The following is a 144,179-nucleotide window of genomic DNA, read 5'->3' as shown; positions in this document are numbered from 1 at the left end:
TACTTAAACTGTTTCTCCCTTTACAGAATCACAGAATCACAGAATGGTTGAGGTTGGAAGGAACCTCTGGAGATCATCTAGTCCAACCCCCCTGCTCAAGCAGGGTCACCTAGAGCACATTGCACAGGATCGCGTCCAGGCGGGTTTTGAATATCTCCAGAGAAGGAGACTCCACAACTTCTCTGGGCAACCTGTTCCAGTGCTCTGTCACCCTCACAGTGAAGAAGTTTTTCCTCATGTTCAGATGGAAGTGTCTGTGTTTCAGTTTGTGCCCGTTGCCTCGTGTCCTGTTGCTCGGCACCACTGAAAAGAGTCTGGTCCCATCCTCTTAACACCCTCCCTTCAGATACTTGTACACATTGATAAGATCTCCTCTCAGTCTTCTCTTCTCTAGGCTAAACAGGCCCAGCTCTCTCAGTCTTTCCTCATGAGAGAGATGTTCCAGTCCCCTAATCATCTTTGTGGCCCTTCGCTGGACTTGCTCCAGTAGTGCCACATCCCTCTTGTACTGGGGAGCCCAGAACTGGACACAGCACTCCAGATGTGGCCTCACCAGGGCTGAGTAGAGGGGGAGGATCACCTCCCTCGACCTGCTGGCACCACTCTTCCTGATGCACCCCAGGATACCATTGGCCTTCTTGGCCACAAGGGCACATTGCTGCCTCATGCTTAACTTGGTGTCCACCAGCACTCCCAGGTCCTTCTCCGCAGAGCTGCTTTCCAGCAGGTCAACCCCCAACCTGTACTGGTGCATGGCGTTATTCCTCCCCCGGTGCAGGACCCTGCACTTGCCTTTGTTGAACTTCATGAGGTTCCTCTCCACCCACCTCTCCAGCCTGTCTAGGTCTCTCTGAATGGCAGCACAGCCCTCTGGTGTATCGGCCACTCCTCCCAGTTTTGTATCGTCAGCAAACTTGCTGAGGGTGCACTCTGTCCCTTCATCCAGGCCATTGATGAAGAAGTTGAACAAGACTGGACCCAGTACTGACCCCTGGGGGACACCGCTAGCTACAGGCCTCCAACTAGACTCTGCGCTGCTGATCACAACCCTCTGAGCTCTGCCATTCAGCCAGTTCTCAGTCCACCTCACTGTCCACTCATCTAGCCCACACTTCCTGAGCTTCCCTATGAGGATGTTATGGGAGACAGTGTCAAAAGCCTTGCTGAAGTCAAGGTAGACACCATCCACTGCTCTCCCCTCATCTACCCAGCCAGTCATTCCATCATAGAAGGCTATCAGATTGGTTAAGCATGATTTCCCCTTGGTGAATCCATGCTGACTCCTCCTGATCACCTTCTTTTCCTCCACATGCTTGGAGATGGCCTCCAGGATGAGCTGCTCCATCACCTTTCCAGGGATGCAGGTGAGGCTGACTGGCCTGTAGTTCCCTGGGTGGACTATAGTTTCAAGAAATCAATGCTCTTTGCCAAGCAGTTACTTTATGTAACAGGAAAGTTTTGGAGTTTGAGTATTACCAACCCAGCTGTAGGGTGCATGGGAAGAGGTGTCATTTCCTTGTCTTCTCAGGGCAGTGTTTGTGAGGCAGCCAGGATGTATTTGGGACCAGCAGTGGGCCATTGCCCCATATCCTTGTGCCCTTTTGAAAAACGTTTGTTGGCTCAGCCAGTCTGACCGGTGCTGAGGAAATGGTGCTAAGAATTTAATCTTTTTTTTCCTCTAGCTGGATAGGCTTCCCATTCCCCTAGTCATCTCTGTCCCTTACTAGTCTGAGTTTATCTGCCCATCCAACTCCTTCCTCTCCGATACTCTGACCATCCTCCACATTGGCAACATCTTCATCAGCAGATTTCATTAGCACAGCATTGCTTTTTGTGTGACATTAAAGAAAAGCACTGCCACGCTTGGTCCCTGAAGAACTCTGCTGTAAGCACTTGCCAGCCTCCCTCAGAGCTCAGTAAGTCCTTGCACCCCCTTGGCTAGTGCCTTATCACTCTATGAGTCTTGTACTAATTGACATCATCTTCGTTTGGACTAATAATTTCCCAGATGGTGCAATGTTGGATAGTTTACTGGAGTCTAGATAAATCTCATTTTCTTTGGCCAGTAAAATCCTTTTGTCAAAGACAGGTCTGGCTTAGTTGGACACATCTGTTGATAAAGCATGAACTTGTATACTCTTTCTCCATGTTTGTTGTTTCCTTAAAATTTTGTTTTATGCCTTCATGCTATATAGACCATATAAATAGGCACATATTTTTGAGTGTTCTTACTATCCTTTTCTTACAGACAGCCTAAACTACCCCAAAGTAAAAATATATATTAAAAATCCTTGCTGCCAGACTCACTATTTCATTTGCTCTTTCATTATTCTGTGATTCTGAGATACAGATCACCTGGTCCTTTGATTCAAACACATTAAATCCCTTTGAATTTTGCTTCCGCTTCAGGTTTGGTAATTTTTCTTAGTGTAATTCTTAGTGTAATTAGCTACCACATCTTTGCCCCTCTGTTCATTATCATCCTCTTACTGCAAACTGAGAGGAAGAAATTAGTTCATTTTGGGACCATACCTTGATTGTCTTTAATTTGGACGCTGCTCTATATGCATAATAACTCCACTTCTTTCTCTCCTTTTTGTTATCTTTGTAGACTGGCTCTGAACTATTTATGTGAATTTCCTTTGCAAAGTTAACACTGTTTTGGGGCAGCTCTTACTTAGCTTGTTTCTAAATATTCAATTACTCATTCACCATTTTTGGGTCTAAGCAGATCATCAAATTCCACATTAATAAAGCATTGGTTTTCTGCTTGAATCTTCTTGAAGTGGATAAAATATGCAGCTGCAGAACTTTTCCTAGCCCTGGAAAGATGAGCATAGGGCTCTACTATCAGGCAGCATAAGAGGAGTCCAGGGAGCAGAGCAGGGAAATAAAAGATGGCAGTGAGCAAATGCCTGTTTATTCCCTCTGAGGGTTTATAATACTCCCACAGAGGTTGACTGAGCAGGACAGGTCTGGGAGAGTGGCAAGACTGGGCTGGTCAGGAGCACAGGCTCTTACAGCTGTCTATATTTGTCTTCTCTTTGCATCTGTTAAAAAAATTGATGCATTAGTGGCCCAGGTACTATCCTCTAACACCTGTGTGACATTCACCCCTCTGGAGAAAAAAAACATGAAGATTTAATAGGCATAACATGTGGAAAATGCCATTCTTGCCCACATTGGCAAGGCAAGCATGAGCTGTGGAGCCCACAGCACCTTGCGTGGGTGGCTGGTCACCAGGCTCGCCAGAGCGAAGAGTCCTCTCACGGCAGGGACAGCCTCGAGTTTGCTCTGTTTTGGTTTTTTTTGCTGAGTTTGGTTGCTGGGATTTATCACAGCTGGGTGACTTGCGTTATCCCACTCAGAGATAATGTGGGAAAATAGTCTTAGTTTTCATTTGCTAGGACGACTCTAAGGACATTTGTTGAGACTGGATAATGTCATTTCAGCAAAGAACAGAAAGGTACTTTATGCACTGAGGTCCTTTTCTTTAAATTCAAGTATGATGTAGTTTTAGTTCCTATTAAAGACAGATAAAAGTAAATGCAGCAGATGATACAAAAATATCTGTAATTGAATCTTACAAAATTTGTGCAAAGCCATTGGCTGTTTCTAGCTTGCTTTCATTTATTCTTGGGGTATTTCTGCATATTTTTGGCAGGCAGATGTTGGCTCAATCTTACTTGTGCTCCACAGCAACCAAGCATTGTCTGAGTGTGGTTATCTTCTTAGGCTGTTTTTTTTTTTTGCCATGTAAACCATGCTCATGTAGCTTTCAGTCAGTTCAAACCAGGGGACAAGTGAGTTCATATCTGTCTGCAAAATACAACATAGACCTATGCCCAGAGTAAACTCAAGTCAACAGAAAAACTTCCATTGGTTTGTGCACATCTACCTTTGCATTCAGGTTCATATAAGGCATTGCACCATTCAAAGTAAAGTTAGCATGTGCCTACCTGTTCACTGAGTGGGATCCAGTTAGAAAGTTGTCTTGTGTACAGGTTTGCTTTATGAATCAGCATGCTGGGAAAATAAACCATAATTCCAGTAATGTTTTCAGAAGAAGGGCACTACAGAGAAACACAAAGCACCAACCAGGACCTTCATGTATGTCTGTGGATTCAAATTCTCAGGAAAATTTCTTAAATGTTTCGCTCAGTGTCCAGGGGTCATAACTGACTCAGTGTTGTCTTTATCTCTTTGGGAAAGAGCAGGGAGAGCTGAAGAGGTGATTGAAAGGGGCAGAGGAATCTGTTTTGCTTTTACCTCCCTGAGGATTGATAAGGCTTTTTTTTTTTTTTTTTTTTTTTTTTGCTGCCACAGATACAGCATAGTGTTAGTAGTGCTAAAATTGCTCTATGCCTAGGTCATGACAGGGCTGATTTTGTAGGGCCTGTAGTATGAAAGCAGCCTTCAAGCATAGTTTGTGCAAGTGATACAGATTTGCACTGCAGGTATCAGCCTACCAGCCTACACACGTAAAAACTGCTGCAGACTGAGGTTAGAAGATGGGCACAGATACCAGTAGTCCACAGATACCAGTAGTCCATAGCTCTGGGCTGTGTGGCACTGGAGAGCTTAGGGAGAGTAAAAGGTGTTGGAAAAGGCAAAAATGAGAAGTGCATTGTCCAAGCAAAGTAGCTGGCCACTACTGCAGGACTCTGTGCTCATCTACACCCAGTCCTCCACTTCTGCTGGAGCAGAGCTGATGCAGAAGACATCAGGAATTTGGTGCATCTCAGAACGACACCCTCTCTAGCTCCTACTCCTGTATTTAGCTAATTTATCACAAATGTATCACCACTTACCTTTTGGATATCAAAGGGAGAAAGGGGAAAAGGGCATGTTATCAAGGAAAGGGACAAGATGTCTGGTCTAAGCAAGGAAACATGCCAAAAATGCTTTCATTACTATCTCTTCAGCAGCTACTAACACTAGGAAACCTTTCTCTATTATCTGTGGAGGAAGGACTTAATAAAGCATCTGCCAGAAATACTGTATAACAATGTGTACAAGAATAGCCAGTTCCCCTTCCAGAGAGTGAAACTCGAAGGGGTTTCATTCAAGCAGATCTTTTTATTCTGATCTGAGCTGTGCTTGTCCAGTACTAAAAAGTTAGAGGCATGGCAAAGTCTGGAAATTTAGTTTACCCATCAAACCACAAAGACCATAAACTAGCCACTGGGTGAAGTCCTGGTTCATTTGGAGGGAGGGGATACAGAGATATCATGATCAGGACTGGCAAGGAAATGAAGCAGACTCAGTTGCTTACTGTGTCCAAATTCAACACAGATGATATTCCAATGCTTGGAAAGAGAGAGGCTCAAGGGCAAGGTTGAGTCTGGGGAGGAGGGAGCACGGTGACCAGAGTGTGGGTGCTGAGGAGGGAGAGTGGTGACCAGAGGTGGGTGCTGAGGAGGGAGAGCGGTGACCAGAGGTGGGTGCTGAGGAGGGAGAGCGGTGACCAGAGGTGGGTGCTGAGGAGGGAGAGCGGTTACCAGAGGTGGGTGCTGAGGAGGGAGAGCGGTGACCAGAGCATGGGTGCTGAGGAGGGAGAGCAGTGACCAGAGGTGGGTGCTGAGGAGGGAGAGCAGTGACCAGAGGTGGGTGCTGAGGAGGGAGAGCGGTGACCAGAGGTGGGTGCTGAGGAGGGAGAGCGGTGACCAGAGCATGGGTGCTGAGGAGGGAGAGCAGTGACCAGAGGTGGGTGCTGAGGAGGGAGAGCGGTGACCAGAGCGTGGGTGCTGAGGAGGGAGAGCGGTGACCAGAGGTGGGTGCTGAGGAGGGAGAGCGGTGACCAGAGGTGGGTGCTGAGGAGGGAGAGCGGTGACCAGAGGTGGGTGCTGAGGAGGGAGAGCGGTGACCAGAGCGTGGGTGCTGAGGAGGGAGAGCGGTGACCAGAGCGTGGGTGCTGAGGAGGGAGAGCGGTGACCAGAGGTGGGTGCTGAGGAGGGAGAGCGGTGACCAGAGCATGGGTGCTGAGGAGGGAGAGCAGTGACCAGAGGTGGGTGCTGAGGAGGGAGAGCAGTGACCAGAGGTGGGTGCTGAGGAGGGAGAGCGGTGACCAGAGGTGGGTGCTGAGGAGGGAGAGCGGTGACCAGAGCATGGGTGCTGAGGAGGGAGAGCAGTGACCAGAGGTGGGTGCTGAGGAGGGAGAGCGGTGACCAGAGCGTGGGTGCTGAGGAGGGAGAGCGGTGACCAGAGGTGGGTGCTGAGGAGGGAGAGCGGTGACCAGAGGTGGGTGCTGAGGAGGGAGAGCGGTGACCAGAGGTGGGTGCTGAGGAGGGAGAGCGGTGACCAGAGGTGGGTGCTGAGGAGGGAGAGCGGTGACCAGAGGTGGGTGTTGAGGAGGGAGAGCGGTGACCAGAGGTGGGTGCTGAGGAGGGAGAGCGGTGACCAGAGGTGGGTGCTGAGGAGGGAGAGCAGTGACCAGAGCGTGGGTGCTGAGGAGGGAGAGCGGTGACCAGAGCGTGGGTGCTGAGGAGGGAGAGCGGTGACCAGAGGTGGGTGCTGAGGAGGGAGAGCGGTGACCAGAGGTGGGTGCTGAGGAGGGAGAGCGGTGACCAGAGGTGGGTGCTGAGGAGGGAGAGCGGTGACCAGAGGTGGGTGCTGAGGAGGGAGAGCAGTGACCAGAGGTGGGTGCTGAGGAGGGAGAGCGGTGACCAGAGGTGGGTGCTGAGGAGGGAGCGTGGTGAGCCGCATATGGGTGCTCAGCCTCGTGCCCCTGCCTGAGCCTGGGGCGCGCTTTGTGCCAGCCATAGGGGCATCCTGAGGCACCAGGGGGATCCTGCTTGTTGCCATGTTGTCCCCCACCAGCCCCCATTTTGGCACAGCAGTTTGACAGAAGCCAGCGCCGCTTTGCCCTGGGATTCGGCAATGTAAATACAGTGTCCCGCACGCATGTGACAGCAGGGCAATGAGGCCGCGGTGGGGTAGCTTACTGCAGGCCTTGGGCACTTTCTGTCTGCCTGGGACTGTGTCTGGTGAACGGCACTGCCTGTGGCTTTTCACGTTTACTGGGACTCTGAGAGCTGGTGAGGATCTGAACCAGACAGTGTAGCTCATCCCACTTTGCATGGACGGCCATGAGGAGCTGGGCCCTCCGGGGCTCTTCCCACGCCTTGGGTGCAAGGATGTGCAAATACACACCAGCCACCCTCCCAGGAATGGGTTGCAAAATGCTGTCGCCCTTTACAAAGGAAGGCAGGTTTCCAACACCAAAAGCTTATCTGCCTTTAAGTGCTCCAGAGTAATGGAAAGCATTGTGCCAGGATTGTGATGCCTCCAAGAAGGAAGGATAACGTGACACTAATTTCTGAATGTGAGCAGTGAGACATCATGTCAAAGGGCTTCTTAAATTCATTTTTAACAAAACAGGATACTTTAACAGGGGTATGGTATAATATTTCCATGTGAGGGGCGAGGCTGTGTGTTAAGTATTACAAAATTAATTACTAGCAGCTACTGAGATAAGATAAGCTTCACAGAAGTGGACTACAGCAGGTCAAGGAAAGGGGGAAGAAAATGAGGGAGTGGGAGCACAGGGAAAGCTCAATAAGAAAAAAAATATATTCGAAATTTGCCAAGTGCAATAAATGCTGTGGAGATTTTTTTGAACAGTTGGAAAAGTTCCTTTTTAACATAGGCGGGACTAAAATACAGATGACATAGAATTCCTGTTACATGTTTTTGTTCCTTTCTCCTTATTGGAGAAAGATTTATTTGAAAGTAGAAGGATATTTCTATCTTGTTTCTTTGTTTTTCTGCACTCGCTATCACTGTGTGCACGGTTAGTTTCCACAATGTTGTCAGGCACTTGGGCTCTCATCCAGCAAATACTTAAGCACACGTGTAACGTCCCAGTCAGTGTAAGGTTATCCATGTGCTTAGATGACTTTGGGTCAGGATCTTAATAGCTCTGCTGCTCAGATGTGCCTTGCACACAGCAAGGAGCAGACACAGAAGAGCTAGACAATTAGCAAATGTTATTGTGAGACCAAAGAGATACTGGCAAGAGGGCTCAGGGCTAATTCATTACCTGAAATATTATTTGGATCTGGGAAAAAATAATTGGCAAGTCTGTTTTTCCTCCAAAAAGTGCTGCTTTTGGGCACTTGAAGCAATCTGCAAATTCATTCCAAATGAGTCAGGTTAGCTTAAACAGTGCAAACAACAGAGTTTGGTGAGCACTGCTGGCTTGGGGAGGGGAGCTCCCTAACCACACAGCGCCCCAGGTGGAGGGATGGCAGTGGGCAGGTGATGGTGACCTCCCACCCACACAGCTCCTCACTGAAGTCCAGCTCCAAATGAAGACCTTTGTTTCCATATATCCTTGGCTTTTTTTAAAAGATGTCCAAAATTCTGTCATTGATCCAAAGTGATTTTTTTCCCATGCATATTGCCAAGTAATCAATTCTTGTTTGATCCAAATTATTTTTCCCTGGTTTCTTTCAGCTTGGTCCCCCGATGAGAAAAAAAGAAGACGTGCACAGCTCAAGTGCATCAATTAACTGAAAGCATCCACATTCAGCTACAAGATAATTCTGGCTGGTCCCTTAGGAGGTACTGATTGTGGTTAATAGATGACGGGATTTTTTTCCAGCTAATAGTATTTCATTTTTTCATCTACTCTCTCAAGTTTTTGACCTTGTCTCCTGGTGCTTCACTGCCAGCAAGGTGGGATTCGTGCAAGGGTGCATTTTCATCTTTTCAGGGCTACTAAGATGATTAAGGGATTGGAGCACCTCTCATATGAGGAAAGGCTGAGAGAGCTGGGACTGTTCAGCCTGGAAAAGAGAAGACTAAGGGGGGATCTTATCAATGTTTATAAGTATCTGAAGGGAGGATGTAAAGAGGATGGGGCCAGACTCTTTTCAGTGGTGCCCAGCGATAGGACGAGAGGCAACAGGCACAAACTGAAACACAAGAAGTTCTGTCTGAACATGAGAAAAAACTTTTTCACTGTGAGGGTGACAGAGCACTGGAACAGGTTGCCCAGAGAGGTTGTGGAGTCTCCTTCCTTGGAGATATTCAAAAGCTGTCTGGACACAATCCTTGGAAGCATGCTCTAGGTGACCCTACTTGAGCAGGGGGGTTGGACTAGATGATCTCCAGAGGTTCCTTCCAACCTCAACCCTTCTGTGATTCTGTGTGATTCTGTGATCTAGCACAATTGCTACTACCCAGAGGCCAAATGTGTGATGTGGTGGCCAACCTCAGCTCCTCTTGCTCCCCCTGCCTGCACAGGCTGGAGGTCATTCCCCACAGGTGGCTATGATGAGGCCACCCTGTTGGGGGAGAGGTTTAGCCACATAGATACCAGCTATGCTGTGACACCTAGTCTCTGTGCCAGAGAATGGGCCCTGGCTCCTTATAGCTACCAGTATAGATGTAGTCTTGGATGATCTACAAGGTGGCAGAAAGCGGATTTCATCTTACTTGTGTCTCAGGATGCTTTTCCTGTCTAACTGATAACAGTACAGATGAGGGTGAGAAACCAACCCTACATTGCAAGGGAAATGTGGAAGAAGAGGCAGGGAGGGGGGCAGACATGGACTTCAGCATGGTGGAGGATGCGGAGGAGCAGGGGGGCAGGCAGGGCCCTGCTGCTGGAGTAAGGAGGAGCAGCCAGGGACGAGCAGCCACCAGCTGCCACCTGCGGGGTTGCCAGGAGCAGAGCTGGGGAAGGTTTGGCAAGTGACGGTGGAGAGCTGGTGGACGTACTCGTCAGTGGGAACAAGTGACGTCATCTGTGGGGGAGATGCTGCTGATGGCTTTCCTCCCTGTGGGAGGAGGCACCTGCTCCTATTTGGACCTGGGGACTTGCGCTCCTTCCCCAAGCCACAGGAAATTCTTACTTTCTCCACCTCTCCATCTCCCCATATTTCCCCTTGTCAGGTAGTAAAAAAGCCGTGAACTGAGCTGCCTAAACACAAGAGACTTGGTTTTAAAGTACATAAAAATTTTTAAAGCTCAAGTGAAAGGCTGTTGCATAGATCTCAGTATGTCTCCCTCTGTCCAAAGAAATCATTTTAATCAGGTCTAGAGGCAAATGATGGCATTATTTAAGCTCAAGTGCCAGAAAAGTTATTTTAGACCAAGCAATCCTTTCTGCGGTATATTACAAAAAGACTGCTTGTGGTGCAAAAGCCCTCCACCATTCCTCAGTGTTACATGTCAGAGGTCCTCATACAGGGAAGGACACCCACTGCCAATGCTTGTATCCTCCTAGTGTTCAGGTTTGGTGGTTCTTCTCATTGCTAGAAAGGGCAGTGATGAGGAAAATCTCAAAAGCAGCACTGCAAGTTACTGGACATGAAGCCAGACTTATTGATCCCTAAAGCGGAATCATTAATGTTCCTTGAGAACAGGAATTGGTGGCACTAAAGGGATATGACAAAAAAGTGGAGGGCATCGGATTTTTTTACAGTGCTGCATTCATGGGAAGCCATCTTCCACCTGATTTGACTTGAATAATAATGCTTTCACTGGGCCACCTTCAGTGAATGGGGCAGAGTAAACCACTTTTGTTTATTGTTTTTATTTCAAAAATCCCTTTGCTTGCAATGCCATGTCAGCTGTTAGAAAACTAAAATGTCTTTTCCTGTAGGTTTTTTTCCACCCTGTTTTTCTGTGAGAGCAAAAGTCAACATGACAACATTTTGCTGAGCCCTGTTTCTGTCTCTTTTTTTATCTGTATTACTGATGCCAATGGAAACATAAGTCTTTCAAATGGCGAGCTGCAGAGACCAGCAAAATACATGTTTTTTTTGATATATTACATTAAAATAATGCCTGCTTGGGGCTTTTTCCTTTTGTTTTTAAAAGCAGCAAAAAGTCATGGATATTTGAAAGAAGATTTCAAGATGAAGCACTTTTTAAAATGTTTTAGTAAAAGAAAAGTCAAGATGTTTTAATAAATGCTTTAGTAAAAGAAAAATCAAGAGTGGATTCTCAGCTGCTTAAATTAATATAACTTCTTTCTGAGTGCAAGGTTGTTTTGGTGATTGAAATTAGGGAAGATCTAGTCTTTCATGGGTTCAAAGGTCAGCCCATATAGTATTTCTGGTCCCTGTGTGTCTTCTATTTTATGGGCAAAAAAATGTTATCTATTGTTAGCACTGTAGAGTCAAAACAAGTATGGGAAGAAAAGCTGGATTCTGTTCCTCTTTGTAGTATTATATATGTGTGTAAATTATTACATATGTTCAGATACATGTGTATTATCAGTGTATTTGTATATTAAAGATACGTATGTCATATGTTTATTATTACGTATAGCACACATTGCTGCACTCAGTGAAGCTCTGGTAGATCGTCCGCTGTCTTGAGGGTGAGGAAGTCCCTGCACGGGCACCCTGTGGGCACCAACGCCATGCTTGGCCCGAGGCAGGAAGGTGGAAGGGTGTCCCTAGTGTGGGGCAGAGACACTGGCTGGGTTGCCCTTCCCTCCTCCAGCAGCGAGGCAGGGTTTCTCCTGCCTTGGCGCCGAGCCCTGCCACCTGCTGGCCTCTCTGTGTGCTTCTGTGGGAGGGCTGTGCATCCTCATGGTCTTGGCTCAAGACCAGGCAAGCTCAGCTCGGGGGGCTGAGCCTTCTCTCAGGAGGACTGGTTGCTCCTGGCCTGGCATTTTTAAATCCATTTGAGCAAAATGTGCAAGACCTCTGCTTTCTGCCAGGAACTCATTTGAGCTTTTTTGGTGCGCTCATCGGTGCAATTTCTGATCCCCTGGGTGCTGGGGTAAGCCCCGACTTCTGATCAATGTATTCAGCTGCCTATCTTTTTACACACAGTGAGTCATGTCTTGACAACTTTCTTTCCTTGTACCCACACGTGGCAATTATTACTGTCCTCCAAATCCTAAGAAGAAAGTTTGCTTTCTGAGGGAAAGCCAAACGCGTGACAGTGCAGAGCGAAAGCATCCCAGTAATGAGATGATGAGCGTAAATCTTAAGGTTGTGTTCCCAGGCTGACAAAACTGGTTTGTTTCTCAGTAGACTTCAGCCTTTAAATATCTTTTATCTATTTTTCCACTCACTGCCCATGTCTCATTGCTTAGCATTCACTAGGTTGATTGACACTAAGAAAGAGACAGATTTGGCACTGGGGGTTTTATCATGGAAAAGTTACACCAAGTCAGGGAATATATATTTTTCTACCACTTTTTGCAGGTTTTTTGGCCCTCTGAGGGATGACTGCTGTTGTTTCCATTCCAGTTTCTGTTTGTGTGGTCTGAACTTCTACTTTGTTCCTATTCCTGAAAAGGTTTGTGAATTACAAGAAACTGCTGTGGAGAAGTAGTGATTTAATTTAGAAAATTTCTCTGTGGAGACATCATCTTCCCGTCATCATCTACAGGGAAGCATGACAGGACCTCAGCCGAGCCCTAGAAAATGGAAACTGTACATTTCAGGGTGCCATTATTTTATGCGATGCAGAGCTTCAGCCTGTTTTTTTCACTTGATCTTGCAACTGACTGAAAACTGAAGCTTTCACAACATATAATTAGCGTGTCCATATAAATACCATCCATATTTAAGGAACTCCACAGGACTTTTGCCCTGCAGCAGAAATACCCTCTGAAGGAGAGTGAAAGGGTTATTTTTATACTAGAAAAAGCAGGTACTCTGAGCACATGTGTGTTTGTAGGTGTGGAAAATTGGGCTTTTGTGGGACTCGAGTGAGGCTGGGTCCACTTGCAGCCACCTCCAGGGAGCTGCAGGGCGGCCCTGCACAGTCTCCTCCGCTGACCTGCCCCACTTGGCGTAACTAGTAACCGGCAGGCGGCCGGGTCTGGCGATGGGCACCCACCACGCACCGCGGCGGCGCTGCGGGGCCACGCGGGGCCAGCTCTTGCCTGCCCAGGCCTCAGGAAGGCTGCCACGGTGCGAGCAGCCCTCATCAGGGAGGAAGACAGCGGTGACAGGGGCATCTATTCATGTAGTTGGTTGGCTGAACGTTAGGCTGGTCATGGGAATCCACCCCCAAACTTCTATGAATTCTTTATTTGTGTTTACCAAAATCTTCATCCTCTGGACAAAGCCAGGGGTTAGTAAAAACAAGCAACTGTTATGATTTAACTGTTTTGATAAAACTGCTGGTAATATTTTTAGAGTATTATTAAGATGCAATTGAAATGTCTTGTGACCCTTAGAATGTGTTCGGTATATTATCTGGTTTTGTGAAAAGGACTTAAAAAAAATTAAAAACTTCAAAATATTTGCACACATTTTACACAGACTAATAATTAGAAAGTAGTGTACTGTGCAGTATTGGAGGGCTCTCTTTTTAAATCGTAATCCCAAATTTTCAACAAACATTTACAAACATTACCAATAAATGAAAAAAAATATATCATATATACGTATATATGTTATTATGTATTATTATGTATTATATGTATAATATGTTATGGTACAATTTCATTGGTGGGTGTTGACATGAAATTTCAGCCTTCTACAGTGGATTAATATGTGTGATTATATGTAACATATGTAGTTTTGGGTTTTTTTTTAATTCATCATACTCTACTTGTTCTATTAAACTGTCACAGGCTTTCCAGCTAATTGTGAACATTTGCTTTTTAAGGCATGAATTTTAGACAGTTTGGACTGCTTTATTCTATTGCAATAACTCTCTGAATCCTCTTCACTGTTTTGCTAATTAGGTATAACTGATCAGGTGAGGGAAAGAAGTGCACAGATGAGAGATGCTGGCTCCGTGGGCTGCTGCACGTACCACATGTTGGTGTTAGTTTCACACCACATTTCACTCACTCTATCCATCCATCTATCCATCCATCATACATTTTTTTAAAAGTATTTTCCAAATACTCAGGGGCTAACTCACATTATCTGGGGGCTCGATCACAACAGTGAATATCTGAGATGCTCGCAGTCTTTAACACCTTAACCCTCCCTGCATCTGGGAGGTAAATATTGCTATTCCCACTCTAAAAGCGGGGCAGTGAGCTGAGGGTGCTGCCCGTGTCCTCCGAGGTTTTGGGGAAACCCCAGCGCACTGGTAGCGTTTGAAAGGCGGTTTACAAGCTATACTAGGGGGAAAGTCACACGTCTCAGTATATGCTACATAACCCGGCATTTGCTGTAGCTGTTGTGCCGGAGAGCAGGGCGCTGTGGTTTCCCCAAGCGCCTGATGCTCCCACGCTGTGAGCAGGGGGAAGGGGAGGCAGCTGGCTCTCAGCAGGCTCCCGGCCCCCAGCCCTGCCTCCGGCCTGCTGCCACTTCTGCAGGCACCGGGAGCCTTTCCTCAGCACCTGTCAGCACCATTCCTGAGCTCTCTTGTCTTTTCCTTCTGATTTCTAATATTTTCTGCTTTGCCTATTGTGAAGGGGGCAAACCAGCTTTGGCTGAGGGTCTTCCAGTGGTTACGTTGCAGACCCCATGCTGCTAAATACCCAGTTCCATTTTTAATACAGACCTCTACTGTGTTTGATTCCTAGTATTTTTGTATCCCATGCACCGGGCTGTAATCCTCATTTATTCAGAGGAGCACGTTTTCTTGTTGCTGACACTTTCCCTTTCCTTACTGCTTCCCACAGGTGAAAGTCTCTGCCTGCCTCCTTCCTCTCTCTCTCATATCCTGCCCCCTTGTGCACATGCTATAGCGCGCTCGCAAGGCAACGTGCAGAGAGGAAAAAAGGAAATTTGGGGACAAGAGTGGATTTCAGCTAGAATTACAAGAAAATCCGAGACGGGTGTCGTGTCTCTGCCCTCGGGACGAGGCTCTGGAAGTGAGTCGGCGCTAGGTGGCTGGGGGCGCCGCCGCCGTCCCCCCTCTGCACGACTTTCTGCTGGCGCGGCTTTTCTCTGGGTCGTGCGTGCAGAGGGAGGAGGAGAGCAGGCAGGGTGCGGTGGCCGAGGCACGCGGACGCGGGGCGCGAGCGTGGCAGGGGACCTGCGGCCGCTGCCGCAGGGGCTCACTGGGCGCCAATCACCGCGCAGCCCAACGCAGCTCGCCGTGGGGCTGGTGTCCGCTTGCAACGCTCCGTTTCAGCAAGAACCACTGCTGCCATAGACTAAATCTGGGCGGAGATGCTGACAATCGAACATAAATTTTTGTCACTATGAGTAAAACCTCAGCTGTGTGTGATTTTGAAAGATCCTAATTTTAGGCAGGCTGTGCAGCGCCTGGCTGCGCGCTGTTGAGGTACCTCTCTGCACGCGGAGGGCCTGCCTTTCTGGGAGATGCAGCATCTGCTTGGGCAAACCAGGCGTAAAAGGGGATTTTTTTTTTTGCTTGAGGTTGGGGATGCGAAAGGAAGAGGAAGAGGGAGGGAGGGAGAGAAGCGCGTTTTCTTAAAAGGACATGGTTAAAATGACCGTGGCGCGAAGATGGTATGAACTCCCCGCTAGAGCCAACTTAGCTGAGTTCTTGGTGTTTGGGTTGTCAGGGAGCCCATGATGGTTCAAATGTGCACACAGTATGACAGATGACCTATTGAAATAATTTCAGAGCAGTGCTGCGGTTGCTAGGACAACCAGTGCTCTCTTGGCTTTCATCTGGCCATGTGACAGCGACTTTGACGTCAGCTGGAGGCAGAGCCTGTGGTTTCGGCCGCGCAGCCAAAGGCTTGTGAGAACCTAGTGGATGCTGGATTTATCCCCGCTGCTGCTGCTGTTGCTGCTGCTGTTTCTCAGGGGCTGCCAGAGCATGGACTATTAAAAACTTGCATTTCTGCCGTGTGAGGTAACCATTTGCTTTATGTTCTCGTCAGGTATTTTTTTCTTTTTTCTTAAAAAAAAAAAAAGATAAAAAGCAGCTTATCGTGATTGATATTTTTTCACTTGTTTGTTTTGGCTGGAAGTTTGCCGTGATGAACAAGCCCAGCACTATCAGATAAATGCAAAGCAGCTTCCAGTTACTAATTCTGTGTGCAGACTGCAGAGCAGAGTTAAATTTAGATTAATGATCCGTGAAATGAGAATAAAATGATATTGTTCTCATTTGACGCTTTGGGAATATAAATGAACATGAGCAACTTAGGCCAATCTATATTGGAGTTAAAAGAAATCATGTTTAGGTATTTTGTTGATTTGGGCATCTATACAGCTTTATACTTCTGTTGGAACTTAAATTTTTTTAATGCCTTCTAGTTGAGATGTTTTTATACCCAATGTTTTTAATGAACAGAAAGCCAGCAGTAGATACGGAGGGGAACAGCTTGCTATCAAGCTCCAAAAGTTTGAATCTTTAAATCATCTTTGTTCACACATGCTCCCTGCACCCACAGCAGTCGTACGCTGTTAGGGCTTTTGGTCCTTGTCTTGGGGCATGTGGCACTCTTGACTGTATAATGTTTACAGAGGAAAGGATCAACAGCTTCCTGAAAAATTATCTGAAATATGCCAAGAGACCAACACTGTTGTAACATAGGCTTTTACCCTTTTTCTCACACACACACAGAGCTTTCTTTTTCTGTTGTGCAGTAAGAGCGGTCAGATTAGCTAAAAAAAGAACTGCAGCATGAACAGCACCATGGTAATTGAAAAATAAATGCTATTTGGGTCTTTTTTGGAAAAGAAGAGAGAATTTGGTTCTGTTTTTATATTACACTTATTGAGAGGAGTTTGTTATCAAGAAGGAGATTCCGGAGTTCCTGAAGTTTATTGCCACTGCCTGAGTTTGTGTGTGAACATACATATTTGTTTTAAGAACGGATTACAGATGAAACATCATGTGCATTATTTCCTGGAAAAGTATGTTAGATCATTCTTATCATCTCAGATTATATACTCCTATTCCCTGTTCTCTTCCTCCCAAAGTTCAAAGGGTTTATTGATAGTGGTAATGATTTTCTAAAGCAGCTGCCACTCTGAAACAATCATGAAGCTACACAACAATTTAAAATACAGTGCAATAAAAGATAAAATAATTGTATAAAAATTATTCTAATGTTAATAAATGCAGCAGACATAATTGTTTCAAAAGTGCTTCAAGGTGGAGATTAACACTGAAAGCACTTCTGTAAAGAAAGTTATGGTTTAATGATGTAGATTTCACTGCTTTTGGCATTCTTAACAGACCAGTAATGATAAATGCATTTAAAACCTCTCAACCTTTATTCACAGTGTTATTTAATCTGTTCTTTCCATTTTAACTCTTATGTCAAAAATATCAAAGTTTTGGAGACTGAAATATTTTAAATCTTGTTTATTAAATTTTTCACCTGATGGCAATGTATCAGCAAATCAAATATACGTGTGTGTGTGTGTGTGTGTGTATTTTTATATATATATATATATATAAAAATCCTAACAACTTCACAATGATGATGATTAATGTCTCATTCTCAGCTTCCTGCAAGAACAAAGCTATCAGCCCTTTCTTAGGTTGCATGAACTGCCAATACTAGTGCTGCTGGTGCTGTCCTTACTCTGGGGAGCATGTTGGACTGTCTTGGGAGTAGCTGCTGAGCAGGCTGGGTGAGGAGTTTGTATTTCAGGTGACTGCAGTCTGTGAGGTCTCATCCACACGTGAGCCCCCTCTGAGTTTGGACAGCGCAGCGGTGGCGGTGGTAAAGGGAGGTGACAGACTCGGCCCTGCATGCTCAAGGCTCTGGCGTTGGGCCAGGGCCCGCAAACGGTCGGCACCTGGGGAGCAGTGACAGCTTTGAGCTGAGTGGGAGCTTTCCTGCAAAAAAAGTTACTCATCTTCACATTAGTAGGATTTGTCTCCATGTGCAGATACTGCTCCCTACTAGGTGTGACTTTACTTTACCTGTCAGCATAGCAGTGATGTTCAGGGAGGGCTGGAGCTCCATCTCATTCTTTTAGGCTTGAATGCAGCGTCCTGTAGCATTTGATGCCATGAAAACACCTGGTAGGTAAAAAATAATTGATGTAGATTTGCTCAAGAGCTATTCATTAGAAATATTTTTAAAATGGGTTCCTCATCTCTAGTTTAAATGGACGCATTTTGCTTTAGCAGTATTGAACAAGTCTTGATGAAGGCATTAACCTGACCTGAGAGAGGACGATAACCTGCTTCCCACTGCACCAGGAGGGTCCTCACAGCGTGGTCACAGGGGAAGCTGTTGAGTGCCACATAAATTGCACAAAGATGTGTCCTGCTTGGCAAAATGACAAGCTGTGTCACCTCTTGTTGGTGTTGGGAGGTTTGGGGGCCGCCCATTGCAGGGGTAGATGGCTGCAACATGGCTAGTGAGGTGGCTCATAGATAGTGCAAGAGTCTGTGAACTGTGGAAAAAGCACAGAGAAAGCGAAGGAAATGGGGTGTGAGAGAGGTCCCAGGACCATGTACCTGTTCCCCATGATTTCATGTTCTCATTTTGCTTGGTTAGCTGTGTATAGTATCAAACCATTTTGACACGTGCTTGAATTTTACCTTAGGAGCACATGAAATTTTCAGGAATATATAATGTTAAACATCCCTCAGTCTCTTCCCTGTGATGGTTTTCAGCTACCATGAGAAAGGAACAAATACAAGCTTTAAATTCCTGCCTCCTTCCTGTCACTGAAGAGCAGGAAGGTGATTGCAGTCCACCCCTCATCTTTCATCCAAGGCTATACCTTTAGACTGCAAACTTACTTGGACTTGAAATTTTCTAACATAAAGAGGAAAAAAAAAAAGACCCTGCACACACACTTAGTAACACTCCGCCTTCCTCTGGGGATACTGGATTGACCCTCATAACTCCCATCAGCCTTAATACGATTTGCAAATGTGACCCCCTGGCACAGACATGAGGAGAAGATGAGCTCTTCCTATAGCTTTGTCTCTTTATCCACAAAGAAAGGTGAACAGACCAGCAATTACTGAAGAATTATGGTGCTTCATCTCAGGAGAATCTGGCTAAAAACTGAATTGAAATCTCCTTGAATCACTTCTCATACAACTGGATTCAGCCAGTGACATTAAAAACAAATTCAAATTGTTGATGCCTCTAGCCTAGTAATAATAACGCACTCCAGCGTTTAGTGTGCTCTACTTTGATCTGTTTGAGTCGATGGGCAATGACAATCTAAATTCAGGGTAGAAGTGTAATAAAAACCTGAATAAACCTTGCAACACAAAACACTTCAACTCTTTCTAGCACTTTTCAGACAGAATGAGAGTTCAGCTGTAATTTTATAGGTCTTACCCACCACTCAAGGTGATAATGGGGGGGATAAAAAAACCCATATGTGAGGGATTGTCAGACAGTGGGAACTCATGCAGCAGTACTGAGATTCAGGCTCTTAAATTACATATTGCAGAAGTTAGTTTCAACCCAGCTAAAAATCATCACGTTGTGCTAATTTTATGTCCTACATCAACATTAGCAACAACTGGTTTATGTGGTAACTGAGCAGCAGTAGAGATTTGGCATTTTAATCAACGGTTGCTTTTTGAATTAAAACCAGATGCCATGGATATGGTACTCTGAATCCAAACTAAAAGTTGACCTCATTGTTGGTTCCAAGCTAAAGTAAAAAAATCCTAGCTCTGGAATGTTTTTGGTAGCCATAGTTTAGAAATAATGTTCCGTGGTGAGCCAAACACTAGGGAGACAGTTATAGTCAGATAACAGTTAAAAAAAATAGGATATGTTTTGGCTGTACTTTCACTGCTGTTAAATTTATCTTCTTAAATAGCAGGGAGTATGAGTTGAGGTTTGAGAAACAGTAATTTTGTAATTATTTTACATGGATTACATTATTCTGTCATCAAATTTGCATTTCAGACAGCATTACAGTATGAAAATATAATTAGAAACTGTAATTCAGGAATTGCTGAATGTGATATTTCCCAGAGGGAGCACCGTGAAGAAGCTGCCCTTATTACAACTTTAACAAATGTTGAAATCCTATAGGTGGAAAATGTGAATGTGGGGTTGTAAAGTTGCTTTCCATTCTGTGGTCTCAACACTGTCGACTTTCTGCCGAACTTCATTTTTTGTAAGATTCATTTCTACAAAAACATCTAATCATTAAAAGCTAAAGTGCTCAAATCCTGTTCTGTTGAATTTCAGTCTGGCTGTGCTGATAGTTGCTGAATTGCTTTCAGCCACAAAATGACACTGAGATAATGTAAGGATCTGATTTACACCCAGAAAAGCCAAGAAGCTTGTAGCTTGGGCTGAAACACTGTTTTTAATTTGCCCAGTGCCTGGAATTCCCTGAAATATCTCCTCTCATTGAAAAGAGCAATGGATGGGGTCTCCAATTTAGCTCTGTTTCTTTTCTGTTAATTCAAGACTTTTGCTGTACATGTTCACAGTGTCGTGCAAAGTTTTAGCTGCATAAATCTCACTGATGTCAGTCCTTAAGGTTTTTTTATTATTTTTTTTTATTATGATCTTTGGCTTTTACAGAGGTACTAGCTGGAAATGAGCATATGCTTTCTTTTGAGTTGCACTAATATTGATAAATCCCCTTTGATTTCGTCTGAAACACACAATCCTTTGGAGACCATCATTGGTTGCCAATTTTTCCCACCACCTTGTCAGGGTTTTGGGCAACCCAGGATGAGGAGCAGAGCTAGTGAAGCACAAAGGGAAACGGATGATGGGGGAGCGCAGAAGCTGAGAGCGGGGACATATTCAGTGCCTCCAGCTCCCCAGACATCCCTCACAGCTCTGCGGACAGTGATTCCCAGTGCTCCTTTCAAAGGAAAGATCAGTGGCAGGGCTGCCGTAGGAGATGTATGGATGTGTCCCTGTGAACCCAGGACCATATCAGTAAATGTGCTGGCTTGCGACATGGGAGACGATCCTTAGCGGCTGAGGGACACTGTTGCCCCACAGCAGGCTCTGAGGAGCTAGACCCTTTTCCTGTGCCTGACTACATGAAGCCTGGGAGCAGGGGAGGGTGCTTGTCCCAGCCCTCGCCTTTCAGTAATGCACACACTGCAACCCGGACCTGTTGCTTGCAACGTGAGCAGAGGGCAGGAGCTGCATAGCACCATCAGAGGTGACATGAGAAGGCATGTTGGTTGGGGGGATGTAATGAGCCATGTTCGTTCCTTATGGGTAAGTGGCCGTATCTTGAGGAGCCCTGTGTGAGGGCAAGAGCCTGTTCGCAGGCTGGACAGAAGCTGCTTCTGAGCAGCTCACCATTTTTGCAGGTGTGCATAGAGACTGCAGGGGGCAGGAGTCAGTATTTCAGCTCGCTGTGTCTGTGCGTGGAAGCAGGTGCACACGGAGGTTAGAAAGGCTTTGAGACAGGTTTATACCTGCCACATTTGTTGCAAAGCTTCTTAGCAGTGTGCTGAATTTCACTGTCGAGAGGACAGGGGCTTGGGAGTGGGCCAGAATCAGGCTGGTCCCGTGGCCACAGGAGGATGGTCCATGTGGGACAGGGCAGAGCTGGTGCGGTGTGAGGAAAGGAGAGCCTGGCAATGACTCAGTGAGCAGCTTATAACAGGAAAAGGCTGGGAACAGGTTTGCAACTTCTTGGTTCTGCAGTAACTACCCCTGCACTGCTGCAGTGACAGGGGCATTTGCCCCAAACAGGGACTTCTGATAGTGTTACCCAGCGTCTCGAGGAGTCTCTGGCACTGGCCTGCCAGATCTCATGTAAAACAGCTGCCTGAAGGGTTCAGGAAAGCAGAATGCCTCCTAAGCTAATATTGACATTTTGTTGTTTGGCTGTCATCTGATTTAAAAGGGGCTAAAAGAATTGCCTTCGCTTTGGATGCTGTGTTTAAAATAGGGCTGGGCAAACACTGGCTGATTACCCCTTGCACAGTAGATGCTACCGAAGAACAAAGATTTTGCCTTTAAGAGTTTGGCGCTTGTTCTCATATTATAAAAGAGATCAGGTTTTGGAAGGTTCCAAGATTCTGTGCACGGAGGTTTTATTAGACAAGTACAACAGGTAATTTAAAGGCTTGCTCTCCAAAGGAGACAAGTTAAAGCAGAAGCATGTCAAAGCCAGCTCCTTTCCTTGCAGAATTCCCTTGCTCCCAGTGCAGGCACATTCGCTGATTATGCCTTGCACAGCCTTTCTCTGTCTCTTCCAGGATTACAAAAACACAATGGATCCCGCTCATTTGAAGTGTCTAACTTAAGCTGAATAATACTTGAAGAGACTTCAGCTATGAAGCAGTTCAACCCTGAGAACTTTTAACTCTAAAGAAAATATTCTACTCGTGTTGTGCGAATGTTCCTAATGGCAAATCCAAGATGCCAGGGGAAAATGAACACAAAGCAGTTAATTATTTCCACAACTGCTATATGCTTCCTATCACAACACTATTCTTTTGTGCAGAATGGCAGCATGATTGTAGAGCCCTCTTTAACTTCACCATTTTAGCAAGCACAGGTCCAATTAGAGCAATTATATCTTAGCAGAAACACTGTCTGTTGTCTTCTGGACCTGTCTGTCAAGTGTCCTAGTCATAGCTGTTTATCTTGTGTGGGTGTTTTTTATATAAAATCTGTCTGACCCTACTAATGCAGTCACATCTGAAGGATAGCCTGCCTTTTTGTAGACTTATTTCACAGGCGAGTGTGAACAAGAAGACTCTAAAATTATGGCTGGCCAAGGTATATCTTTCAGTATAACCATGGTCTCCTCTTGCTTGAACATTATCGCTAATTTTGCACAGCACTAAAACCCTTCACATTCACTTATTTCACTGCGAAAAATTTAAAAACATTATTGGAATTTGCAGTTCTTCCTTGCCACATTGGAGGGTTAACCGAAATCCCCAACGAGAGTATCATGGCATGTAATGTTCAATGGCACATGATGTTAAATCACTTACAATTCTGAAATCCTTTTGGGATTATTCAGTTACTGAGTTATGCAAGAGCCACTAGTTAGTTGGCAGTTCTGCAGAAAGTCCTTCTAGGTTTTGTTTTGTCGCTGTTGTAAAAGCTCTGCTGAAGGAGTATAGTCACACCTGTGAAGGAGGCCTCACTTGTCTCAACTAAGGTAAAAGCTGAGAAGCAGAGCTAAGTGAAAGAGAGAAGTGCTGTAACTTGGGAAGTTCAGAGGCAGTGGAAAGAGGAACTGTTCCATTTCTGAACAAAACATAGATTTTTCTTTCCTCATACTTCTTCTGAAAGGGAAAATTTAGGGAGCAGGGGTTTTGCGTATGTTTGGAGCTTTTTTCCTGAAATAAAACAAACCCTTTTCTGAAAATTCAGAAATGAGATTGAATGTGAGAGTGCAGCCCACATCCCTGCTGCTACATGGCAATGCATGGGGCATCCCAGCAGATGCAGACACAGCAAGGCTGAAGCAGAGCAGTAAATGTTTAGGAACTGAAAACACAAGAGCTCAGATCTAAGTTGTTCTTCCTCCAGCATCATCATGGCAGCAGCTCCACCACATTTATTTGTTTCCTATCTTATCTCTGTTTTGCTAGGTTTTAGCCTACACAGGAAGGCAGCAGTTCCCTTTTGTCGGAATTACTTGCAGAGCTGCCCGCAGCCATAGGCCAGACATCACCTGTCTTTTCCTTCGGTGAAGGACCCTGTAGGCAGGAGAGTCATGCTGCAAAAAGAGCTTGCAGACATGTGGTCATACTGATGGCAAGCATAAATGAGAGTTGATGAAACAGCAGTAGAACATGGTCCACAGCAGCTCCTCAGTGGGCTTCATGAATTTATTAAGTATACAATGGCAAATATTTACCTAGGTTTGCAGTGTTGGTGGATTCAGTTTCTTTATTTGTAATGATGAATACCTTTTCTCTGCAAACCAGAGGCTGTGAGTTGGTGTGCAGGGTTAAACCCCCACTCACTATGTCCGCTTAACACTTGTGATATCCCAGTTTAAAAAATATGGCTGTTTTAAATACAGCAAAAGGTGATGGAAGAACTGGTAGTGTAACTGCTTCCTTGATTTTTGTTCTGCTTTTCGTTAAACTCTGGGGCCTTGCAGAAGCCTCCACCTCACTTAGTTCATAGTGTCTGATCAAAAAGTGAACTGAAGTTTGCTACCCATTCACTGTGGTGGTGCTCCCACACCAGGAACTTGTAGTAAAATTGCACCTTCAGTGCCTGACACTCTGGCCATCCTTTGGAGAGAAAGGCTCTCCAGCATGAGGCACGGGGGAGAGCTAACTTGACCCATGTGCAGGGCAGTGGGGCAGCAGGCAGGAGAGAAGGAGTTGAACAGGTCATGATTAACAGTTTGAAGCATTTTCTAAAATAGCAGCTTTTCTTTTGTTTGCTGAATTCCCCGTGCTTTTACAGTGCTGTTCCCATTATTAATTTCTTTCCCAAAATAACGTTTTTAACCAAAGGAATGGCTTGAACTCTGAGAGCAGGGGACTCTGTAGCCAAAACCGGACAGCTGCATGCTCTCCTGTGTCTGTGTCAAGATAATTCTGAGCTGTCATTGGATGTTAATGGACAATTATAAGGCAGGTGGCAATTCCCAGTATTTAAAGCAATTTTGACTCCTCAACCACTGAGCCTGGTAATTCTTTTTTGACAGCCATCAGTGGTGTTTCTCAGGGGTAAGCTTCAGTTTTGCACTTGCAGCTGCTATTACAGAGAAACATTTATTATTCTTCTTTCAAACGGGAAGCTTGAACGTGTCCAAATGGCTTCCAGCTACAAAGGGGGTGTGTTGCTGGCCAGTGTGGTGGGAAGGTGGCCTGGAAGGCAGCATACCCCTACCCCCGTACAGCGGCTTTGCAGCTGGGCCTGGCCAGAAGCATTTCTTGCTGGTGGATGTTCCTTTCAGGAGCACAGAGGGCAACCATGTGGGAAAATAAGATGAAGGGACTATCGCCCCGGCGCCAACGAAGCAGGTGGATACCGCCGAGCTGCTGTTGCTGGAATGCAGCTCCAGCCCTCAGGGTCCCTCTGGTGTCCTGTCTTTGAAAGCTGACCTGGGAAAGCAGCTGTTTCAGAGGGGCTCCTGGCAGCACTGAGCCAGGGCTGGCTGGTGATACCTCCCTCTTGCCACCTCGTCTGCCGCATTCAGGCACTTGGACAAGTTACCTCATGCTCCAGGACTGGGTGCCAGTGCTCTGCCCATGAGGGTACAGAGTAGAGGAAAGGAAGCCCTGAGAGGACCTAAAAATCACAACCTCATGGCAGTGTCTTGCTGTTGCCACATCCTCATGGTCTGCCTTCATGTGGCCTTCCAGCTGTGAAAGTGCTGCATGGGAGGTGAGGACCTTCCTGTCCTCATTCCCCTCACTGGAGACAAGCCTGCCCCTCTCGCTCTGCCCAGGTTGAAGTGCAGGAGAGGAGCTGCCCCATGCTGCACACTGGGATGCGTTTCCGCATGGAGGAGCCCATAGCTCTGCCCTGCTGGAGCGAGCTGTGCCCTCCTCTCTGTGAAGGGTCCCCAGCATCAGAGTGAGAGGCACCACGGGAGAAGGTGGCCAGACCCAGATGAGTCACGCACCACTTGGACAGAAGGTGTTGCTGCTAAATATGAGGCACTGGGAGGCTGGACCAGCCAATCCACACCCATGTGCCTGCACACTTAGCCCTCCTGGGCTTGCTGGCCCCATCTCTGGAAGCTGCCCAACCCTGAAACCTGCTCAGAGTACCAGAAAGTTCACCTCAGAGCCCGAGGTCTCTTGCAATGCATACTCCAAATCTGGTTTGCTCACAAAGATTTAGGGCCCTGAGTCTTGTTCATAACCTGACCCTTTTCCCAATGGGTAATAGCTTGTTTCCCCCAAGTCTAGACATTTCTTATTTTTTCATTAACATTAGGGGCAAAAGCATGTTCGAGTGTATGATAAGTTATCTAGTTTTCTTGATTCGATGGCTGTGTCTATATGCGTGTCCCTGTCAATTTTTGTTTGACAGTCCCTTCCACAATTTTGTTCCCGGATAAGTCATATCCTCCCAAGGTGGTGCCCAAGCCCAGTTTGGGGCTTAGCTTATGCAACTGGACCAGTCCCAGGAGGCAGTTTGCACATAGTCAGTCTTCAAAGTTTAATCATATGGATGAGGGTATTTCCAAGCAAGTTGGCCCCAGTTCTGGGAAAGCCACCCAGATGCATTTACTTCACAGGCATAGGTGATGTGTTGTACCTCCGCACCCATATCTAGGTGGAAATCCTTGGAAAAACCCTTAGAAACAGAAAGGTGCTTCTCTGAAACCCAGAGCTCAGGAGAGCTCTTGTTGCAGCCACCAGCAGGAAAACAGCTTGCTGAAGCATGACAAAAAGGCTGGCAGTTCAAGTCTGTTCAAACAAAGCAGTGGTTTTTTAATAGGACTGAAGTGAAGGAAGTGAGGAACATGGCTAGAAGGAAGGATAAAGAAAAACCACCACTTAGTCTATAGAGAAACAGGCTCCTTAGCCACCTGTAAATCACCATGTACACTGCTGGCCTCATTCTGTACAGAGTGGTTTCTTTTTCGGTATGTGGGTTTGATGCTGACTTGATATTATTGCTTGGTGCAAATGCTTCATACTGCTTGATTCAGTTTTAAAGCTTTTCTAGTATACAGTGCGTTTATTTTAAAGATGTGAAAATTGCAGAGATGGATATTCAGTATCACCCTTCCTTCCGCTCCACAGTTTCTCCAGAATTAGTAAATTGTTATCATCTGTATTAACCTTGTCAGCTATAGGTTGACATGTTCCATTTTTCTAATGTTTATTATGCTTAATATCTGTTTTTTAAACCCTCCCTTGCCTGAAGTGCACGCTGTGCGCTGCTTAATAACATTGCAGCTTACAGACTTCCACAGCCCAGCACATAGCATTAAGTTCGCTGTACAGTGCTTGAAGGTATTTTGTATTTCACTTTGCAGGAGGAAGGTGGTGTCCAGGTGCTCTCTTCATAAAACTTCAGTGTTGAAAGAGGTAGAAAACAAAGAAGATTTCTGAGTGCAGTTTGCTGCCAGTGCTTCTATTTTTGTTGAATTCTACCTTTATGGTTTTGGTCTTGGAACATGATGTCAGTGGAGTTTCGAGAGAGCCAGGGGAGCATTTACCTACTTCCTTGCCCTTGGCTTCTCAAGAGTGTTTGATTGTTTTTATTACTTCCTCTGTTTGACATGGAGCGTTTTCCACTTTCCTCAGATTTCCCAGTCAAATCCGCCTGCTCCCAACTCGCTGCCCACCCTTCTGTTCAGGACAGCAGGCTCCTTTCCTCGGGGCAGCACCAGCCATGCAGCCAGTACAGTGAGACCAGGCTCAGCCCCTGCTGCATGCTGGAAATGCAACTGGTTTTTCAGATGCCGAGATGCTGAATGGAGGCAGGCTATGTCAGTTGGCAGCATGCAAAATCTGTCATGCTGGGACTCTTCAGGCTGGGTCCTCATTTAAACCCTTCCACTGACTCACTTGTGACCTTAGGCAAATCACCCAGTCAGTGTCTGAGGCCATCCCAGTCAGATGAAGACGATGACAATGATGTCTTGGCAAGTCTGTTCATGGAGGCCTTTACCTAAGCCTCTTTGTTATTACTTACAGCTTTACATCAAAGCCCTGTAAAACACCAGGTTATTGGCTGGGATATGTTTTCAACGGTGGGGGTTGTTGAAGCAGGACCCCAAAACACGGCATGAAACTGAAAAGTTTTCCCCTTTCAAGTGCAAACAGCGTTGCTGTGCTCTATTTTGCTCCAAATAATACAAGAGATTTGGGGAGACTGGCATTAAGACATTTTTCAGAATCACTGAATATGTTTTAATCCTTATTAGCCTTGAGCAATTGTCTCCCAATGAACTTGCAGAAGGATAGGTATAATTAAAGATTTGTCCTGTGCAGCCTACCATGCATTTATAGCTACACAACTGCTCTCTCTAGTGAAAGTGAAATGTCTTTCTAAAAGAAACCCAAACAATAGGAAATATTTCTTTAACAACAAAACTGAAAACAAGTTTTTCCTCCAAGTATCATCAGATAAAAACAAAAACTTTCTTAAGATTTCTAGTTTCACTGAATGTCTGTCTCTAATGTACGATTTCTTGACTTTTGTTCATTTTTTAACCAAAATGTGCTCCTATTTTAAAGCACAGTTGTTTCACTTGGCAATAAAAGCCTATTCAGCTGTCTGTGTGTTTCATCAGTGTTTGTAGTCATTGTTCTATATCTTTTGCATTTTGCTCCAATCTTTCCACTCAACAGTGTTGTCCAAATTGCCACTGCTCAACTGGACATAACTCAGTATCGCTTACTAATTAAAGTTGGCTATCTAATTTTGCTGGTGGGCAATTTTGTTCAAGATTTCACAGTGTATAAATTTGTACATGCAAACAATTCAGTGACAGGCTTTTCTCTCAGTCATTTCTGAACTCTCCCACTCCACCACCAGTTGCAAAGCTTAATAATCGCTGCCTTTTAGGTGTCTGGCACAAGTGGAAATGGCACAGTCGTGTGACGTACTCGTTACTTCAGGCATTAGCCTTGAGAAGTGCTGGATAATTGGATGGATTGTCACATTAGTTTAAGCATATTATTTCTAAAACTCCTCCTCCCTCAATCAATAAAAGACTGTAAAATTGCTTAAATATGTTAAGAAAAATGTGATTTACTTTAGGAATCTTTATTGCATTTAATTATAAGCCACTGAATCTAATATATGAAGGAGATCACTGTAATTGTAAGTGGACAAAAGGAAGATCTACAGGATGCTTCCACTAAGCAACTTTCAGCAACATGCACCTTCTCCATCAAATGCAGTTACATAAACTAATTAGGTTTGGTGTTTCTAATAGGAACATTGGTTAAATATATTACATGCCCTCTGAGAGAAATTGGCATCAGATCGATTTATTAGGTATTGTGGTATCTGTTCTCAGCTACTTTTTTTCCTGCCCTGAGGAAATTCATGCGATAACCAAAATGTGAGCAGAGAGTTCAGATGTTGATCTCCCTGTCTCATCTTGAACTGGTTTCATTTCATTAGGTGATGCCTCCCGTGTGCTCATCAGATAGCAGGCTTTCTCTTCGTTTGCTGTGCAGCATGTGCAGGTCTAGCTTTCATTTTACAGAAAAAGTGAAGTCTCTTGATATCATTCACTGGTGTTTTATACTTTTTTTGCTATTTCAAATCCAGGGCCGATAATTTCAGGGGCTGAAAATGGAAAACTCCATGCAAGGCTGCATCCTAGAGCAATAGCTCCCCTCCAGTTGTGATCTTCCCCATTATGTGGACAGTTGACAACTTTCATACAGGTTAATTCCTTAACTATTTGCACATAAGCACCTGTCAGCTAAAAAGCTGAAATGAACATCTCTTGTACCCTGCAGCATCCAAAGAATCTGTGCTATTTACTACAGGGGCAGCCCTGCTTAAAGTTGTTATTTACAGTATTTGAAATATCTAAATAATAAGAAGACATATTGAGGGGGGAATATTAAGTTATTTTATTGATGTTTGTCATGCTGCTAATTACTGCTTATTTATTACAACAACCTACAAAGTATTTCTCAGTCCTTAATATCTGAGGCTTAGCTTTTGCCTTGGGAGGGATGGGGGGTGCTGAAGGCTAGTGAGGAAAGAAGGTGGTTGCTGTGGTTGTGGTTAGAGCATGGATGGGGAGGATGCGAATAGGGAGAGCCAGTACACCATGGCCATGGGAGATGAGGAGCCCCATGCTCTCAGGGTGCTGTGAGACCTCCTGCTGCATCAAGGCGATAAGCTGAGGGGTACCTCCATGTTCATTGTGATGGGGCTCATGCGGGGAGCACAGGTTGAGACATCTCACAGCTGTCACAACTGAGATGGTCCTAGGCATGCCCTAGAGCAGAAGGACGGGCATTAGGAGACTTAAAGTAGCAACAGCCTTTGTGCCCTGGGACTTCAGATGTCTGCAGGGTTGGGCAGTACCTGAAGAGCACTTGTCCTGCACCTAATCCCGTTGTGAGTCTCTGCGGATCCAGCCCTAGGAATCAATCGGCTCCTTGAGCTCTTTGAAAACTGACCCCTGGTGGTCTAGGAGCACTGGACCAGCTGATATGAACAGTCACACAGACATTTACAAAAACCTTTCCTCCCTCTTTCCGAACATCAGTTCAGTCAAGACTGAAATGCAGGTATCGCTCAGCAATCTTTGTAAATGTTCAGAGATCTTCAGATGAAAATGCTATGTAAAATAAATGTTACTGTGTTCCATCCTGGGGAGGAAGGGAACACCTCGAGAAAGAAAGGCTGTAAAAAGCCCTAGCTGCCTAAAACAAGATGACTACTACGTGCCCCATCAATACTGGATAGAAACTGGGCACATGGTTCACTTTCAAAGAAAACTGAAAACTTACTATTTCACAGATTTGGACAACATGTTCTGTAAAGCCTCTTGACTCTAAGGTTAAGCCCAGCCAGATGAGAATTTTACTGAGGTTGCTTTTAAATCCTAATTTCAATTAATTTTTGAGCTAATTGTATTGCTGCTTCTAATGCTCTTTAATGCTTGAATTGACAGAGCTTACTGATTCTTTTGACCTATCTGCTTTGTCCTGGCACTCACTCATCTGCTTATATAATCCTCTGTTTTACATTCTTGCTGCACCGTATTATTGATGTGCAATGGTGGGATATTACATAGTGCAGAGGAAGACAGAGACATTGTAAACACGTTTACTTAACATTACTGCCTTTGGCTCTCCTCTTGGTGACCCCTTGTGCCAGTGGTGCAGTAAATCCCATACATTCTGAAAAACTCTGTCTGTTTTAAAAAACATTTTTTTTAAGATGCCATTTCTCTTCTAGAGGAACACAGGACAGGAGGGGACCTCCTGAGTCACCTAGTCTATTGCTGGTAACTATGTCATGTAAATCCTATTCATGGATTTTTCAAACTCCTTTTTCACATGATTTAGGCCGTTTTTCTTATGCTCTAAGGAGAAGGCTGTTCCACAGACTTTGCTGCTCCAGTAGTTAGAGATTTGCTTCTCATTCTCAGCCAAAATTTATTCATGGCCGGTTTATACCCATTTGTTCTTATGCCAGCATTGTCCTTCAGTTTAAATAGATCTTCTCCTTCCCTAGTGTCTACCCCTTCTGATGTATTTATAGACTACAACCATATCCCCTCTTGGGCTTTCTTTAGCTAGGCTAAACAGACGAGCTCTTCTGGTCTCCTCCAAGAGCACAGGCTTCCCATTCCCTTATTTGGCTTAACAGTCCTCTGCATCCACTATGTGTTGAATCCCCTTTTCTCAAACATGATTTCCTGTCCTATTGTTGGTCATGTACTACAGTAATCCAGGTGAGTCCTCGTATCACCAAACTCTTGTACAATGTGCTGTATTTTGATTAATAGCATTGATACTTCCTAGTGCTGGGACTCTCTCACCAGATTCATTGCGAAGTTGCGTTTGTCTTCAGCAGGTCACATTATACTGATGTTTTATAGTTGTCTTATGGCTAGATGGGATCTGCAGGTTTTTCTCCCACTCTGTCACTTCCAGTTAAAAGGATGAGTTCTTCCTACTGGTCCCTCAGAAACTGCATTCTGTAATGAGGAATTTCATCCCATTTTCACTATTCCAGTGCTAAAATCATCCCATTTTTCTTGTGTGATAGCTTGGTCTCTAGCTGTACTTCCCACCTTGGTGTTAACGGCAAAATCACTGCTTTGAGATTTTGCACCAGAATTATTAATGAAAATGTTAAATAAGATCTATCCCAAGACTCATCTCTGAGGAACTCTATTGTAATCATCTTCCACTTAAGATTTCCTCTTTCAGTTCAACCCATTATCCTTAAAGAGGAAACATTTGTCCTATTCTGTCCAGCATATTCCTCAGCAGGAATCATTTACTTTGATTTTACCTATATAGTTTTGAATTAACCACTTTTTAAAAATATATCTATTAGAAATGAGAGCTTATGTGTTGGTTTGAAAGCTAGTGCAAACAGACTTTCTATGAGGTTTCCATATAAGGTCAGTTCTGCCAAGAAACTTCGGTTCTAACCTCTAACATTTCTACAGTTGCAGTTTGAGATCTCTCTTCAGCGGGACTTGCCAATTGTGGTGCTCAAGTCTGGGTGTTAGCAGACGTGTTTTGCTCTGCTTCAGTCTCCCAATGGGTTATGAAGCCAAATTCATGATTCAAATAACTAAACTCATTATGCAGGCTTAGTGAACTTTTTAATGGGAATTTGGAATGGGGTGAAAATTCTTTTATGCTCTGGACTGTGTTGCTAAGATCTTGGCCTGCAGAGGAATAGCAAAAATGATATTTGTACCCTTTACATTCAAAATGGGTAAGACTAAAAATATCTTGTAGTCCTAAAACAACATTCCTGCTAGTTCCTCAATTAAGACTGCAAGACTTCTCCCTCAACTTCTCCCTGCAATTCCCCACAAAGATCTGACTATCTTCCTGTATTCCTTTGTGCCAGAGTGTTTAGAGACTTTAGGAAGAATTAGTGGTGACATCACACAAACCTGAGAACAGAGCTGCATCTCTTTTAGGTGCAAATGAAGCAAGAGAAGAGAAGCTATTGAATCTTTGGCTTCCCTTTTGATGACAGCAAAATGCAGTGTTTGCCCTCCTTCCTTACAGCAGTTGAGGTGCTGGATATCTCTCAATGTTAGCATCTACTTCTGAATACCTTGTGTAAATAAGTGAATGATTCACACTTTAAAAAAAAGAAGGAAAAAATCTTCAGAAATATCAAATGAATTCTTAGTAAAGAGTGTTCCCTGCATTATAAATACATTTCCTTATTAACATTAGAACATTCTCTGATCTGAAGAGTAAGCTTTCATCTTTGCATGTTGAGGGGTGGTTGGTGAGCCTTCATCTCGTGCCTACATCTGAGCTGTTCTAAAGCCAATGACCAGGTATCCCCATGACAATCCAGACTTCCTCTTACTCGCTTGGTGGACAGTTGTCCTGGCTACAGCTCTAAGAATAATTGTTTTGAGTATTTGTCTGGTGAACTGAGCTATCAGGCAGAAAAGGCTTTAATTTGGCATGAGGTTGCATTTTCCATCTCTTTGTGCTAAAATGAAGGAACCCCGCAACAACAAATGATATAATTTAATTTGACATTGGTGTTTCAGAATAAACTGGAACTGTGACCTCCTCAGGGAGTTCTGTGAAACTAGCCTCTAATATTTCTGTTTCTGTCTGAAATTAGCCAATGAATTTGGGATTGAGTCAATCACTCTCTAAACTCCAATGATAGTATTCACTAAATTTCCATGATTTGCATGGAGGGATTAGACTCCTGCACCTGTAGACACCTAACATTAGGTTTCTGAATCTGGAGCCATGTCCTCCCTGCTTTCTGTAGTTAGGTAATGTGGAGAGTTTGATGCTAAAATGGTCACCTCCTAGGCTGATATCCAGTTATCAAAGGATATTACTTGTAAAAGGTTGTGTCTAGATTCAGAGCACTCTGTGTGTATCTGTACACATATGCTCTGATACAGTCCAGTGCCCTTGCTCTGTTCAGGCAACACCAGAGGCTCTGGCTGTGAACTTCCAGGGGAGCATCATTTCAGCAGGGCAGTTGGGTCCCCAGTGGATTTAAAGCTAGTGGTGTTAGTCAGAGAAATCTCCAGGAGCTGCAGACCCTCAAGCTACTGTGGCCAGCTGGTGCAGAGTCACAGTGTGCACCCAGGTGCCTGAAGCCTGATCTGTCCACCTCTCCTTTCCTCACAGAGCATCATCTGTTGCCAAGGAAAACTTGGATATAGGGAGCCTCCAACCCTTAACCTGTGGGGAGGGGACTGTATAAGACTGCAGCTACTTAGCATCTCAAAGGAAAGACTGAATTCCTTGTATCTGGCAATCAAGATTCAAACAGTCACTTTATTGACAGAATTAGTTCATATTCCAGTCCATCATGTGTACAGATAATGCACTGTAAGATTAAGCTACTGCAGCAGTAAATTTGCTAACCTAATTTTAAAACATAAAAGCTCCATTGAAATGAAGCCTCATGGCACACTCCACTCCATTCGATTTCTAACACTTCAGAGGAGCGGGAAATAAAGCCCTCCCTCAGGTAGCTGTGACGCTGCTCTGATGTTCTCGTCTGTAAGCAAATCTTCAGGGGAAGTAAATAGAGCAGCACTAAAACTTCCCTCCCTCTGTATATGAACATCTGTTGTCACTCTTCACAGCTCATGTCAAAGGCAGCACAAAGCAGGGTTTAGAGAAACCCTTCAGGCAAAATAGAGAGCAATATTGTCCTGCATGAGAAGAAGACCTGCCTGCCCTTGCCCCTTCTCACCAGTTCCCTTCCTTTCCACATTCTGCAGCTATTCCTGGCCGCTGCTTTCCACTGCCCTCCTCTCCTTTGGGTGTTCGAGTAGCCAGTAAACACAGCCAGCTCAGCAAAGCCACTGGTTTCAACGCTTCCAGCACTGCTTGGCCTCTGTGCTTCTTGGGCAACAGAGAGGCCAATAGCATACCTGCTGCCTGTCAAAAGTCCTCTCTACTACACATACAAACACTGGATCTTCTTCATTCCTGTCCTTCTTGAGTAGGCAATGTGAGTCGAAGTATAACAGGGAAAATATGTCAACTAAGCAAGGCTTCTATCTGCCATCTCACTGGTCATTTGGCTTCTATATTGCATCTTATTTCTGCCTCCACCACCTGTCTGCTCTGTCTTACATACCTCCACCCTTTTTAAAAATATAGGCTCACAGGACTGGGATAGTCTTTGAACATTTGTGGCACCACAGGTGACTAATTCATTTGGGTTGTTGCAGTATAAGTAGCAAGAAGTAGCATTAGAAGGTCTAGAAACAGAGTAGCAGCCCGTGAAATGCTGATGTTGGGCAGACATCTCACTGCCTGCAGGGGCTGTACACATGCTTCAGAGTGAGGAATGGCTGAACCAGCTGGGCACAAGGTCAGATGGGGTCTGGGATTTGCCCAATAACCACAGGCCTCTCGTGGCAGCAGTGAGAGGCAGGCTGATGGGTTGGTGAGAGTGAGAGAGAGACAGCAACATGGGCTTTGTCAGAAAATGAGATTCTGTAACAGGGTGCTCCATGGGGACAAGGCTGTCCCAATGAGCAGTCCCAAAGGTGGTGATAGGAGAAATTTTGCAAATGATAAGGAAATCCTAAGAGCTGGGAGTGTATGGGAGTGAACCTGAATGGTAGTTTGGACTTCAGTAGAGAAGCTCCTGAACTTGTTTCTCTCTACAATCCAGGAGAAGGGAAGTAGCTCTACTGAGGTGTGATCAATACCTGGGGAAGGAGATGGCTGCATATTTACAGGACAGCTGTGAAAGGGGCAGTCAGATGCTTGGTGACCCCACAAAAGATATCATAAGTCTTAGCAGGTCATTAATTTTCACTCATGATCAGACTGTCCTGCATTGTTAGTGGGACTGAATTTTCTTATGCAACTTAACCGAGTTAAATTCTTCATCTGGCCACATTATGAAGATGGTGTTAGAAACCACAGGCGTGAAGTCCATGTAACATTGGTGGCAGTAGCTCTATGTAGCTTTATTTCTGTTGGCCATGCTAGTGGAGTTTGCAAAGCAGCACCAAACTTTCCCTAATGTTTAGCTGACTTCATATTTGAAAAGGGAATATTTACATTGTAGGCTCTAGCAATGTGCTCTGTATGGGCTATTTTAATGTCAGTTTGGAACCATTATTGATCAGGACAAAAAGAAATTCTTTTCTTGGTTACGTTGTCTTGCTTTATGAAAGCCCTAATGTACAATGCTCCAAACTGCATTCTAAAAGCATTTGTTGTTAGCTCATAATGGAATCTTGTTAATGTGAAACCCCCCAGGAAAAAATAAATATTGCTTCTATATTACCAAAATCCTAATAAATTACTCCTGTTTGTGCTATTTGAGCACTTACAGTGCACAACTCTTCAAAGGGAAATTACAAAAAAATTAAAAAATGAACATTTTCAGTCACTCCCACTATGTGCTTAATTCTTGCCTGTTTAGGAAGCCATTATGACCTATTTACTCACACCTAAAGCAAGAGACAGGTTCACAACTACTTTCCAGACAGCAGCTGCGGTTCACCCCAATTATGGATGTGAACCTCAGAGCAATTTTTCAGGAAACCTTCAAAAATAGCAACTGGTGGTTTTAGTTGGGTTCACCAGCTCCCCAGGCCTTCCTTTGCCTGCTTATTTTCAGGCCTCCTAGACATTTTACCATGTGTGCATCTCAAAGAGGAGTGTTTGTAATTTTTGTGTGAACCATGGCTGATATTGGGCAGTTGGGTGGAAAAATGTTTTTTGCCTGGACTCTTCAGTCTATATTCACATTGCTTATAAGTTCCTGTTTGAGAGAGTTGTCACATGACTGCACATAACTTGTACATAAACATTGCACTCAGAGAAGGCTTTTTCTTCACTGCTGACTCTTGGTACGAGCAGTTTCAATCATCTTGCACAGTTCCTGATCCCCTTTATCAGCTCTGTGTGCAGTACATTTGTGTAATCTTCCACCACCTCTGCTTCAGCTTGTCCAGCCACTCTCTGTTGTGGTTTTTATTTTGTTTGGCTTGGTTTGCCTAATGATCTTTTCCTTCTCAAATGGTACGTGCCTGAGGAGCTGCAAGGTAGAGTGAACTATCTGATCCACGGCTCCCAGGCAGGACAGTGTAAGAGGAGACAGAGGATGCATTAGGAAGTGACCAGTGTTGGATGAGGATAGGTGTTTTGGGGGAGTTTCATCAGTTTCCATTAGTTCTCCCCCTGCCAAATCAAGTTCTCAAGGCTTGGTTCTGTATTGGAGAAGATCTGGCCTGCTACCACCGAACTGCATTATCATTTTCTGAAAAAGCATTTACCAGCAATTGCCTCAGTCAATTGTCAAAAAGTAGCAGTTTTCCTTCCTTCAGATAAGAATTAATGTAGCACTTGAGACACACTGTGCTCTTATAAATGGTAGTTTCTCACAATAAACATGCAACATACATATGAAGAATCATAACAGAAGGACCAGAGCATACATCAAAGCTTTGACTGTAAACTTCCAGCTCTGGGATGGAGATGAGCAATCTTTATGTTGAATTATAACTTCAGATATTTCGTTCTTCCAAAGCTGATGTCTGTTACCATGGCCACAACTTTCAGAATTTTCTGGATATTTTGCAGTCATTAATAGGAGTAAAAGAGCAAATGCTTAATTATGTCCTTCTTATTCCATTCACTAAGGTACAGGTGACATATTAAAAGTCTTCAGTCGAAAAAAATCCATTTTTATTTTTTATAATTTTCCTAGAGAAAAGTTGGAGAAGATAATTAATATATGCCAGCATGCAAGCAGGGACTTCATGTACAACTTCTAAGTGCAGGGTGAAGAAACCAATTTCTTTGATAAGAGGAACAGTAAGAAGCATGCTATAGAAAATAGAGTGGGAGCTTCTAATTCTTCTCCTGGCCACTGATGGCCCCAAGGGTCTGAGAAAATCTTTCGGACCCTCTGTGTTCCTGGTTTCCCACCCAAAGAAAGGCTGTTGAGCCAGAGCCTCTCTCACCGTGTATTTGTATAATGCTGTCAGAGTCTTGCATGGTCCCTGCAGGTGCTGCTGTTAATCTGTCTCTATGTTATAAATGTAGTCCTACCCTCAGCATCTCCACTGTGTAGACAAACTCCCAGGAGTTATTAAAAAATGGTACCTTGAAAGAAGTTTCTCCACCACATTGTGGCACTTCTGGTTCATGAAGAGAAATAATAATTATCAAAGAGATTGCTTGGTCAATAGGACTATTAGTATACTTAATCTATTACATCTCTCATAAACTCTTTGGTTTGTTCCTATTCACTTAGATAATGTTACAACACACATGTCACATAATACAGACCTCTGCCATCAGAGCTTTCTGGACAGAGAAAAGCAAACACAGGCTTGATTTTCTCTGCTCTTTTTGCCCCCTCCCCTTCTGATTACTGAAAACTTCTTTCAAATTCTTCTATGCAATCAATATTTGCTTTTGGCCTAAAGGCAAACAGTTTTGGAAAGTCTGAGGAAAAGTCTGTTGTTTTGGAGTTTTTACAGGAAGCCTTATCATTTTAAAAGAAGAATTTTTTTCCGTGACTTTCACTGGGGATGAATTGATAACTGTGACTGCCTTGTGGAGAGGCACACAGATTACCAGAAAGTGCCAGGCCATGAGCACCAAACTGCATTGGACAAAATATATAGGAAGGCTGGAACTAGTGTGTTGGTTTCTTAGTGCCCGAACTCCTGGACTCTGCTTTCTGCCTCCCACACAGTTTGGCTAATGAAACTGGAATTCCTTGTTCCACAGAAACACTGAGCCATCAGGAGGGATGAATAATTTATACTTCTTTTGCCTATGGGATATAAGGAATATTCCTGAAAATCAAAGATAATAGGAGGAGAAGGCTTAACGTGGTTAAGAGCTGCAAGGCCTATGTTTAATGTTTTGTCCTTTAAGTGGTAGTGACCCTGGGATTTCATGAGAGGCTTAGCCTCTCTCTGTGCATGCCTTCCAGATGGACTTTATCAAGAGTCTTAGCCAAAGGAACAACTAGTTTCTGGATCTCCAGAAAAATTGCATATGGGATAAGTGCTAGGCCCTATTAAGACTGGTATATATAACTTGGATTACGTTGAGAGATGTGATTAAGAAGGCAATCTCTCACATCTGCACACTTCCAGGGACAAATGACAGCTGAGCAGGACCTTTTAGCTCTTTGGTTTGGGCATGTTTGTGTGGAGGGGCCCTACTTTTCATCTCGCTCTTACTTTAGGTGTCTAACCCTATTTGGATCTGCTTCTTGTTGCTCTGTGCCTGAACTCTTCATCGGAGACTTCCTTGGTGGACGGAAGTGTTGGGAAGATGAATACCCTAAAGGAATGGCTCCAGAGCTGTGACACATAAATTCAGATCTACATATTCAGGCTGCTGTCCCATTCCCTTCTAAAGATAGTTGCTCTACTCCTATGCTACTTGACTCCCTCTTTAGTATTTTATTGACTTGGAGCTGCCAGGTATCACCTTTTTGATGAGTTATGAGTTTTCATTGTTTTGCTGTTGTTGCCTGGCTCCGCTTGGTGTTGGAATTTGCTCTAGCTAATGTGGTTGCTAACTTAAAGCTATCCGTGTATTAAATGGAGCATTATGCTGATAATGGAGATGATGCTGATGAATACTGATTTAAAGATTTTGCAAAACAGGGAAAAAGACAGTGCCACCTTTCCCTCAAAAGCAGAACACAGGCCTATCCAAGGATATGCAGCATAAGATTCTCACTGAAACCCTGAATGGAAACACAAATGCTAAAAGAGGGTTTCTTGGTCAGGGACAACATTTGTGGAAAGTTCCACAATGACAGAGTTGTGGTCAGCATACAGTAGCTTCTCACAGTCTCTGCTGCTATGTAGTCCTTACAGCATCTCTAGGCACAGCTGCCTCCGGGAGGGAAGGGGAGTAGCTGGCAGGCAATGTGCTTCCCAGTGGTGGAGGAGAACAGGCTGGCTGCTTAACAGTCACTTCTCCTTCAACCATGTAAATGCTGGCAGTCACATTTTTGTCTTTATTTTTGGCCACATAATTATTTTGCTGAGCTGGAGTTGCAATCCATTTTGTTGTTGTAAAAGCTGACTAAATGAGTCCCCTCTCATTATTTCATGCCCCAGCATACTATCTAAAATTCATGCATTTTCCTACACTTTCTTCCATTCGCTTGTTTCTTAGGAGTGTCATCTTCCTGGCAGCAGTGAGTCCAGCTCATAGAGGGAATGAGCTTCAGGCTTTAGGAACCTTTCTTTCCACCAGAATAGTGTGATGTTATGGACTTATCCTAAATAGCTTGGCCAAAGCTTAATAACATGCTGCCCAGCTTGGTTGAGTTGATGTAGGAGAGAAATAATCTGTTACTCACATAGACCAGAAAGTCTCCCTGGAGCAGGAGAGGGACCAGGAGAGGATTTGTTCAATGGACAGCACATTTTTAGACAACCCCTTACTTAAGGCACATTTTTAGGTTGCAGTCATGGAAAAGGGAGGCAAGCACCCAGCTATCAGCATCTGCATCCTATTGAGTGGATGTCTGATCACAGCTCTCACTGCAGCAGCTTAACAGACCTGCAGCTTCAAGGTCAGATGAAAGTGCAGTCAATTCTGTACAAAGCAGCTTTGATGGCTGACCTCAAGTCTGTCCCATCTGGGGATGTGAAGGAGCCATTTGATTCTCTCCTCAGAGCATGAGTACTTCAGTTTGGCATCCCAGCTGTGCAACCTAGTCCTCACTCAGGTTTGCTCTAACCTACCTGGTAAAAAAAGACCTAATCAGGATGTCTCTTGTTTTCTCCTCCTTTGAAAGTGCATCTGTCTTCCTATATTATTGATGCTAATGTTGTATATATATATTGTACATTAAAAGATAATGGTGAATTTTAAAAGTCAAACAGTTGAGTTTGGAAAAGCTGAATTCAGGTGATCTGTGCTTTTATCTCTCAACTCTCTTAGCTTGCATCTATTTTTATAAAATTATAGCATATATAATAATATAGCTAGATTTGTCTGTCCTTTATGCTTTATTTTTGTGTCACCCCTTCGAAATTACTTGCAGAAATTCAAGAGCAGAATCTCGCTGTGAATGAGAAAGACTGATTTGGAGAGAAGGAATTTACCTGTAATTCCAGAGCTGTGCTACCCTTAGCCTTTTATTCAGTGCTTCCTCAGACACAGGAAGACTCTTTATTTGCAAATTGGTGGAACCTCCCCTGCATATCACCACTAGTCCCCCCTACCCTGCATATTCTGAGTGTGTGTGTTGTGAGGGAGGTACACAAATACATATATATATATCACTATCAAATCAAGTGCAACCTTACCCATCCACTTGAGTATGGGCCTGTACACATCTCAGTAAAGATCTGCAGAGCTCCCTATTTCAGACACCCCAATCTGTATATCTTTATTGGAAATAAGATGCATCCAAACATTCTTATTCAGTGGTGATTACCATGCATCTTTCAGCAGGGTTTTGGTGTGTTTCTAGAAGACGGTCTCATGGAGGAGCCACCCTTTCTTCTGCGAATAAGATATTCTAGACATTTTTCAGTCTAATTTTAATTAACTTTTTTTTGGGGGGGGAGGGTGTTAGCAGCTAATTTGGTAAAGGAATGGTTTTAGAATATATAAAAGCTGCAGAACTCCTAGATTCAAAATATAATTTCCCAAATGACCATAGGATGGATAGAGGAGTGGTAATCCACAGAGATAGACTTCTGTAAAAAAAAACAACAAAAAAGTCTTCTTATTTGGAACTACTTTCAAAGTGAATGTGTTGTGTTTTTTAGGGAACGACATACTGTTGAGTTCAGTGATAATATTTTCGTCCTTCTTTGCATCAGTTATTTGCTCTGCTTAAATTTGGGTGTTTAGATCTGGCAACAGTACTGGAAAAAACAGTCTGTGCTTTCTGTATAATGTGTGTATATGAAATACAGCAAGGTATTATACAAATCTAAGCAAACTATTCATTCATCTCTGTGACAACTAATATGGTGGTAATTCAGCAGGTGTACGTAGAATGACTCAGAAATGAGAGACAGAATCATCCTTGCTAGGCATTGTATCAAACCCCTTTCGAAGGTGGGATTTTTGTTCCCTAAAATGTAACTCTTTTTGTCCTTTCTCCAGCCCAGCTACTACACACAGAAAGTACTTTCTCTGAGCATCTCACTCATATTCTGAAGGATAAATAATTTAATGCTAAATCTGAGCTGCCTAATCTTCCCCAGGCATCCTTGTTTACTTTTAACCCACCTTAAACTTGTGCTTAAAAGGACTGACACATTATTTAATAAATAATAAAATTGGATTGTATGTGATGTGTAAAATACTGGGATGTCAATGCTGTGATTCGAAGGGAAACTGGACATGCCATATTCTGTTTAGTGTAAGGCGCCCTGCACCATCTGGTGCAGAAGGCATTTGGAGGTATGTCCTCAAGTCCTTGCTATGGGTTTGGCCTAGGCAATGCAGTTCTGCCTGTCTTCTACCTTGGGGTAGAAGGAAAAAGTTTCATCTGCATATGTGTATAGTTGAACAGCTTGAAACTGTTAGTCAGCAAGATGCTGACAAAGTTGAGCCTCTGCTTGCTTGTGAGATGCCTGTGTTTAAACCCATTATACCATTTGGGAGTTTCCTTCTCCTTTTCTTTATGCTATACTTTACTGTAACCAGCCAAGAATTAGACATGGGAACACATGTGTTTGTGTGCATGGATATACTAGTCCCCATAATGTGGTACAGGTGTTATTATGATGGCTTGAGAATATAGGAGATTTGTGTGGGAGCAAATATTTTTATTAGATTAGTTCATATACTAGGAAAAAACAGAATGCCTCTTTGACACTTACTGCTGAGTCTTGCAGGCTGGAATCTATATGGAGAAGTCAAAGAATAATAGCCTGTGCAAGAATGAGATCACACCTTGAAATACATTTTCCCAGAGCTCTTCCACTTGATTTCCGACAGCTGCCAACCTTGCCCAATTCACCAGCTGAAGTATATTATCCAAGGAACCAAGAAAGATCAGCTGAAAACAGCCTTTGCCAGAACCCCCCCAAGACCTTCAAAAACAGTGGGTTCTGTACATACCTGTCCCCAAATATGATACATATCTTCTAAAGCATTAACTGCCTCCTTTAAAAGGAAGAATGTGAGACTACATAATGTCCAAATGTCCGAATGAACTGACATGGATGACTGAGAAGGACTTTATTGGGAAAATCACATAAACGTGACTGGGAAAATCTTCTTTAGTGAAATGGCCGCTCCAATGCTGGCCTTACGGGAAGGCCTATATAATATCTTTAAAGTGAGCTTGAAGCATCTAACTTTGACCATGGTCTTAGGCGTGACACAGTTTGTGGCCCCTTGCAATTTACCCCTCTCCACACTTTCACTGATCCATCACTGCTTTTCAGGTGCTAACTGCCTATCTCTGTTTCATAGACGTTAATGACTGCCTCCTCCTCCACTAATACCCCTCTCTGCTCCACACATGCTAATTACCCTTTTCTGACAAGTTTCTAGCATGCTTTGAGGGATTAATTTATGGGCAATCTGTTTCTGTCCTGTGTTTTGCTTAGGGTTCACTGCTTTGTCTGACCTGCTAAGGTACCTGTGAGAGTCTGTTTATTCTGACTTCATTAGTTGCTCAGGTGAAAGTTATTACCTTTCTTCACAAACACAACTTCTTAGCAATGGTATTTATCCCTTCTCACACAATTCTGTGGTATCTAACCCTTTCTATCTATTGCAAGCATAGAAGAGGGAGATGACAATTTTTGTATCATCAAGGACTACCTGATGGTACCCAGCTGAGCTGTGGCATGTGGAGCCTTCCAGGAGCACTCATGTAGACTTCCAGTCAGAAATCAAGCCCACTGTTGGATTTTCAGATGCATATCTAGCCAGCAGGTGGGGAAGGCTACACAAAACATGTTTGGAGAAACCTTTGTTTCCTTGAATGAGCAAGAGGAAAAATGTAAGTGAGGAGACTTCCATTTTAACAGCAGATCCCTCAGTTTCAGCTTTGTGCTTGAGGTGGCTACTACAAGTGTTTTGCCAGTACTCCAGCAGAGCATGTCATTCCCACGTGGATCTGGATGTGGCCTCTTGGCCAGCTCCAGTTCTTTACCACCTGGTAGCCACATGCAAACCTTCCTTATGGTGGAGTTGGTGTCATGAGGTACAGATTCCCTTCAGTGCATTCACGTTCCTGGTGCCCCCGTAGTCCCTCTTCAAGGCCCTAATGAGCCCACATCCCACACTCCCTTGGAAGGAAATACAGATATGTGGGTGAGACGAGTGCTTGCAGGCATCTTGTGCTGCATAGGGAGCTAGTCAGGATTTATTTGAGGTCTGGGACTTGGGGGCTCACCATATGAGGCCCCCACCCTATAGCACTGATGCACATGTTGTTTCTGCTCACATGTAAACTCAGAGTAGAGGGATCCTATCGTTTAAGTGAAGTACGTGTAGTTGAACTTTGACCTCTACTGCTTTGACTACAGCAGAAAACAAGGGTCTATAAATAAGGAAATGTTTGCTGCTTGGAAATTTTCTAAGCAATTAATCTAAGAATTATTGATGTTTCTAGTTCTGTTAGCACAGGGAGGACCATCAGTCATGCTCAGAAATGCCAGCTCTTTGCTGGTAAGTCATAAAGTGAGAATGGCTGTTTAATGAAATTGCCAGGAGAAAGGTTTGCTGCCAAAATCTAGGATATTGCTCTATCCCACTCCTACTCCTTTGCAATGATAAGAAAATTCTGGCTTTCTCCCCAAGTTGTTGTGTAGGATTTTTTTGAAGGTTTTTTTAAGTGCTTGAAAACCAACTTCAAAGCCAGCTTTAATGCTAGCCTTTCAAAACTCAGAGAAATGACAAGATATGATAATACAAGGTTTCATAAATCATTATGAGGTCACTGAAACCAATTCCGGTCTGATCACAAATGAACGATGCGTGGGTCTGAACTGTGTTCATGGTATAATGACAGTTACATCTTTCATTTAGACTAAATAAAAGATTGAGATTAAATGAATCTTACTGAGTGCCAGTTAGTAAACTGTTGAAAAGTGACTGTTTTATCATTCTGTGGAAAATAATGTGAAAACATCCCCCTTTTAATTTAGCCAAGTGAGAGATTTTAGAGCACCTTGCGTGAAATATATATTGCTTCTTCATGAATGGCTCATTTTCCTAGAACATTCATTAAAAAGCAGTAACTCTCATGGGGAACATCCTCCTTCTAATAAAGAAAAAGCAAGTAGAAAGGCAGAAGTTCTATATACATTTGCATAGTTATCAATTTCTTAATCTTTCTTGGAGGATTCCTTTGGCAATTCACAGGAGGATTCCTGTGTTACTCACTGATTTAAGTGACTTTCCAGTGAAGTCATTAGAACATTAAGATATGAGACATGTTTTGTGGAACAGGATGTGCTTTTATTATTGAATAAGTAATTTGTATGGTGATTTTATATGGCACTTTACAAACAGTGGGCTGATTCTTCAGTGTTCATGCTGTTTCTGTGCAATGAAGCTTCACTGATTTTCATAACGCTGGTAGTAGAGGAGAGAATTAAGAAACATTAGATGCATGAAGTGAGAGGAATTGTGGAGTGTTCAGGGAGTGGGTTGGGAGATAATTATTGGTGAAGATAATGTGAAAGAAAGAGTTGTTACCTGAGGATATTTTAAGGACATCTTAAGAGGTATATGTAGCAGACAGTGGGAGGAAGACAATTTCAAATGCAAGGCCTTTATTTTTATAAGATATGATACTGAGGATGTGAGAAGTTAAGGTTACTGTAGGAAGATTATATAGGGGCATACAGAGCAAGAAAAGAAATTGGAACAAATAAGGCTAGAGATATAGATATCAGTGAGATTATGATTATGTAACTGCATACTTTGCTGAATGGATCTGAAATATTTACCATTATGTAACTGATTAATCTTCCATTAATGACAGGCAAAACATTTTGATTAGAGTCAGCATTTCACATACTGTTTCCACTCCTTTCCATGTCTGAAAAGTATTGCTTCCCAGCAAAATGAATCAGATCAACCATATCTGAATTTCTAATGAAACTTTGGTTGTGATGCTGTGAAAAGTTCAGAAACTGCTCTCAATACCAGCTGTACTTATACTTTACCATTAAGACAAAGGCAGCAAGACAAAAGGATATGGCTGAAATGGGAATAATTTGCAAAGAGTTAAATCCAGAATAGGTCCTCACTACCTATTTCTTTTGCAGATGATTTCATGAGAGAGAAAGAGATTCTGCTATAGATGGCCTCCTTCCAAAGTTTCCAAACCCTGCTGCTTGGGTCATAACATATTTCTTTGTTAGGATATTGTTTCTAAACACTGTACAGTCTGGGAAACACTAACACTGGGAACAGAAATACAGACGAAATAAAGAAAAATTGAAAAGAAAAGATGTGACATGGACTTTTTCAAAGATAATAGAAAAAGGAAGAAAGATGTTTGCTCTAAGGACTTAAGAAATAGCAGATAAAAATCAAATAAAAGGGAAAAAGAGAAATAAAAAAATCAAAGGATTTACTGTGTAATCAAGGTTACTGTGTTATACCATAAGACAGTAAACAGAAGTCCTAGGAAATGAAAAATGGGGATAGGCAGTAAAAGCTACATACATGGGAAGCGAATTGCAAACTGAAATCTCAGAGAAGCTGACATCTTGAAAACAGTAAAGAGGCAAAAGTAAACAGGCCTGAAAATGTAATAGGAGCAGCATTTTTATTTATTTACAATTGCTAAGAAGTGGTGGAAAGTAACAGTTTATTCAATATTGGATAATATCTGTTATTCCTGAAGTTAAACTCTGGAAAGAAAGAAAGGGTTCTCCCACTTATGCTTTTCAACAATAATATAAATTGTTTGTTGTTTGCATGAGAAAAAATGGTTTCTTTGTCTGAAAACAGTTATCTAATGAGCTTTGTTTACTTCCTCAGAGGATGTTAACCCATTAATTTGCAGAGGAGTTCATCTTGGTTGGCTTTGTACGAAATAATTTTTAGTGAAGGCAGAAAAGCATTCAAATAGATAATTTAGATATTTCAGTCTAGATTCAGTCCTGATTTTTCTACAGTGTGGGTGATGCTATGAACATCCAAATATTTTTTCTTGACTTAGTTGTTCATAAATGTTTTTTTGTTTTACTAAAGTCTATATTATGACTAAATTACAGATGCCATTACAAAGTCTCCTTTGTAAAACAGTATTGTTTATAAGAGTAGCTACTACCTGTACTTAATATGGAGAACTGTTAGTGCTTTGCCTATGGATAAAAAGTAATAGGGAGAACACTAATCCATCATATCCAGGCCAAGTTTCCCATGAAGTTAGTGTGCAAATTGCAGTCAGAGGGAAGCAAATCCAGTGTCTCTGCATCAGACGCCTCTTGTAGGGACCTGGGTGCAGCCCACCAGGATCACATTCCCCAGACAGTCAATAGAAAGAAGCAAGTACGCTGAAGATGTGCCGGTGGGAGACACCCCCCCACTTAACTTAGGCTGTTCCCTCTTTCCATTGCTTGCATAAGGAACAGAGGTGCCTGAAGAGGGCAGATTAGTACACGTAAGTGAAGTGTTTGCCTCTCCCATGGGGAGCACAGGGTACCTTATCTACAAATGGACACCAAGAGCAGTACAAGCCTCACTCCCAAGGTGGTTCCCTTCATGTTGAGATGGCCTTAAAAGATACAGACACCCAAGGATCGGGGTCTGGAGCCCAAGCTCTTTTCTCACCCAAGTGAGTGTCCAGTCTACTAGCTTAGAGTGAAGCTCTTCCTTGCCTGCTCTACCCCATGACTTACATTCATGGTTGAAGAGCACTCAGCTACAGAGGAAGAGAGAGGATGAGTACCTTCCTTGGGCTGCCCACTACCCTGTGCTTATGGTACTGCTCCTATAAAGGGGTTTTAATTCTGGTTGGGTTGAGTAGAACCTTGATGAGTGGCTTGAATCATCAAATTATTAGAAGAAAAGGAGGCACCATCATCACCAAAGTTAACTGCATTCTTGTCCACATGGAACTTTTCAGGAGACACAGCTGAGCTTAGCAAGTAGACTGGATTGCTGTACTAGCTTGGGGACAAATATGTGTTCTTCCCATACCTTACCTGCAGCATGAAGAATATATCTGTAAAGACAGGGAAGAGTTTTTAGGGAAAATAACACAGGTGATGTATTAAACCAGAATCAAAATGTTATTTTATTTTGTTGGTGCTAAAATCCATCATGTCAATATGACTTCTCAAATAGAATTCAAATTATGACTCATCTGAGTGATGAAAATTGAAAACAATTAGATTTATCTTCCTGTTAATGTTCAAAAATAGGAATTTGTCACAGAGAAAATAGCTTATTTAAATTATCAATTTAAAACCTTTGTAAAATGAAAGTAGCTTACTGTACTGTAGTTTGGGAAGGATCTATCTGCTTAAACAAATTATCTTTGAATGTAGGGGCTGTAGGCTGTGCTATATGTCACTGGGAGGTTATTTTCTCATACATTCACAGGAAAATCTTGGGTTTGAATGATCAATTCCTTGAATTTGGCAATACAGTATGAAGAATAAAAATGGCTAGCCTCAAACTTTCCCTAGACTACTAGGAGCTATAAACTTGCCATATGTCATTGACTTCAATGAACTATGTTGAAGAGCAGAATATTACTCTGTTCTGCAGTGTTGCATACTGCCCCAAGTCATTAATACAAAGCAGATGGCTTTCTTGTTGATTAGGGCTGGCTAGAATCTGAAATTCCCATTCCACAGGAAATTTTGACATTTATATTTATTTTCATAACAAATTGGAACAAAACATCAAAATTTCCCAGTGGGATGGAAGTTAAAAAATAATTTGAAAACACCGAGTTATTTCATTTCACTGATAATGAATTGTTTTTTCAATAATGTCAAAACCATTGTAACACTAAAACTAACATCTAATATAAACGTCAAAACAAAATTAATAAAAAGATAAAGTCAATCTGAAACTTTTCACTTTATTAAAATGAAATGGTAAAGTTGAAATGATTAATTCTGACATTTTCCCAGAATTTATTTTCCTGAATGTGACACTTTCCCACAAAACATTTTGATTTCAACTAAGCTGCATTATCTGATAGAAACAGGTTCTACTGAGAAAATGTTCACCCAGTGCTTCTTCCAGAGCTGGTAATTCACATCCTCATCTTGCAAGATCAAGGACTTAAAAATTATTAGAAATGCAGCAGCACAGTGAAAAAATTAATGTTTTCTCTGTAGTTCAAAAACTCTTTTCTGAAAACTGTTTTCAAAATTCCTACAATGACTATGCCTAGTCATAAATATCATCCTTTACATTAGGATCTCTTGTGTTCAGTCAGACTTGACATGGCTCAGTGCTGAACAAATAATCCTTGGCATGGACATTCATATTTATAAACCTGTAAACGCCAACATTATCTTAGTGCATCTTGTTTCTATCTCCTTACAAAATTCTGATCCTGGCTGCCAAAACCTCCCACTCCCACTCTCCTGTTGCCTGCTTTCCCTGAGAAAGTTCCACTAAATTTCTTCAAGACGGATCAAAAACTCACAGTCGCTCTCCAGCTAGAAACCTCCACTATCATTATTTTCCCCATCATAAGAGCATCTTTAAAAATATCTAGTTTGCCAGTTAATGGCTCTGTTTTTTTCAGGATCATGCTTTCATTTTATCTGTCAACACCGAGTCTCTGCTGTGGGATAGGACACCATCTGTTAACAATTTTTTAAGGGTAGACTAAGCACAAATGTCACTCTTTGGGAATCACATGCTATTTATTTACAAAGTTTTTAAAAAAAAAACAAGATCATGAATTCACATAGGCTTCTCATGTTACTTTGTGCAATAGTAGCTTTCTGCTTTAGTTTCCACTACCTTGCAGCAAAGGTATTGCATATATGGTTACATAAAAGGACTGAAGGAGATGTAGGACAGATTAGAAACCTGATAAAATTGTTGCTAAATGAATTCGATGACTGGTCTACTTGGGTGTATTGGGGAAGATTTTGTTACTGCCACTTGGTGCCTTATACAAAGGAGAGAGGCACTTCAGAAGAGGGGAAAATAAATTCTATTTGATGTAACTGAAGATGTGAATATCAGTATAAAGACAAATTGCAGTGACCCAGACATGTAGGTAGGCTGGCTTTTCTAAAGCACTCAGGTCCTTGTTAGGTACTAAAATAAATGGTGTGATTTTCTGGGTGATCTCAGTTTACCGGGTACAGATTCTTTCTGAAAAGCTGCCTATTGCACAGGTGTCCAAATGGAAGTCATGTTCCTTTTCAGAAGACCAAGTTTAATTGTGGGTACTGAGCACTTGAAAAATGCGACATTAAGCATTTTAGAAAACATGGTCCAGAAAGGGATTTTTAAACAAAGAAACTTTAGGCTGCCATATTACTCTCATAACAGAAGGCTCAATCACTGCAGAAAAAGTCTGTCATTGAGATCTTGATATATGGTCTCCTTCTGAAAGAATGCCACTAGATAAAGTCACCCCCCAGCTGGACCTGGCTGAGAGATACTGCCAGCTCCCCTGCTGTTAGCTTAACACCAATGTTTATAAATACTCCAAATATCCTGTGCTTAGTGAAACAGTTGAATGTAATAAAAGCTGGAAAAGTATCCTCCCAAGGCTGTATGTCATAATGTACTGTAGCAAAGTCTCTGTTCCCCTTTAGCTTGAAAAATTAGGCAAAGGCAAACATACTTTTAGAAAAATGCTCTTTTCCAGAGAGTTTGAAGAAATCGAATGTATAAAAATAGATCTAATTCCCAAAAGAATTATCTGAAGTCTGGAAGACAAAGAGTTAGTTATTTTAAAGACTTTAGACAGTTCTAATCAGGATTAATGAACAAATCACTTTTTTCTTACAAAGCCTATGGTAAATTGTTGTTTCTCAACTCTTCCTGAAAGAATAATTATGAACCAAAAAAGCGCATGAATATTGATGTGATTTTTATTCTAGTGAGCTCTCTAAGGATGAGGAAGAAATGACATCAATAGTAGGAATAGTTGGGAATCTGGAAAGAGGGCTTAACCGTATTTCCATGAGTTTTCTCCCTTTTGTTTGATTTCTATTTCTTGGCAGTCTTTATTGCTTGTCTATCCCTACATGGAGATACAAGTTATACCTTAACTGAGTAGAAAACCTGCCTAAAAGTCTCCCTAGTAGCTGCACTCTGCCTGAAACAGCAGAGATTTTGTGCTAAGGTGAGTGAGCTCCACCTCCTGTGCATGGTGGCTGTGCTCTCAAACCAGTAGGAAGTAGCTGATTACCAGTAGTTTACGAACAGACTTGGACCATGTCCCCGCACTCATTTGTAAGGCAAAATCTAATGAGGGGAGATGGAACAAACAGAGTCTGTTCTACGAGCAAATACAGAGACATTTCCCTTCAATGCATGGATATACACCAAGTTTCAATTAGGAGTAGTTTTACAGACAAGCTCTATGTCCTAAATTCAGGGCTTTACACTGGAAGAGTGACAGACCGTGAACGAGAGTGGAGTTACTGCACAATGCGCCATTCTATGCAAATCTGCATAACGTGGTCTTTGCATCCACCTCTTAATGCTATAAATATTCATGCCTAGTCATATGTTCCTGTACCACACACTCAGCCCTACAGGAAACGCTGTGGAAGCAGAGACCTTGTGCGGCAGCCCCGCTGGCTCTGAAGCTGGTGCAGAGGTGCGGGAGGCAGGAGAGGAGGCATCTTGATGCTCCAACCCCTAGCACCACAAGCTTGTCAAAATGATCCCAGCCAAAAGCGTGAGTGTTGCTGAGAATGATGTGATTAAACACTAGGCTGTTGTCCAGTGAACCCAGTGATGCTGAAGATCCTGATGGTAATAAATCAGCATTTATTGACGAGACACTGCCTTTTTGCTTCCTTCCCTCTCCTTTCCTCCGCCCCCACTCACTGCCAAAGTGTACAAAGGAATTATGACAAAGAGAGACTGGAGACAACGTGGACCAGCTGTAACATTTCTCTGCCAGGGTAGATCTAAAGGGACGAGAGCCTACGCTTTTGATGTTTAATGTCTGTAAGCGTCTCCAAGTTTGAAGCACATGAATGCTGTGCAGCTGCTCCTGCTTGGACTGCCCACCTCGCTTAAAGGACAGTGCTATAAGGGTTTTATTTTTGATTCTTGTCTTTAGCTTCTCGTGGCGGCTGTAGTAGGAGAGCACAAAACCTAATATTGTCCAAATAGCAAAGAGGGGCACTTTCTGCAGGGGAAGGATTAAGGTGTTGTAAGACATTTGGAGGAGCAGGAAGGTAACATGAAACAAAAAGTAACTTGCAGCAGCAAAAACATTAGGATCCTGGAATCAGACCCAAGAGCCTAGTCTAAAATCAGTGAAATTTACTGTGACTGAACCAGCTTTATAAAGCTGAGTAACACACAGGATATGAAGTAGCCAATGGCAGTTTGGTCGTGTATGTGCGCAGTGTGTCTTCTGTTAATAAATAAATTTCTTCTGCTTTTTTTCCTCTGTGTTCCTGCCTGATTCTTCCATCCTGTTCTGTATTGCCAGCTATAATTTAAAGAGAAGTTTTGCTCTGTGGTACGTGTTTCAGGCATTTTGTGCTTGTTATATTGCACTGCAAATATATTTTCTGCTATTCCTTGTGAATATTCATAAAATAATGCCAGACTTTTTTAATGAATCTTGCTTGTGAATTTTATCCATTTTTTGCTGTTTGCCAATATAAGCAGATTAATTGAGGATGGCAGGCTGAAAATTTTACTCTGCATTTTTTTTGGTTAAGTCCCTGTATGCTTTTTAATAAGTTTGGTTTTCTTTCAAAAATATGTTCTGAGATGCTGCTTTAAAAAAACTAAACAAAAACCTTTCCTGGCAAGTACCACCATAGTGGTTATTCAAATGAAAGTATGAAAACAAACTAGAAGGTGCCAGAATGAAACAACATGGATGCTTTCAAGGGGCTGTGGGATAGTTTTCCATAGAACTGTGAAGAAAAGCCCCTTGACCAGATGGAGTCTGCTCTTCACTGCAGGAAACTAAAACCAGAGAAGTTATTCTTTCCAGTGCAGTTACTGCTTTACCAAAAGCACTATGTCCCAAGAGTGGGATCCTCCATTGGTATTAAACTGTTCACTTGCACCAGAAAGTAGACAGCACAGCTGAAAGTATCTCTGAGGCTATAAACAGCAGAAAGGCAAAATCAGAGCAATGAGAAAGAAAAGTGCTCTGCCTGACTTGCTTATCAGGAGCTCAGTGAATGTTTACACAGCTTTCCTGATGCTGCAGCGCTGCAGAGATCACTGAACACAGGTTCTTACCTTGCTAAGCTGAGTTTCACTGGAGAGTTACAAGATGACAAGCAGTGCATTGCCCTCATACTGGTGCATTTACTGTAGGACTTGCTTTCATTACCAGGCCATGGCAACATCAGTGTTCCAGGGAAACAGTATACACAGATGGGAAGAAAATGTGTCATTTTAGCTAGCTGCTGCTTTGAACCATCTCATTACATAGCTTGTAGAGCAGTTAGGAGTATTAAAGCCTGAAGGAATAATTGACCTTATGAGGGAAACTCAGCATCTGTCCCTGAATGTGCTTGCTAAGACCTTGACTTTTGTAAATACACATGCCTTCCCCCATTCTGTAAGGGAACTGACAAAGAGGAACCAGAGAGAGGCATCTGGAAACATGCATACATTTGATCACAAATTGCTGCAGAATTTTCAGAGACTGCCACATGCTCTAAGAGTGAAAGTCTTTGGTATCTAAAGCTTTACCAAGCAATGACAGCAGCTGGCAGACGAAAAGGAAGAGAGTAGCTCCAGCTCTACAAAAAGTGTTGAGAGCAAGGCAAAATTCTGGCCTGGAAACCATGGGAATATGCAACCAACCTCCACTCCATGACTGTAAGACAGTGTCATAGGGCTGGTCCATGAATGTCCGGGTCTAAACTTACCCTTGTGGTAGGGTTTGAGGTCTTCTTCGCACTGGAGTGAAGTCACTGGAGAAAGAGAGCAGGAGTTGGCTGTACTTTTCCAATACAGGCCAGTAGGCAAGATAAAGGGGCTCAGGAGATGCACGAATGCATCTGTCTCTGCCTCAGCAAATACTTGAAAACAAGACTGACCAGAAGGCCAGAAGCCAGAAGAATTGCATCTTCCAGGTGAGACATCTATTTCTTCCCAGGAAAGAGGAAAGGAGACCTGAGAGACGCTATAGTCTCCCACAGACATCTCTCTCACTCCCCTCCCCACATATTCTGTCTTTATTGCTGGGTAGGGGGATCCCATGCTATAAATCCTTCCTATGAGATGGCTTGAGATCTGGTTGGTCAACCAGAACAGGGCAGCACCCTTTCTTGGAGCTTGTGACACAGACAGAGAGGAATTACACAATGACAGGCAGAGATGTTAGTAGAAGGAGAAGCAGAAAGTGATGGGAGGAGAATTTAGCTGGAAGGAGCCCTATACACTGAATTGTGGAGGCTGGTATGCAGTCACGGGAGATGACTATTGGTGGATAAAAGTGAAAGAAGTTGAGATCTCTGCCATGTCCAGATGTGTAGACAGACCGAGAGATAGATGGTGTAATGAGCCTACTTGTCACATATCCAGATTTTTGTAATAGTCAATAGTTACTCTGGAGGAAAAAGGACAACGGTGATGGTGAGTGGAGAACCATGTAGGCTGCAGAAAGCATTCATATTGTAGACAAGCCATTAGGCATTGCCATTGGGGGTTGACTCATGCCGGAATGCTACTTTCTTGAGACTATTAGGTAGTAGCATTGCATGGAGGCAGTGTTGTTTCAGAAGTGATGTTGTCTCGTTAAACCTTTGGCTCATTCCAGCAGTTGTCAGGAACTTCTTCAGCTGCCTGGCAGAGACCAAAATCCCACGATTGCTATTCTCAGGGAAATTCTCAAATTATGTGTTAGAAATGTTAAAGACAGCATTGCCCCATAAGTGGATTTTTCTTGGAAACAGATCAGACTGTGTGTATAAAAGAAACCAAGAAATGACAGTTTCTGAAGACAAATGAAAATGAAACAGAGATGGTTCATCGTCATTTTCTGTAAGATTACACAGACATACTACTAGTCAAGTGAGCTGGTCCTGGTCTCAACCAGGCTCTTGTCTCTTGGCTATGCCAGAGAAGTGTCCTGCTTGCTTTAGTACTATGCTGCTGAAGTGTTCTCCTTCCATGACCCAGAACTGCCTTTGCGTGAATCCTGTGCATTTAGGATTTTATAAACTGTCTGTGTAAAAGGCTACCTGCATTGTCTAGTATATATCTCTGCCACTGAAAGATGGTTGCCCAAAGCTTTTTTGTTGTTGTTTTGTGCTTCCTAATTTTAAATTGTATAACAGAACTGGAATCATATAATGGAGTTCTCATTGTTTCTTTCTGAAAAGTTGTCTGCCTTCATTTTTACACAGATGGTCTTTGTAGCCAAGCCTATGGTGTGATTTGCCTTGTTATCCCCACAGCAAACATCTCCAGCAGGACATCTCTCCAGGCTGGTTCTTTACACCTTTCAGGGGCTTTGTACTTTGTTAGCTGCAAAGTACCCAATATTCTAAATTCTCCCTTCTTAGAGCAATACTCCCCCAGAGAAGTGCCCCTTTCTCATTATACTTTTTCTCAGCTGTGGCCTTTCCTGCAACTTAAAGCCTAAATCAAAATTAAGATATCTTGCTGTCTTTGGCAGGCTGGGCTCAACCAAAAAAAAGGGATGGGATGTCTTTATATGATGGCTGTCAAGATAAAAGAGCCACAGTTCTTGCAGGCAATAGAAGATACAAAACTGTTAGCACATTCCACGTCACAGCCATTGTTAGAACTCTTTCTAATACTTGCTTACGTTAGCTACTCCCCAAACAAAAAAAGCAAAAAAAAGGGGGGGGGGGATTTTTTAAAGAAATATGTTCAGATGGTTCCATTGCATTAACGTGGTGGTGAATTAGCTTCAGTTCAATGGCACGCTCTCGGCTGCTGCAGTCTCCGGAAGGCAGGTTCCCAGCTCCTGCGGGGCTGCTGATTGAGCAAGGCAATATGTTTGCCTTACCTTGAGGTTTCAGATCTAGGTAACAACTGTAAGTGAACAGCAGCAAACTGCTGGCAAGAGACACATGATAGGATAAGGGTTCATTGCCATTCTGTCCAGTCAGTTCTCTCTGTTTAAGTAGAAGGCTATAAAAAGCATTAAGGTTTGTCTGCACACCATATACTGCACTGAAAGTCAGTTGGTGTAGTGTCAGTCATTTGATTTATTTATTCTCCTAGATGCTGAACTGTCACAGCCTGTTGTCTGTCAAAAAGCTCTGTCTTCAGTCTCAACTTAAAAATTCCACTTCTAGACCTGATTAGAGCTAGCTCTAAATATTTACTTTATGGAGCAGCTCCTGTGACATTTACTATAATAATCATCACACACAGTTTCTTTCCATAGCAACCGCATAGTAGTGATAGCTTCCTTTTTGATCTTATGTAGCTGTTGGTTGAAATTATATCAATCCTTCAAGCCATAAATGTATCACCAATACATTTTTAACACATAATATTATCTTCAGAATCAAGACCTTAATATTTTTGTTAAGTATGTCGTGTATTCCCATTTAGGAGGTCATTCATGTATGTTATGTCTAGCACCACTGCATCAGAAGAAGAAATGCAATTAAACATAATCATTAAACACTTAATTTCTCTTTGTTTTGCACACCTCCAATATTTACTTCTGGGTACAGTCAAAATTTTACTTTGCCACTGTAATTGTTATCCGTTTATTACTTGCATGGCTGTATTACTAACATTTAATGATTTGTAAGAATTTTGAAGGATCTACAGAGGCAACATACCATGGAAAAATGCGTAAAATCACATCCAATTTTGTTTTATTCTATGTATTTATTGTTGTCATTGTTAGCTGGAAGTTCCTTAGCCCACTGTACTCTCTCTATAATCTAATCTATCCTGAAGAGGCAGGCAGCAGTGATTATAAGGATCTCCAAGTGTCTTCAAGGATTTTCTGTACTTGGACTGCAAAAGCATTTTGATCTGTTGTTGATAGAGCAGGCACAATAAATCCCATTGTTATGGTTCCTAGAGCACAACCTATTAATAAGGAACAATTCTGAAGGCAAAGAATATGATCCAAATTTATCACAATTGGACTTGGAAATAATTCTACGGATTTTAACTATGTTGTCTGACATCACAGTGACTGAATTTCAACCCGTTATTGCAAGTCATATATAGTTAGTTCTCCCATTATGCCTGGAGAACATAGTTTTTTTCTGATCGTGATACTTTGCACTTAACAGTAGACTGCAGTGTGTTCTGCTACGCTATGTTTTTTATCATTCGGTAAAAATATGTTGCACCTGCAGGCTTGTGCAGCTATAAATACATCTTTTTTTTTGGAGTGAAACACATTTATATTAGCTATCTCTTGAAGGCCACTGCCTAAATGTTGCCTCACTATCTTATTTTTCAAAAGATTCTGGGTTGGAATGTGCAAGCTGAGTTTTGCATTTTCAAATGTTTGAGATATTAAAAAACAGCAAGAGATTATATTGCTAATGCCAGCTCACTCCTACTGCAGCTGGCTTGCACATTATTCAGGCATCTTCCCTTTCTACTGCAATGGTCTGAAAAGCGTGCAGCCCTTGGGGCCATGTAATAGTTGCGGACTGTGGGTGTGGATAGCTACTAACTACTGTGGGATTTTGCTGGTTTGTTCTTTATTAAACTGGTGCTCCATTAAATTAAGCCTCACCACTTCTCCTGTCCAGTTGCTCTTCCATCCTCCTGGCAGACCCAGCTTGTGTCCTTTTGCCTTACATCAACCCATCTGACTGCTCTAATGTAATCTGTTCAATCAGCTAATTCCCGGGTTGTTTATTATAGACCCCATCCAACACCCACTGAAGGTAATGCAACCCTCGGCTGCCCTTAGCAGCTGTCAGATTGGGCCTATAAAACAGCGGCTTCTTTGCCACTTTCAGAGTATGAAGAGCTTGCAGTCTTCAAAAATTGTAAGATATGTTTTGATCAGGATGCAGGGAGGAGAGGCAATAGAAATATTTACCTTTGAGGTGGCATTTTCCATCTTGCAAGTGTTTTGGAGACACTTTGGGAAGAAAAGGCATTATTTGGATTAAACTAATCATCTAGGCCCCTGAAATGGGGAGGATGGAGAGGCTCCCAGCAGGCAGTACTTCTCACCCCTTTAGACTCCTCTCTTGAGTAGGGGAGCCTATTCTCCATCAGCCTTAGATGCAATAAGCTTAGACTAAACTTCTAGACAGTCATCTGTGGATCCTATGGAGACTTAGAGGCATCTAAGATAGATACTACCCTTTTGCCTTTGAGAAAAAAAAAATTTTGGTGGCTCTGATACAAAAACACAGGAGATTAAGGAGATGATCCTCAAGCTGCCTTGGGAGTTCAAATTCACTTTGGGGAGAAGTGGAATGCACCATAAGAGACAATTAGCATCAGTCAGGGGAGCCTCAATTTGTTCTTTCTGGTGCCAAATAGAAGAGGCAGTAATTAGCTACAAATGATTTTCGCTAGTTGTTGCTGCCATTTAATGATACCATTTTATTCTTCATTATTTAAAAATATTATCTTGATCTGGAAAGGATATCTTATTGAATGTTCATTAGCCACTCCAGACATCATTGTTCATAAATTCATCTCTATGGCACAGAGACTCCATTAATGGCCTCCCATAATTCAGGGACAATGTTAAATTTCCAGTAAAACTAATGATGTTGTTCTTCAGAGCCAATATGCTCAGGCTTCAAAACTTAAAACCCAAAGGGCATCAATCCTTAGTAAATATGCTGAAAAAACGTGATATGTAGCAACGTGCCTTAAATAAAATATAATTAAGGTGATTTAACTGAAACACTGGCGATAAAAGTGGTATCCAGGAATATTTCTTGGTGGTTAATTTAAGGGAAATGAATTTCCAGTCGTATGCGTACTTTTTTCCTTTTCTTTTTTTTTTTTTTTTTTTTGGTAAGAAATTTTTTCAAAGAACCTTGGCCACCCAGCTTACTATTACTTAGAAGCTCCCACTTCTGGCTACAGGAAGAATTAAAAAACACATTTGTAGTTTATGGAGGGAAAAAAAATACCACTGCAACTTTTCAGACTTTATCCGAACTTGAAGTAAAATGGGAATTGCTCCATGCTGAACAAGGGAGGCATCTTAGGAGTTGTTCTGTTGCTCTGACTTTGGCTACAGAGATGTATCTAGAAGTGCTTCAGAGTTCCTGATTTCAGTGTGCACTACAGATGCATATTGATCCTATTTTGGAGCAAAACCAAGGTAAAAACAATCCTTTGTAGCACCCTGGTTTCCGCCAGAGGTACAAAAATATGCAGCTCATCCAAGCCAGGTCCCTGAGACAACTGGATGACTAGGATGTAGGCTGTGTTGTAACACACAGCTACCAGTCAGCCTACACCCTGTAACGTTCTTTGCTTACATTGCGATTTAAAAGGTAAAGCAGGAATGGCAATAAATTCAATGTAATTACTGTTCTCAAGACTGTAAAAAGACAATGTAATCAACATGTGGATTGGGCTTGTTAGTTTTTTCGGAGTATACATGTAGTAGTGGACACTGCCCAAACTTTAAATTAATTCCCTGGAATCAACTGTCATTAGAAAACTCAGAATCCAGCACACTGCTCTGCTAAAGCCTCCAAGCTAATAATTATTATTAATAATAAAAAATAATAGTAATAATTTATGTATTTATTTTTCCTCTGCAGATAACATTTTGACACCATGGGAAAACAAAACAGCAAACTACGCCCTGAAGTCATGCAAGATTTGCTAGAAAGTACAGACTTTACAGAACATGAGATCCAGGAATGGTACAAAGGCTTTTTGAGAGACTGTCCAAGTGGACATTTATCTATGGAGGAGTTTAAAAAAATATATGGAAACTTTTTCCCTTATGGAGACGCTTCTAAATTTGCGGAACACGTATTCCGCACTTTTGACGCTAATGGAGATGGAACAATAGACTTCAGAGAATTCATCATAGCCTTGAGCGTAACATCAAGAGGTAAACTGGAGCAAAAGCTGAAGTGGGCTTTCAGCATGTATGACCTTGACGGGAATGGCTACATCAGTAAGTCAGAGATGCTGGAAATTGTGCAGGTATGTTCTGCTCAGAGGCACCCTTACACCGCTCTCATTTCAAACAAATTGTGAAGCAATGTTGCAAAGAGACTGAATGAAAAGCTCTGGCAGCATTTGAGGGCTTATGCTCTCGGATCTCAGTAATGTAAAATGTTATTTCATTTGGCAAAGATCTTATCACAATCCAAACTCAAGCATTTGATATGCACTGCAAGTTTTCCTGAGCATCACATTTGCATGGCAACTCCTTTGGGAGTTCTTCAGCACAACAACTAACCTGCTGATAAATGTGATTTTGTCCTCTGGGAAGACCTGGCTTTCCAGTTAATTACAATTGGCCTGAGTAGGTATCTCAGATTAACCAACTCAGGTAGTGTGCTTCTAAGCAAGGCAGGCTCCCTCTACAATAGAAAACAAATCTACTTTGAAATTATGTTGTTATGAAGAACCAGTGAGCAAAACCAGTGATCACATATTTTAAAAGATGTCTGTCTGTCTAATTCAAGCAAGATCTTCACGCTTAATGTCATATTAGCTATCTTCGTATTAGGTTGCCACTACAGATAAACCTTAACTGGGTATATCATGATTCCATACACAGCTACCCTGGATGCATTTTCTTGTGTTGCTAATAGGAGTTCCACCTCATTTTGTCTTTCTCTAACATGTCTTTACCTTTAAGGCGCATCACTCTACTGAAAGCTTTAAAGCATTTTTGGTTCTGTAGTATATTTACACAGCTTGAATCTGTGCAATGCAGCACTGTTAAAGCCAGTTATCAGGATCCTTTATTTCACTGGAAATTTTGAAGTGCTAAATATGTACTGTATTATTCAGGTTTATATTTGTGCTAGAAATCAAGTGAAAGAAATGCCCACAGATTACAATCTGTGATGGCAAACTGCATGTTTAGAATCATTCTAATGCATTGTCTTTCTTGTCTTTCTTGTCTTTCTACTGGGGCTCTTTCAATGTCCTCCAGACAGTAGCAAACATTAGCACTCTCACAGTTTCAGTAAGACCAGAGACAAGGCTCAGCTGCAAATGTAGGGGGAGGGTTTTCCAATTATTCTTTTTTGTGTTCTTGTATCTGAGTTAAAAAGCAGACTCAGACATCTCCCTGTCTCAGTGTCATTGCAAACTCCATGGAATATTTGAATTAGAAGATGCTGTACTCCTCACAAATCTTTCACTCTTCTCAGTAAGGTAACCAGGCTGTCAGTTATTGCTTTTTTCCAACTGTATTGCTCTTCATGAAAAAATAAAGAGAATCCCAAAAGACCTGTCAGAGCACAAAGCAAACACAAGGGAGGCCAACCCAAGCAAGTGTCTCGTCAGCATGAGGAGAGGCCCCGAAGACCGCAGAACCCCTTACTGTTGTCAGTTAGTCAGGGAAGGCCTAAGTGCTGAACAGCAGTATAAACTCCTGAGATCAAAGGACTTGCAGACATGGAGAACAAGGCCACAACTGTGTTCATGTCAAATCTAATTAAAATATTGATGGCTGGATTCTCTGTAGCGATCCAAGCAAGGAAACATGGCTGTTTTTTTCAGTTACCACAGATTTGCTCACCAGCTTGTTTAGATGCTGACATGTTCTGCCTCCTATTCATTGTCCTGTCGGTATCAACTCTAGCATCATTCTTTGCAGTCATGATGTCATCATGAAATGAAGGTGCAGCTTAGGGATCAGTGTAGGGTTATATTTTGTTAATTTGGGACACTTGATGGAAGCGATCTTTTTGTTTAATGTTTCTGAAATTGCATTCTTTGCAGCCAAAAGGGGAAAAATCAAATGGATGTGTGAGTGTCACATGGGGCTGTGTGAGTTACTACATGCATGCAAGCTGACTGACATGTTCTTCCATTTGTGTGCATTACTTGATGTGAGTTTTCAAATGCTTTTTTCACAAGGCTCACTCAGTATATGGGCAAAATTACAAAACATAAGATAGCAATGAGTCCAAGAACTCACTGGGGTCAGAGAAACTCAGGATCAGAGGAGCCTGACCAGTGTCAGACCTGAACAGCCCTTGAGCCCTTTCTCAAACTGTTACAGACAGCTACCTCTCTCCTCTCCTTCCACAGTGGCTGCATACATAGTTTTCAGCCTGGCGCTCCAGCCCACTTGTCCTTTCTGCTCCCTCGCTGCACAGCTGCAGCACCTGAGAGACTCTCACTTGCTCTGTGGCTACATTCATGTTGCATGGCAGGCACATGTTGCTCTCTATCCCTCTTTTCTAGCACTGCATTTCTTGTGAGGAGGTTTAGCTCTCACCTCCTTTCAGAATGCAGACTCTGAGAGAGTTCTCTCTAAGAGATCCATGCAGAATGAAACTCTATTGACGTATGCTTTCTCTCATTTACTCTCACCCAAAATTTTGAAGGACCATATAAAAATTGCTTATGGATACAAACAGGTTCACACGCCTGAACAGCAGTCACTTCTGTATCATAGACCATCAGTCCATACAGAAGAGCTGCCCTTTGTGTGATAGAGTTTCTCATGAGGCAGTTTGCTTGTAGATCTCAGCCTGTTCTTTTCTTCCAGTTTTTAATGCTCATACTGAGCCTCCTGTATTGCACTTCCCATCCATAGCTCCTCCCAGTGGGGTAAGATTTGCTGCAGAGCGTCTGGAAGCATGTTTGGTTGATAATGTGAAACTAAAGTAAATGAGCATATTTTCTTGCTTTATTTAGCTGTTCCCTTGATGTATAGTGATTAGATTTATTTAAAAAACAGCTTTTCACTTACCAATGTTTATTTTTGAATAGGGAAGGACAGGACTCTGCTTCAAATGTGTTCCAGGGGCCCTCAGCTGTCACAGTCTTTTTGATAGTGAAAAATAGAACTCTGTTATATCTCTGATATAAGTCTCACAGGAACCTATTGCAAGTCCCTTATCTAGCATACATTTGTATATTGATATGGTAGGATTTATTATGTTTTCATCAAGACTTTTGCATGAGACAATACATCAAAATGAATGCTAAAAGAAATACCATCAATTTAAAAGTCATAGCTTCACTGAAAAATGCTGCCCCCATTATTGTTCCATGGTGCCCCTGGGATTACTGTATCTGAAAAAAACATAGAGGCAAGACATGCATTTCTTGTTTTCCAGTCTGCATTTCTTTGTGCTTTGAAAGTCATTTCTCTGTAGTTCTTTTCAGTGTCATGTTGATGGCTACTCACATTTTCTCTCTCATGCTCTGGTCTAATCTAACATTCCTGCTGGCAATGAAGGCTTTGCTCTCTTGCTCAACATCACAAGGTGTTTGCTGGAAACAGGGGTAGCAGCAACACTGAAACCACAGAGCTATTGGGTTAAGATGAGGGAGAGAGGGTCCTAGCAATAGCATGAAATCAGGGCTTAAGGCTTTGTAGACAGCATCAGAAGCTGTTTGCAGACTGTTCTGGGACATCATCACTCCCTCCCACTGCCAGGCAAATGACTGATTTAGCCCCAATACCAGCTAACGGACACTGGTCCAGGATCCTCTTTCACAGTAGAGTTTCAGGCTGCTGGATTGATAAGCACCGTGTATAGCAGTGCTCCTGTCTGTCCGAGAACGCCTGTGCAGCCCACCATCTGGGCACACACCATGCATGACAATCCGGTGGGACCCTTCCTCAGTCACCCAAGGATATTTCAGGGTTCTTCTGCCACAGGAGCCTTTGTAACCACCAGCTGCCAGGGAGATGAGCATGAATGGTCAATAGCAGCTTTTTGAAGCCCAATTTCTCTGCAAAACAATGGATTAGAGGGCAAAGCACCTGCATTCCTTTAAGCTCTGTTTACCATAGTACTGTTTACTGCATACTCGTAGCCTGTAACGCACTCATCATCCAAAGGGCCTGCACATGACCTTCCCCTAGACAAGTCTCCCCAAAGCTCTTCTTAGAGAAATACATGAACCATCCACATGTATGGAGCTGGCAGCACAGTCTGGAGCACCACATAACGTGAAGGGTGTTAGTGATGGACTCACTGTTGCCCCTCACAGAAGCTAACGAAAGAAAGTCCATGGGATAGTGTTATACCTACCCTCCTGACAGACCTTGCCACAGATCTTCTCAGATTGTTCTTCTCTAGAAATGCTTTCCATGTCTCTCATCTGTTTATCCACAATCTAAATAGCCCAGGCAACTCAAAAATAGCTGAAAACTAGGAAAAGATTTGTGTTTGTTCCCCTTGCTGAAATGGGACATATTTGACAAGATTTTCTTAAAATAAGAGTTAAAGTAAGAGATGGAACCTAGTGCTAAGGGTACATTTTATTATAGTGTGGAATCATAAGGCACCTTAAGAATATTGAGCCAAGAGATGAGACTAGCACTTTAAGTTTATATACAAACACAGCATACCCAATTGTTTCACTGGGCTAACATTTTAAGTCAGGAAGAAACAGAAGCTGATATGGCTCTCAGTAAGGACAGTATCAAAATCCCCATGAGATGGAGAAGAGAGCAATTTTTTCAGGCCAGTTATTCTCTTCATGAGACCATTTTAGCTGTCAAAATTCTTCCATTTTATTTCAGCAGAGTAAAAAGGATTGCCTCAAAATTTGTGCTGTCATCATTGTCATCGCCATAAGTAGCTCTTTGATAATTTGCCAAGTATAGCAAGAAAGTGCAGTCTACACAAAGGTTTCTGGACCAAGTTCAGCAATAGCAGACAGAATGGCATAAATTCCACACTGGACAGCAGCTGGGAGCAAAACAGGTGTGAATGGGTGCAAAGGGGTGACATTTGCACTAAATCATCCATTGCCATTCATGCAAATATAGGTGGAAAAACAAAGGGGAGAGCTCAGCAGGGAATTAGCCAGTTGATGATGAAGCAGGAGTCTATGCTTGCTCCAGTGACACACACAGGGGTCCTAAGGCATAATTTCCTGGTGACACTATGGGCCTCAGGGAGCTGTATCAGGCCCTCCTGATGGATGCCTACCTGAGAAGGCTACCCTGACTCCAGGCGACTCTGCTGATGAGCTGCTCCATACCTTCTCCTGCTTAATGCCACCAATGCCTTTCCACCCAAGGAGTTCTGTGCCATGTGGAGTGGAGAAAGCTCTCCATAGCCCCTGCAGCCTTTCATTCCCAGGTTATATAGGCCACAGTTAACACTTTCAAGCAGTTCCATGTTGTTATTGCATGAAACCTGCTTCCTTTGAAAGCTTTCTCTTTTAAACACACAATAAAGAACTCAGCATAGCTGCACTGAATTAATATGGGGCTAGTCCCAAGTCTCTTAATCAGCCTTAGCTGGCTTTTACTTTGGGAAAGCTTCCCACTGAACTTCTGAGTAACACCATAAGAATTTGTCCAGAGTAACCATTTTCAGTATGAAAAGAACGTTTACTATGTTATTCCCATCTGGCTTTCCTAGAATATCTCATCTGTTATTCCCTTCACACGCCTCTGTGAAAAGGACCCTTTAGGATGAAGTCATGTTGAAACAATTTTTTTTTGTCCTAAAAATCTGCATATTCTTACTATGGTTATTTTGATCAGAGCAAACACGACTGCACTCCCAGTCCATGGCATTCCTCCCACACTTTCAATACAGATTTTCTGCTTTGCCATCCTCTCACCCAGAGTGAGGCAATGACCCCCTCCACCCTTCCTTCTATCCCACACAAAAGCCAGACAGGAGATGCTTAAACACTGGCAGATTTATAAGCCTCATTTCTGCTCTGACCCCTGCAAGTCTTGCCTGCTGACCAGGAAGAGGCAGGTGTAAATTCTGACCGTCCATCCTCTCCTTTTTTTCCTTCCCCCAGCCCCCTCATCACTATGTTCATTTGCTTGTATATTTGTCCCTTCTTCTCTTCTCCTGGCTATTCGATCAATGTTGTGTGGACAGCATCCATATCTGTGTTAAGAGACTGCCCAATTCTGTAACATCCTAATTCTTTTGGGAGTCTTTGGGCACTTGCAACAGTGCAAACCATAATGATGATGATTAAATGGATGCCCATCACTTTTCCATTCAGCCAGAAATTGTTCATATTGAAATGTTCTTCTCTGTTCTTCTATTTATTTGGTTCTATAACCAGCGTTACAGAATTACTGGCAGACCAGGAAATCTGCGGCCACAGCATTACTGACATAACTGAGGGAGCAGATGTTTGACTGCATTGAGCATAAGAAGTGATGAATATTTAATTAAACAGACAAATGCCATTCTCAGGGTGTAATGCTTCAAGTTATTTAAAGGTTAGGAGATCTGAAAGGTGAGCTAGTTCTGCTGACAGAAGAGAAGCCAGTGAGATGGCTAAGGAAGTGGATGCTCACTAGTGCGAGGGTAAAATGTCTGAGTTACCTAACAGCATCCTCCAGCTGGTCAGTCTGTGCTGCCACGCTCCAGGAGCAGTCCCTTTGGGAATCCCCAGGCCAGATGACTAGAACAGGCAAGACAGAGCGCTTTCATGAATGGGAAAGCCAGACAGCGGAGGTGAAGGGAGTGATCTTGGGCCTCGACCAAGGATCAAGTCTCCCAAAGCAAGAGAAGCAAAAGCAGAGAAGAAGTAGCTGAAGTAATGATGTCTGGAGTAAGTTATCAACTGACTGCTGCAGACACTGTGCTGGGGGGAGACATGAATTTGAATATCCACATCTACAGACAAGGACTGGAGGGCAAGCTGGCTACCCAGTGCAGTGCTGGTTAGCTAGAGTCTAATGAGCTGGAATGACAACCAGAAGGAGCTGGTCAGATGAGGGCAATGCTGCCTTGGGCTAATATATCCGCCTCTCAAAATGTCTGAGAGGCTTCGCCAAGGCCACCACACTACAGCGGTTTGACTGCTTCTGTTGTCCCAGCTAATCTGGATGCTCTGCATGGCTCTGTAAAGCTATTTCCTAGGCAAAACACCGGGTTACTTGTTCTGCATGCTCTCATTTGCAGGCAAAATTTGGATAACCAGTTCAGAGACCATTACTCTCTCTTGTTTTAAAATTAACATTACCTCTCTTTTAAGTGTGGCTAATACCATACATGACTAATGGATTTGCCTGTACAAAGAATAGCTATGGGTGGCACCAGCTTTATCAGGGATTAGAACATCTGCTCTCTGTGGAACAAATTGTGAACAGGTTTTTTTAGCTGTGTACACACAAAAATCCTAAAGGAAAAGGCCACCTTATCGTTGGTCAAGTCTTCACTATATGCCACACACTGCAAAATTAGGGAGTGAGTCACTGCCCTCCCAGCAGGCAGAAAGTCAATGGAGGGAAAGCAAACATGAGGTAAGGGGAAGGCAGAGTGAAGATGGAGCCTGTGAAACCAGCTGATAGTGGCTGAAGCATGAAGGACACTGCAGGTGATTGTCTTACCATTCCCCCAAGTAGTGTCAGCTGCGAGGACCTAATATGCTGTAAAAGGGGTAAATTAATCTGAAGACTATTTTAATATGGAAAAATGTAACCTCAGTCCAAACCCAGATTGTGTTCAACGGTGACTAAATAAGGAAACACATTATTTCATAAATAAATATCTCGCTGAAGAGAGCAACTGTATATTAGTGCCACTAGACTCCCATAGGGAGTCTGGAGAGCAGATCCAGGCTGATGTTCCTGAGATATTTTCTACTTATTTCTTTCACCATGAAAAAATCATATCACTCCATTAAGACAATGTATTTTTTACCAGCTCTTTGCTCCTGTCATATCACATAGGCAATCTATAAGATGGTTTCTTCTGTAATGAAGATGCCGGAAGATGAGTCAACACCAGAGAAAAGGACAGAGAAGATCTTCCGCCAGATGGACACCAACCGTGACGGTAGGCTTGCCAGCAGGCGCCGGAGGGAGCATGCCTACCTGGGGGACAAGGAGGCAGGAGGTGCCCTGGCCACTTCGTGTGCCCGTGAGGAGTCCCGCTGAGCCAGACGCAACCTCCCGCGTCCTTCCGAGCAGAGCCGTGGCGGATACGGCTGCTGCAAGCGCAGGAGGCTCGGCCAGGCAGGAGGGCACGGGGAGGGGAAGAGGAGCGGGCCACGGCCGGGGAGCAGCCTCTGCGGCGGCGGGGGCACAGAGGTGCCCCGGGGCCCTGAACCACCTGGGCAGCCCCTGGCGCTGCCCCTCCATCGGGATGCAGTGCCATGACAGCGCGCGGCAACCCCCCAGGGACCGGGAGCCCTGTGGCCCCCTCTAACGCCAGGAGAAGCAACCCCACATCAAGGAGAAAGGTTCTTTTCCTGCACTTGCTGGTCTCATCGCAGCCGTCCCCGAGCACCCAGGTCAAAACCTGCGAGTGTTGTGCAAATAAATAGCAAGTGTCGTTAGCAGGTTAAGAAAGGCGGGTGGGGAGGGGGCTATGGGGACGGGAAGCTGGGAAAGGGCCGCTCCTCAGGAGCGTCCGTCCTTCGTGCCATTTCCTCATTATAAATGTTTACTTCTTCACAGTGCTCACTGAAGCAGCGCTCTTGGGCTTTCAAGCAGTCTTGAAACATTCATCAACTTTGGAGGCTTTAGATTACGCCCACTAATTATACAGCTCACCAAAAGCCTGCATGCAAACCCACGGCCTTATCTCCCGTTTCATATTTCAGGCCGTCACTTTTTTTTTTTTTTTTAAGAAGGAAAATAAGCAGCCACTGCTGCTCTGTGAAAGCAGCCAAATTGAGGTGAAATAATTTGCAGCTGGTGAGGCTGTTTGAAGAGAGGCGCTGCTTGAGGAACATCGCTTAGACACGTGCATCAGGTTTTTTTTTTCCCTAAAATTAATTTTTTTCCTGACAATTAATGAACTTAACATTGGGGAACAGAAATCTTGTAATAAATACCCAACACCTTTCACTGAGGCACAAGGTATGGATGTGCCAGTGTTCTGGATCTTAGGTTTTTAAAAATCCTTTTCAGAGACCACAAGTATCGGCTTTTACCTGGAAAGGTGGTCATTGAACGAAAGCGAACAAAACCACTCTGTACCTCTGCTATACAGCTTGTCTCCTCAGTACTTTACTGCGGTTAGTTTGCGTCCCCGTCAAAACCTCATGAAATTATTGAACGAAGGGAAATGCTGAAGCGGCCATGGCTGCGGGTGGTCTCCGGGGTTGGCGGGGTCCCAGCGCCGGGGTGACCAGCTCCTGCCTCTGCTGTAGCTCGCGCTTGAGCCCTCGCCCTCAGCTCAGCCTTAGCCCCTGGCGGGGGGATTTGGGGATGCTCCCGCCTCGGCAGTTTCTTCAGACACCGCCGGGAAAGCGATTCGGGAGGCACGGGGGAGCGCTGAGGAAAGGCAGGGCTTTGCTTTCCCAGGGATCCTCCTCGCATTCCGCCGATTCCTGCGCACGGCGGGAGGCTCGGCAGGTGCGCGGCGGCGGCGTGGGTGCCCTGAGCGAATGTGTGTTTCTCTTCCAGGAAAGCTCTCCCTGGAAGAGTTCATCCGAGGCGCCAAGAGCGACCCGTCAATCGTCCGCCTCCTGCAGTGCGATCCCAGCAGCGCCGGGCAATTCTGAACCCGTTCTTTGGATGAATTATGTATCTGCTTTTTTTTTTTCCTTGCCAAACAACATTCACGGTAGTGTTGCCTCTGTACGGCCAATTATGCCTTCTTTTGTGGCATCTTATAGCTTCTTTTGTTGTGGATTAATTATAAGAATGCTGAATTGCTCTTAACGGTTTGTCCAGAGCACGGGCAGTACTGTTTTAAACAGATATTGTGGTGTTATCATTGTTTTAAAGATTTTATTTTGTTTTTGTTTTAATGTGTCTGTTTTGGAAAGTATGCAATGAGAAGGAAAAGAAAAAAAAAAAACAACAAAACCGTTGGCAGCAAAACATATTGACAGATTTTAGATTGCTGCTTTAGTAGCTGAATAGTCACCCACAGGACCTGAAAGTGTAGTAGAGACTGAAGCAAAAGGGTTACGGCAGGGGTAGAGTTCATCCAGACCTCTGTTTCCTACCCAGGAGGCACCAGTTAAGCTCAAAGACAGTATCACGAAGAAGTACGCACGTGCAAAGTTGGTGAGGACTATATTGCCCGCACCCCTGCACCTATGCCTCGTTGTTTCAATGCTGTGAACATTTTCAAGGTTGTGAAGGAGAAGGAAAAAACAAAGATCAATGGTCTTACTAGGTTTACAATGGTTGATTTCACGTGGCTTTATCTGAAAATTCAGCAATTCGCAATCCTGATTCCAAAATCCACAACAGACAATACCTCTTGCCATTTGGGGTCAGCAAAGGCAGACACAGATATTGCAAACTGGGTCTTGACAATGAATTTAAGGGAGATACATGTTGAATGTGAATTTTTCAGGTTAGTAATAAAGCAGTTTCTACTAAGGAGAGTGGGCATTCAACTGAATAGATAATGCAACACCTGCAAGCAGCTAAACCTGAGGCAAATCTGCTGTTCTGAATGCTCTTGTGTAGTATAAAGTTTTGGGGGTGTTTTGTCTCTCTCCATGTAGTTAATGCAGTTTCTGGGCCTGCTCTTGGAGGAAGGCTATCATCAAAACTTGTTTTAACCATAAAATTGTAGCATTTATATTTCATTTATTTTAGTAAAGTTCAAAAATCTGTACTGAAACAAGGAAATGGTACTCTTTATGGTATATTTATATATATATAAAAATTAAAACAAACAAAAAGATCAGCTCTGAGAGAAATGTTGAATGTTTATCTTTTCACCTAGATGCAGGAGTTCTGAAATTTGCTGCTGCAAAATTTTATCCTTTGGTCAGAGTTGCTGTGTTCAAAGCTAGTATGCATGTGTGGGATTGCTTAGTGGCTTTACAAGCACTGCTGCAACAGAAAAGCTTTAGCGACAGGAGGCATTATGCTGACTAAATTGGAGTTAGTCTGTCGTTAGCTAAAGTCTGCTCTGTGGTCCTGTTGGTGAGTTATCCATGTAGGCAGTGCACAGTGTTGGGAACTGGTGAGCTTGTTAGAGTAACCCCTGTCTGAGCAGCAAGGTTGGCACTGTGTCAAGTGACCTTGTAGATGCTAATCCCCAAGTAGCCTTAATTTAAAATAAACTAAGTAAAATAAGTCTGCTTTGCAGATGAGGATTAGCTAAGCACTAATTAGAACTCATGGAAAAGTAGCTGAGTTATGAATAATTTTTTGTTGAACGCGAGCTAGCATGCACAATAATAAGAGATAAAATATCCTGGACTTAATTTTTCAATACCATTTGCTTTGCCAGGTCTAATATGAAAAGCATAGTAAATCTTTGATTTACTTTTAATTTAGATCAAATTCCTAATTAGTTGTACTAAAATTATTATCGGTGGCTAAGCACACTTGATAAATACTTTTAGACACACACCTTTGTCTCAAACAATCACAGAGAACCAACTGATGACATATTTCTGCAAAATTCATTAAAATTCTGGGCAGAGGTGTGTGTGGGTATATGTGAAAGTGAGAAGGTAAAAGAGGCCCAAACACAGACGCACAGATGCAAACAGATTACAACACTTAGTGCTGGTAGCTGTTACAAACATCACTGGCTAATTTTGCGTCAATTCTTCTAGTTGATGGAGATGTTTCTTATTTATTTCTTCCTAATCTTCATTAGACATCCTGTGCGCAAATCTATTCCTTCAAAGAAAAGCATGTGCCTACCTTTCTCAAGATAATTTTCAGTTTTACCTGGAGAGGTTCTGTGTCCATCCCCTCATGCATATTCAAAGACATGTTCTCTCTTTAGCGCTTCGAGTGTTGTTTTTCAGTAGGACGAACCTGGCTAGATTGCTGTGAATTGCTCCATGAAGGTCAGTGGACATACATTGATTAATATCACTTCGTCAGATATAAGCAATCAGTCCTGCTGCACCAGCCACTTCCTGGGATGCTCTATCACCACCACTACACAGGGAGAATTAAGTGATGTGTTAGAGGAATCCTCAAGTCTACTAAAAAACACTGAAATTCTAATCTCTGGGTTCAGTGCAGGCCTCCAGATCAAAAGCAGCCTGGTAAAAGTTGACATTTACTGAAGATGAATTTGGATACCTTCTACAGTTCCATCTTTTTTTTTTTTAATATTGTGGAAGCAGCTGCATTTATCTGAAACTATTAAAATGTTGCCTTTTATTTAAGCAACTGCATTCCATCTCCTTTTAGTTTTATAAGATATTTCTGGCCCAGAACCTAATCTTCCAGTTTGTTTTAGCTCAGTAGTTTTGGGCTTTTTGGGCCAGGCTTGCCTCATGTGTTAATACTTTACAACGCGTGTTTGAAAACACAACCTGCAATATGACCCCAGGCCAGTGGAGATGTAATTCTTTCCACAGTTCACAAAATCTGGAAGAATAAGAATTAGCCTACAGCTGCAGAGGACGTAACTGCAGATAAGAATATTGTATAAACATTTACAGAGTGAGCTAAGGTTATTCTTTACCTGACTACCACTGATGATTGGTATTGTTTTAAATTATTAACTGTCCCTTTCTATCTCTTCAAAAATGGACTTTGCACGTACTTTGAAAGTGACCCATAACTGAATTTGTTATATGAACATCTGCAGATCTTGGATCAGCAAAACAGCAGTGGCATGCAGTGTGTTGGATTAGAATTTACTGTTTTGCTACTGTTATCATTTACAGTCATAATAGCCTTCATAAATCTCTTGAAAACAGAATGACTTATCCTGTATAAAATAACACGGCAAGTTAAACATTTTTAAGAGATCTATTAGAAATATTCCCGTACCTGAAAGACGGCAGGGAGTACATGCTGTTTCCCATCACCTCTCAGTGCTGCAGATATGTTCTCCAGTAATACTTGCATGTGCAAGAGGTAGCCTTGACTCATGTGTTATCCGAATAAAAGAATGAGTATGTCCAGCATACAGACTTAATTGGTAGAAACGACAGCCCCATTTACCCAGCATTCCCAGTCAGCTTACCAGGCTGATCTAGATTCTGGGCCAAAAGATGTGAAGTGAGGACTATGGCTTATGCTATCTGCAGCAGCCTGTCTTGGTTTTACTGTGCTCTGGGACTGGAAATGGGGAAACACAACCTTTGTAAAACTAGCGTGTATGTGCTTTTGTGAGCACTTAGGGTTTGAGAGGGACTGAAAAAAGATCGATATCTTAACATTATTTGAAACACTGTGTGTTCACAGCAGTGAATGTTCCTGAGGTAAATGGAGTTGTGCTGTTCCTCTTACTATACTTAGGCATTTTTAGGATTTTTACCTTACTGTTGAGGGAGTTCATCCTTCATTGTCCTCTGTTACAATGCATGACCTCCATATTTTCTAGGTACTGCTGCTTAAAACAATAAGCTGTAAGAGCATAACTTCTATAGCTGGAAGAGGTCTAAATGCAGAAGTAGTGTGTACTGGCACAAGAAGTGTTCACACAACACCAAGTCACCACAGCTTCATAAATTGCCCCCCCCCCCCATGAGCTGTGCCACAGGAATTTTCTGTATGTGCTCTCTTAACTCATGGCAAGCATAAAGTAACATGGCTTAGCTTAATTTTCTTTCACCATAGACTAGGCTAAGTCGCATTACCTTGCATTCACTGTGGGCTGAAAGCACGTACACGGAGAGATACCACAGCTCAGCTGACTCATGGAAACTTGGTGAACTGTGGTAACTCGATCTTGAGTCCTAATCCGCAAACTAAGCTGAGATGGGAACTTCACCGTGGCTGTAGGTCTCTGTGTACATGTGAACCGGGGAACCCTTTGACAGCGGCAGGCTCGCTGGGAGCGCGTGGTTGTGGGGAGGGAAACCTTTACATCAGAACTAATGCCCTAAGCTGTGAGCAGTTTCCCCTTTTTTAAAAAGCCGTCTGGTTTTTAATAGCACTGATGAAGATGTAACATCACAGCAATGTAGCACGGTCAGGATGAAGGAGGCATCCTTGACGGTCCTAAGAGTTTCCTTTTGAAGCCTGGTGTACTAACACCAACTGAACAATGTGGAAGGGGAGGGTCAGGCCAAGACCTCTCCCAAAATCTCACTACATCAGCACCTCCTGTTGTCTTTCTAATGGTGCTTATTTGGTTTTCTGTGATGAGATGGTCTTTGGACTCAGGAATTAGGTATCAGGTAATTGGTGCAAGACCAGGGGAGCAGAATATTTCACCTGCCATTTGCACAGGTATTTCGATGCATTCTTTACTCTGTATCTTACTGGATATGATTTCATGGAGCAGTCTGAAAGTGGGGGAAGTTGGTTTCCTTGGCATCATGGGCAGGAAATGTGCTTAGAAGCATAAAGAAACTTGGCAAGCATCAGACAGTCAGGCAACGCTCAGAGCTGAATGGCAGAGTTTTCCATTGACTGTGCACCAGAGACATAAGATACACAGCAGTGATAAATCAGACCCATGGTATGATGTGAGACAGGACTATAACAAAAATGGCACCTTCTAACTGAGCAGCTCTGTGTTCTGTGCACCCAGAGTCAGGCATGCTGACAAAATACATTTTAAATACCTTTAGCATGAGCATGCTGCTAGACAAGGACAATAACTCTGTTTCTTCTTACACATCAGCAACAGAGCTGTTCGATGTGCCAGTTAGAAGTCAAACAAATGGGTGACAGGAGGACCAGATGGCATTTCCTAAGCATAACTGAGGGCAAAATTTTGCCTGCAGGAACTTTCCTCCTGGTCATGGTAGACAAGAAGGAAAAATTCTATCTGACTCTCAAAGCCTCAATGCCATTTTTCAGGCTGCTGAAGGTGAAAAGATCTTCACCTGCAAATTGAGAATGTTTGATGTAAAATGAGTGTGAGCCACTTACAACACAGAACCCCATGCTGACCATTTTACAGCAACTTTTTAAGATAAGAGTAGGATGTTAGGCAGGAGAAGAGCTGTGCTTTAAGCACATGGAGGAAAAAAAAAGAACCAGGGTTTGTAAATTGGCATGAAAAGCGGTCACACTAGAAACTGGGACCATTGTGGGAGAGGTCTGGACATAGTTAGATCACTCTGAAATTCAGAACAGTAGGATGATCAGTCAGCTGCAAAGTGAATCTTCTAGTCCCTTCCAGAAACCATCTCTGGCTACTTGAGTGTCTCAGTTAGCAACATCCGTTATTCCAGTTTGGCTTCTGCTGTTGTTGGTCCCAAATTATCCATACTGAAATAGAAGTTGTTTCAAGGCTGGGGATTTTCACAGTATAAGGTGTACAAACTTTTCAGATATACTCTGCACATCTTGAGAAGTAATAGCCAGAAAGTGCAGATGTGAGGTTTTTTGGGGGGATGTGCAGATTTAATTTCCTCTTTGCTCCCACAGGTCATAGTGTTATTTTAACATGTATAGTTGAGATTAATATATCACTTGTAAAATGCTGACTAATGCACAATAAACAAGGCAAAAAAAAAGCTTGGGTTGTAGTGAACAATATGAAAAGGTTAGAGAAATGAAAAACTGTAAGTCACATCACTGCCTTTAGACTGAAGTCTGAATTCACAAGGTGAAAGTCACCCTTAGCAATAGTCAGTGCAGAATAGCTCCTTTGCACCACTTCAGTCCATGTGACTTCCTGGGCTGCTTTGCCCCCACGTATTACCCCAGTCCCAGCAAAGTCATGATGTTCTAAGGCTGGGAACTCTGTGTCCTTCCACAAAGATTGTCATTTGATCTTTTTCAGTCCGCTGAGCTCTTCCGTGGTCCTGAAGCACGCGATGGCCACCCTCTCTGCTGAGTTCACTTACTGTGGAGTTCAAACATGTCTTAGATCTTCCCCTCTTGCCCTGATATTATACCAAAGATGCTCTCACTTTCCCAGGGCAGGCACTCAGGGTGTCAGGCCATTAGAGGCTTTATTACCATCTTCCAATAGCCATCCCTATCCTCTCTCTCTGAATGAATAACAAACACTAGCCCATGACATCTGGGGGAGCCAGGCTTGACACTCTTATGTGGAATAGCTTCTGATTTGGTTCCCAGCCTTTGCCCCCTGGTGTGTACCTTGCCAAAATGCTATTTATTTACTATTATTAAGTAATGGTATTAATAGTATTTAACTTTTCAAGAACACATTAAACCTCTGGAACAATGTGGTTTTCATTATCATATATGCATTTGTTGATCTACCGCAGACTGAACCCGACCAGTGTTTGTTTTCCACTCCCATGGTTTATTCCGTAGAGAACTGATTTCTTCCAGGCAGGAACAGTGTCTCCCTATGCGTCAACATTCAGCGTGCGGTGCCCTGGTGCTGCCTGGAGCATCCAGCTGCTACGGTCCAGGAGACACTCTGGCGCAGCAATGTCAGGCTGATACTCTTCCAGCCATCTGTCAAAAGCACATGTGAAGGGGGTGGTGTCTGGTTTTCTCTGTCCTGCGGATAGGGGTTTCAACAGTATCCAGGGCTGGCCCCACATTCCCCCACTGGACTGGATGACAACAATTAGTGAACCCCCCTGAGAAAATCCTCTTAAATTCTAAGCTTTGTTTCTTCTGTTAATTGACTGCACGCAGAGGAAGGATTAATGGATCCTACACACTTATCTGGGAGAGAACTCGGAGTTCCCTGACACAACCACCTTTTTATCTCCTGTCATCAGCTTATTCCTGTTTCCAGGGCAGCCAAGCAGTTTTTCTTAGTATCTGGAATTAAAAAAAAATGAAACCAGAGTTTCAATCTGATAAAGATCTAAGGAAGCCTACTAAAGACATGATGCTTCGTATTAGTCATTTGAATGCTTTAGAAGATCGTGTTTCATTGTTTTTTTTCTGTCTGATTTCCTTATTCATGTTTTAGTTATGTTCTTGATTTTTGTTTTTGGCTGCTCTTAGATTCAGTCCTGCTGGTCTTTTAGCTTATATGCTAGCAAAATCCCAATGATCCCAAGAGCAGATTTGCCTGAGCAACTATTCTAGAGGTGGCTGCACTGTGCCTAGTAAAAATGAAGTGCTTCATTAAGTTGGGGATCATATTTGTCTGCACGTTTCCTGCAAGGGGAAACTTGGATTGCATTTCAATATGCTTTTTTCTTCCACTTTCTCACTTCAGCTTCATCCAAAAGGTCTTACATTTGGCATTTGTACATTCAGTTCTATTTTGTTCTTGAACTAGAGGTGACTAATATTTGCCTCTTTTGATAGAAATACTTGATATTTTTTGATTTTTAAATGTTGCCCAGTAGATGACATGATAGATGCAGAAGAAAATAGTCGTAGACTTGTCTGTGTAAATTGGGACAAACACTTTTGATGCTGTAAATAAATTGCAATACACCATGGCCAAAAGCTGAATGCACTCTAAGTACCCAATCCCCCTTGAAGTCCATGACAACTTCATAAAAAGATTATTCTTGTCTGTGTTCCCCTAGGCTGTTTCTACATTGCAGAGTAGAGATACCAAATGTAATTTTTAACAAGCTACCAAGAGCAGACTAAGTGCAGCAGCATGGAGTTCAGCATATTCTGTGTCTTGGCAAAATTAGATACCTCTCTAGATTAATGCTTTTTAAGCAAACCTACATATATTAAGAAAGACTTTTACAACTCAGAAAGGAGAGGCACAAATATTAACTAAATGAATTTGGTCCATATAGCTTTTTTATGGCTGTCTAGAATTGTCAGTGTCCTGTGTATACTTACCTATAGCAATTGTGATGTGTTAATTTTTCTCCCCAGTTCTGTTGTAAACTCACATGGTGATATTCTGAGTCTCCAGCCAGTCCTTAGCTGGGCAAAACCCGCTGGAAATGACATCTAAGGGTGATTTGCCTTCAGAAAGACTGAGGGCAGCTCTGGGGATATGTCTCCATGCTGTTGCATGCTTTAGGAATGTGTGCCTGCAGCGTGATGTGTTAAACCCCCCTGGAAATGAAAGTAGATGATCAAGTCAAAGAGGAGATAGCGAATTTGGTGGAGGGTTGTGTATGTGTTTTGTGCCCCTCAGCACGCGCATCATTTCCCCTTCTATCGTAGTGTCAGAGTAGAGTTTTCTTATGCTGATAATGTATTTGTATTATGCAACTTACTCAGAAAAAAAGCCCAGAAGATTATCTCTCAATGACTGTCCTCTCCTCTCGAGAAGCTGTTCTCTTCTGTACATATGATATGCAGAATGTATGGAAGTCTTACCAGCGTTGGTTTGCATTTTTAAGACTGTACTAATTAATGTGTTAATTATTGTGTTTTCGTAGTGTCATCTTTGGTGTAAGATGTAAAAACTATTTAAAATGACTTTTTTGTTATTGTTCAGCTTATAGAGATAGCACAAAGAAATGCATGTTCACTAGAATCAGCCTTTTTAAAGGACTGTCATAGCTGCACACAGATGCCATCGTTTTACATAGAGTATAATACCTGCATTCTCATTTCAATAGGGGTCAGTTTTGAGCAGAAACTAGTTCTTCCTGAAAAGTCTATTTTCTGTCTTTTTCTCTCACGGATTCAAGCTTTTTATTACACACTGTGTGCCAGACCCCACACAGTAGGCTGCAGTCAGGGTTACAAGCGACCGAGATGGGGTGGGAGCTCAAGTCATTCGCCCTGTCTTGAGTTCGCGGGGGGAAAACACGAAGATGGGGCCTCGGCTGCCTCCCCGGCTCAGGCACACTGCAGGGACCACGCCAGCAAGCTTTTTCATCCCTGGTCTCGCTCATGTGCATGCTCTGTTCCCTTTGAGACTACCATTGGCTGCATCAGGACAAAACTGATGGCTTTACATTTTAAGACAGCTTGTGTAAGTGACTTTAAAATTAATCAACTAAAATTTAAAAGTAATTGCATATTAACAATTAAGAAAAAAAGAGCCTGAGCTGCAAGTTTGGGGTGAGAATCTTATTGGGGTTCTTAATGTAGGGAGAATTTGAGGTCAGCCCATAAAAGACAGGACAATTTGGGAAGTTTAGCTCTACATTTCTTGTAAGGTTTGGAGAAGGATTGGAGAGGTAAGAGCTGTTTGGATCCAGCCTTTCAGGCAGGCTAGACTTGTTCAAAGTGAGATGTCTCCCAACTGTGTCCTGGGCCAAAAGACAGGACATGCTGCAGCTTATGAATATTTTTTTTCTTTTCTGTTTTTTTTTTTTTTTAAGGAGAAAGCAGTTCAAACTGCACCTAGCAAAATGACTGACTTCAAAAGCATGTTTTTCCTTGTTATATAGACACTCACAAAACATCATTGTCTGTTTAAAAAGGCGCGTTTGTGATTGATAGTTTTTTTCAGTGCCAAAATATATAAGCAGTATTGTTTGAAGGGAAATAAGAATTTTTTTACTGTATTGTTATTACTGTTGAACAAATATTGTTTTTAAATGTTAGATTTTGAAGAATTTTGTATTGTAAACTGTTTTGTGACATGGTGCTTTTTCATACTGGAATTACTGATTGCACCTAAATATGAATTATTTTGTTTTCTTATATGAATATGTAACCTTGAACAATCTTGATGAAAACCAATATACGGTGGATACCGAAGGTTCAAACAAATTCTCCTACTGAAATCCCCTAAATGTTCTTTCCTACTAATAAATATTCTGCTGCAGCTAGCTACGTGGCATGTGCCGGTGCTGTGTTCACACTGCCACCTGAAAAGCTTTATTTACCCCTGCAGTCTGGAGAGCAGGTCTCGGATGAGCGTTTGCCACCGTCGCCGCTGGCGTTGCGCAGCCTCCCATCCCACCAGCCGGACCCAGCGGCGCACCCAGGCTCTGCCAGCAGCACCGCCGGCCCAGGACGCGCAGCGGCTCCCCTTGCTGGGGCGATGGGGCTTGGGGAAGAAAAGGGACGGTGCCAGGCACCGCGGACACACGTGCTTCACCCCAAGGCTATTCTCAGGGTTTCACCCTCAGCCCCCAAATTTGGAGGCACGGTGGGGGCAGCAAACGTGCAGCTGACGGCAGCCTCAAGAAAAAGGGGAAGCTCTTTCCCGCGCCCCAGCTGTTCCGAAACCTGCTCCATCCTCGCCAGATAAAGCCTGACTCATCTCACAACTCATAACAAAGTGGGAAATAAGTCCTGGCAGAGTTTTCCTTTCAGAGCTGACCCCGCGTGCTCGGCACCCCGCGGGAAGAGGCCCAAGGCGCACATCACCGCGCATGCGGGACGACGGGGCAGCGCTCGGGCCGGGGTAAGCCTCTTTGGAGAGCTTAACGCCATCTTAAACCATGCATCGGCTGTGGGCTGGCACGTTGCAGCGGGCTGAATTGCACCGCCAGCGTCGCTGCTAAGACAGTTTTCTGAAGGCAGAGGGCAAGGCACAGGGCCCGCTGTGTGGCAAGGCATCACGAAGCAGTTTAGGGAAAAAAAACAAGGGAAGGACAGCACAAAGCTGAGAGAGTTGGTCTTGCCACACTGGGAAAGGCTGATTGGAGCTTTCCCAGCCATGGATGAATCCCTCTCCAGGTTTCGGGTATTTTTTAACCCCAGATGAAGAGCGCGCAGCCTGGGGGCTAGAAGCAGGGCAGGCCATGTGCTGGTGGCACCGCAGTTGGGGTTGATGGCTTTGAGACCTGACTCTGCTGGGCGCACAGGGATCTCTGCCTGCCGGGGAGAGGCAGCCGAGCATTGCCGCAGGGATTTCTGGCCTGCCCTGGAGCGGCCTTGGAGGTGGCCACATCTCACGCTCCTGTTGCGGCTCTGTGCGTGGTCCTTAAACTCCTCAAAATTTTACCTGGGTTAAATTTGGAGCTGGGATTAGCACTGGGATGCTGAAAGTAGTTTAAATCCCACTGGAAGGTAACTGAAACCAGTGCCTATTTCCTCTTGAGATTAAAAAAGAAAAACAGCCTATTTGTGGAACTGCACATTAATATGGGCTTAAAATGGTTCGGAGCCACGTGGCTCTGCTGGAGCATCAGTGAAATGGCCCGGGCACCCTGCAGGCTCAGCGCACCTTCAGGCTGGCTTTATTATAAGAGCCTCCAGTGAAGTACGTTTTCCTCACTCTCTGTTGGGGTCATAATACAATTTAGCATCAAGCTGTAAAAAAGGCGGAAGTGAAAGGAGATCTTTCTTTACCTTGGGACCTTGCATGCCAGGACAGTGACGTGGAAGGGCTCCCGGGGCCACAGCACAGCGGGTTTCCCGCGATGCACACGGCTGCGCACACATTGCGCCCTGGTACCATCCCTCCCGCCTTCCTTGGAGGAGGACAGCGAAGGCTCCTGGCCTTCGTCCCCACGGCTTGCGAGCGCTGGGCCAGGCCAGGTGGGGCTCGGGAGAGCACCGTCTTGGGGCAGCCAGAGCTTTGGGCAGTGTGAACTGGGAACTGAGAATGGGAAAGATGATGAAAAACATGGCTTTGCTGCCCCACCAAGTCCCCTAAAGATTCACTGAAGAGCCGCAGGAGGAGCGTTTTGTTCATCTCTAATAGCAGAGGGTCAGTTTTTCTTAAAGTCCCTGTGAGTCACACTGCTAAAGCCTTGTCCAGCTGCGTCAGAAACCATCCAGCCTTTGCAAATGCTGCAGGTGCCACAGTTCCCACCAGCTGAAACGCTTCTCCTTGCTTCACCACCCCACAGCCTCTGCAAACAGAATACTTCTAACCACTCAGCTTGCACAGCATTCACATCTTAAGAGCCACTCAGTAAAGTGACTTCCCATAAAACATTATTAAATGTCTATAGCAGGCTGTGCCCAGGAAATGGGAGTACATTAAAGACCCCCACACGGTGTGTGCCATTCATTGGGACATGCGGGGAGCGCAGTCTGGGCCGCCGCTTTCAGACCCTGCTGTAGTCCGTGTGCCGACCGCTCTCGGGGGGCAATGTGCGCTGCGCTGGAGACCGGGGTCAAGGCAGAGCATATCAGAGGAGGGGAACAGGTTTCTGTGGTTTCCAGGGCATCCGGAAAAATCTCTTTTACTCCTGTTAGTCATTCATACTCATCAAGCTACTGAGTACCCAGCTGTCTTACTGTACAATAAATAAATGGATGACAAATACTTTTCAAAATGATCGGAAGTCACAAAGTATGCAGGGAAAGCCCTCTTCTTAAATCTCTGCTGGCTGGGAAAAGGCTCTGACAGCTGGACGCAGGTGAGTCACAGAGTTTTGCTCTGGTGTGGATGAGGCTGGGTGCGAGTAAGTTGGGCTCTTGGAGCCAGCCCTCCGCTGGCCAAGATATTTCAGGCAAATTGACTTTTTTCCTCATTGCCCTGGCATTTCCGCTGCCTGACACAACAGGAGAGCTCAGGGGCTGGCTCTCCCAAGGCAGCTTATCCTGCTCAGGACTTGGCCTTGATGGGGGGTGTCCGTGCAGACCTTTGCCCCCCTCTCCTCCGCGGCACTGCAAGTCTGCCCTGCCGTTGCTTGGGCAGGCCCCGTTTCCCCACCCAGAGGCTTTAATTCCCTGGTAATTGGCACCTACTAGGTGTTCTCACCTCCTGGGTTCTTGTTTAAAAAGACGAAACCAAATGGTGGAGAATAAAATAACCAATGAAGATGTTTACTGCAAGAGACAGTTCAATGTGTTTCAGTGCTTTTGGCAATGCAGGCTCACAGGGAGCAGATGAGAGTTGAGGATTTCTCATCCAAGGTGCCCTGTAATCACAAAGGTGTTAGCACCAGTGCCTCCAGCCATGTTCCCAGTGCACCACAACATGGCAGGAGACCAGGACTCCTGGGAAAGCTATCAAGTCTCCCACTGCTTTACGCTGGAAATAGGTTGCAAAAGCTGCTACACATCTACAATTCATTATGGCCATGAGACATGCTGAGGCTCTGCGTGTCCCTCCTGTGGGCCACAGCTGCTGCCTTGTTTGGGCTGGCCATAGGAAGAGCCTAAATGACCATTGTGGCCTAGACCCCACCTTTACATGGGTGACTGAGCCAGCTGAGGGTATGTCAGTATCAGAAAGGTGCAGGGGGAGGACAGCGCCTGGACTGTCTTTATGCTTGACCAAGTGAAAGCCAGCAGGTCATCCATTCCTCAGGTCAAGCATCTCTGTCTCTCTGCCCCTCTCCACTGACTATAGAGAGAGCATAGTTTCCTCCACTGGACTGAGCTCGTAACACAGGCATCTCCATCTGGCAGCATGAATGCAGGCTGCAAAGACCAGCCCCCAGAGGAAGCCAATGTCTCGCTGCACCTTCAAGCAGAACACAGGTCCTCAAAACCCCTGCCCACCCGGAGGGATCTGAGTCGGAGAGGTGCTCCAATGGCACCAGCCACACTCCAGTCCAGCCTATGCCCTTTCCAGACTTGCCGCCCTTTGCCAGGGAGGATGGGTCTACCCTAAAACTCGTCAGGAGTTCAACTCTTTTCCTGATTAACTCACCCAAAAAGCCAGATCTGGTGGGTCCAAGCCAAGAAATAGAGGTATTCTCTCTCTCATCCACTTGCTCAGTAAGGTAGACCAGCCTTCATTTTCTCCTCTGCTTGAGAGTATTTGCATCTGAATAATTCAGACGAATATGACAATCCCACTTGCTAAGGACCTTCCCAGTCCTTCCCACTAAGGCTGTTCTACTTTGCAATGATAATTAAGCATTCAGTGGAAAAGGGTGAGGGGGAAAGAGAGAGAGAGAAACAGAGAAAGAAAGGAAGAAAATGTGTGAGCCCTCTGATTAGGGAACTCACTTAGGTAATGGGAGACTGAAATGTTACTACATGTACTATAGATTAATTTTTTTCCCCCTTCTTATTCATCACAAAAATCCGCTGAATTGTACTTCCCATGTTAGGAAACCACTGCCACATTCTTTTGGTTATGGATTCAAAATCTGGAATAAGCAAAGGGAGAGGGAGGGAAAATGATTAATAAACTTGCATCAATTTTGCTGATGAAAAACTGACATTAACAAATGTATTTCAGGGGCCTGTATTCTGCTGGGACTAAAATTGACTCAATTTTCTGCCTTTGTTTTCCAAATGCTGCTCACAGCCTGTGTCCTGTGAGCCCCCTCAGCAATGTCACACTGCAGCTCTTATACCACAAATTGGGGCCACTTTTGCCACCAATAGGCACTACTTAAAAATGTGAAAGCTAAACCCAAGTTTTGGTGATTAATTTTTTCAGTGTCTTCTTCTGTTTTCTTAGTAGCATGAATTTCTATTTTCTTCTTTTCAGAAAGTTTCCTGGGCTCAGACATAGGAAATTAATTCCCAGTCATACACACCACACCAGTGGAAATATTATCTCATACACAGGAATATTTATTTCTTTCCTTCTTAAAAATGTACAAAAAATAAAATAACTGTATTTACAGTTTATCAAACCCCTCTCCCAGTTACAACACTATTAAGTTACATGAGCTATTTTGTTAATATAAAAGCACACTATTTATACATAAAGCTTCCTTGTTTGCCAGAGAGAGGGACTGTCACAAACTTTGGCACAAACACTCCTGTTTGTATCATCTTGTCTCCGTTTATAGGAAATGGAAGAGGGTATAAACATTTCATAAGCTTTACATTTTAAAAGTCATAAGATACTCTCTTCCAGTTCCATATCAATCAATATACAGCACCTCTGACAGCTGGAGAGTTTAGTTTTTACTAATTGTTTGAATTCATTTACAACATTTAAACAATCCATAGACTGAAAGAGGAAAATATACAAGAAGGATACTTGATCTCTGAGTTCCATTGACCAAATATTTCATGAGAAAGATACATAGAAAAAAAATTATTTTCTTTGTAGTTAACATTCAGTGGTAAAAAATCTCCAAAATTTCTTGATAGGGATTTCATCATACATGAATAAAGCTTCATTGTAAGGATGCACTTCTTGGGGTTATAAGCACCTGACTATGTAGAAGGAAACTATACTTTGAGATTTTTGGTTTTCATAATAAAACATCAAATGGACAGACACATAGCCAAATCTGTGGCAGGAACCAAAATTAGAGCTTAGTACACTGCTTTGTCATTTGCACAACATCTTTGTCAGAGTCTTTCAGAACTAACACAGTATCTACAGACACTACGCTGCTCTAATTCTGCATAAGGAAAAGGAGCTGAGCAGCAAGCCACCCCTCAGGCTGCCTTAGTGAAGATTCAAGACTTCCATCTTGAAGGAGGAAAGGAAGTGAGAGTTTTGTTCCTTTAAATAAACAACCACAATAATGCCACAAAAAGACAAAAGAAGGCAACATAGACATTTCTGAACCCTAGCCAAATCTCACTTCCATTTAACTCACACTATTTGGAAGATAAGGTGTTCATCAATTTTTATCATGAAACAAAAGCAACATGTATATTTTAAACAATATACATATAAATATTTTGTACTACTTGTGGCCTTTGAATCAAGCAGGGCGCAAGGCAGGTCACCATTTTAGAAGTTTGAATCACTCCTACTGGCCCTTCCCTATCACTCTGAAATCCTATTTTTGACCAGCAAGCCCTTACAGGTGAACCCTGTGAGCATGTAACTTGCCACCACCAGCATGCAAGGCTCAGTGCCTCTCCAGCACCAAACAGGTGCAGGGAGTTGTGCTCTTCATAATGTTAGATGCTTGTGAGACCATCCTCTGGAGCAGAGAAACGAAGCCCTTCGGTCCTAGCACATAAATGAAGTTAAGAGAGACCATCCATAACTAGTTCTATTGTTTTAAAATACTCTTCCCATCAGAGCAAATCCTATTCATCTTTCTCAACCCTAGAGTCTTGCTACCTTCAGTGAGACTGTAAGAAGGAATTAAACGCAGGAGGGAACAGCTTTCTTTTAACTGACCAGGAATTTACACACTTCAGAAAGTGTATTTAGAAAAGCTATCAGTTCATCTTGGAAGCAACTTCCCTTCCCTGGACAGAGCCTGACCAACAGCTCCTAAAATGGCATTAGGAAAATGGCTCCTCAGCCCAGTATTTCCTGGAGTACTGCATGTCTCACTGATTCTTTACCGCTCCTTAGTGCAGGATGCTGCAGGGAAGTAGGATACCCAGAGCATCCAGCAGATACTAGCTCATGTTATAGAGAAGAAAGGCCTGTCCCTGTATAAGAGAAGAATAATGTTAACCTGAGTGCTGGTGCTGCAAGGACAGCCCTGCCCTTCCCTGTGAATCTCAAATGCTACCCAAATGCTCACTGACCTCTCTTCCTGCAGCACATCACAGCCTAGGCCAGTCCCAGGCACCATCACATTCAAAGTAAGAGAGCTTGGATGGCAGGTTTGTTAGGGGCAGAACCAGGGCTTGACTCTGCCTGCATTTACTCACACACTCAACTTGCAGTTTCTGCCAGGACACCATGACCAAGTGAGAGATTCCAGTTAAACTCCTTAGGATCCCAAACACCATCTTCAATGGAGATATACAAGAACTAACACCACTGCTCACAAGCCCTGTCTGCTGGTCCCAGCTCTTAATGTCATCTGCCAAAACTGTCCTCCTCAGTTGTTTTTTTTTTAGGAAAAAAATATCTGGTCTAAGTCAGCATAGACTTTTTTCCAAGCCTGAGCCAAGTAGAAGCAAATTTAACCACCACAAATCCCTTGTATTCCCAGGATGCCTGTTCTTAAGCAGGGTAGCAAGGGCATCTTTGCTGGAGTATGTACTTATGAAAAGATAACGGAATTACCACATAAGTCTGACTCATGGAGAAAAAGAGTACACAGCAAAGGAAGAGGGAGGGAAGACGGGGACTGCATATACAAAAGGACTCACATTTCTGTCTGCCTCATAGAATCCATACAGTGCACGTGAGAATGAAATGCTTGCAACTGAAACTCACAGGAGTGTAAGTTGAGTGAGGAGCTTTCTAAGATAGCCATAGGAGCTGGAAAGGAGAGAGGTGCCAGGTTTGGATGTGCTGGAGACACTGAGCCTTGAACGCCTTTTTTGATATGATTAGCCTGCAACTTTCTTTCCCACAAAATTCATGAGACAAGGTGGAATTTGATGGAATAACCTTGTAGTTCGACTTGCATTCAGATCCATCCTTTGTGAGGGAGCTCTACCTCCACACCTCAGTTGTGGGCTGCTCTCAAACTCCACTGGTGAAATTGTTCCAGTTTCTATAAATTATTTACATCAAGCCCAGGTTTCTACCTCATCCAACTGTCCTAGGAATTAAAACAGAATCTTTCACTGGAGATACAAGAGCAAGTTCCCTTAAGAAGAAAAAGAAGTATTTGAAGTCCCATTTCTTACAGTCTAGAGAAATGCTTTAATGAGCAGGCTGTTGGGAAAAGCACCTCTCCCTCCACTAGTTTGAGAAAGGCCCACCGTGATGGCCCCTGCTGGCCAACAAAACAGGCAGAAGTCCCTTCTGTACCTCTAGGCATGCCAGGCAGCAGACATATGGGTGCCTCGAGGATTTGGTGACAGCTCAACAGGGCACTCAAATATCTACAACTGGGACTTGGGCACCTAAGACGGATCTCATTGTGACAGAGCACTCCAATCCCCGTAGCACGTTTTGCTCCAAAATTTCAGTATAAAATCAGGTGGGTAGGGGTGGAGTATACGAGTGAAGATGCAATTATCAGCTTCTCAGCACACACTCCTTAACAGACTGCAGAAATCTAATCCTCTAGGAAAGATTCTGTTAAACCCTAAACCCAATACGTATAAAAACATAGTGGCAGTAAACATGCCCACATACAGTAGTTAAAATATATTATTGCATATTATAAACATTATATACAAGGTTTAAATGGTTTCTTTACCATTTACTTATAAATGACATTTTTAGCTGAATGCCTTACTTACAAGTCCTCATTGCTACATGCTGAGAACTACCAGAGGTATTTGGCAAGACTATACACTACAGAGAGATATGGATCAGTCAGAGCAAGTGAACTGTCAGCCACCTTCCCCATCTTTAGCACTGCACCAGCTTTTTCACTATGGTGGAGAGGACTACTGTTAAAGTGATTTATACCAGATTTCTGAAATTGGACCAGCATGGTGCCTTAACATGTTTTAGAATGAGCTTATCCACACTAAAGCACGGATTAAAACGCTGCATTTCACATTTGCGGTGGGTCATCTGGTTACAAATCTGGGGGCTGGTAACTGCTTGTACACTAAAGAGTGAGGAACAATAAATAAGGGTTCAGGTTAACATGAGTGGCCTTGTGCTTGACAAACCCAAGTCTGTATGCAATGGGTGTGCATGTGCAGAATGGACAATGTTTTCAAAGCAGTCTTGTAACAGTTTCTCTTATCAATGTCTGTCAAGTTCCTGGGGAATCTTCTGCTTTCCAATAAGGATGAAATGCTGTGGTTCCTTATAGAAGTGCTCTGCCCGAGGCTAGATCTCAGTCAGTGTGATCTTGAAGCCTTCGACCATGCTCTCCATGTGCAGGATGAATGTGTCCTCATTGGAGTAGTGCTCAATAATGTTGTCATCCATGTTTACCAAGATACTGGTGACAAAGGCAAAAATCAGTATTTTTATGTACCAGGGCAGTGAAAGGGAAAGCCAAACACTCCACTGCATGTGCTCACTTCACTAACTATAAGCAACGGAATAAGACTCCAGCACATGTCAGCATAAGGACAACAGTGGGGAATTATCAAGATCTGCGCCATTGCCCCTTATAGCCTTTGGATGAGAGGCTGCTACTTGCTGAAGTAGTTAAGGTAAGAGACATGCCATGGCTGGGACTTTAACATGCCTCATAAGCTGCCTACAAGGCGAGCTGCACTGCAGCTCTCTGGCAGACCCAGCTAGCTGGTATTTCCCTGGCCTGGCATTGGCTCACCCAGGTACATCTCCGTGCTGCTCCTCAGCCCTGCAGGCACATACATACACAGGAGCCTTATACATGAGCCTCTCTCTCCTCCTCCATGATGTGAGTCATTTACAGGGTGAAACAGTGTAATTTATGCTTTGCACAGAGCTTGCAGGCCTAAGAACTCAGCTTACATGTGAGAATACTGACAAACCGTTTTCCATTCTATTTACTTAAAGTGTAAGTGTTTTCTTCACTCTTTACCATAAAGAGCTTCTTCCAACAAAGGTACCACTTGGAACCAGTGTTACAAAGAAGCAGAGCTTGAGAAGTTTCATCTTTCTTTTCAAAAGTTAACAAAATCCCTAGACAAAAGACTGCCCTAAGCTAGAGTTATGGCTGAAAGTAACTGATTGATTTAAAATGGTATCACTAGAATATTGTGGTTATTTAGAAGCAAAAAAATTTAAAATGGAGAATTTCATGTTTATGGCAAGGTTTATGGCCCAGCTATTCTAAAATCACAGCTGTGATGCTCACATCTAATTTGACTCAGTTGGAACTCCTGCAGCTAACTGCCCTGAACTTGCCTGCCTTTCAGATTTGGGCAGTGGCCTACTGCCTCCTAGCATTGCAGGGAAACTCCACATTGCATTCACAGTAAAGGCTGGGCCCCTCCCATGCTAGTGCCCACAGTGTTATTGGGTATATAGAGTCTACAAAACAGACTTTATTCAAATATATTTTTCAAACACAAATTCTGTCCCTCCACAGTACAAATACTGGTCAGACATAGACTGGAAGTTCATGTTTCCTCCTCTGCCACCTCTTGGTGTCTCCACAGACAATAAGACTTTAGGGTTATGGGCTTGTGTCCTACAAGCATTTATAATATCAAGCAGAATGTTACTCTAAGCATCACTGGGATCTCTGGATGCTTCTAAAGGATCCAGCAATAGTCCCTAGCTAGTGTTAGTCCCTAGTTAGTTAGTTTACTTACCCCTTTTTGCTTTTCTTGTAAAGTTTTGCAATCTTTTCGACTGGCAACCCATATTTCTCAGAGATCTGAAATCACCAGAATAAAAAAATTACATTAAAGACTAATGAGGCATAGGATGTAATCACATCTCTCTTTACATAAGACATTAAAACACAACCCCTGCAAACTTCAACATGATGTAGAAAAGTCACTCACAATGATACAATAGCTTCATTTAAGGACGATTTGGGGAGGAATAATCCTAAACATTTTGATTAAAAAAAATACAACTTTTTCCATCCAGAAACTTGGAGACTATAGTTTTCATAGGGTGTGAATCACCAAAAAGAATAAAGCAGAAAATATAGGAAAGCTTTTGAAGGAAGACTTCTTAGCTGATAAATTACCAAGAATAATAAGCACTTCATTGGGATGCTTTGGCATTGCTTTGCAGCAGTGTGTTAATAACTTGTTTGGATGTCCATTCTGCAGGAAGCCTGCATGTTGTTCATGGAGATGGTGTCCTTGAGTCCTCAGTCTGAGCCCAGTTTCCTTTCCAAATTTTGACTCTTCTTTAAGGGAACAGTTCTCATGGCTCATTTTTTTAGAAAAGGATTGTCCCAAAGGGCAAAATAATTATAGACAAGGGGCTTTTTGTCAGTGATCGATGTTCTGTGGTACTCTACGTCAACCAAAGTAAGCTTCCTGCTCTTCCAAGGTGAAATGAAGTTGCAGCTAAATAGCTGACTCTCTCTTCTGCATTAGAGAACTGAAATGCACAATTAAAAATCCATTTAAAGATGCCAAACACCAGTCACTGTAAAATCCTTTTTTGTGTGTTTGTGTTCAGACTGCCTTTGAGAAAATATGTTTTAGAAAGGTAAACTAAACCAGTCATCATGAAATGAAGAATGAAAAGGAACTAATGGATAAAACTCAGCACCAAGGACAGATTCAAACAGCCACAATACCCCAAGCAAGGCTTCCATCCTGACAGAGCCAGAATTTTCCAAGAAAGAGAATTAATTAGCTATATATTGCCTATACTCATATAACTGACATCTTACCTAACATACAATTTTGTACTTAAAAAGTATAGTGCAACTTCAGGGTTTTGAAGAACCAATAAAACTTTTTCACTGAAATCAGTTTCCTCTGACCACAATATACATCTGTGGCTACAAACAGAAAGGAAAGGATATATATAAGGAGTAACTGATAAGATACACTAGACTCACTCACTCTTTATGTTTTACACCTAATAGTGAACAAAATGCAAATTAAGTTAAGTTTGGTGAGTAGTATTTGCTGCTTCAGTTTTACTCACACTGGCATGTTTCACTGCCCCTCTGGATATGGTGCTAGAGATACTGATGCTAGTCCTGGTTCCATCCCTTCATCTGTTTTGGGAGAGGCCTAATTCAGGCTGCAGGAGCTCATACACTGCACCATCACACACTCCCTGCTGCGGGGAGCATTCTGCTTCACACATTTATGAAAAGATTGGCTTCACCCTCCTTGTCTTGTATCTCACACGAGTGTCCTTACTACTATAAGCCTATAAAACCAATCTTTCTCTATATCACTATACGCACAGGGTGGAAATGCTTCCACAAGGAAGACATGTACCCTACCTACTCAACAGCCTGTAGGTAGTCAGCATACTCACATGAGATACAAGTTCAAATCCTTGCTCCAAATAAAGCACACACATGTCCCAATGTTGGATGTCCTAGCCTAATTCTGGCTGCTCTGCTTTTCCACAGACTGCACAGGTTGCCCCACCTGGCTTTCATGCACAACTGACCCAGCCTATGCACATAAATTCAAGGAAGGATGCATGGGGCAGGATTCCTGGTAGAGGGAATCACCTACCTCTGGCCAGATGCACTTCTGTAAGTACCTACACCTTGCCTCTCACTCTGCACTTTACTCCTGGCTCCTCCTTGGCCGTGTTTCCAAGGCTGCCTTCCTCCAATATCTCATTTTGTGCTGCCCCTGGGGGGTGGCTCCCTGTCTTGAGGCTGGTGAATCCTCTCGGGTACCCAGGTGCAATAGTGTTAGGGCAAATCTTGACTGCCTTAGAGAAGTTCTTTCACATCCTCCTTTTATTCCTTCTTACCCTCTAGCTTTGTTTAGCATGGTCTAGCTGGATAGAATAATATCAGATAAGCAATCTGATGCTGAACTCTTGTATATACGGCTTTGATGTACCCCTAAATTTAAGCCTTCATTTAAAGGAATAATAAAAATGGCTCCCTTTCCCACAGTTGAAAAAATCCTTCATAATAGAAGTCAGAGGCAAACTGCAACCTGAAACTGCAGACAGTGTCACAACAACTGTGTGAACGTGAGGAAATGCCATATCTATCTCTCTAGCCTGTTAACTCTGAAGCCTAGTGATATTCTAAAGATTGGTACTTAAACACACTTTTCTCTGACTCCATGCAAATAAACAAGCAGGGAGAAACCTTCTTGTGTCAAGTCTGTTTAACAGCAGCTAATATACAGCATTCTGCACATTCCAAATAAAACTTTCCTAGGATATCTGGGATACCTAACAAACACTCCTAACAAATGTTCCTCAAAGTGGCTTGGGACTTTGGGACACCATTTTCTATGTAAGCTATTAGAGGTAGTGCTAAGAAGGCCCTGCCTGTCACACTGCTTCTGACAGGTGTAGGATTTATATAGCATGTAGGGATTAGTGAGCTTTGGGAAAGACTTCCAACTGACTGAATAAGCACATTTCTCAGGGACCCCTATGGATTCAACCAATTATATTAAATGTTGAGCTGTGGAAGCAAGGCTCAAAGTGGGCATATGGGACAGCCTCCCACTCACAAGGCTCAGAAGACAAGTCTCCAGTGCAAATATGCTAAGTCCTGTTGTAGAATCTGGGAAAGTAGAGAGCTAGCATCTGCTAGGACATCTCAATTAACACCCTCCTCCGAAGCAGGTTTGTTGCCCACTCAGAAGGAAAACCGCTACTGTCAACCACTGTACAAAACATCTTCTCACCTGCCCCCAAGGAGACTACAATGCAGTAGAAAAGATATCTTTATTTATTTGGAATATTTTCCTTTCTCATCTTCATTTTCCTCCTTCCAATTTTCAGAGCAGAAACTCTATCCTTCCCTTAGGGTGGCTGAAGTAGTCACAGCCTTCAGGGTGGCACCGAAACAACAGGACAGGTGTCCCTTTGGGCTGCAGGCCACTGGCATGGCAAGTCTGTTTTGTAGCACACATCTGATTGCAGAAGCCACCAGAAAGACTTCCTCTGCTGGGGGCTGGGAGACAGAAAGGACAACATCTGGGCTGGTTGAGGTATGTAGGAATACATGTTTGCCAACTCATTTCTATGGAATAGCCTGGTGTGTGGCCCTACCTTCGCAGATGGGACACATACATAGACAGATATCTAATAAACTGTGGTCTACACAGGCTCTGCTGAACTCACCTATTACTTTCTAATTGTAGAAAGACATTGGGAGATGCTTGAATTCCCAACTTAGATTGCCCTCTGCAACTTGAATATATATTTTATTCTGCACAGTATAAAACTGGAATATCTACTGAGATCCACAGAGTTAACTTGAATTTGGATCAGTCTGAGAGCAGGATTTGGAGCTGGTTTGTCACCACATAGTTGCACGATGTTCTGTGACTGGTGATTGTTTCAATATTTTTTGTTGATCAAGTCTGACTAGTATAGGATGCAAACATCTTAAGAAACAAACATATGCATCATTTTTTGAGATTTGCCCTATCCCTGGAACCTGAAACCTTCCGATATTTGTCAGAAGAAAGAGATCTCAGAAGAAATCTGATTGTTCTTTTGGAAAGTGAGTATACAAGAAGAATAAAACAAACATAGTATCTAAGAAAACAATGTCATTATTCATGGAAAATCAGGAGAAAGCCAAAGACCAGGAAATGTGATAAACAAAATGTGGGTAATTCACAAACAGAGAAGCAGGATATGATTCAGGATCATTGCCTTTCAGACCTGGGGCTATATAATGTTCTAAACCTTGGTTTCTAAGATCTTAGCACTGAATTTAGAATTCAGTGTTTAAAATGTGTACAATTACAGAATTACACGATTTGCTGAAAAGAACGTAGAGAGAATACTTGGAGTATGCAATCTGACAGCTTTTTGGCATTGATTTATTCACTATATCCTACCAAAGAGAATTAAAATTTTCTGAATGTGTTCTTTTCAATGATCTGGGACATTTCACAACAGATCAGATTTCTCTGGTGCTGAAAATATGCCACTGAGTCAGCAGCTGTGCTGACAGAGGTATGCAGAAACCTTTCCTGTCTGCACCAGCTTTGTTAGTTTTTGTATTACACAGTGGTTGGAAAAACAGGCAAGGAGATACACAGAATAATGAAAGTAAAATATTCATGTTAGCTTGAAGGGTTATAGAAGGATTACAATATACTTTTAACTTCCCTACAAAGACAAAATCAAGTCACGTTACACTTTTATCATGAATCAGACTGCAGCCTCTTCAAGCAAAACCTGGCTTTTACTGTTTTAGTGTTACTGTTTTACTGTTTTATTTTCTGCCTAACCAATAGAGACCCAGTCACAGTTAACAAACAATATTGGCAAAAGCACAGTTAAGTCATTATTATAATGCAACTGAATATCCTCAGAGAACATTGATTCGAACAGGTCCTTTAAACAGCTTCACTAATCACAAGTCTTTTGCCTTCTGCTATTGGCCAAATAAAGGTAACTCAATCTTTACTGCTTTCTAAGTGTTTGGTACATGCAACAAGACTGCGATAATTTTATGAGAGTATAAATATATTATTTTTAGCACTCAACTGAGCTCTCTAGAGACACGCTCATCCATCCCCATCTTTTCTCCTACATGTAGCCAAGGTTGGAATTCAGCTCAGCTTCCCACATGTCAGTCTCACATTAGTCCCCCCACCTAAGCAGTGAGACACATGACTGGTTCTTCACTGTTCCCTCATCAACCTTCACATCTCTACTAGACCTCTGCTCACAGGATTAAATTCAAAATATCCACTCATGATCACAGCTAATGGACAACAAGCAGAAAATCAAGTCACAGAAGCAGGCTTGAGCAGGTCACTCTGGGAGTGAGAGCTCTTTGTCAAAAATAGCTATGGACGCGCTGGTAGGCATTACAGGAGACAATTCAACAGGCTCTGAATCACTGGTGCAGAAAGAGGCATTTCAAAAAACAGAGTCTGATTCTTCCCCTGTCTCTGACACTGGTTAATTACTGCCATTCCTCAAGGCTCAGGTCTCCAATAAATCAGCTCTGCAAGTCTATTTTATCTCAGCAACCTACTGACAGCACTGAATCCAGAATATGCCAGCATTTCAGATAGAGGCACGCTCTAGAAAACCTTGATAAAATACTTCAAATATATTTAAGAATAATTTCATCTCTATGTTATGTTTTATCTCAATAATACATTGAAAATCTCAAGATTTGCTTACAAAGGAAGATAAACAATGTGAGGACATCGGATACTTACCGCTTCCATTAGCCCCTTTACTGTGGGTGATTTCAGCATCAAAGCATCAAACACCTCATCTGTCTCCTTCCTCACATACAAAAGCACTGAAACAGAAGAGAGTCAAACTTGGAGCAGGTCCAGTCAATTGAACAGATGAAACAACCTACACTGAGTAGAAAGACAAATATCAATCTATGACAGATAAAAAGAAGTGCTGAAGATGGTTTGCATCATTAAAAAAAAGGTAATCTCATGTCATCAGCAATCTAAACATGGAAGACACATCATGGTTGCTTTGAAAAACAAAGAAATTCCAGCAGATTTAATTTAATGCAAGTAATCTATATCTTCAGAAATTTAAATCTCCATTTACTGAAATAAGAGAAGTCCCAGCTGAAAAACCTTGGGCTTTGCTTTGTAGAAATTCAGTCACTGAGGCTCTATCCCTCGGTCTTATGACAAAAAACACAAACTGGTTCTTCCTAAACCTATGTCTCAGCTTGCACCTCTCCAGCCTTCATCCAAAAAGCTGGGAAAAGACATTCAGAAAGGGCAGGTCTGGTTTGCCTTTAGTTGAGTCTCTGAGAAAAAAGCAATGAAAAGAAGTAGTACTCTCTGATGTTATCACATGGATGACTTTAAACTGGCCAGTTGGAAAATTAGTCATTTGAAAGGATGAGTCCAAGTCATTTGAGGCTTTACATTCAAAAGCATTACTGGCAGATAGGCATTTTATTGCAGTGACTACCCCTACTCAGGTACCTCAATGCAACTGGTATTTCTGTACATCTCCTCTTCCTCTCCTCAGACATCCTGTCAGATCTTAGGGGTTCACAATCATGTTGTCCTACCTATTCTAGCTGTTCTTCTTTCCTTTGTTACTGAGCTTCAGGCTTGTTCAGGCAAAAGTAGGAAACTCACTGATTATGTGGCAAAAGCAAAGCACACAGGTACAAGAGGAATTAGCATAATAGTTAGACAGATATTTTATATGTAATCTCTTATTACTCAGATAAAACAGCAGGTTAAATAAGATGTTCTGAAATCGATTTTTCCCTAACAAATAGTCTTTTCAAGTAGCAGTATTGTATGTCAGGGACAAATACAAATGCATTGTTAAATATTTTATATTTCTAGGGGACAAACTCCATTGGTAATCATCTCTTTTGATAGATGGGAAAGATAACTTTTGAAAGCTCTAACCCTTACAGTCCAGAAGACATCATCGCCAGATTAGTTAATTTTACAATATATGCAGATAAACTGAGAAAGATGATGGTATTTTTCATACAGAACCAATTCTATGGGAGCTAATTCTCAATTTAAGACCGCAGCAGCATGAACTCAGAGCTATTTGCAGAGAACTGTAGCTTCTTTGCCTATGTTTTCAAACGACTGAAAAAGGTTTAAAATTTGGTTGGTCAGATCAGTCCCCAGTCTTGGTCTACAAACCAGACTCCAGAGGCAATGGTGGGTTTTCTTTTCTCTTTAATTTAGAAATGTTAGCCACAAAACTGCTCCCACAAGCAGGAAGAGCCAGATCCTTTCTACCACATTTTGGTATTTATTTGGAACCTGCCTGATAGTGTCCTTTTTAAGGTAACAGACTTAGAAGATGAGATAACTTTGGGTTACAACCTAAATAATTGTCAGTATATAAAAAGAACAAAGAAAAATCCAGAGCAGCTGTTAACTTTTCTGGTTTTGAAATGTTTACTTGCATGAGCAAGCACTTGCTCAAACTGCTAGTTTTACCTGGACTAACACTTTTATTAATTCTATAATTCTCTTTTTGTGACTAGAGGGCTGTCCTGTGACTCCCAGCCTTTCAAACATCTGGACCATCTGCTAGCCTTAATAATTACAAACATGTATCTGAAAGAAGGAATAATCACTCAGTCTGAGGTTAAAGTTAGGGACATTATACATTACAAATCCTGAGCTTTAAATCTCTGTGTTGTGCTTGGCTTGTCAGGGAAAATTATGTTGAATGAAAGATCCATTACAAGGATAATGGAGAACTTGAATCACTGTTATACACACAGAGAGCCAGGATTAGTAAACATATGGGGGTTTGTTAGGGTTTTTTTTTCCCTGACAGGTGTGAAAACCCTGGCTTTGATTCCCTAAGGCACTTTTCCATAAACGACTTTTGGTGACAATGATGGCTTAAGAAGTCCCCGTCTCATTCCTGCCCTTATGCTCTGTTATTCTGACCTGTCTCTATGAACTTTCCTGGACAGTGAACTGTCTCAAAGAGCAGATGCAAGAGAAAAAATAACCCTTTTTTGTGGTTGATCTTCAGACAGATGAGGTCACCGCTTCAGTTTATAAGGAAGGCCCACAAACATTTGTGCTGGCACAACAGAAGGGATGGCCTACAGCAGGAAAAGCAGTCAGCGAGGAGGGAAAAGGGCAGCAATGACTTGATTTGGCTCAGCAGTATTGCCACCGAACGTCAAGCCATGATTAAGATGATGTGACACAACTAGTACTTATATGCCCTCTGATCCTGCTGTCACCATGTTCATGTCATCTAGATGGTCTTACTTTAAAAGTACAGATTGCGATATTTGGAAAAAAAAATCTTTTACCAGGCAGTGAGCTATTTTTTGAGAGCAAGTCAGATAAATTCAACTTTGTCTAACCTCTACACTACCTGGCTTCAGTTCTAAACGTTCTTGCCAGCAGTGAAAGCCACTGTGCTCCCTAATGCTTTGTAGATGTTAAAAAGAGTTGCAAAAGATGCAGGTGACGAATTTATATTTAGTTGCCTATGAAGTAGCCAGATTTACAAAATTGCAGAGTGGCAACTAGCTTTTGCTGAAGTCAAGGGAGATTGCTGCATCTGGGGAGATTTTTGGAAGCCAGGCTACTAAACTGGGGATTTAAATGTGAATGCAGAAGAACAATGCTAGTTATTTCTTCTAAAAAGGTTAACTGCTTGGCTCTTGATTGGCAAATCTGCCATGGCAGAAAACAAGCAACAGGTACGTGGCGAAAAGGAAACTAGAAACATGATGTAACACTAAAACCTTCTGCCATGAGCCATGTCTGAGGCCAGGCACTACCAATGCCCAATCAGACTGACACCATGAGCTAAAGCCCAACTACTAAACTCTTTGAAAAGTGGCCTCTGGAAGGAGATGTGGCATTTAGACAAGACTGGCAGCCAGCTTTCCTTTTCTATATTTGGGGTTTTCACTAATTGCCCAGGTACAAATTCTCTAGCTAGACAGAGCTACAGAGTGAATTATGTTCTCCACAGGTACAGTTCACCTAACCCTAAGTCTCATGAATCCAAAATATTTTAGAGTAATTTAATTTGACTTTCCTGAGAGAAAAAAGCTAGAAAAAAATATGACATTCTTCAGGCTGAGGCTTACAGGGCTGGAAATCTCCCTGGTCTGTAACACAGTTGCTACATTTATAATTAATGGGAAACTCCAATAAAATCTGAAAGGAAAAGTGATTTGAAAACTATTAGCGAGAACTCAAAACAGGAAAAGGCCACAAGTCTAGCCAAGCAACTAGCTGTGCTGCACAGCTGGTACAGCTTAACATACTTTACATTTCTGTGTCAGGCACTTGTACCTCCCTTAGAGCTCAAGGAGATGAAAGACACAAATTCAAAAGGATGCAGCTTGCTGTGTGAGAACATGAACTTTGTTTTACTGATGGTTTGCAAACCCCTTCAGATCTTTTCTCTTGAGGGTGGCCCATTAATACTTTTGCTTCCAGCGGACAGTATTACAATTAGATCCAACAGGCAGAGGTGAAACTGCACAAGGCAACACCATGCACCACTTCAGTTCTTCAGCTGGGATTGGCTCTTCACTGGATGCTACCAACCTGAGTGGTTCTGATAATGACCCACCTTTGGATTACATTCCCTTTAATACATGTTTTCACATACAAAATGTGTTCTGTCTTATATATTACACCCATCTATATCAGCTCTCCAGAGTTATTGATTCTGCTGTACCAAATAAATCTGGGAGAAAAAAGGCTTTTAGCACAGCTCAGCCTGGGAAAAATAGCAGAACATTTTATTATCCGGTGACTTCTGTGGCAAAGATAGTATGGTCAAATGGGTAGCCTCAGCTGAGCTATGCTCCATTAGCACAATCCCAGATGTGGGGTTCCTGATGGCAGGAAGTTCACCAGAGCAAAGGCCAAGCTGGAAGGGGCTTGGCTGCCCGCCAGCACAGTCCACATTGCAAGAACCACTGAACAGGAAGGGGATGTGAAGAGAGCATCCTCCAGCTTCCCTGAATCCATGCCTCTGCTGGATTTAATTATTTAACATAGTTTTGTCACCAGTTGAAAAAAATTTTTTCTTTCAAATCTTCCCCTTGAAATGGTTGCAATTCCTGGATGATATTAAAACAATTTATCACAGCAAAGGAGAGGAATAATCAAAGCAAACCAATCCCTCCTTGCAGGCAGCTCTCCATGCTTCTAGCTGGGAAATCCAGGTGAAATTGCAGGAGAAGAAGGTTCTTTACACAGCTTTTGTGGCTGTCCCCTTCTGCTTGATGGAGCCCACACTGATCAGGTGAATTTGGTCAGGGCTTTGGGACAACCAGATATAAGTCTGTGGCCAGTGCTGACCTTAAGTAATTAACTGAAGATTAAATTAAAAGATTATGTTGACATTTATTCCAAGGAGATATCTGCCTCCATGCTGCATACCTTGCATGCTTGCCCTGGTTCATGGACACCATTCTAACTAACAGAGAAACTTTGCAAGTGCAGGCTCATGGGAAGTTGTTCCTATGAAGCTCAAAGGAGTCTTATAGATGGCATAGCTAAGAACAACTGAGTTCACCTCTGTGGCTTGTTGCCTTGCTGTCTCACAAACTGATGGATGAACCTCAAAACATCTGCAAGTTTGAGTTACATGAGTTGTTCACACCCCTGGAGTCTCCAATAAACTTACATGACAGAACTCATGAGATTGAAGAAATGACAAATATTCTTCAGAGTGTCTAACTGTGGCAGTGCAAGAAGTGATCACCTACAGGTCACTGCTCCAGCACTGCATGGGAAGTGACTGTATGCAAAGCAGATATGGTGGACCAAACCCCATATGCTCGTCCTTACCTTCACTGCAAAGTTTGACAGCTTTACCTAAATCATTGTTTGAATGCTGTTCAAGTTAACCTACACTGTAGCGGACTGGTAAACAGGAGCTTGCCTAGTATAGAATATGAAATGTGAGTGTGGTAATGTCACTTAGAGCAGTAACAAACAGTTAAGGGAAACAAATTCTTAAACACTTTGGTTAGGTCTGCTAGAGGATATCTGATCATGCATTAACTTTCTAATTGGGTAGAAAAGTTGTGAGATGTTATTCAGGCTCATCTCACTCTGTAGTTGGCAGGAACTTGCCTGTGTACGGTCTCTGTATTTGACCCAGTGTATTTTTCATGTTTGCTTGTGATCCCAGCCAGAACAGAAAAGATGAGCAAAAGTTAAAAATAAACAATGACAGATTTGCTACTGGAACTATGTAGTGTGGCCAAGGATCAAGAAACTTTCTAGCTTTTTTATATTTTATACAAACTTGTTTATTCATCCCTTCTTGAGACAGTACACAACCCATTTTATTGTCTGCTTTTAAATCATTGTTAGCATTTGACAAAATGTTTCTTTTTATATTGGCAGGTGTAATGCTATCTTCTTACATCCACCCCACAGTTGCACTAGCATCAAGCAACCAGCTTGGTTTGAGCCAACCCTACCCTTTGCAGATTGAGGGCATGAATCCCAGAGTGTTATTTTTAACTCCTGACAATTGACCGTTACCTCTTTTCAGACCTTCTTCTTTCATTTGCTTCAAAGGCGATGGGCCAAACTCCTCCTCCACAGGCCGGAACATCCTTTTGACCAGGACACTGCTACTAGAAAACACACCACACAAACCATGTCAGGGTAAAGCTGCACTCCCGACAAGATAGAAGACACCAGCAACAGATATGATTCACTTTGCACTCTGGCAAAAACCCCACTAGCTATTCAAGTAACAGCAGACCCGAAACTACAAGGATTTAGCTCTTGATGCTTATCTGAACTCTCCAAGCCTCTCAAATTGCCCTATACTGACTGACTAGGACAGGTAAACCCGCCCCGAAGCTGCATATGAGTTAGAAAACTCAAAGGCCTTTAAGTGTTTAAATATTTATGGAAGAAGAGGGAAAAAAAGTAAGAGCTAAGTAAGGAGGCAAACCCACATTTAAACATGGATTCACCTTCCCTTTCAGGTCAAGGAGACAGCCTCAGGAAATGCTGACAAGATTTCTGAAATAGCCAAGACCTTGCAAGCCAGTGAGTTCAGAAGGAGCAGCGCGGGGGGCCAGGACCAGCTGGGTGCTGTGATACGCCGTGCCAAGGAGCTGCTGCCCCCAGGCTGCTGCCACCGCAGCCTCTCGGCAGCTCCCTGCAGGGCTCGCGTCTCCGCGTCATCGCGGAGCAGGGAACTGAAGCCAGCGCGCTTGGCACAGGGACACCCTGTGTTTCCCAAGGTCCCCTGAGCCTCACCAAGAGCAGGAGCTTCACAAAAGGAAAAAAAGGGCCTAAAGTTTGGAAGTCAATGTTAGCTGCAGGTGCACAGCCGCTCCCTCCTGCAGGCCATGTTTTGCATGCATATTTGTGAATTCAGTTGTCTTACTCCATGCTCTCAGACTTGAGGGTTTCAAGCAACTTATAAAAGTAAGGGAGTTGCAATTGTTACAGTTAATGCTGGCCGAACTTCAGCCAAAGACATTCAAGCCCTTAGACTGTGACATCTGTCACTATTTTAGGGACTTTCTGCAGTTCTCTCAGTCCCCCCAAAGCTCAATACTTTGTGCTCCCCCTTCCGATTCTCTCCCTCCCCAGGATCTCCCATTCCCTTTCTGGCTTTCTCTTCTGGTATTTGGGCATTCTCTCTGCAATTCCTATATTTGTCATACATACATGTGTGCTGCTAAACAGCTTTCAAATTTCAGTGCTTTACTAAACAATTCCTGGACAGATTGTTTTTGAAGTGATTTGGGAACCTTTATATAAAAGGTGCTTTATTATCAAATATATTGTCCTGCCTCTGTACTGAACCTTATGGCTTATCAGGCCATTTTACTTGGAAATGTACAAACAAATAGATATTATAAAAAGCCAGTTCACACAAAGAAAAAAAAAAGTTACCATAAAAGAAACTTCTACCAGTTCTACATGTTATGTACCTACAATTAGTGATAGAAGAATATGAAGGAAGGGGGAGAAAGGAAATTAATTTTATTTGATTTTGTGTTTTGAGTCTGCTTTCTAAGGGTTTGGACTGCTAACTGTAAAATTTGTGGAACAATAAATGTCTTACCCTTCTCTCTCATCATCCGTATTATAGTAAACCTAGAAAGGTAGAAAAAAAATTATTCCCAAAGCTCAGACACCTGCTGAACAGAGTAACTTCAAAAGGGAGTAAAGACAACAACCAGTTTGCAGTTCTCCATCTGTTAAAAATGCCTTTCTTTCTATAAAACAAAACATCTATATTTCTAATGGTGATCTGGAGAAAGTGCAGCTTAGAAAAACTGCTGTTGAATATTGTCTAATGGAAATATATCAAAGCACTTCGACAGATGCTGTCTTGTCCTCTGGTTTATATCATTTTTTCAATTATTTTACAGTCCTGAAAATCAGACCACTATTCACCTAAATTACCCTTAATATGATTTAAGCCACAACACTCACGAGCTTTTATATGTATTTAATACTGTCTGAAAAACCTAATTAAACTATAAAGGCCAATATTAAACTACAAGCCTAATAGAAATCCAATTACTAATGGTACAGATGATACATATCTATTTTGCACATTCTGTAGATAGATGCACAAGTCCAGATCCTTGTTCAGTGTAAATCAGCATAATCCACATTCATTGAGACCAAATTTACAACAGCAGAAAATGTGGCTAATATTTGCAGCAGAGGTATAAAATCACAGTCCATTGTCAAAAGCTTTACAAAACAGTCAGTCAAATTCCTCACAACATGCCTGAAATGCAGGTCCGTACCAACAAGTACCTGAACATTCAGCTATTGAATTACAGTGGAAACGTGGGGCGCAGGCATAGCACCAGAGTCCTGAGCTCTGCCAGAAGCAGAAGGAGGGACCTTGGACAAATTTCCAGCACTCACACTGGCAAAATTCAGAGCACATTTGGCTTTCACTGGGACCCTCAATGCTTAGCCAGATAGGCCTTTACTTTAACCTCTGAATCCAAACAAGGAAAATAGTTCAGAGGTGTGTGTGCAAAGCTGCATTCCATAATATCTGTAATTTATTCCAAGTCCAGGAGCTGAAAGTGGCTACAGAACACTGTCAGAATAAACCATTTTTCTGTTAAGAAATATAAAACACAATTGAAAAGTTCAGGATAGCAGAAAGGCCGATACCACAACCAATATAGAATTAAAAGTCAGGACTGAACATTGCCTAAGAGCTAGCAAACTGGGTATCTTCCAGTTAGTTTAGAAAATTATTTACAGGATTCCATGTACTAAGAAATGCTCCACCTTCTTCTGTTTTGAGACAAATCCACATTCTGATTTGAAAGTCATGAGAACAGAAGGTACCCAGCACTGATATGTGAGTGGGAGTCTTTCCAATTTTGGAGAATAAGTCAGTGACAGCTGTGATTGCAATGTCTGCGGTCTTTGTGCTTTGCTCTACCACAATCCTGAATGCTTTAAAATAATGACAATTCAAATTTAGTCTCATTTAATCTTCATTACTTTCATACTTTATAGGAAGATGCATATAAGATTTGATCATCCACAACTTGTCTTTATAAACACACATACAAAGGTCTCACTCCGCTCCCTGAGAGCATAATAAATAGCAAGTTCATATCTAAAAAATTGTCAGAGCTGATCCTAAATTCAGGTTTGCAGTTTCCCCATAAGCAATAAAGTAGGTCTTAAAAAGTCAAGTCAGCAAAGACTTTGTCACAGTTACTGGTAATAATGACTCCATGACTTCAGCAGTAAGTCACCACTGAACATTAGAAGTAGCATGGTAGATTTTTACTCCCTCTGCTATATTTTAGAGTCCGAATATATTTTTCTAATGAATTATCAGATCTCTAGTGGATGCCTACAGAAATATACAGAGGTGTTTAGTGAACCTACTCTTGACCTCATTATACATTTAAGAGTTTGGTCGTTGTTTTCAACCATCACAGGGAGGGGGATCTCTTCTACCACAAGGTGGCACTTTATTTCATCAAGCCAACTAGCATTTTCAAAAAAGATTTTCTGTCAGTCACAAATCAATCTTCTACTTCTTGATTATTTGTTCCATTCTTTCTTGTTAGCAGAAGAATGACAAAACCAGAACAAAACACAAAACAGTCTGTTATTAATGAAGTATAAACTCCTTTCTTGCACCCAGAACTAGGAAAGGCATTTGTCTCTTATAAGGTCTTTGTTAAGTGCACTCAGTGCCAGGCTAGTCAAGAGCCACATTTACCAAAACTGATAGCTGAAATAGTCATCAGGAACAGTGCTTTGTTTTTGTAAAACATTACTCAAAACGTGCAGCCGGGTAGCAGGTGGACACCTGCTCATCTCATTATTATTATTTCCTACCTGTCCAGTTCTTTGCAGGTTTCCAAAATGAACGTCTGGTATGAAGAGAACTGGCTGAGAATCCAGGTCAGTCATTGTTTTGAAAAAGGTGATATCGCTCTTTTTTTGCAAAGGGAGAGTACTCAACTTCCCTTCAGCTGCTGGGAAGATCACAAAGTCATACAGTCATGACACAAGGCACATTAAGCGGACTTAGCCCAAACGAGAAAGGCTTGTCTTACTCACAGTTACTACACGGGGCCTGAGACGGCTGGCCTTTGCCTTTCTTTCTGTTCTGCTTTCTCTCTTCATCCCGGATTTTCCTTTCTGCTCCCTGATGCAAAAAAAGACAAGCCCCAGGTATTACCCTGCGAGGAACCCGTGTGAGCATCGGCCCCTGCGGTGCCCCTGAGGTGCACTGGAGTTCCAGGCACGCTGGAAACACCGAAACACTGGTGAGCCCAATATCCTGAAATCCACCAAGGAGGTTTGGAGATGTGGGACACCAGCCAGCTCCAGATGCTGGGGCTGGCAGGCTGCACTAATCCACATGCCTCACGGCTGGCTGGGACCCACAAAGCAACAGCTCGGGCAGCACACAACACCCACCACTGACGGCAGCATGGCGCCTAGCACAGGGCTGGTGGCACCACGTCACATGCAACACAGCCCTGAAGCCAGTGCCTCAGCGAAGGCTGGTGCACTCAGGCCTACGTACTTCTTCACAATACGTGCTGACAGAAAGCCTCTGCAGGACTGCTATCGTCTTAGATCATGCCTACACTAAGCTTTTTCTGAACTCTCCTCCACCCACCTGGACTTGGGGTGGGACTGCCCCATTGCAGCCAGTTTTGTAAAGGCCTTTGAGATCTTCCAATGCCAGAAGGCTACATTAACAGCTTGCCAATAATGCAAAGGCTCTTACAGAAACAGGCATTTCAAACAGGGAGAAGTCCTCGAGAAACTTGAAAGTGATGCAGCACTGCCCTATTAGGCCCCAGGAACTCCTGGGAAGTTGCAAGCTTCTGCTATGTAAATACATTCCCAACAAGTTTAGAAAATAAAACTTGTTATTGACATAAATAGCAGCAACACCTCCTTTGAAGTTCTAATTTACTTTATAAATATGAATATAGCCACGTTGTGAAGCGTATTAAAGATCCATATGCTACCAGACAGACAGCATGCAAAATTAAAGATTTTTTCCAAATTAAATTTAGAAGTTTCTTTAAAAGAAAATGGGGAGGGGGGAAGCAAAGCCAAAAATATTCACTCAAGACAGCAAAATTTACACGAGCCAACGATCTGAGTTTGAAAAAAATGCAAGAAAAGATACACTCCCAGTTGTGACCTATCAATGGCTTTCCAGAGGTTGAAACAAGTGGAGGAAAAAACATCTCTTTAAAGAACATCAAGGTGTCTAATAGAAACATCACCTTTGCAAGCCAGTTCACACTGACCTCAACCACAGAAGTTGCCTGAATTCCAAAAGATTCAATTATGCCCTTAATTGTCAAAATTGTGTCTATGGGCACATCTCTATTTTTAAAGGCCTCCTGTTCTTTGACAGAAGGGAAAGAAATATGCCTCACTGCCTCTGTCTTGAAGAAGGCACATGTCTGGAAGCACTGTGCTGCACAGTGGTATCCTTGCCATGCTGGTGACAGCCCTACCTTTCTGTTTTGCAGCTGTGATGATTGCTCTCAGGTAGACGGGTGAACGTTCAAAGGAATTCTGCACACTGCAAGGAGTGTGAGTTTCCTCTCAGGAAAGTAAAAGCTGAGGAGGACTCAGCCTTCTGTATGTGATAAAGAAGGTATGTTTTGCTGATTTTCTTTGATATTCTCTGTAACTATGAACCTGGGAAGGTGCCACAGCTTCGTCTCCTTTCACTCAAGTCAAGATCACCAAGTCGTCGGGGATGCAGGCAATCCCTGAGCACGCAGCCACTCCTAACCGCCAGTGTTTATTCATGTCACGGTTCCCATTAGAAGATGCTGTACAAGATGGGGAAGTGCTCAGCATTTTATAGATTTCGGTTCATATAATTCACTTCCAACACCATTAAAAAGCACAGAACAGCGTGAGGCTGGGCTTGGCTTGCACTCTCATGTTCCCCCGTAGCAGGGCACAGAGGGAGCAGTCCCACAGGACAGCTTGAGACCCTTTATCAGCTGCCCCCCACCGGGGCTGCTGTGCTCCCTCTGCCTCTCCTACTCCAGCTGCTCCCCATGTACTGGTCCCAGCACTTTCTGGACCTCTGTGAACCACTGCAAGTCACTAATCCTGCAGGGAACCAACAAAGGTGTGGTGAAGAGTTTTCTGCTGGGTCCTGAAATGGGTCATACGAGAGTGGGGGTGGAAGCAGCCAGATCTGTGGCAGAGCCAGACGTCAGTGCCAGCACGCCAGTGGGCTGCCTCAGCTGCTTGTGCACACGGAAAATGCCTGAGCTAGGAGCAGCCTAGCAGACTTTGTACAAATGCAACAGGTCTAGTACTTGTGTTACCATCCACTAGCAAACCCCAGTCTATGAATTTCAACTGATTCAAGACATGTTTGCTCTCCAAGTCTGTAATTCATTTAGGGCTATGTCTTGCAAGGAGTGAAGCAGTCTAGCTCCAGCCCAGCTAAATCCTTAAGTAAGGACCATCACTGCTACAAAGCCCATGTCTATGCCTTCTTCTAGATCAAGGCCCAAGTATTCCACATTTGATAAAATAGGCCTACAAACTTCAGCTTTCTTCTCTCTAAAGCTGAAAACCGGTAGGCAATTAGATTTGCTCAGTATCCTATAATAATCTGTTTTCATTATTACTATCCTTATTGAAGACTAGAGGGCAGGAACTGCATATATTCAAAACAACAAGCAGTTTTTCCCGAGTAAAGAAAACAGGATTAATTTATTTGATTTGGAAGAACAATGTTATGGTATTTGCCCAGTCAAATGTTGCTGCTTCTTTTTAGCAAAGCTAATCACATATAGAAAATGAAAATGTCTCTGAATCCCCACTTCTTTCATACTCAATGGTTAAAGCATCTTGCAATATATAAATATAAATAGGCCTGGTAGCAAGTTTCCCTGACAACCTACTTAAGGAATAAAAATAATATTCTCTTATGATAAAACAGCATAAGTGATCTGCACATGATAAAAAGACTGCAAGGGCAGAGAGAATTAGCACTGAGCAAAAAAGATGAGCACCATAACAGTTGATTTGAAGATTGCCTACTGGAAAATAAACATGGACAAAAGACTGGAGAATGAATTGGGAGCAAGCAAACAATTACAACCTTCGCAGCCTTTACCTCCGTGCATTTATGTTACATAAAGCACATGTTCAATCTGAGTCTGTGATGCTTTCTAATTTACAGGCAGAAGAATAGTAAATTTAAGTAACTGCCTGAATAAATACTGACATATATATAATATGTATCACTTAGCTAAATGCAGTTTTAGTTCTTCAAGGATGGTCTTTCCACAACAGTTATGCTGTATTTCAGCTGAAGGACATTAATTTAATCAGCAGATGTTTTTTCTTAAAAACTAGACACATCTACCTGTGATTTAACCAAATTAATATATAAACACTACTACTGGCCCTAAAGAGGCACCATTACTGCAGAAAGACCATTTATAACGATACTATCAGACACAGAAACATTTTTTCTTCCATGTTTCAAACTAAGATAAATATTTAAAAATGCAATTATATTTCAATATTTAGGCGGGAGGAATTCACTGTGCAGTTCCTGTAATCCAGGCAATTGTAACAAATCAGGCACTTTTTTCATGAGTTTCTCTTTACAGCTGTCAGACTGGAGCACAACAATGCAATGTATACTTTTAAAATGTATAAAAATGATTATATGTTTGTTCTTCTTTAAAATGGCCCATAATACTTTTTAAATTAAGCGTGACAAAGAGTAGGGCAAAAACCAGAGTGCTGCAGGCTCATCGCCTTTACCAAATAGGCAGTAAGTCCTATCTTTGTCACTAGAGGGCGAATAATGGACTTGGAAGAGAAACTGAGCCAGAGACCCTCCATTTAGCACCCTGTCGACCAGTGCCCCCCTAATTTTTCTGGCAACTTGGAAAAAGATGATGGTATCCTGCCCAGGCACCTATCTCCCTCGGAGCACAGTGAATTTTTCCAGTTGCTTCAGGAGGTGGAGGAGAGCACCCTGAGCAGCGTGGGCTGTGGCCTCACTGAAACGGGCACAGTAAATCCAGGAGCAGGGGCCACTGTGCACACAGGACGGCTCCTGTGTAGGCAGGAATGTAACCTCCGAGCTCAGCCAGTACCTGAGCTTTGAGTCTCCAAACATTTATTTCCTTACTAAAGCACTGTGACAACCTGAGGTCAGTAAAGAGGCACCATCGTAACCGAGTGGAGAATCTGGCCTCAGTCTCTTTCAAAAGGGCCAATTAGCACAAATTGTGATGTGAATTGACCAAGATAATTTTCATTCATTTTCATTCATTTAATTCATTTTCAGCCCTGCACCAAGTTAGCAAGCACTCTGTGTGTGTGTGTATACATCTGTATTATACAGATATATATGCCATTACCAATCCCCTTGAGTGTTTCAGTTCCCACTTTCAATAGTTTTGATGTTCTTAACACTTTACCCTTGTGATCTTTTCTTCTACTCTGAGACAGTTTTGATTAAAAGTCTCAACACTCATTTCCTGCTTCCTATTCAGCAAATCTGAAGTACCAATTAAGTCAATAGAGGCAATGAAAATGTATTATTCAAAATCTCAATTGTGTCTACTGGTCACCCTAGATGAGTTTGTGCTCTGAATTTCTTTCCTTTTTTTTAAATAATTCAGATTTTTCTAATTGCTTTTCCAAAACAGGTAGATGAAAACAACTTGTTACTTTGATATCAACTGAGCTTTTAACAGCCAGCTGTAGCTTCAAATCTCTGTAAATATTTGACATTCAAAGTTACAATTAAAAACATAACACTTTGGCTGCAGGAAGACCTCAGTGCATACATTTACATTCATTACTTTCAAAACTTCTCCTCCGGTAATAAAACTAGTTAGCCCTCAAGATCCTGTTGTCAAGACAGCAAGAAGGGAATTAACTGAAAAAGGGGAAGGAGCAGCAGCACAGAGACCTGAAACAGTTGAACTCTTACCCTTTCTTTAAAAGTTAATGCTATGTATTGCCTGGGGCATGGCCTTTTGCCTTTCTATTCCCATCTGTAAGATGGGAAAACTAATTTGGATAACTTTCATAGTCACTTAAATAGATGTAGGCTCCTGAATCCTTAAACCTTGACTAGAATCTAAGCATCTACTCTGCTTCAGAAAATCCTTCCCAGCAGGGATAAAGTCCATTGGCTGGCAGTTGTAAAATATAAATGAAAAGTGGTCACACTACACATTTAAGAATCATCACTGAGATAAAATTTCTGAGCAACTGTTTCTACTTGGTGGTACTTATAGCTGACCATGACATTGTCAGACTCATTTAAGCTGTGATCTGTTTTGAAGATGAAGAGTACAGCCAAATCTTACCAGTTCCAAAGAACTGGGGAAACCCACTGTGAAAGGAGCAAAAGGACCAAATTTTGCAAAAGAGGGCATAAGCAAAAAAAAAAAAAAAGTTGCTGAACCACAAAATGGGAATGGTTAATGTATTTTTGCAGAAAACTCTCACTGAAGCTTCCAAAATAACTGTTTGCAACCAAGCAGAAAAAAAAAAAAAAATCAGCTGCATGGTTGGAACTCAGTGTTTTCTACTATATCACAAAAGACAGCTTAGCAGGCCTTTACAGAATGGTACATTTCTCTATCAGAGACCCCTGCCTCAAAGTATACATATTCCCTATCTCGGCTGCTAGAACCAGCAGAGAGATCATCAGACCAGGCACTTGCATGACCCTACGGTCAGTACTGACCTCCCAGAAATCCTTACATTAGGACTGTTTCCTATACCATGTCCTTATGCAGTCCAACTATTCCACATAAACTGAGGAATTGAGGTCCAAGAGGCTGCAAAGTAGTAAAATAATTGGGTGATAATCTGTTAGATTTATAATATAGCTGGTCCAAATTTTACCATGAAACATTATTCTTTGGGAAAAGAAACAACTTTTAACTAGGTCTAAAATGCAGCAATACCAATAAACTGTCTAACAGTGTCCCTCTTCTATCCATTGTAATTCTGCTTTCCACTTACCTTGTCACAAAAAACTTTGATCTGGCAGTAGGCTCGGTGGATGGGTTTATTGCTGCGATTGTTGTAGCTGTACGTATCTATCTGAATCATCAAAGGAAGCCCCTTTACTCCTTTTTGTGAGGAGAAATCCGTGCTCAGGCAATTCACAGTGATGAAAATCTGTGTACCAGAGAGATTGCTTTAAATACATGGTGCAAACAACTATTAAACTTCTGGAAACACATGGCAATTAATGGGAAACATAAAAAGCAGATACCAAAAAAAAATGCTTTTAATTCAGCTACTATCTCCACTCTGACAATTCACACATTTATTCTCCACTTCTGTCCTAAGTCCAGCCAAGGTGGTATCATGCTGGGACAGGAAGGCAGACTCCTACGGTGTATCAATGTTAATGCTTTAGTTTGGATCAGGAGTTCAGGTTTGAGGTGAATCACTTGCTGGGCTCAACTTACTGTGCTTTGGTTCCCACCACAGAGCTGCTTCAGAGAGCCCGAGCTGGATTCTTTTTGGAAGAGTCAGACCAGAAGATGTCTTGGGCGCACATCTCGTGGTTCAGCTGCTAATGGTTGCTCAGTCTCTGGGAACTGACTAGGGATAATCTGAGATAAAATGTGTTTCATGTGGATGTCAAGTCTTTAATCCTGACTGTTTCACCCTACAAATCTGTTCTGTATGTTTGCACTATTTGTTAATGTAGTCAAAGCAAAATAACCTTGCATTGTCCTTTCTAGCCATCTTTTTGTTTGGCTTGTTCTTCTGACATCTCATAATTTAAATTCAGTGTGGCCAAACAAAAGTCCTACCCTTTTTTCACAAACACTTTTTTCTTTGATCATATGGAAAAGTATTCAGCCCCATAATACAAGTTTTTGCTTCCTCATAGCTAGGTTACTTTTAAATCTTACCGATTTTTTTCAGTACGGTCTCTTTTAAGATATGGCCTTTCCATCCTCATAGCTAGGAAACTAGAGAAGGGTCTCTGTGTTTCACTTTTTAGTGCCGGCACCATCACTGCCTGGCTTTGACAAATCTTTTCTTGCTGTTCTCATATCTATTCCAAACAGTGGTGCAAAGACCAGTCTTTTCCTGTACCACTTTGATAACTTCTCTCTCATCAGCAGTTTCCCTTCCTCTGTCCCATCAACAGACGTTCCTGAGTTTCACTTTAAAGTTCCTTCATAGTCTTTCTTCAATTTCAAAAATGCAGCTCACCCTGTCCTTCAAACTGGGACAGAGCTCTTCACACAATTATAAAGCTACTTCCTATCTCTTCTGAAAAATCCCCTTCATCATGTAGCCTCCATATGACTTGGCAATGCCTGTGGCTTCTGGCGTGCTGGAACCACTACCTGTCTTCTACTCAGAAACCTGTCTCGTGGTTTCCTTCTATGCCCACTTGTGTCTGTTGATAGCCACTAGCTATCTCATGCCTTCTAACCACCATCACTACTGTGGGACACAGACTGTCTCTTCTGTCCTCTGTTTGTACAGCACCTGGCAGAGCGGCCTCTCACCACCAAGTCTCCCAAGGATTATTTCAGTGCAAAGAAAGCTGTTACACGATCTGAAAAATCACTCATTTCTTCCCAGTCAGGATAGTGTGCATGAAATTTGAGAGATAAAAATGTGTATTAAAAATCCAGTTATTCTTCCCATGAAGAACATGTGTCAATATATGCATTACATAATAATGAGCACTGATTACATATTAACATGATTCTACTTTTTAGTTTTCCTCAGATTTTAAAAAACAAAACACACACAAAACCCCAAGTACAGTGAACTATGAAAAAGAAAAGAGAACACTGCCAATACTCATTTCCTGAACCATGACAACATGAAAGCTTCTGCAGGACAATTGACAGAGTCAGAAAGGACGAGCTTTGTGGGACCTCTCGTGAACCCGCTCCCCACCAGGACCGGGGGCGCTGGTGTACACCTCGCCGGGCAGAGGAGACATCAACAGGCCCTGGGCCTGTGAGGATTCAAGAAGACAGAGAGCGAAGGAAGCCCTCCCCCTGCAAACCACAAGCAGGAAAAAAAAACAGTAGGGCTGAACAGAATACTAATATCCCTAAGGGGAAGGACAGCACAGAATAAAGAAGGGTTGCTGTACAGGTGGCAGAGGGATACTTTACCCTAATGGCAGAAGTTAACATTACAGTCAGTTTTTTTTTATGATGGAGCCAGAGCAGCTTGTTTGCCTGACTGAGCTAATGGCACCTCCACATTTCTGCTTCTGATTGTATCACAGAGCTGCATTTACAAATGAAATAGTTGAACTTTAACTGAGGGGAGAGGAGGGAGGCAGGGAAGGGCCCTAGGTGAAACTCTGATTTTGAAACTGATAGTGTTATTTCTGTTTCAAATTACAGCTTGGTCTCTTCCAGATTCAAAGGTAAGTGTAGATACGGGTGCATATGCCTTTGAAATATGATGGTCTGAATTTTCATTTGCCTTAAGTCTCCTCTACAGTGTCGGGGCAGTGCTTTAATGTATGTATGAACACAGAGCAATGGAATGAGGTCTGATGTAGAAAAGAACCTATATTTTAGCCCATGCTTCTGCACAAGCATCTTGCAAACTGCATATTAAAAATGTGAGAAAGGATGCGAAGACTTTGCATCTATGCAACAGTCTGTGCATCTATCACATCTGCTGCACACGCAGCTGAAAAATAAAAAAAGTCATTGTCCCATCTTAATCAACTACATACACTGTGTGTCATCTCTTCCACTGCCTCCAGAAACCTAGAGTGTAGTAGGAGTGACTGGGAAAGACAGACTTTATTGTTTTAAGAGTCCCAATACAGCAATAACAGATTATTCAGCATGAATAATAGATTGACGCTGTAAGATTCAATATCCTAATCCTGACACCGTAATACATCAGGATCTCTCTGAGGAGCAATGACTGTACATTCATGTGCACGAAGTGTACTATAATTTCTGTCATACCATTTCTGCCATGCGGATAGACAGATGTACTTGAATTAACACAGATCATTTATTTTTGGAAGATTTTTTTGTCTCCACACAATCTTCTATTAGCTTTTCTTTAAAGCACAACACTGATTTTTGATTTGGAAAACAATTTAAAACAAACCTGGCTCTGTGCACAGAGAGAAAGGGAAGAGGGCATGAGTTGTGTTACTCGAGCTGATTTTAGGGAGGGGTTTCTTTGCATTACTGAAGATTTTCACCAGTTATAGCACAGTGGTACAGCAGGCTTCTAGGGTGAAACAGAGGCAGGGAGCCCTTGGGCCACGGCCCTCTCTCTGTCCCCATCCTGCCCCACAGCCTTCGCCTCCCTTAGGCCGTGGCTGAGGAATGCAGCCTGTTCTGGGCAGCAGCAATGATTTCACTTACCTATCCAAGCACAGCCACTTCGCCCTGTGCAGCCTGCATCTTCCCCTCCTTTGCAACTGCACCCGTGAAGCAGGCAAGCTACTCGCAGTGAGACTAGGAGCAAAACAACGCCCAGGCAGCCAAAAAAGACAAAGTCCTACCCTACCTCTCTCAGAAGAAACTTGGGCTTAAGAGCTGTCTTACTCTGATCTCTCGCATGGTGGTTATATGGTTAGAAAATGTAGATTTAGGTAGAAATGACAGCAGCAGGAGGAGAAATCTCTGCTGTTTTCCCCAGGGCCCTGTCTACACTTGACTTAGAATTATTTTCACAGATGTGACTATGGCAGTACATGAATTCATTTACAAACTTTTTTTCCTGCGCAAACTGGATTTTAGCAATGTTTTGCTATCAGGAAGAAGTTTGGGTTGTCGTTATAGCGATTGTCTTTTTTAAATGTCAGCATATCAGAGCAATTAATGATAGAGTTCCACCCATCTAGTCTCCAGCTCAGGCATGCTATTGGCAATGAAAAACTAATTTGGAGAAACATTTGATGCCTGAAAAAGTTTCAAAAGTGGCCTAAGATAACGACAACTCTTCTGTTTGTTAAAGGGAATGTCTAGAAAAAGCGCTCTCTCTTTCGGGGGAGGCGCTCCTCCACAGCGTAGCTGTTATTATGTGAATTACTGACTGTTTGTTAAACACTGCAGCATAATTAGTGAGGTACAAGACACAAACACAGTAATCTGCCTTCAGAGAAGGCAAGGCTCAGAAATGCATTTCCCCTTTTATTATTTAATCCAGCCAACATGACTCCTGCTGCAGTCTCTCAGCTTATACACTTTAAAGGTCTACAGTTATGAAACCTCTAAATATAAGCCTTTTATTAGTATTTACATTTCTGGCTCTCATCGCCTCAGAAAAAGCCAACGGCAGAAGGGAGGGAAGAGTGGGTTGTATCATAAAATTAGAAACTTTAAGTAATTTCTCTACTGAATACAGGCAATATATAGAATCTATGTCTAGGGGATTGGTCTTTACAAAATCCTAACAATCCTCAGTTTTAAAAAGGTTCATCCCTCCATACTGTAACAACAAAGAGTTAAATGACTTGTCCCTTTAATGAGTAACACCAATCCCATCATTCCTCGTATATGTAAAAAGTGTGAGTTTATAGTTTCTCCTGCCAGCCGTTACCTTATAAATCCCATACAAAGGTAAGACCTTTGTTTTATTTCAATACAAATGTCTCCAGCAAATGTTTACACTGCTCTTTTGAAGCTTCCTCAACCCACACCACACCCTGGCAACTACATAAAAATGCCATTTGCCTTGAATCCCAGATGCATACTTACTGAACCGTTTGTATACACTGAAATTGCAACACTATTTGCTACCACAAGTTAACTCTTCTTTAATATAAATATGTGTGCATGTGTGTGTGCCCATGAATGCATGCATGTATACATACATTTATATATATATACATGCACATATGCACATACAGATATGGCTTAGTAAAGCTGGCTCCAAGTCTACTACTACATAATTTCTGGTACTAACTCCCCAAAATAAAGTCTCTCTACCTCCAATCATTAAATTTTGAGAGTGTAGAAAATACCAATTTCCTTCCAAATGAAATGAAAGTTGATGTAACTTAGGAAGGAAATGAATAATTAAGAACATCATAAATCTTACACTAGTCAAAACTTGTACTAAATATCCCTACCAAATTAAGAAAAAATGGATTATCACAGCACAAATCACTGCTAGAGACTGTGTGGTTTCATCAACTTGATTTTACAATTGTGCCCACTGGAATCATGGCTCTCTTTGGCCCACAATGTCTAAGAGCCTAATCCAGCAAATCACTCACTCACTGAAAACAGAGCCTATTACTCTGTGGGCTATGCCAAAACTCATTAAATAACTGGAAAAGTTCCCAGGGACTTCAGCATGCTTTGGATTAAAGATCTACATTTCAGTTAAATATACGAGGACAGCACGCAAGTATACACAACTATTGCACAGCACACAACTGCTATACCCACCAAAAAGCATGTGCCAGCACCTTTGTGAATTACATATCTGCCAAGATGTCTGTTTACTGCATGTCCAATTGCATGTCTTCGCAGAAGTCAGTAATTTCTTGATATCACTAAAAGCTATTTTTTTGTGTGTGCTTTAAGGTGATATTCTCTTTTACCAACTGTTCACTGAGGTTGCATTGTTGACTTTACAGTAAAAGTATGAACTTACTTTCAAAATAACATTGTTTCAGAGGTAACATCACCCTAACCATTTTAAAATAGCAAAGCATTAATCAGAGTGAAGACTTATCTGAAAGAGTTGGTACAATTTATGAAAAAGAGACTCTTGTTTGACCAAGAGTGTTCTGGTTCTTAATTATCTTTCTCACAAATTCAGTTCTGTCAGCAATAAGACTGCAAGCAGGCAGATGTATGTCTACTGAAAAGGAAGCTAAGCTCTGTTCAAAAGCCTCCACAAGAATTTTGTCAATCTGCCAGATGCTGCAGAAAAATCTTCTGCAGATCAACAGCAAGGTAGTTTTAGCATATCACCTTTTACAAATCATAAAAAAACTTTTAAAAGATGGCTGAAGAGTCAGCTAGTTCTTATTATGTGTTATTTGTTTTCTCATCTTCCTTTAAAGAATTCCTTTAAAAACACCAAACATTACATTCAGGTTTAACCAAGGGTAAACCAGCAAATCACCCTGCTTATAAATCATGTTTATCTATATATAGGAGTAAATGGGGGAGTGAAAGGATAATGGACCATACAAAAAGTGATCTTCACTTCCTACCGATGCTTCCTTACTGCAGAGTGTTTTTGTCTTAAGGAAGCCTAAGGAAGAGTTTAACGTGGCTATGGACCCTTTCCCTTCACTCCCCCATATCCCAATTCTAAACCATAAATCTAGGGGAAACTCTAGAGAACGGCCGCAGTAGAAAAGGTTGTCATTGTAGGAAAAGGTATGGCTGTGGAGGGCCCAACCCTGCTCTCCTGGAGGGCAAGGGGACTGCTGTCACTTCAGATACAGCAGAGAAAACTCTTTAACGGGGCAGCAGTTCTGATTTTGGAGCTGTTTCCTCTCATCCACGGGAAGCAACAGGCAGATTATCCCATAGTTTAAGTGTGCTAAACAAGGGTCCCTCTTCCCTTCTGTGCCTTCAGGAGCAGTCAGGAGAGAAGAGAGCAGAGCCCACGGAGCCAGAGCCAGCCCTCGGCTCTCCTCAGGCTCCCAATGCGATGGCGAGAGGCCTCTGCCTGTCTTCTACAAGTTCCCATTTCTTTCACGTAAGATCCAACTGAAATGCTGTCTTATAAATCCTTAGCAGACTCCCTTTGTTAACAGGCAGATATGGGCTGTCACACTCAGGCTGTTATACCTTCATCCTAAAGGGCTTCCAGGAAGAAGGTACTACTCAGCTTGAGTGTGGGAGGAGGAATCTGGCTTTAAATCAGCTGCCCTCCAGGTGGAGTACCGAAGTGAGGAATCTGATGCTTGAGATATGTTTCCCTAGATGCAGGATTTAGTCTCCCAGGATAGACAGGGATATTCAGTTAGGTGATTTCTTTGTCTTCTTTTTTATTTTTAAAGATTGCTCCCCTGTGCAGTTCCAAAGATTGGTCTGGATTATTTTTTCTTCCTCCTAGGCCAGTGGAGAGCTTTGTCACATAACATCTTAGAGGCCCTGGCAAGAACTGCTCTGTACTGCTTTTGTCTGACTCAGAAGAGAAAGGTCTTTGTGCTTGTGAGGTTAGTTTTAATCTTGAAATTGTGGAGAAAAGGGAAAACAACACTGAGCAGAAACAATGGAGCCAGTTTAAGGATCATCGTTCAAAAAGCTTAAGAAAGGAGAGTCTGTAATTAGGTCTTGAAATTCTTTAGCTCTCTTGGATGAGGTAATTGCTGGAGAAAAAACAGTGTTCAGTGACGTGACTCTGAATACACAGCTTTCAAACACCGCAGGGGGATCCTATGGGAATTCCCAGTCTGAGCATGACTGGTTATTTTATTAAACTTTTCAACAAGAGCAAGCATGTATGTACATGTACATGTGTGCAGGGCAGGAAGAATGCTTTAGTGTATGGTGATAACCTTAAACACACAACCTGACTTATACTTTAGTGCCCAGTACCAAGTAATGCTATGAACACTCTCACTGCTATCAATACATTTTCAGTTTGAGCTCCTAAAAGATCAGACATTTAATAATTACCCCCCAAAATAAATCAAGCATAAAACAATATGTACTTTAATGACTACTTCCTACAGAAATACAAGTGGCTCTCTTAAATGTCACTCCTCACAATTTTTTACTCTTGAAACAATAATACAGCCATCATTTTAAATTCTTACTATTTTTACTCCCCAAGATTATAGTGAGAGTTGTATTCTTAATGTTTTGGCACCCAGGGAGGGAACAGTGTGAACGATATGATATTAGAAAGGAACAAAACGGCTGAGGGTAACACCTGATATTAGCACAGGAGACTTTCTTGCTCCTAGATCAATATGCTGTGTTGATCAGTCTGGCTTGCAGCTGCAAATCAAGTGTGTTAAAGAACTGTTAGCCCTGGCAACGGTGATGGGTAATCACTGCTAGGAGGAAGAGATGGGACTGCTGTGCTCTAGACCTGTTAGTGCTTCTGTCAGAGCACACACAGCCAGCAGGCTTGTGAAGGTCCCTGATGTTGGACATCCCAAATGAATTCTGTATTTGCTTGCACAGTGACCACATGCACACAGTGGTCATCTGTTGTGAGTGCAGGGGACAAGATAATACCTTATTTTTAAATGGAGTCACATAATAGCCACATCCTCATTTTAGGGGAATATCTGGGCTGGGGAGAGTGAGTAAACATGAGTTTTACAAGAGTAAATATAGCATTAATAGCAACTGGACCAAGTACAAGTCTGTTTACCAAGGCCCAGCTTTTGAAAGAGCTAGGCAGTTTTCGGAACTATTGTCTTTTCTTTACATAGTGCTCTGTTTTTTTAAAATATGCATCAACTATGAAAATCCCTCTTACTAAAGCCTTCAGCATCTTCAGTTAACAACCAAGTCAAGATAGCAAGCGTTAATGCTCCTGCTCAGTGCTCAATGCAGTCCCCCACAAGGAGGACACTACTCGGTTAGAAATGCAGTGGGGAACTGTGCATGAAGCTCTGCATTTGAGAGATCCTTAGTATTACCTGAATGTTGGGTGTTTTGTATTCAGTATGAAGACAGTAGCAGGAGTTTGCTAAGCTTGGCAGCATTTGCTGCTTATTATTTCTAGATCCCCGAGAACCCTGCATTACCCCCACCCATTTCACACAGCCCATCTCCCTTGCTATTTGCTTGCTGATGATTACCTGCAGCTTTTCATTTCTGTTCCACTAGGTCATGCAGCTAAAACATTCTGCTACCCTTTGGATGTCCTTATCAACAAGATACTTGATAAGGTGCTCTGCTGTCCTGGTTTAGAGGTTCGCTGTAGCTGTCACATCCTCAATTGCAAAATCCTATGTCTGAGGGTATTTGACCATTAAAAAAAAAAAAAAAGAATTCACCAAAAATATGCTCATTTCCAATTGCAAGGCCAGTCTGTGTTACCTTCTGGAAAACAATGGCACAAACACCAGGGACAGCATAGTCTAGCATACAGAATATTGATTATTGGTAATGTTAATAGTGTAGAAAGATGATAATCTGGAGAAAGGAAACATTCACCTTGTTTCCTACACTGACCTTGCAGGTAGGAAAAAACCTCTTACTGCTTCTCAGGCTGGGCATATTTTAAATGGAAAATCACTGAAAGGCCACAAATAAGAAACTATGCTCTGACAGCCCTGCAGGTTTTCCTCAGGACTGCATCTCCTTTTATTTGACAGGGATACGCATGTATATGCAGTATCATCCTGACAGCTGTTACACACCACCTTGCCTTTTATGAATGACCACAATCCTTGGAGACAGTGACAGATCAAGGTTTGCCAGTCTTTGAGGAGAGAGAGCTTTCTCACCTCCACTTATCTTTCTTATGTTGGTTATAGAGGAGAGAGGAGTGGAACAGTGACTGAGGGTGGATGGTTTTTATAAACAAATACCATCTGCATAGCTTTTCCTCACCTTTGCTTCCTCATTGACATCCCAAGTAAAGGACACAGCATTGAATGCAATTTCTTCAATATTCCCAATGGTGTTAAAACTCTCCTTGTAATCAGCTGTAACAAATAAAAAACAGAAAAATCTCGTGAAAAAGGATTCTCTTTTACAGCTCATAGTACAACTGTGGAGTTGCCCTTTGCTTTTTCAAATGGGTTGTCTAATACATCAAAACTACCTAATGTATTGCTTATGTATTGTTATTAATAAACTTATTTGCAAAGAGGTAATATACTGCAGCTTGTGTGTAATGCATACTACTTCATTAGCTAATGTTCTTGCAAAATACTCCTTACTCTCAAAAAGGAATCAGTATGACTGTGGTGAGTGGGTGCATTCATTAGCTTGGCAGTAAAAAGGAATAGCTAAGACTGGAAAATTAACTAAGGCTATTGAAACATTTAAAAGGAACGTCTCAAGTTTGACGTAAAGAAATGACATTATGGTAAAACCTAAAGAAGATTTCTAATAGCTTAAGAGACAGCTATTACCCCTGTCATTGAAGGAAATAATCAGAAGTGTACACTTCTTGCTCAACCTTTTTGTCTTTTCTAAGAATTATAGCACCAGATGCTGGATCTCTGTCGAATACCCGCAGAAACCATTTCTCCAAAGTGTAAATGATACTAAAATAGCAAACAAAACATAGAGATTTTTAAATTGTCTGAATACAAAACCTGCACCCTTTTCTCACTTATTTCAAAAGGGCCTTTGATATTATCGAGTAACTAGCATTCCTAAAAGGAGTAAAAAGCAAGAGGGAGGAAGCCTGAATTTCAAAGACGACAGAAAAAATAGTAAGAGGAGAAAAGCACATAAGGAAGAAAACTTCCAGGTCTTTCTTATAATCGAAAAGCAAAGTAGGAAGGACAAGCCCCCTTTTTTCTTCCTTTGCCAGACAGTTTAATGCACTTTGTTCTCTGTGATGATAGACTGAGAGACCAGGTTTGTATGGAGGTAATACCTGCCTGATTAAAGGAACTTTCAGATTCTTCAGGAAGAATCTCTCTGGTATCTATACACTTCATTAGAAGCCCTTGAGGGCTGTAATTGGTCTCAGTACCAGAGAGCTCAGATTATGCAATGCAGCAATCTTGATCTTTTTAACTTTTGCTCAAATCTGTACTTCAGAAGCATGTTGATTCTTAGCTTTGTATGCAGTTGTAGGAAGACAATGGTTTTGTATTCTATAAATGAGAAACCCAAATGGATGCGGTATTCCTTTTCTTCCCTATTTAACTTTTTAAAAATAAAATATAGGTCTCTAAAAATAATAAGATAATAATTGTTTCAAAAGCATTTATAACAAATCATTGTTGCAAGGAGAATGATTTAACATAAAAGAGACACAAGCAATTAGTATACCTTTCTCTCATCTGGCAGGCAGGGATGCTGGGATTTACCAGGCAAGTGAAACTGTGCACTTGGGATACTTGAAAGGACTTTGGACACTGTAAGAAGTCCCTGTTCTGACCTTAGGCTTAAGCATAACAAAGACATTCAGTGATGCAGCAACTGAACATGGTGTTTGAGAGGGCTGGCGGGTTTTTATTCCCTTCATGAACTCAGATCCCCTTTCTAACCAAAGTCATTGGCTTCACTATCTAAATTCAGTGTAGGAATGCAAATGAGAGGAATTAGAAGACACATAAGTAGTTTAATATGCATGTGCACACATCCACCCACCCCTTAAATTTATGATTCACCAAAAAAGTGCCTCGTGCAACTGCCTGCTGCATATGGGCGTGCTGTGTAGGTGCTCTTTGGAAAGACATGAACAAGATGTCTTGTAAAGACACATGTTTTCTTCTCAGAAAAGGCTGTCAGAACATAGCATCCCACCAACCCTTCCCTTCCCCCAATGCATGCCCCCGCTTCCTCAATTACCACACACAAATCTCATGAACTGTATATGTGACGTGCTGTTTAAAAGCAGAATTGCATTCTATTCCCAATAATTTACAAATAACTTTAAAGGATCCTTAGTAGATTAAGAAAGCATTTACATCCAAGTATATTTGAAAAGTGTCAGTGTGACTATGATTTCTCCTCTCCTGCTGCTGTGAGTTACCAGAAATAGAAAATTGGGGTTCTTCGATATGGAAGAAAACAGCTTTACAGGAATTCCTTTCTCATTGGGTAAACTGCATATTAAACAATGACAGATTTCAACATTAAACACTAATCATTTGCATTTATTACATGCCATTGTAATAGTTTTTGTATTGAGCATATAAATAATACAACCTATGCTGGATAAAATATGGGTAAAACCCTGGAGCACAGATAAACCCAATCTAAAGCTCCCATACCCACTCTTGTACATCTATGCTTGAAGTTGTTCCAGTATTGGTCAAATTATGGTACTGATTCTGAGCAAACAAGTACATATTTGCTGTAATCTACTATTGTATTCTTTATGCTGCAGTATTTTAAAAGGGGAAACTCAATGCCACTGCACAGTACTGTGGAAAATTCAGAAATAATTCTCACTCCTGCTGCTAGAAAGTGTAGAAGTGCCTGCTTTTCCACAAAAATCCATAGTTGCACAAAGCCTAAATTCTGGAAAACACTTTTACTTCTTGCTTAGTAAGTGTCAAGTCCTCAAGTCTACTCCTCAAGCACCTAGCACCTGCTTACATTTAAGTACCTGCTTATCCTATTAATGTCAATGTATCTTCAGATCTCATATTGAATCTAACCCATCCAACCAGAATTAGAACATCTGAAGTTCATTTGATGATCTGATTGCTAAGGACCTTTCTTATTACTAGCTGCTTAGCACCAAGACCAGCAAAAATTCTGCATAATTTCAGTATTTAGTTCATTGCCAAAAGAAAAAGTTCTCTTGTGCTGAAAGACTTACAAAGCTGTGTGATTTTACCACCAACCAGATATATTTCAGCCTAACTCCAGAAATGGTATCCTGATACCAAAGAATATCCAAATACTGATCTATCAGTCTTCTACGGACCCTCACACAAGAGCAGACAGTTTTCTGAAAAAAATCAGGAACAGCCCAGACCCAAAACCCAGCTCTGTAACTTCTCTGAACTCAGCAGTTTCATATGCTCAATTTCAATTTGCAGCTGATGGCCATTACTAATTAAAAAAATCAAAAACACATAAAGTAAAAAAAAAGTTCAAAAAATGATTAATATAACTGTTTATCAGTAGAGAGAAGTTAGCAGCATGGTAGCTATCACTCTTGAAGCTACCACCAGTGCATAATAGCTGAAGTTAAGAAAAAAAAAAAAGCCTTTGTCACCTTTTGTTATTCTGCAAGTCACACTCTAGATTAAAAGTTCATTCATAAACACTTAAAAAGGATTCACAAGTGTTTAACATGTTATAAACATTTAAGTTAACATAGTACTAATGGTTATAAGCATGTCTATGGAACATGTTAAATATATTTACGGCTATTCATATATAGATAGTTTAAAAGGAATCTAATAAAAGATTAACCCTTTATATATGCTTCATGGTAAATTTTTTAATCTGAAGTGTGGGCCCTTATATACTACACACCATGGCACTGTGGGCACCCAGTGCAACACATACTCAAAATCCCTGATCCAAAGTGTCTCTTCAGCAAGATAAGGAAAATGACACATCAAATCTGGGTGAGAAGACAAGAGAAGAGAAACAGCCATTGGAGTAGGAGGAGAATACAAAATACATGCCAACATACTGTATAAGTCCTACCACACCATCAAAGATACTTTATAAATACAGAACTTTATATGTAGCCCCCAATACTGTACCCTGGAAATGATAAAAATTAATATTTATTAACTTCAGGTAACAAAGGTTATTTTGCTATAACTTTAATCTTCAGTGATTGCAAATGATCCCAGAAGCTGGGACTCAGACCCTGATTAGTGCCCCAGTCACTATACTCCAGTGTTTCATTTACTTTCATGAGCCCTGTCCTATCTCTTATTTTGTGGGTCAATGATCACAGGGAACAGGCTTTAACAGGAAAGCACAAGGACTCCCACCACTGCCACTGCTCCAGACCCGACTCCAATCCCGCTCAGGAGTGGGGACAATTTGGGGGGAGGCGAGGGCAGAAATTTCCTTTGGCTACAGAAGGAACTGACCCTAGGCATTTCTAGGTCATGGGTAAAGCTTGTATAAAGAGAATCTCCTCCTTTTCTGCTCAAGTTTTGAAAAAGAAAAGAATGACTTTGGGGAGGAAGGGGAGTAGTTCACGTATTTATGCATGCTGGCAGTATTTATTAAAGCAGCCAAGCCAGTGGTTCCAAACAAGGGGCCACAGCTCCAGAAAGGGACACAGACCAGTAAAGCACAAGCCTAACAGAGATTTGCCTGCAGAAATGTGGCTCATCCCCAGGAGTGGGACCCAGAATAACAAGCAGAAGTGGGGCTACCAGCAGAAAGAGATTGCCAGCCCGTCCCCTGGAGACAGGCAGAATCTGCACGGAAATGGGAAGGTGGAACGCCATTAAATACGCCTGTCCTGAGCGAGCCTCTCTCACTGCCCCTTTAAATGGCTCTCCAGGGAGCATCCCGGCACATGCTAATCTCACTCACAGTCACGTAACTCTCTCTGTTCGCTCTATAGGGTCTGGGCCCTAATTCAGTATTCAGGAGCCCTTCAAGGATCTGGGGTGGAATTTTTAAAATCTTTGTAGAATCACAGAATAATTTAGGTTGGAAGGGACCACCGGATGTCATCTGGCTCAAGCCCTACCCTAGCCCCACTCAAAGCAGAACCAGCTTCTGAACTGGATGAAGTTGATCAGTTAGATCATCCCATGAGAAAAATGGAAAGTTTTGCTAAAGGGAGCTTGATGCCTATATGGGAAATCTAGTTAGGAACCATTCTGTCCTAAAGGGGACAGCAAAACTGACAGCACAGGAGCCAAAGGTCCACAATTATAAGTCCCATATAAAAGGAAAAGTGCTTTAAAAACACTTTATTTGCTAAGAGCTAAGGCCATATTTCAACTGTTCTCAAGAAAACACTACTTAGTAACATTTAGGTCTTCTGAAAACACTGAGGTAAACTGTGCTCTTAGTTTTTACATCTGACAAGGAATGCTGTATCAGCAAGTCCCATTACACCAGGCTTTGCTCATGTTTGCAGTCTAAATAGAGTACACACCAAAGTGCCACAAAAGTCAGAACAGACTCATCTCATCTCAGTTTCCTCTCAAATTAGCAGAAACATAAAAGACATTCATTTTAACACAGGTAAACACATAGCTTGTGCACAGCATTTGTTTCGCAGGGCACTGTTTTACAGAATATGTTTCACAGGCTGACTCACTTGGGTAAGGGGACTGAAATGTGTCAGGGACACCGTGAGTGAAATCCTGCTGCAGCAGTCGGAGGGTGTTGGCACTGCAATGGAACTAGCTTTTCGGCACATACCTTCGAAGGTATCGCAAGCTTGTACAGACTAGCACAAAAACAGGTAGGCTTCAGAAATAGCTGTGACATGACATACTTGCTCTTTTAATGTGTCATGATAGAAGTCATTTGGTCTGGGGTGAAAGTTTTACTGCCTTAAGTACTCCAAAGGAGAAAAAAAAGAGTCGGGGAAACATTTCAGCCAGAACTACAACAACAGGACAAGAGGCAGAGAGGAGATTCAGGAATAGTTGCCCAGTAGCTTTGACCAAATACACTTGACTTTAAATAATGCCAACCTCACTGGAGGCTGCAGCATTTGAAAGTCAAGAGGCACTATGTGAGTAGGACCATTTAGGGACTGCTTCCCAGGGCTGGAGATGTTTGATCACCCCTGAAGTCCTGTAGTGCTTTCCTCAGTGCTCTCTCCAAGTCACTCTGCTTTTTTTCCCCCCTGCCCCCTCTCATTCCTGCCATTCAATGGTTTGGTTCCCTCAGGCGGTCAAAACAAGATAGACTTTGCCTGCTTTGGTCTAGCTGACTCCTTCGACTGGAATCCACTGCAGTGTGTAAACTGCATGTGGGAGGGGAGAAGCGCTTGAAGTCTAGACACTCCCACAGATTTCAGCTTTAGGCTCCTTGGCAGTAGGTATATGTTCTTCCTCTGCTGAAAGCTTCCCAAGCATGCGGATAGGGCAGTTGTGGCTGAAATGGGCTTGTAAATACCTTAGATGGGATGAACGGTAAACAGTGCTCTCAGAATAGCACATCAGAGTTCAGAGTTTCTCCCTTACTTCTACGTGAGACTGACAACAGTCAGAAACGTGGGTGCGGGAGTCCTCTGTGCTCATGTGCAGTCCCTGCAGGGATGGCAGTGTGACTCTGAGGCTAGTGACACAACACCAAGGCCTCTGCAGCAACATGGGCCCAACGCATTCACACCTTCCCCAGCCCAGCAGCGCACTCCATCAGATTAGCTAACGTAACTGTTATATGGGCTGTCACCAGATCAAAGAATGGATCAGTCTTTGAAAAAATCAAATGAAACAAACACCCTGGCCACTACTGAGGAGGTGCAGACATGCATCCCAGCAGCATGGGGATGGGAAGGTGGAACACCATTAAATACGTATGCAAGCAACGGCCTGGCATTGTGCCTCCTGAGGACCACTCCTGCTGCAGGAGCACAAGTCTTTGCTGCTTCGTAGCCCCCCTCGCCCAGTCCTTGCAGGGATGAGCCATTGCTAAGAACCATGGCACAAACCTTGCAGCTATTGCCAGTATATCCCACCACATCTCTTGGCAAGGTACCAGAGATTTCAAAATTCGGTAATCTCCTCTGAAACATCCCGAGATCCTCTTATACTTACCAATGTCCAGGACTCTCTGTTTAGCTGTGTGCTGCCGAGAATGCCAGTATTTCCAGTATTTCAGCTGTTCATCTCTGTTTTTATCTTCACTGAAAACAACCATGACCACACTCTAAGAAAATCAACAGAAGTTGCATTAATTAATATGCATTCAAGATCCAGAAACATAGAAATAAAAATCTCCCATATGCTCTAATGCTCTCATATCTCTCTAATGCTGATCCAATCACCCCTCTCCCACAGTACTTAGACTGTAAAATATCACTGAACTTTATTCTAGTCCAATACTGCAGTGCACTTAAAATCTCAGCGTAGAAGAAATGTAATTTTAAAATACTGCGTGGCTTAGGATTATGTTCTTGATAGTCTAAATAAAATTTAATCACGTTCTTAGATTTAAGAAGTCTAGTTTACTTTAGGTAAAAAGTGATCATTTCAAAGTCAGGCGATCCCCAATTCCAATTCTGACCAAAGCAGGCATTCCTTGTGCCTCTGGAAGATCACATTAAGCTGTAAGAGGATGTGTTGTTATAGAGTTCAGGCTTGCCTGGCTAAAAGCAGGTCATTTTCAAAGACTAGCTTAGTAGTGCATGGGCTACTGCTGACAATGCTGTGCAGAAATCAGAACTTGAGAGGGAAGCTTCATTGGGTATTGTCTTGCCATTGGGAGTAAAAATGGAAAAGTCAATTTGTGTGGATCACATATGTGTAAACGTACCCTGACAAAAGCGTAGTAGTTAAGTTGCTGTAACCATCAAAAACTCAAATAAATTTTATTTGATAATGTATCTGAGCACAATTAAAACACGAGTGGTAACAAAGTCGATACTTTTTTTTATCTTCTTTCATGAATAGACAATTTCAGTATTCTTAGTCCAAATACCCTTCTTATGAGCAGGATGCTTGCATATATGTATTTAATGACAAACTCAGTGTGAATATTTACTGAGTTTCACTGAGTTTTTCAGTTCAAGTTCTGAATTCCCATTGCTTAAATTGTATGATTCAAAGGAAACAGACTGAAACTTCATTGTACAACTTCACATGAGTAATAAAAGCTTTTTTAAAAAAAGCATTCTCTAAGCAAGCAAAAGTAAAAACATGAAACAATAAAAGAATGCTCATGCTAGGTAAATGGGAGTGAAAAGAAATCATGGAGAACAAAATGCACTTTTCATCTTCTTTTGTTCTAATTCTTCCCTTAACCCTGAGTCATCAAGCTCATAAAAAAATACTAACAAGCAGTTTCATAAGCAGAGGAACTAATGATTGATTCATGACCCACCTTCACCACAGTAACCCTGCATGTGCTCTGTGACCTCCTCCTTTCTACGTCTATAAGCTAAACTTCATCATCGTGTCTTCCGTGTCCTCTAACTACTGTCTGGGCAAGAGGCAGTATATGCAATGGATGGGTCTTGAGTTATGCATATGCACACTGGCTGGCCAGCAGGTATGCACTAGCTGGCCAGCTTGGCACACTGATCAGAACTGGCAGTTCAGGCTGTAGCTTTTCCCTCAAGGACAGGATTAATTTGGGTCTTTTTCCTCTATGAACCATTTAAATGGAACTTGTAGAGGTTTAGTATTTTGAAAACTTCTTGCCACTCTGTTAAGTCTGGTTGCAATCAGCAAAAAATTCAAAAGCTACTTGAGTACTTGAGCCTGGTGAACAGAACCTGACCGTGAAAGTTGGCTGTGGTTTCACAATCTTCTTTAAACCATACAGCTGCTAAAAGAAACGGTCTCACTACTCCCTACCCCTACCATTTCCACCCTTCTGCTGCCGCAGCTTCAAAACTCATGTGGTTATGCAGTGAATCAGAATTATGAGAACTGGTTGTCAGACAGATCAGAGAGCTGACCTGATTCCTCTTTCAGCTGTACAAGTAGTAGATCTGGCACCACAAAGGGGGAAGGCATGGGTAGCCAGCAGCGGGGAGAGCCTTTGCAGCAGTAGAGAAGTCTTACATCAGCTTTGGCTAAACTTTATAATCAGTCTCATGTCATTAGGAAACCAGGCTAAAAATGAACCACTATTCAGGTTTATAAATCATAGCCTTTCCTTAGGAAGAGTCTCACTAAATTTCACAGACAATAGAAATGTATAGGCTGTTGTCTGCTTCACAGCTCATGTTAACTTTCATTGGTTCCTGCGACTAAAGTCACAGCATTTTTATGGTACTTCATTTATTTGGGTGGAAACACTTTTGCAACCTCATACATATGCAGCCCTTTCAGCTTCAGGGTGAAAGTTGCAGGGCAGCAACTCTGAGACTCGTTGTTCTTTCCAAGGTTACTGGGTTAGGATTTGCTTACTCAAAAACATTACCAGGGAAATCAAGTCTATTCACTAGTCAGATGTTGCTGAACACCTAGTTCCAGTTCTGCTTTCAGAATCTGAGAAGATGCTTTAAGTGAATATCAAGCAAAAGCATGCACTTTTATAATAGAAGTATTTTAAATTTTATGTCACATAGACTTTCAAAGAATGGCTTCAACTCCTAACAACTTCAGTGCCAGAAAGACTAAACTAGGTTTTATCTGAAAGGCACTGGACAGCACCTGCTTAAGTGTATGACAGAGTAACAATGGACTTAAGAGATTTAGCAGTTCACTGATTTTTTTTTAACCAGAGCAATGGTAAGTTCACCAATGTCAAGCGCAATACATGTGCAATTAACTTTTGCCAAATCATAAACTAAGGCAAATACATATATAACTGACCAGCTCATAAAATCGGACATTGAAAAAAATGGACCAGAACATATTTGAAATCACCAGAGATTACACTCTCCCACCTTATGCTGGGCATAAGAGTGAGGTTGTTCTGTCCTCTCCCATAAGAAAATAAAAAATAAAAAACAACCAACCCAAACTACATTTATCTAAAGAGCTCCATTCCCGTCTAGGAAAGAAGTTGGACTATACCCTGACTTTGCTGATCGGATGCCGGAAACATTTGTTGTCACCCGTCTCGCTCAGGGTAATGGCGTAGAACTGTCCTTTGTTTAAATAGGTCATTGGCCCTTCCCCTTGCTTTTGACGCAGAGATTTGGTAGCTTCTAGTGTATATTGAAAAGTGCTGTTGAAAAGACAGGGAGAGAAACACCAGCAAAATCCATATCACTTTCTCCTTTTCTCTTTGTCCCTATTTATTATATATTTCATACATTATATAAGCATAGCATGAACCAATAAGAAGCTAATAATATATTCCAGGAAAAGGTCACACTTCAAGTATTAAAAAATATAATTTCTTTTTGCAAGTTCATCAGATCTGGCAATTGAGCATGAGCCTGTTTGGTCTGTAAGTCTCTTCAATCAAAGACTACATCTTTGCTTTCTTTGACAATAACCACCATAAAGTACAAGGCTATGTAACTCACAGTGAAAGGACAAATGCTAAGAGGGAATACAGCATAATTTGCAATATTACAAGGAAATCAGATACCTCCACTGATATTTAAACTTAGAAGTGTCACAGAAAGAGAAGTTCAAAAAGAACAGAATAAAACTTGTTGCAAAAGATGCATATGGAGAATGGAAAGTCCAACTGCTACTTTCAGAACAGGGCAGAGAAGGAATACAAACAGGAGAAGGGACAGTAGATTCATGTAAAGACAATATGCAATCAATTTTTTGACAAGTATTCTTTTCAAAATTAATCAGACAGCACAAAATACCTACATTTAATTGGATTCTGCAATTAAAAAACCTCCCTTAGAAAAACAGAATTTAGAGAAAAAGATACAGTTTGCCTTTGTACCAGAACAGAGATTTTAGAAAAGACCCTCCTTCATAGGAGAACCTTTCGTCACCTTTAGAAGCAGTTCTCAGGCCATGAAAAGTTTAAAGCACCATTACTAGTGAACCGTTTGCTGAATGCAATTCTCACAGAGCCTCTTCCAGTAACAAGCTTGAACAATAATCCAATAAAAACTATGCCTGAAGCTTCTCACATTCTCTTAAATGAAAAATAATGTTTGCCTTACAGAATAAATGTTCTCTTCAAACTGCATTTGGTCACCACAGGAGGTTTAATGCAAGGAGTCACTTACAGGTTGTCCCCACAAATTGGGGATGGGGGGAAGCATTTTCACAAAGGTCCTAATTCAGCAAAATATTTAAGCAGTGCTGGAGTAGCACCAAAAGGATGGATATGCTGGTCTAAAACAAAAATGCATCCTTAACTTTCTAGTTCAAGCAAATACTCCAGGACGTCATAACACTGCCATAGCAATATGGAAATAAGGAAAAGACCAGAACATTTTTAGTTCTATTTAGTTCACTATTCAGTGAAAAAAAATCACTGAAATGCATGAATAATAATAGCATTAAAATCCCTACTTGAAGAAAAAAGAAGTATCATGGTCTACTTTCTTTCTATCCAAAGAAAGAAGTTTCAGACAGTTTAATATCAACCTGAAATGAAGACAATTTCCAAATGCTTTTGATTACACTAGCTTATATATGTAAAGTCAGTCATCTTTCTAGTTGCTTAAAAGTTATAAATCAAAGCAAAGTTAAAGTGAAAAATAAATACTATCACATACCTAGTACACCTACTGATCACAAGTGCTTCCAAACAACCAGTGGAACTGCTGGCGCTGAGTACGCCGCATCCACCCTGTGTATGCTTCAGCAAGGAGAGCACTTTGGACTAGCTCTTGTCTTCTCCTATGGCCTGGATGCCCATTAGTGGTAGGTGCACATCCTCTGATTTAGCTTGACATGAAGGGAATGCAGATTGTGCACTCTGAGACTGCTGTACGCCATGAACCCAAGCCCTCTAAGCATCCTGGGAGGTGCACCTCAAAACCTCTGACCAGACAGACAGCCGAATGAGGACACCCTTTAAGAAGGGCTTAGGACAAACCAAAGTCAGACACACAGTGTCCTAACAGAGCTGCCTAAGTCTGCAACTCCTTGGTCTTCTGTTTATTGGTATTCTGTATGTTTCAGAAAGCTTTTAAAAATGTAAATCCCAGACACACCGCACTGGCCAGTTATGCAATCTTTGTGTTGTACCACAAGGGAAATTTCTTCTTGATCCCAGCTGGCAATCAGATTATGCCCTAAAGTGGGAGGACTACCCTTACCCTCGTAAACCTAATGCAATCATCACTCAAATGATTCTAACCCTGCTCTGAAACTCAACATGGGTCTTAGCTAAAGCCCTCCACATTCATCAAGGGAGCTTATATCAGGCCTTCAATTACTTTCATATTCCCTACTTGTTTTTTTAATCTGAAGATTACATTTCTGAGCACCTACTTCCAGGTAACTCCCTAAAAAGATGTATTTGCTTTTCTGAGTGTGCATGTGAAGGTTATACTCTAAAGCTGACTTGTGTTATAGCATGAAAGATTTTAACTTCTGAGAACTGTTAATGATGCCAATGTTCCAGAATTAGATTTTATGAACATCCAGCAGAGCAAGTGAGAACTCTTTGCTAAAGATCAGCTTCATATGTGCTCTCTGTATAATGACTCAGTTCTGAGCCCACTGAAGTTACTGATTGTTTCAATATTCATCAGAGAAAAGATCAGGCTATAAAAAACCTCCACTACAGGAACAGTCATATGCCTACTCCAGGAAAAATCATGTAGGCATTTTCCTGTTTCTAAAATGAGAATAATCTCTCAGATATAAACAACTATTCACAGGCACAAAATTAAGCACCAGCTTAAAAATTTCATTGATTACAATCTTTATTAGTTAAGTGACTATGTTTAAGTATGCCCATTCTATGTGTGCATTTTTCTGTGCTTAGCAAGGTTTTTGAAATTTTGGGGGTTTTACATGGTTTGAAATAGATACTTTATTTATATTATTCATATATAAAAATGAAGTACCACAACAAATACTGTAAAAAGACAAAGGGTTTCCCAGAAAACCTACTAGCATGAGGAAGAAATAAAGAATAATAATAAGAAAGGAATTGCATAAAGTTGGTGGAGCCAGTTCAGCCATCCTGGACATCTGAATTGTGCATCCTGCCAATCTGAAAGGTGAGGAAGATCTTCCATGACCTAGCTGTCAAAGCTGTGCCCTGTACCCGGGGGATCTCTCTTAACAGTTTTATTCTTGCATAATTCCAGGGACTCCAGAGGAGTTACAACTTTAAATGGTGCTGGGGGAAGATAATAAAGATGTAAAAGATATAATTCAGTTAGATTCAAAAGCTAACATGCACAGGAGAAGAGGGGAGGAGCGATGCTGGTGAGCATCAAGGGAGCATTGCAAGGGCCCCAGGCAAGGAAAGGCAAGGTGGGAAATGGACACAGGGAGCTTCTCCTTGATACATTTTTATGTGATGCCAGTCAACATATTTCAAAGGTTTTGCCATACCTGGTTTGTTCGTAAATATATTCTTCAGCCCCCACTGACACACTGCGATACTTCTGAAAAATAAAAACACCAATTAAATATAATTTTATATAAAGTAAATGAAAATTACCAATAAAAGTAAAATTATAGTTATTTAGAGACCCCTCAGAGGAAACCATCAGCCATTTAAAACTCAAAATTCCTCTTGACTGGAGTGGACTCTACATGATCTTCAAACTGGAATTGATAGAATTTATTTATGCGAAGCTTTTGGATTTTTTCATAACCTATCTAGTGACCACAGGAATGTAGCAGAAAAACCTCTTCTGCCTTATTGAACTCTTTGCCTACACATTAATATATTTTAGAACAAGCCTATAAAAACACACCCCATCTCAAAGACAAGCAGACTTTCAAATGAAATTATAGTTTTTTCCAGAGACTTCACACTATGTTCTTTCATTTTGCTTTGTTTAAACATATTTACATGGCTGGCTGTCCTGAAAGTCCACACAGAAATGTTGGGAAAATTTTTTATTATTATACTGCCTAATTTGAATAGGTGTGGTGATGCAGGCTAAGCAAGTATTTTATCTGCAACATAAGATTCTGTTCAAGTGAAATACACACTCTACAAATTGAAAGTAGATCTACAGTCACTTTACAAAATGAAAGCACACCTATCAAAAAAAAAAATTACACCAAGAGGCAGAATTCTGAAAAATTAGGTCTTTTTGCGTAGACTAAGCAAGAATTTTTGCTCTGTCTTCCTGAGCAAACGAGCCCGTTTGCACCCTACTGCGTAAGCCTTGCTTTTTCCTCTTGGCTTGCCTTTTGCTTGAAACATGTTTTTGCTGAAGCCTCTCTGATTCACTGACAGATCATTACATTTAATCTCCAGGATTTCTTTTGTGATAACTACTCAGCAATAAAGAGCTCTTTTGTTTCCACAAGCATCAAGTTAGGTAATTTGTAACACAGTTTTTAATGTTACATTATACGCAATTGTGCCACAATCCATTCAGATACTAGTAAAGTGCAAAGGTATTGTGTACGGGTAAGGAGTATTTCCCGAAGATCAAAAGTCAAGGATCCATGTGCATTAAAACATGTAAGCTGAATACTGTAAGAAATCTGACATCTGGGGTGTATTACAGTAAAGAGGGTTTCATATTAACATTTAAGTCACATTTTATATAAAGTCTATAAGTAACATTTTCAAAAACATTCAAGTGATTTACCCGCCCTTGAAAATTTTGGCCTACATTTTTAAAGAACTAATAAATTAATCATAGCTATAAACAAGAATATGAACGATATGAGAAGTATATTTACATAGATGGCTGAAATTGTATCAGAAAAACATAGCAAGTTATGGAAAGGGCATCCACTGCCACAGGGAGCTATAAAAAGTCAGCACTCCTTTGGTATAACAGATTTAAGTCATTCAATAAACATTTTGAATCAATTTATAAATACGCAGTCACAATGTTTTTAAATTGAGCGAGTATCAGAGCAAATTCATTTTTCATCAGAGCAAATGTCATTTTTACCAAATGAATAGGAAAACTAAGACGACCTACTTTTTTTTTCTTACTCCAAACATTACTTTAACACAAGTTCCCCTTTTGGTATGTTTTGACGTTTTGCTTTAGGCTGCCTTGGAGCAGTCCCCAGAGCAGCACGGGGCTGGGGCCGGCTCGTCCCAGATGGGGGCACTGGGGAAAAGAGCGAGTGATGGGGGCAGTTCCCAGCACAGCTTTCGGCAGTGGGGTGCAAAGGCCCTTCCCTCTTCCCTGTGCCACAGGCGTGTGAACATTTGGGGCTAGAAGGCCACTGACAGCAGCACTCAGCACACGTAATTTTTAAGCAGCTCAAGGTGGGGACCTGGTTAAAGGCAGTTGTTTCATCTCCCCATACAGTGGAGAAGAGAGCAAGGAGGGAGAAGGAAAGAGTGCTACAGGGCAATTCATTCCCCCCACTTCAGGCAACCAGATTTGCTCTGCCTCATGGACTCTCCATGGACTGCAGAGAAAGCCTAGATGACAAGTATCATACTTTGTTTTTAAACATACTGCAAAAAGTGACTAATAATTTAAAAAAATTACGTAACAACATATTACTGATATCGTAACCTGGATTTTGGGATGCAAGGCCAGCTTGCAGATATAATTTCCCTTTTTACCCCCAAAGTCAAACAACTTTGCACGTTTGACAGCACTTTGTACAGAACAGACTGCCTGTTTGGGTAACTTTCAGCAGCCTGTCCCATAAGAGACCAGCACGCTGAAATTGCTCTGACAGCACCCGCGGGAATGCCAGGTGTACATTATCACTGGACTCCCATAAAAAGTCGTTTACCAGTAACAATGAAATAATGTGATTTGATAACGCAGAGTCGTGTTTCTAAGTTTGATTTTACTGATCTTTTAATGGCAAGCTAGATTTCTTTATTAATCATTTATTCAGTTGACCTAAATGTGTGTTTCTATATCTTAACATGGATTTCACCTCCAGATGTCCTGATCTATAATGCTTGTTTAGAGACAATTTACTTTTTTATAATACATACACACAAACAGACACTAAATTTCTCATATATTCAGTCAGAGTAACACGGCCTTAAAGTAGCTTTTGTCTTGTACTTTTGTATAATTAAAAATTTCATGGAGGAGGAGAAAATCCAAAGAGCAATTTACCATATAATATCTCTAATTATTTGCAGATGTACTATCAGCGTTAAATGATTTTTACCTTTCTACAGTTCTGGCTTGTTTGCATTATTCTGCAGCAATCAAAAGCAGCCAGAGGGTACTTGCAGTATTAAGGCTGACTTTAAAATTACTTGCCTCAGCATAACAGTGCAAAATAGCTACAAGGCAGCTCCTTCTCTCTCCTCTCCTCCTCATTCCCCGGCATACATATGCATCTGACTCTTTCCCTGCCTGTTAACCTTTCCATTCCCCTCTAGTCACCTAATTCTGCTAGTTTTGCTCACCTACCCACATTGAGGAGCACTTTAGCACAATAGACAGCTTCTGAATAAATTATTTAGTTTTATCTAGCAGCAGAGGCCGACACTGCTAATTTGCACTTTCAGGAAAACGTCAAGAAATTCCCAGTTACAAAATGGCTATTATTTCTTACTGTTATGAATAGGTCTGAAGGCAGATCTTAATGGATAACTGATCTTCTTTCAGAATGGCAACTATCCTCTGCTTGGTACAATATCCCTGAAGACACAAGATGTTTCTTATTCAGTATCTATTACTCTCCCAGTTTCCAGTAAGCACAACTTAAAACCTGTCTTCTGAAACACCTTATGATGTTCCTCTACAATTAAGAGCATAGAAAGAGAGAGGAACGTGGCAAGGAGCAGAGATGAATTTGCTGAAACTGGCATTACTATTCTCCTCATGGTCCTTGTGGACAGCTTAAATCTACTTGTCTTGTTTACAGCTTTTTATAGAGTTCTTAAATGCTAATTTGAGATGCAAAACTTACCTCCGTTCCTCCATCTTTGAAGGTGTCACTGTATGTACTGTCAGGAGTACTACGCTGGTCATCTTTGAGATAATTTGTGTGGGGTGCAATGTTGGACACTTCGTACGGTTCAAAGATAACCCCTCGGTGCTCCTCATTTTCTCCCCTTGCATAGTGTGCTTGTGGGGTCATAAAAACAGGGGTGAACTCCTCTGCTTTTACCACAGTCACTCCAGTCCCTGTAATTGGCGTTGAGCTCCCAGATACATTTGCGTTGTATTCCCTTTTGGATGACTCCAAAGGATCTTGGTTTAAGGAAAGGTTAACAGGCACTGTCTTCAGGACTTGCACACGGTTCTCACCCCCACTCAAATTACTCTGAGCTTCAGTGGTATTAAGACAATTTCTGTGAGACAAAAACAAAACATGTTATGAACTGCCCTGACAGAGCAAATCTCTTCCTTAAATAACTCAATGTTCTTAGATGGCAGGGAAGGAGATACGTGCGTTTACAACTCTGATAAGCCATTGCCATAACAAGTAGTACATTAATAAATATTAGGCAAAAGACATTGTGAGGCAAGTAGAGAGGTCTGGAAGTCTTTAACAGCCAGGAAAAGACAATACATTTGATTTGACCTATAACAGATATGAAGTAGTATGACAAAATTCTGGGTATCCGGGGTAACTTTTGCCTTGGCTTATTATTTGGATGCAAAGTCAATTCACCGGTGCCTTCGGGCACAAAATAAGCATGAAGAGTAACATGAAGTATGGATTACTGACAACAGAATAATCCCCATGTGAAATAGGTAGGGGGAACATCAACAGTAAAATTCCTATGCTGATGCATGCTCTTTCAGGCAGTCGATGGGTCACCACTGTTTGTGCACCTCTGATACTAGTGTACTTCTGAAAGAACTTACCAAGGGATCCCGCTGTATCAGAGCAGATCAGTAACTATAGCGGCTCTGAGGGAACTTCCAGCAGTGCTCCCATGACTCTACCTGGGGCTGCTGCTGCAAAGTATCTGCTGTTCGCAGTAGTTGCGCTGATGTAAAATTGTCCACTCATAAAACTTTTAGTAGGTATAACATTCTGCTTTGTTTTCAGCCCAGGAAATCTGCTCTGACATTACAGTTCCTTTGTGCTGGCTTTTCACTGGAGGACAGTTTTGCCAACCGCACTCAACTGTGGAATTTCTCTGGAGTTAGCCAGAAGTAAAACTGTACCTCTAGGAAAAGTTTCAGATTCTCTGTCATGAAACAGTGAATTTAAATACCAATAAAACTACCCAGTTAAACTTTCACCTCACATGGCTAGTAGAGACAGTATAGTGCTATCCTGAACTAGCTATATTGAAATAAACCTTGTGCAGCTTGCCTACACTATAATTTTCCATGAACATAGCTTCCCAAAATGTAAAAACATAGCTCTTTTTACAGCAAATACACACTCTTGTCCACAAGTCTTAATAAAGGCAGTGACTGTCAGCTTCTGCTGATTCTTCAATTAACTTTTAGCCTACTGAGGAGGGCTGAAATTTGAGAGGAGTGAGAAAAACATTTTGAGGGAATGATTTTACTTTATCTGCTTCTAGGCAGAGATAAAATTATGTTAAATAAAATTGTACAAAGCAGGTTACTGAAGACAAACTACTCGGTTTTTGCTCTAGAAAAAGAAATTTGAAAGAAAAGAAATAGTCAATAACCTATTGTCAATATAATCTCATTTTACTATTAGCAGCAGCAGCAAAGAACAAAACAAAACATGGACAAACCATGAAACTTTCTGCTAACTTTTTGCTTTCATGCAAATTTCATGTTTAATAATCCTGTTCAAATTTTTAATAAATTAAAAGTAAAAAGGAGTAAAGTTTGAGTTTGCCTCCCAAAACAGTCTTCATTCTTTTATCTTTAGGAAGAAAACCATAAGCCTTCAGGCTCTCATAGTTCCTTCAGTTCACAACTAATCAACATTGTTAGCATTTGGGTGTATGATTTTGAATAATACTGTACCTTTTATCTTGGTCTTCTTGATTATCACTCACTTTGTTAACAGACAACAGCCTTTTATCTCTGGGAACCTGAGAACAACATCAGGCATAGTCAGGTAAATGCAACTGTCAGGTATTTGCAACTTCAGATTGGTCTAGTGTAACAACTGGAATATGTAATCAAATCAGTGTTGTCTGATTCACAGATGTCAGGAGTTGCTTTTCTTTGGGAGATTGATCATGAACACAAAGATAATTTGCAAAGGGAAAAATGTAGGAATTTCTTTCTTTTTTAGTTCTCGGGTACACAAAAATCTGGAGCAAAGCACTCTTCTATATGTCTTTATCTTTGAAATATCAAGCTATGCTAAAATCCAAGCTTATATTCACAAACACACACACACACACTTTCACTGAATAATAAAAGCTGTGAATGAAAGCATGTTACCGCTTTGATGAATGCTGCATGGAGACCCTTTTAGCTCAGAGGAAAAAAGAGTTTTCAATTAAACCACAAGAGCTTGCTGAGGAAGTCCTCCACTTACGGAGCAGTCTGGAGGATGCAGAACTAGTGGCCAGGGGAAGTTCGCAGCTCCTTCTCTTTACTAGCACAGGGACAGGTCAGGGACATGCTGGCAAGTCACCAGAGAACACTGACATCTGCTTTGCTGAGTGCATTAACAGCCATGAGAAGTAAAGATCGAGTCAAAGCTGGCCCCTCAATAGACTCAAAATTCACAATAAAAGTGACTTAGAGCTGTTTTCCCACATACTTGTTCCTGAAACTGGCACAGATATGAAATCACCAAGGACAAAGTTGCTGCTCTGTTTTTTTTCCTTGCTGATCCAGCAGTTTTGGAACTAACACTCCTAATATATTTTTCACAAAAGAAGCTATATACACTCCATCGCAGCAGTTAACTGACAGGATTGCAGAGCAAGGATAGACCTAAGAATGAACTAAAATTGTGCCTATTATCTCTAAATACTTTAAAGAAAGATCAGGAAACATCTCAACTTAGAGAAAAAACAAGACTACAGTACACTTTAGTAGCCAAGGTTAACACCAGCTATTTCTCCAAGACAGCAGCAGAGTCAGAGTGCTAGCCAGAGCCTTTCCTTCTCTCAGGGTCTTCCTCCCTCTCTATTAAGTGTCCTGCTAGTTAACAAACCTCCTTCATATATTTTCAAAGTGGGATCCAAGCCACTGTTCACACATGTTGATTTCCTTGTTAAGATCACATATTTACCCTTGAAGGAGGGCCAATGTTTAGGTAAATATCATCACAAGAAAGAGAGAGGAGAAGGAAAAAAAAAGGATTTAAGGTCAAACAATTCCTATCGACTGGGAAAAGCACTTAACAAAATTACCCAGCACGTCAGACAAATAAGCCAGGCAGTAAATAAGGGCAATTTGAGAGAGTCTTGTGCACTGGAAGTCCCCATCTACACTGACATAGTACAACACCGAGACTGAGGTTAGGTTTAATTTCCATTTTGAACACATCATCAAGAGTTATCCTTTTCTCCCACTTCAAGCCAGAAATAGCTATTTCTGACTGCTGGTGATGGCTTGAGACTCACACAGCTTAGTTGCAACTGTCTGAAACAAGGAACTGGAAATGTCTCATGGATCATAGTTCTGAGGAGGAAAAGGACTGTTCTCTGTTCTTATAAAAAAAATCAGCAGATTAATGACCTGCTACATGTAGTACAAAGGTATTACTAAGACAGAAGCCAACGCTTTCTCATACACATCCTGCATTTTATGAAGCCACATAACTTCATGGACTCTGGTGCTGTGGTAACTCTGTCAAGAACGGGACCTTTCTTCTTTCTCCTTAGGAAAAGCCTCTCTCTACTGATAACAATACACAACAGCATGAACTGTCTCTTGAAACATAATCAGTAAAGAAAAGAAAACAATATTTAACTATAAGACTGGTATATGGCATTTTGCCTACAAGCCCTCTCTCCTGAATACTCATTTAATGATTGTAGTAGAGACTAAAAAAAAAAAAAATTTCTCTAAAAGCATTTATACTAATAAATATTAAAAGCAAAGGTTTTTAATTTTTAATTTCCATTCCTGCCATTTCCTCATGAATTACGAGGAGGTGCTGTCACTGCTCTGCTGACTTTCACAGAAGATCCTCTGTCCAATTCAGGCATAGATAGCTTCAACATTACTGAGACAGTTAAGTGAAATGAACAATTTTATATTTCACTACTTGGTAGGCGACACCAATTCTTGTTTGCAGAGTATAAGAAGGTCAGCCTGGGTTTCAGAGTGGAGTGTCTGCATTACACAGAGATGCACCGTGTTCTCCTCTGATTTCAGCAGAAATCTCAGACATAACCCCACTTAGACACTATGAAATATATGAAAAAGCAAGCTGGTCTCAAAATTGGGGATAAAGCCCAGGGCTTAGAACCTGACATAAACTCAAATTGTATGTCAATGCTTCCCCCGTAAACTGAATTAGACCTCTAACTATGTGTCCAGCTCCATTTCTGTCCCCCATCTTTCTATTTAGACTGCAAACCGCCAGTGCAAGGGCTAGATCTCACTATATGGTTTGTACACAGCCTATTGCAATCCTAATACAAATAAAAATAACATGGGAAACCGTTAGATGAGATACTCCAGTTAAAGAGCAAACTAAAACATGTGTGTCATGAACCAGAAAAGCAGACATACCTATAGATGTACAAGGCCTCTCCTTTCCTATTTTTAAAGAATATTGCAAGTATAGGAGCACAAAAAAAAGGGGGGATTATTCATCCAAGGCTCTTAGAAGGGGAGAATAATATGTTGAAAAAGAAATCATGGTTGCCAATTTAATATGAGAATTCTGATTTTGTTTTTTCTCTCCAGAGCTAAATACATCAAAACATCCTCCAATAGGCTTCCTAAAAGAGAAAGCATGCTTCATACAAGTGTCAGAGAGAAAACGGGATGTAGTGACTTCTGTCTTTGAAAACCGGCTCTTTTCATGCCTCTTAAGAGCAGGTCCCTGTCAGTGCAGTGGGGGGGAATAATGATGGAGTTACCTACTTTATAATAGTCATACAACAGACCAAGAGCAGCAGCACTGTCCTCATCACCATTTATGCTCATCATAGCCTTGGTAGCTGCTGTTAGGGGATTCTCCAGATACGACTTCCAGGCTTCATCTTCGCTGGTGTAGGCTCGTCTGGTGTTGAATGAAGTGTCATTTGGCACTAAGGCCACAAGTCGCTTGTTACTGCATAGACAGGAAGAATAAAATGGTGACTCAGAAGGGATTATTTTATTTGTAATTCACAAGGCATGTTAAAGAACATCATATAGCTGAATGAAAGTGATATATCAAGCAAGTATCTCTGTATTAAACTTGCTGTTATAAATGTTTAGGTAGATATTTTAAATATTTACTGGATATCTTCAGTACTTAACCAAAATTTTTTTTAAATGTGTGCATATCTTGCAATAATAAATCAAATGTATTTTTCTGTTGTTATACTAATAATACAATTATAGCTATTGTAAATAATAATACATTTTTGCTAAACCTTTTTTAGCAGCTAAATATTTTTAAACTATTAGGAAATAAAAATTTAACAATATAAGAACAATTTTGCACTGATATTTTTCCTAGATGTCCACTTGACTACGGAAAAAAATATATACATAGAAAATCAGTTACAACAAGACATAAACAGAAAAAAACATAAAAAATTAGCATCAATACTAATCTAGTGTTCACCTAAACTGAGTATAGTTCAGTATTTCATAAATGGGAACATTTTATAATTGAGATAGTCTCTGCTTTTGGAATGCAATTGGTCAGTAATTTCAGATAGCTTTTCAGTAACAGGGTACAAGCAATGGGTTCAGTGGATGGAGCACAAGAAGTCAGCACATTGGGCTCAATTCCCACTTTGTCACTCACCACGTGTAGTTACAGACCCACGGCAAACAGGCCAGACCCTGAGAAAGTGGGAGCTGCAGCAGAGCAGCTTCCTCCAGCCTGAGAGAGGTGGAAACTGCCCAGTGCCCTATGTATCAGGCAAGGGGCTGCTTTGCCACAGCTATGGCTGAAATTTCCAGTATAATGGAAATGCAGATGAAGATTGTAGTGCCTGCTTTTTTAAAACCTCAGTAAACTCAGGGATAAAAGAGCTATGCAAAAAAAAAAAAAAAGTAGCATCCCTACAACCCAAGTTAGTATGCAAACAGATTAGGCTGGGAAATAGTTGAAAGAGAGGTGCGTTTCTTACGTGTTGCAAAAGCACTGCCAGATTTATGGGTCAAGTTACAAGGATCATGCTGATACTTTTAATACATTACACCTTAAAAACTGATCCATTTTAAGAAAACTACAAAGAAGGTAGAATTACTTAGAAGTGAATGTAATGACGTAACTGGCCAGACTAGCAGTTACTGCCTGTGACTTTCATATAACATTTTTTGCTATCTTCTACATAAAAATTGTTCATTATTCAGTCTCTTCTTTTTGTTCTTCCCCTAACTACAGTGGTCCCAGTTCCACAGGCCTCACACAGCAAACTTTAGTTGTAGCAAAAAGAGTTTTGGCTCATTCAAACACTATGCACCTGAGCTTTATATTTGATTTGAGAAATGGAATTTCTGGGAATGTATTTTGTCTACAGCTTTCAACCTACAGGGAACTGGCAGGCTCAAACTCCACACTGAACTTCACTGCTGCTTGAATGCAGTCTATAAAGTGCATTTTGTGTTGTGTAAGGAAGAGGAGGGGGTTGGTGGAGATTATCATCTCTATGGTACATAGCACTGTTTATGAGTTACTTTATTTAATGAAAAACAAAATAATCTATCTGGTACATAGAGTAGAGTTTTATGAACTCGGGGGGGGAGCATTTATTAGCTTCATATCACAAAATACACCCAATAATTACAGACCAGATATTTTCCTTTCTTCTAAATTATCTGGATTTTTAGAAGCTTCCTTTCATTTCTGAATGCCTTTCTTTCTCCCTGGCCTTTTGCTGTCCCTTCTTAAGACTTCTGCCCTCCTTCTTTCCACATATATATTCGTGTTGCTATAGGTCTCCTCTGGCAAACAAAAGCTGAAGCCTATACGTATTAGGAACACAAGATGCAGAGAACTGCTAAGTCTGTTTTCCTTTTCAATGCTTCATTGTTAGCGACCCCAAACAGATGTGCAGCAGCAGCCCCACTGTTTGGGCAGGAGGAGCCGTAGGCCTGGCGGGCTCTGGGGCAGCCGGTGCTCCCAGCTCAGAGGGAATCCTCCAGGCAGAGATTCTCCTCGCCTCCCCCAAGCTCCCCTTCAGCTCAGCCTGCAGGCTTTGCCTGCATGGGCCGCTGCCCACCGCAAAGCACTCGCCTTCCTGTGGCAATCTGCACTTACACTCAATAACTGTCTTTTATTACTTGGAGCTCTCTCATCCATGTGATAGTCATAACTGATTTATGAGCACTGCAGGCAGGCTGCAAGCTGCCCTTTAAAAACACCTTTTAACAGTCACACGGTGCTCACCTGCAGAAATGCTAGAGAGAAGGAGTCAGTCTGTCCTGCTCTAACTCAGTAAAGACAATCTTAAAGTGATAAGAAGAGAGGGATGTCCCTGAGAGGTGCCATAAATGATTGTTTTGGGGAAGAGTTAAAGTGAAGGGGATGAACGCTCTAACACCAACCAGTGAGCGA

The 144,179-nt window shown here is 42.1% G+C and overlaps 2 protein-coding genes across 4 annotated transcripts; one reads left to right on the top strand and one right to left on the bottom strand.

Annotated features, from left to right (window-relative positions):
* The first annotated feature begins 15,611 nt into the window (after nt 1-15,611).
* Nucleotides 15,612-70,123, top strand: NCALD (neurocalcin delta). Of its 3 annotated transcripts, none has more exons than XM_067292308.1 (4): nt 15,612-15,711; nt 59,199-59,592; nt 67,256-67,361; nt 68,939-70,123. In XM_067292308.1, the coding sequence occupies exons 2-4, from the start codon at nt 59,215-59,217 to the stop codon at nt 69,034-69,036; spliced, it is 582 nt and encodes a 193-aa protein (XP_067148409.1). In that variant the 5' UTR covers nt 15,612-15,711; nt 59,199-59,214; the 3' UTR covers nt 69,037-70,123. The 3 variants fall into 3 exon arrangements, with proteins under 3 accessions (XP_067148409.1, XP_013797414.1, XP_013797415.1); XM_013941960.2 differs by having other exon boundaries at nt 15,705-15,739; XM_013941961.2 differs by lacking the exon at nt 15,612-15,711 and adding an exon at nt 53,538-53,573.
* Nucleotides 70,124-83,600: 13,477 nt separating this feature from the next.
* Nucleotides 83,601-141,813, bottom strand: GRHL2 (grainyhead like transcription factor 2). The gene is given in 17 exon segments (XM_013941958.2): nt 83,601-87,783; nt 89,093-89,157; nt 94,601-94,686; nt 100,394-100,488; nt 101,943-101,974; nt 104,216-104,355; nt 104,441-104,528; nt 110,390-110,548; nt 119,887-119,981; nt 126,675-126,786; nt 129,606-129,759; nt 132,575-132,577; nt 133,029-133,081; nt 136,512-136,896; nt 138,509-138,576; nt 141,545-141,790; nt 141,793-141,813. Coding segments are annotated over 17 exon segments (1,917 nt in total). The 3' UTR covers nt 83,601-87,668.
* Nucleotides 141,814-144,179: the final 2,366 nt, after the last annotated feature.

Source organism: Apteryx mantelli, chromosome 2 (assembly GCF_036417845.1).
Source record: "Apteryx mantelli isolate bAptMan1 chromosome 2, bAptMan1.hap1, whole genome shotgun sequence".
NCBI lineage: Eukaryota > Metazoa > Chordata > Aves > Apterygiformes > Apterygidae > Apteryx > Apteryx mantelli.
This window is presented reverse-complemented; position numbering and strand designations above follow the sequence as displayed.

Bases quoted from the DNA above. Each gene is read 5' to 3' on its own strand.
- NCALD (XM_067292308.1), top strand. From the start codon at position 59,215: ATGGGAAAACAAAACAGCAAACTACGCCCTGAAGTCATGCAAGATTTG. The intron at 59,593-67,255 runs GTATGTTCTGCT...CATATCACATAG, and splicing joins AGATGCTGGAAATTGTGCAG to GCAATCTATAAGATGGTTTC. The intron at 67,362-68,938 runs GTAGGCTTGCCA...TTTCTCTTCCAG, and splicing joins GATGGACACCAACCGTGACG to GAAAGCTCTCCCTGGAAGAG.